We start from the raw sequence: 144,179 nt of genomic DNA, 5'->3' as shown, positions 1-144,179 counted from the left end.
TGCATCAGCTAGGAAGCAGTTGGGTTAGTTGAGAAATGGAGCAGACTTTGGAGAGGTGTATGCAGCAGTGAATTGTTGTCTGCAATGCTTCCTGGGAAGCCTGGAAACAGCAGACAGAGGGGAATCTTGAGGATTATGGAGTAACGTTCAGTGTCATCACAGGCTTTGTCACTTAATTCCTTCTAATCCTATAATTAGTTTTCTTATGTATTTAGAGGTTTCATTTTCCCACTAATTTGCTTAATTCATTGTTTGTCTGTGTCGCTAATTCATTTATTACCATCTTATTTATATCATAGATAACATTTTAGTTGTAACTGGTTTTGGGCTACTGAGGTTTATCCTCAAAGACCTCCTGTTAGTTTGTGTTCAGTATTTTTATTTCTGCCATAGCAGTCATAAGTAGGAAGGATATGGCGAGGAGTTGTAGTGTCAGATGGAAGAATTGTACTGTCAAATTGGAGGTTTTCGTGCTCTGTAAGTTATAAGTTTAATATTTGATAAAGTTATATTGTTTTTTATACTTACCAGATGATGTGCTCCGTTCTAAAAAAAAAAAAATTGATTCTGTGGTATTTACTCATGGTATTTAGAGGCTCTGTATTATGTTTATCAGTGACTGTATCATCTCTATCGAAAAGTTGCAGGTATTTTCTAAAGTCTTTAATTCTGTTGGCTGTGATTTTAAGGGTGCCTAATCACAAAGGTATAATGCAAAAATAATATCTGGAAAGTTTTTCTGTTTTTCTACTTAAAAGAAATAATTGCTCCAGATAATTAAGTACTGCAGTCACAGCTACCACGGCACTGTGAAGGAGAAACAGCAGCTTGTGAAACAAAGCCATCAGTGACCATGGTTTGTCCTTCTGTCATGGGTCGGGGATGTTGCTAAAGCTGGAATCACAGATCCTGTTTTCCCTGCAGTAGTCCCTCAGTTTTGATTACCGATCTGCTGTTGAGCAACATTTGTGACAGCTTTTCCACTTGACACCGTTTCCACTTGTGGTTACTATTTGACGAGAAAAGATCGTTTCTATTTTTTTGCTACTTGAAACTTAAAATTATTTCCAGGCTGCTTTTCTAGCCACAGCACTGATTTTAATATTGTAGTGAATTCAGAGTGCAAACAGAAAAATGTCTGCCAAAAGCTTGTTTATCCATTTTCAGTTTTGTGATCATCGGTCAGTGGTCAGAGAGGCGCTAATTATATGATGTTGGCTGACGACTGATGGAATGACGTTCAAAGGATGCAGAACATCGTAGGAAAGTGTTCATCAGTAAGTTAGGTAAGGAAAGAAGTAAGCAGTGTGAGGCTTTTTCAGGGTTCAGAAGGGTCAACCGTAATCTGAACTGGCTGAGCCAAGGTCAGATGTCTCTGCTTAGTGGTGTCCTAATTAGTAATGCTACTGATGAACTATGAGAGCAATACTGGCAGTCTGATGTTAATCATATGAACCTAACTCACTTAATTGGATTGTGTTTTGCCACTTTGCAAATCCTAATTATACAAAGAGACTATTTAGCAGCAAACATGCTTTAACTCTACAGAAGATTTTTTTTCCCTTCTCGTACTGTTCTTCATTAGAAGAAGAACACTTCTTTACTTTCAAGGCTTCTTTGGAGAGTAGATACAGGGTTTTTATTTTTTATTTTTTTAATCTTAAATCAATATTTACTGGTAAAATCCTGCCTGTTGGGAGTTCCTGCAGTTTCTGAAGAGATGGTATAAACAGAACACTGTCACAAAATAACGGCCTCCTGCTGATTCACAAAAACCAAAGCAGAGCAAAATTATTGACTGCAAAGTGGGGAGAAATTGATTGCTTGACGGTGTTTCCTTACAATGAGGTTGTAAGTTACTCATTCTTTCTGTTAGTCCAAATGAATAATATAGATTTATTTGTTTTGCTACGTGGGCGTTGGTACAGCAGTGAATACTGTGTTACTGTGTAATTGTATTCTGTTTGAGCTATAAAGCAAATTGACTGATCTGGCTATCTAGAGGTAGAGAACCTCAATTCTCCATCCCTACTGTGTTGTTCAGCAAATCAGGCTACCTCCTGTACAAGGTTGTATTAAGGGCTATGTTATCATCATATATCTCTGGGGTGGTACATTTCTGTGGCATTCAAGGACCAGAGAAAGTTTGACTCTGTCTCTTGTAGTTTCTGGGAATGACTCTTTATTGTTTTTAGCTATCTTTTCATCTGCGTATCCCAGTCATCCTGACTAGCATCTCTTATATGGCAGGCAGCACAGGGACAGGCAATAAACTTTCTCTTCCTGATGCTGAGTAAAGCAAATTGGAGGGTTTTCCCACTGTGTGCTGTGTAGAAAAGATGGACTCCTGACAGCCAACATGAAACTTCATGTTCGAACGACTTCAAATGTCCCACCCGGTTATTGCTGCCTACATAATGTCTAAGTTCGAGCAGTCTTCTTTATCTATTTCTTTTTAATTTTTTATTTGCTCCTGCTGAGATAGTTTACTCCGAAATATTTGTCTTTAGGGTGGACTGATCAAAAGTACAAGTGTTGGCCTAAGCTGGCTCCCACTGAAAGCGGTGGTGAAGCTCCCGTAATGGGAGTGGTTGAACTGAAGCTGTGTAGTAAATTATGCTGGTGCAATTTCTCTCACAAGCACAGCCTCTTTCCTTTATGGAATGTGAATACACCATACAGTGCTGCAGTGAGCGGAGTTCCCCTGAAGCACTGCAGGCATGTGTGCCTAGTACTCAAGCAGAACTAATTATTTCAGCTCGTCAGCACTATTTCTCTGGCCCTCGTGATTTTAGGGAACCCCCTGTGTAGCTGTTGGTGTGTCACTTGGTGCACTAACTTACTTGGCACTTCCTTGGAAGTCCTAAAAGCAATGCAGGGTAAACACGCCCCCAGAAACCTCTATTTCATCACTTAGTTACCTGTTTGTTTCTAGGTGGCAACTGTATGCTTATTTCCACAAAAGACAGATTTATTTTTCCTTTCCAGAATTACAAATGAAGATGAACAGCTACCATAGGCAGCAGCACTGATAACCTCCTTCTGTTCTCAGTAGTATCCAGATCTGTTTTCTTCATGCACAAATCCCAGAATTCCTCTTTTAGAGAATCAAAGACGACTTGAGTGGATTGGTGAGTAATTGCAAGTCAGCAGGCAGAGAACCACAAGAGCACTTGTGTTTTCTTCCTGTCCGCTTAATGCGCTTCTTTTTTCCAAAAGAAAAACTATTCTGTGATTTGAAAAATTACTCCTGTTCTTTACAGTTGGGGTTTTTTTTTTGTTTTTTTTTTTTTGGGGGGGGGGGAATATTTCCAGAAACAGGTATTGAAATATTTCTGAGAAAAAACAAAAACAAAAAAACCCAACAACCTAATAAAATAAAACAAAAACAAACAAGTCCAACACTTCGAATTCTACCAGGCTAATTCTCGAGTTTTTTGGAAGAAAAATAATGCTGCTTTTCCACGTGGGATCTTTAAGTCTGTAAAGTAGCCCTACACACACCTGTCAGATATTACTTAGGTCCCTCTTTACTCTGATTTTGGCTCACAAAGCTGCTTCTGATAGAGCTGTTAATGCTCATGGAGACCTGCAGCCTTCAGAGGCAGAGACCTAAACACACACCTTGCTGTGACCTGCAAATAGCTTAGGCTGAGACAAAACTGGAAGTAATCTAGGGGAGGAAAAATAAATAAATGGTGCTTCCCTGGTGCACTCAGAAACCTTTGTGTCCTTCCTGGTCAGGCAGGTTGCAGAGCTGGTCAGTGAGTGCTATTGCTCATCCCTAGTACAAGCACCTTGATTTCTTGTCAAGGGAACCTGAACAAAGTGATGGGGTGGGGTAGAAGAAAAGTGCATGTCTGACACAGTAAACCAGCTACAGAACAGCCACTTAGATGTTGCTTTGCTACCTTATACCCCATTATGTATCTCCTCTCTTCTCAGACAGCTGGGGCACCTGTATCTGTCTAATTGCATTTTCTTCTGCTCGGGCATCTGCCTTGAATTTTTCATCACGTTGCAGATATAATTCAGCCTATGATATTTCAAAAGAACTTCTCACTATAGCATTTCAAATGCTTTACAAAAGAAAGGGCCGTGAGAAGAAATGAAACACGGTCAAGGACTTTGTGCGTTCTTTTTTCTTTTTTATTCCTATTATGGGTAGCTTGTTATTTCCAGGGAAGGTCTTCTCAAAAACAGTGTGTGGATTTCACTCTCTGAGAATGAATTACAGTAGAGCCGAGTGTGATATCTCTTGGCAGATTGCTCCATGCCTTCCTACTTTTCTAAATGATCTGTTGTCAGATGATGAACATGTGATCTCCAGCTGTGGGATCTCAGAGGTGTATGACAGTGTGTCTGAGGCACAGTGGATTAGCTGCTTTTGAAGTATTGGTGAGCAAAAATACCAGAGAATCTATACCCGTATCACCTCTAAAAGAGAGAATTAAAACAAGATAAGTTCTAAATTTCAAACTGTATGTATAACAGTTGTGTTGCACAGTTGCTTAGAAAGCTGCTTTAGATCTTGAGAACTGGTCAGTTGAGGTGAGCTTCCAGTCTAGGTGGATCAGATGAGATGAGACAGTTTCCATCCTCAAGTGTAGCTTTTGTCTTGCTGCAGGTATGAATCTCACTATCCTGGTGGGCTGTGCCCTCAGCTCTTGGTCAGTTATCAGGGCAGTGATCTCCTGAACGTAAATACTGTGTCTCAATGTGTTTAGCAGAAGGTAGCAAAGGAGTTAAATGCAGCATACTATATATATTTCTACGTTACTCTGCAACGCTGTGGGGAAATAAGATATGAATCAAAAATAAAATCAATCACCTTGAGAAAATATCTCCTAACCTAAAAGTAAACTCTACCAAAGAAAACGATAAATACTTCTGTGTTTTCCAGTACTGCAAGATTATTAGATTTTTTAAAAAAATCGGTGTTGAAAACTACTGGCGTGATCTTTTATTAGGTAAACAATCCTTTCTCTCTCTCTCTGAAGCAAACAGGCTCTTGAGAGTCATCAATAATTTATGGCAGAGTAACTGTAATTGTAGGTAGCATGTTTGCCCTGTTAGTGTTTGGAAAAAAAAAAAAACAAGAAAACAAAACAAAAACAAACAGAAAACTGACTAACCTATATGCTGAGGGAAACGGGCACCCTTCATCATAGAAATAACCAGTACCTTAGGAGATGTTGCAAACGGATGGCTACCATGTGCTGTGCACAGGAATAGGTGATTAAAACTGAGAAACAGAAATAAATATGACCCTCACCTTAGCAGGCTTCTGGGCAGAGATGTAACTTAATTCTTGCGAACACTGAGTAAGTTTTTGCGAGGGCAGGGTCTTGGTTTGCAGTGCCTCCAGGGTGCTGTAATTGCTGTGTTTTGCAGGGATGCTCAGGGTCTGCAGTGAGAGCCATGGGCTCTTTGTGTGAGAGGTGGCAGAACATGAGCTGTAGAAGATAGTGTGAGCTGGGGTGTTTTGTTGTCAGGCTTTGATCTCCAGACTAAATTTACTGAAATGTGTTGACTTACAGAGGTTACGAGGTGCGTAGGGTCAGTGCTGTAGAGGTGGAGACAGTGTCTGTGGTAGCAGTAAGAGCAAGTGAAGTGATGGGGTATGTTAGACAGTGACACAAAATTACACAGGAAATATTTAATTGGTGTTATCTAAACAGAGGTACATCTTTCTCCTAACCTTGAATGTGCTCTAGTTGAATTACTTGCAGAAGGACATGGCAGAAATAGAAGAGATTGAGAGGGCAATGGAAATTATTAGAAGCAGAGGGGCTGGCTTGACCTAGTGAAGGAAAGAGATGTTAGGGTTATATAAAATATGAACTGGTATGGAGAAGCTCAGTCCTTTTACTCTTTCTCATCATGAAAAACAAAGGAACATTGAAATGAAAAGGCAACAAGTTGAAAACGGATGAAGAGAAATGTATTTTCATGCAATGTTTATTCAATCTATAGGAATTGCTGAGGCAGGATGATGCTGTTGCCAGCAGATTGGTTAGAAAATAAAAATGACTAGATACACATGAAAAGGATTTCAGTTACATAAGCCAGGAAAGTAGTTACTGTATATAAGCAATTAAACAGCCTTCAAGGGAAAAATAATGATCAACTGCTGGGTGCAGGAAGATTTATCTGAGCCTTGAATTCTTAAAGAGGAAAAGCTTCTCTTTAATTCAATAGAATTTGGGCTAATTAAGGACTGTGATGGGTTTCATCATTCCACCTTTTCCACATGATCACATAATTAGCAAAAAGTATATTTAAATAAATACTGCCTACTGTCCAGTGCCTAAATACAGGATGGAGTGCTAAACCCCATATCGTTGTCCCTTGTACTTCTGGAATATGTTCTCATCCAACCATCAGCTAACATTTGGGCATGGCGCGTAGGAAGCATTCTTCCCGGTAATGCTCAAGGTAGGTTACTCTCTATTGGGCCAGCCTTCAGCAGAGAATCCTTAGGCAAGGCTAAAGTTTTGGGAAGAGTCACACAAAGAAATGAGGCTTCCTGTATGGACACAAAAGCACATGATAAGATATGAGTATTTAATGTGCTTTTTCTCCTGGCGTACACAAGCTTTGCCATGTTAATACTAATGTTCTACTAAGAAAATTCTAGAATGTGAAGTTTCAGCTGTTATGTGCTCTTTGCTTTGTTAATGTCAAAAAATATATTTACACTTGTGTCCATGATGTGGAATTGGATGAATCTATGTTGTGAAAATACAGAACTGCCTGCCTGACGTGTGTTATTAGTTTCTAATATTAAGTATTATTCTGAAGAAAAAGCTGCAATATTCCACAAGTTTTTACATTCTTTGCAGAACAAATCCTTAAGGAAAAAAGATGATCTCTTGTTGTCTCAGATCTCCTTTATATTAGAATCATAGAGTCTTTAAGGTTGGAAAAGACCTCTAAGATCATCTAGTCTAATCATCCACTTTCCACCCATACTGCCTGTTAGACCATGTCCCCAAGTACTACATCTACCCTTTCCATAAACATTTCTGGGGATGGTGACCTCCCCTACCTCCCTGGGGAGCCTGTTCCAGTGCCTCACCACATCTTCCTGAGAGGAAATTCTTCTTAATATCCAACCTGAACCTCTCCTGGCACAACTTGAGGCCATTTCCTCTTGTCCTATCACTTCTTACCTAGGAGAAGAGATTACTTGGCTTAAAATTAGTTGTGAAGGTAATTGCTTCATATTTTTGAAGCTAATCTTGTTTCTGCAAATTCTTTTACTTTTTTTAAGCATTTTTCTTTTAAGGCTGCTTGTTTTGTATGCTATAATGTTCAATAGCAATTTAGCTTTCTTCCTCTAGAAACAAGTTTCAAGACTTAACTTTGCATATGTTGTGGAAAGAATGGATATGAAAGGTGATGTGATTGCCTGTGTGTGAGCCTACTTCAAAGGTAAAACTGTCCTCACTGAGTTCTCTTTGTCTGTAAATCAAGGAGTTGCCCGTTAGGTGGGCAAACTGACAGTGACTGCTCCCAGCTCAGGCAAGTCCCCAAGCCTTTATTATCCTGATATTGTCTTGCGGGTCAGAGGCAGCACAGCAAATTATTGTCATAAATGTCAGTAGTTGATTTAACTCCCATTAACGTTTTCTGTGTTGCAAACCTGAAATTAGAGACTAAGGGCATCTCTTTTATTATTCTCTGTGCATTATATCGGACTTTGGCTCACAGGAAAAGGAAGAAGTGACTTGAAAACCTTTCGCAAAATACACGGTGCCCTGCTGCTTTCCATTCAGAGTGACAGTCACCTGTCGCTCTGCATGAGCAAGGCTGCCCTGCTTAGCATGATGCTGACCCTGCCAATACAGATGCTCCCCTTTGCAGCGGGGAGGCATGGAAGCGGCCGAACCTCTCAGGGCTGTTCTAAATTTCTGAAGGTATTGCTGTTAACTGCAGCCTGTGATAGTCAGCCAAGTGGGAATCTTTCTCCTTTCGTCCCAGGTTGAGAAGAAAATAACTTGCATGAGCAGAATGGACGTCTTGTTGTACAGATGACACAAAAACCTGAATTCATATCAGAGCTGCTTAAATCACAGTGAAATTCTAACTCTGGTCATTGAGGCTGGGCAGTAATTCAGTTCTTGAACGATTTGGAACTGCTTTGTGCAGCACCTGCCTCTGTTTTCAAGAAGTATGATATTAAACTTTTTCCCGCTTCAGAGGAAATCTTCTCTGAAAAGATGATCTCCAAAACTTGTTCAGAATATGGACTAGAACTCTTCTATATGCAGGCAAACTCTATGAAAAGAAACAAAATTATGGAGCTGGAGGAGATGGCAGGAAATATAATTAAAGGGACACGGATATTTGCATGCCTTGCCCTCCCACAGTCTTTCAGCAAAGAGAGTTACAGTTTTATTAGCAAATACAGTCAGATATTAATGTTCTTGCATAAAACCAACCAAGCACACCTCCCCCCCCTCCCCTCAATCCTCATGGAAATCAGATGTTTGGGAAAGAACAAAAAAGGCATTTCCTTCATTTGCAGATGGCTAATTATGACCTGATGTAATGCTAACAAAGTGGTCTGCATGTCCCACTGTGACACTGCTCTTGTGCTGCCTTATCTTTAGCCATATTGTGCAGGCTGCAGTGGTGGAGACTTTCACTCCGATGAATTCAAGGGCAAAGTGAATGTTTTAAAGAGCTTCTTCATCATCTCTTGATTATATCATCAGATGAGAGATGAAGTACCTTGTGATTAGGTTTTTAAGAAGTTAACTTCAGTTATCTCTAATTGTTGACAGATGCAGGTATTTTTGTTAGCAATTAACTGCAATTCACAAGGAAAATTGAAGTTCTCTTAAAGTTATCTCTGATTTGTTTGAAAGTTATTTTAGGACTTTTTTTTAATCGTCATGGGTTTTAGGTTAAAGATCAATGTAGGCTTATGGTCTCATTGGTTATTTCCTATTTTATTTTTTCTGCTAATCTTCAGAATATTTGGCATAGCTGAAATCTTCCAAGGCTTCCTGTGTTTAATGTCACAGATTACTTAGGACTTTAAGGGTGCCATTAAAGTTTACTGAGGATTTTTTTAGAGAGTAATAATAGAAACAAACAATTGAAAGCTAAGGAACGTTCTGCATTAATCTGTCCTATTAGCCTTTAAAATGAGCTTTACTGTGTACCAAGAAATGAATTTTGGTAGACATATCGCTCAGTATGCACTAATAATCTCTGAAAATTTATTGCAAATTTCTTGAGGAAATCACACGAGATTTGCATCACAAGGCTTAACTCAGAGTCACGCTATCTTGATCCTTCTGTCTCGGTTGGGACGGTTTGCTGAACAAAGTGTGTAAGTTCAAAGGTGGAGCGGACAGTGAGGAATACGACTGTGAATGGCCTTAATGCCACAACTTTACTATAACTGGTATTATGTAATTTTCTCGTAGGCTTTGCAAGTGCCACACAATGATGCAAGGTTTCATTAATCTCTTCTCCAAAACCACATGCTCTTTTTTGCCAAACTGCATTTCGTGTTCATGAAATGAGAATGAAGCTCTTGGTGGAGTGTTGGCGTAAATTTATTTTGTAAATGTGAGTGTCCAAAAGAGAGGATCTGTATTTGGCTCCTTCCAATGTCTCTACTGAGTTGCCAGCAGGTTTTCAGTCAGTGTTTTTCCATGTCTTTTTACACCTTCAGTCTATTCAGAAGTTTGAGGTAACCACGCTGCTCCCCTGGTCTAAATGATTCATTGTAGAGTCCTGGAAGAGTTGAAAACACGAACAAAAATCGATCCAAAAAAAATAATTACGGGATTTGAAGGAGACAGGTAGGGGACCTTGTTTCCTGTACGAGTATGTTCCATTGGCAACTCTACTACTATCATTTCCCTGTTATAAGGAAGAGTGACATTAACAGAGGCTCTGGAAGTTTTGGAGAATTTGAGCTCTTGAGTATATTGTCTGTGTAATTTCTGTGTTGCAACTGATCCTAAACCTGGTCAGCTGTTTAAAATTCTTTTTTTTTTTTTTTTTTTTCCATTACCATTTAGGAAATATTTTTATGAGGGGAAAAAAAAAAAAGGCAGTGCATTCAACCACTTTTTTTTTTCCTCACGGTTTTACTGTACAATGTTATGGTGATATTAAATGTTCAGCACGCTTTGAACATTTGATTTCAAAATGAGAAAACCTCGTAGGCTTCTTAGTGAAAGCAACTGATAGTGGAAGTGGACAAGAAATAAATACTACAGAAATATTGTAAAATGTTTAAATGTTGTGGATGACGTATTTTTGTGAGTAATAAATAGAGCTAGACTTCTCTTGGGGTTTCAGTCTTTCATTTCTAATGTTTCAATCCTTTTTGCTTTTGAAATGTACAGGGAAAGTGCTAAGGTAGCCACCTCATTCCACAATCCATTATTTCAAAATAGGTAATTAGGAGAGCAAATAATTTAATATTAGTTGACAGATCATTAGCCTGTAATACAAAAAGTAGATGAACAAGTAAGAAAAGTCAGGAGCCTAAGGAAGCGATAGCTAAATTTGGAATTAAGTGGGAGAAAAAAAAAGATCTTAATGGTGAAGCATGGTAATAGCTGGAGGATAGGCACAAGAAAGCAGAAAATTGCTGGTACACAAGAAACTTAAACTATCTTACTACTGCAGCTGAGTCAGCTAGAATCTGAACACTAATTGGCACTCATAGGCTGCTCTCTATGTTTCTACTGCATGACCTGGACCTGTCTTGGGTGATGGTGTATGCTGAGTATCTTGGTGAATGACAGCCGTGATGAGCAAATTTGGGCTTCCTTTCCCAGAGGATTGGGTCTTCATTAGGAAAATTGTTTTTTGAATGTCTGAAAATAGAGTCAAGTCCTGGTGAGGAAGTGGCCTGAGTATTTAATTTAAGATTAGGTTTATATGTCACCCTGAAACGGGAGGATGTGGTGCAGTGAGGAGGTACTGACTGGTACATGAGATCACGGAATCATAGAATCACAAGGTTGGAAACGACCTACAAGATCGTGCAGTCCAACCATCTCCTCTTCACCATTGCCACCACAAGCACTAAACCGTATCACTCAGCACGTCGTCCAGACGCCTCTTGAACACTGCCAGGGGCGGCGACTCCACCACCTCTCTGGGCAGCCATTCCAGTGCCTGACCACTCTCGGAGAGAAAAAGTTCTTCCTTATGTCTAGCCTAAACCTCCTCTGCCAGAACTTGCGGCCATTGTGGGGGGGGATTTCATGAGACTGAAATGGGAAGCTGGATGGCCCCAAAAGTAGTTTTTGAAAATAAAGGTTTTCTTTTACATAATGACTTAAGGCTGCCTAAAAAAACCTAAAAACTTCTTGGATTTCTAGGTAATCTCATTCATATTTGGGGAAGAAATCTAGTTGCAGATCTTCCATAATGAAGAAAGAAAGCTACAGGAAATGCCTGCTGTGTATGTCTAACTGCTGCCAGACCTGTGTGTAGTAACGCATTTATCACATTCCGAAAGGCATTTCAATAAACAACAACAGCAAGAGCAACAGGAGATGGATGTCCTAAGACAGAGAATAGCACATTCAGCAGGAAAAGAGGATAAGTGTTTTTCATTCAGGAATTTATAATGAGATCACAACAAAGACTGGGCTGGAACTAATAACTAGTTCATTTTTCACTCTAGGCAAATCAGCACGGTGCGTTCTGTTGTTAATTCATATTTTTTATTTTAATTTTATGTCTGATTACTCTCCGGCTGAACACTCACTGAAATTCAGTTTGCTAAATTTTGGTTAGATTTTGGGTAGGTTTTAATAATAAATATCTATTAGAACAGTGACCTTGTTGAGGTATTATTCTTTGTTTCACCATCCTTTTTAAGGAAAAACCTGAAAAACTTCCAAGTAAAACAGAAGCATGTTCTTCCCTTTCTGTGTTCATTTGTAATATTTACTTTTTGTTAAATGAATGGTTTATTAATATATTAATGGTTGTCTTTGCCTTTTCTCTCCATTTATTCATGGCAAATTATTAGGAAGCAGAAGTAGAAGCGGTGTCTAAAAATAAACACCAAACTTGGAGTTTGCTGTATCCTCTCAGAAAGATGGATCCTTAATAACGTAGAATAGTATGCAGTTATTGAATATTACATAGTTAGGTGTTTTTGATTAAAATAAAGATACACCTCGTGAGAATAGAAACACTGTACACTTTCATTGCAATTCAATATTTCCATTCTGCAAAGACAAATGTTTGCATCACAGTTGAGCTGATCATAATTTATAGACTACATAGTCTTCTGAGTTTGAAGTGCAGTTTTAGAGAGGAAGTTTGGGATGCCTTTTGGTTGGTGGTTGAATTTACAGTTCTATGAGATTATTCTGAAGACAAACTTTAGAATAGATCCATTAGAAGTGATGTGAGACACCTGTTCTTCATTTAAAAACATGTATATGGCACTTAAATGACACGTTTGAAATGACTGCATTGAAAAGCAATAAAAATAAAAAAATGCATTTTTAGTGGAGAGACCATTAAGGTGGAGGATGGGAGAAACAAACTTGATGAGTAATGGAGCTTATTCTTTCAAAACTTGAACATATCATAAATACGGCAGTTGAGAAAGAAGTGATCTGTTGAGTCAAATGGTAGCCAGCAAGGCTAGGAGCTCTCAGCAAGGTGGTTCTCTCTCCCTGCTTTCATCTTTTCTTTTGTTTTTTATTTGTTCTGTGTACATTGATGACTGTATCAGAGAAACACAGGATTCTGCTGTCATCTTCTTTTTTGCCTTCAGCCCTGGAGCTGATTCTCCTCTTGACCAAACTAGGTTCCTCTTTAAGTTCTGTCTATGGAATACGTACATATGAGTGCTCACAGGAAACTACTGGTGCTGGCTTTCTTTTTACTCCACTTCAGATGCCTCGGAATCATAGGCAGACACCTTAAACTGTGTTGACAAAGGAAAGAAAGAGTATTTTTAGGTTCTGATTCCTCTGATCCATTTTCAGTTTCTTTTGCATTATGCCACGTCCCACTGACCCAAGTTATATGTCAGTATGTCCCCTTTGCCAAAGGGATGTCACATTTCAGTACGATAACTGCAAATTTTCCTGTGTGTTGTGGAGCAAGTGGAATCATCTAAATTGACAAACAAAAAAAAAAAGTTTCCTTTAGAATTTAATTTGAAATAAAAATTTTCAAACACAGCTAGTTTCTCTTGCTCTGATTCTTGGTGAAGTGCTGCTTGTCTGCACAGGTATTGACTCTTCAATGCATAAGAAACGTATTAGGCTCAAATTGATTTTACAACTTGTTTTGTATGAGCTTTTGTGGTCCAGATTTTCTGCATCACTTTGAGTTTTCTTGTCTGCAAGTACAGGTTCATTAAGGTATTTTTTTGAAGTTAGAGGAGTTAGTGTATATTTATACAAATATAAACTATGGCCGCAGATAAGGAAATTGAGTTGCAATTACAGCTGACTGAAATTTTCTAGCGAGTGGATATGAACAGACATGCACTGTACCTTAAATTTCAATTCAGGACACTCAAAATTCTTGTCTGCTCATTGGTGAGGCGTAGAATTATTATTATTTTTTTTCCTGTGAAAAAGTAATTAAGAAAACTCTGCTAAAGTACGGTCTTGGTGCTGGATCCTCTTGAGCCAGTCTAGAAGAAAAATTTTGATTATTGTTTTTTACGTGTGGACAATTGATATTTCAGGCCATAGAGATTTACCCTTTGTGGCTAGAACTAGCTGAATAGTTTATGCTTGTATTAGAGACATCTTGGTGTTTGTTGTGGGTGTTTCTCACTGGTTTATTTGAGAGTCTTTCATATACAGTTGTTTACAGCTCTCTGCTTTTTCTCTGTTGTATGTGAAAATCAGTTTCTTCAGCTTTAATTGTATCATGGATTCATCTAAAAACATTCCAAAACTCTAACGTGATTTATTGCTTTTGGCATATTTCACTCATGATGATGCTCTTATCATCGCGACTGGTTTCTCTTCACCGTGTCAGAGAAGTGTATGTGGTGTTTTTGAGAACCAACATTTTCTCGGAGACCTCTGGTTTTCTGAAAACCCTGAATCCCGAAAGGGAGATTGTTATTAGAAAAAGAGAAGGATGTGTTTTCGATCTCTTGGCTCAGCTATTCTGCAGGGAAAGGATGGAAAACAGGAGCTTTATTCTCCCTCAGTGCCTGGACAAAGGACAGCACACCGTGAGACAAAGGGATAAATCTTCAGAGAGAGATTTTTAAAAAGACATTTGAGGAAAGGGATTGTTGTGGGAGAGATGAAGGCTCGCTAATGGATTGATAATGCTAGGAACTGGCAAGACTGCGTGTGTTCTGGAACTGAATCCTGCCCATGCAACAGAGGCACAGAAATTACTTTTCTCTTTTATCTCGTGTGTGACAGCTAACAATTTAATCTGCTCTGTTCGTTATGCAGGTTGGCTTCTCTTCCCAGTTAGTGGATTATAGGAACAAAAAGCTCTGTGGTTGTGAAACAATTACTCTGATCCTCCGATTGTTTGTGTGTTATAAAGAAAGATAATCTTTCAGATATTAAGCAAATACTTCTAGGCTCTCAATAACTTGACATTCAGTACTGTGCTAGGTATTCTGATAAGCAACTTGTAGGCTCAGGTTTCGTCTGGAGGTCAACTTAACAAGAGGTGTCATGGGAACAATAGCTTGGAGTCCCTCTTTGATCAATCGCTTATGTGGAGTTACTTCATTTCCCTTTCAAATAACGATCTTCCTTGAGTCTGAGGTGAGATCTGTAGGAATGTTTGCTGATTCAGTGTTGGTGGCTGTGTAAAGGAGCACTGGGGATGACTGCAGTCTCTTCTGATCCTTCCAAGCTCTTACACCAGCTTTGAAAAATTGTGCAGAAGTGGGTGAGTTGGGGGGGGACGGGTGGACTGAATGGGATGGGAGCCTGTTTGTCTCTGATAGAAAGGCTCTTTCTCTTGCAGAGACCCCACGTGTCACCTGAGATGGACGCTTTCTAGGTCAAGAGACTGCCACCCTGGGGCATAGTCTCAATCCAAGGTAAAAGTGGACAAGTTTCAACTCTTTGGCGTGTACAGGGTGAGAAAGCAGGCAGTTTGTTTTTAGTTGCTAGGAACCTCTCTCATTCTGTCATATCCTTTCTTCCTCTGTTTTTTGTCTGTGACATGGATATGTACAAAATGAGCTTTATCTTTTCTCTTTTGTCAAAGGTGAGATAACAAATGCTGCTATAATAAACATTTGTTTTTTTTGAACTCAATGTTTTCATCACTTCAGTCACCCCTCCTCATGTTCATCTTCTTGAAAAGGTTTTGTTTCAGTTTGATTTCTTGTGGACAGGGGAGAGGAAATGAATTTTCAAGGAGAAGGCTTATGGCATGCACGTTACTCTTGGCAATACAGGCGTTTAAAGTACAGGAACTTCTAGAGACACTAGTGCTGGGGGTTGTTTTATTTCAGTCCAGATAGAAGTTGAATCCTTAGGGATCCTTATAGATAAAAAAGGCATCTGAATCTCATTCCTGGCCTGCTGTCCTCCTGCTTGAAGAGCCGTAAGAGTTGCTGTGGTATAAACCAAACCCTTCTTCCATCCATCTGCTCTACTTCCTGATGCTTGTCACAGAACAGCTGCTCAGATTGGTTTGCACAGATGTGTTCATGAAGAAATCCAGGCTTTCCCTGTATCCTGTCACGCTGTTTGGGGTTAGATGCTTCAAAGGTAGGTATATTCATTTATTTGCCCACTGTTTCTCCATCGCTTTTCTTGATTTTTAAGAGCATCAACTATGAGAAATGACAACTTGTCCCATTAGAATTGCCCCATAGATTGACACAGTCTCATTTCCCTGTGTGTCCTCAAATAAATTTTGATTGTCAGCTTTATAATCCAGGTGGTCTGAATAAAATCTGATGGCAGCAAACTGTTGAGATATAACTGCTTTAGGTCTAGCGTGATTTCATCGGTTCATTAAGTAAGGGATGAAGAGAATTTGCCAGTTCAAAATCAGCAGATTGTCGTGTTTTGAGTTTTTTGAGTACTCTGTTGCCTTATTCTCTCCACGTGCTTCTCACTAAGCTTTAAGTTGTACAAAACCTGTGTTCTTTGCCTGCCTGTATCCTGGCTTCTCCATTGCTTTGCGTTTCTAAGCCTGAGGTACTTGGAGCTCACACAGTCTAGCAAAACTCATTGTCTCGGCACCTTTGTATCTTTTCAGCTCTCTAGTATGTCTCTGATACAGAGATATCACGTGGTTAGAAAGAGACGCAGCTTTATGAAAAGCTATTCCCTTTCCTTGATGGATGCTGGATTAATGTTGCTTAGCTCCTTGGCTGGCTCTGCGAACCAGCTCTTTATGTTTTCTCCTCCAATGCTGCACTCTTAGAAAAAGGAGTGCAGCAGGAGTGTCACTGCTTGAGAACACTTAGCCCAGATCGCTTTTGATTTTTGTGTCTTAACATAGAGCAGTTTTAGGGCTGTGCATAAAGCCAATGAAGCATAAAGAGCATTAGAGATTTGGAGAGTCTTAGGATGTAGCTTAATTTTTCTGGAAATGAATCAGTTGGGAGATGACTGTAAATCTGTCTTCTCTGTCTCTGTGGTATAGTCCTTCTGCTTCTGGGTAAAATGTTTGACATTTCAGAAAAGAAAGAACTAGTACATAATGCAGGGCAGCCTCTTCTCCATATCGATTGGGTGATGTTGGAGATACAGCAGCAACATTTCCTGATTCATACATGCCATTGTATTCATATTGACTTGTTAGCATTTATGAAGCAGTAATATCTTTAAATAAGCGTAGTCATTTCTAATTGTCTTATTTTTGTTTTAAAATTGTCTTATAAAGACCTATTCTTCTCTTGAAGTTTTTGTTCTTTTGCCTCAGACATTTTGCAGTGATGAATCTTGGTTTGATCTTTGAGACATCAGCATTTATAGCCAGGACAGAGTGGCAGCAAATATAGTAGTTTTTGACAATATGGGTACATCTTAGCTATTTTTAAAAGGTCCCAATCCAGTCCGGTGAAGTCTTTACTTCAGTAGCCTTCAGTGAGGATCAGCTAAAATCGCAAAACCAGGATCAGAATTAAAGGACGTTAGGAAACGGAATCCTTTGTTGTCTCCCATATGTAGAAGATCCTGTGCAGAGGCTGCTTTCCCTACTACCTCACCAAAGCAGTTCTGAGATAATTTTTACTGTGTTGTACTTGAAGGCTGTGTCTGAAGGCTTCTCTGTGAGTGCACTTAGTTAAGCAGTGAAAGAGAATGCAAGGCTTCTGAATCTTTTTTCCATTTTGCCGTTGGTAAGAGAGGGGTTTATTTAGCAAAAAGATGACTAAACAGGCAGCTTTCCTACACCCTCTCTCTCTCTTGTCTGCACAATTCCGTACTTCCACCCACACACCCTTTTCTCCATATGAATTGTCTGCATGCAACTGAACTGAGAACTATTTCTAAAGCTGTTACCGGAAAGGAAAACAATGTTTCAATCCACTTTTACCTGGTAATTACTTCATCCCAATCAGTGGCTTGCACCTCACGTTTATTATTCATGTAAGGAATTGTAAGTGAGCCACTTGCTCATTATTATGAAAGACAAATTTTATTTTCTGGTCATCGGCTATAGATACAAAGGGCTGTTGATTATAAAACCATTGTCTAAACTCTGTGCCTTTCTTGTAGTTTATAGAAAATGCTGTAATTATTTTCCTACTTACACAAGGCTTGGTCTGCTGTAACTGGACTACTATAGTGTAAGAGAAGAATTAGGGAATACTTAGTTGTAAGAAAATGAAAGAGGTTTCCAGTTCACTAACATCCAGATGCATTGTGCATCCTTGGAACCGTAAAATTATTTGTTTCTCATATAAAGATATTTTCTTTATCAGAATACTACTACTTCTTTGTTTTGGAAATCAGAAATCTTCACCATTCAGACTTTAAGCTTCCAGGTCTATACCACCGTGGATTTGAAATGCAATGCTGCCTGCAGAAAAGTGGAGTACATAAGATTTTTCAAAAGGTGTGATGTATCAGCACCATAGTGCCTGTGCTGCTTATTCGTGGAGCTTTTGGATTTCCATTCCCAAGGTTGGCATTCCACTGTTCGGGGAAAGAAGATCTAGGTTTGAAGGCTACATTTGAGCTCGGTACAAGGTCATTATATACCAGTATTTGCTATGAAAATGCTGCTAAATTGTCTCTGTTCTGTATGTGGTTCTTTCTAGATGTTGAAATGATAGGACGCGGCAGTTTTTTTCTCACTGAAGCTGACTGTGTTACTGATAATAGCTTACTTCAAGAGTCCTTTATGAGTCCTTTTGTCAATATCATTGTCTACTTGTTAGACCTAAGGTTGCATTTAGTGCACGGTCTAGAGAAACTTTTCGGGGTGGGTGTGAATGTGTTGGGTGGCATCAGCTGACAAATCCACCACTGTTTGTGTTGTTGTGGTCGGAAGGGAATCCTCCTGTCTGAGCTGCCTGAATGACACTGTTCTCAAGCTACCCTTCCTTGTGTTGTCTGTTTTGAGTGTGCAAGTCAGGAGTTGTTCAGGAAAGCCACCTAGTGAAATCATCCAAGCATTGGCTTATGATAATAGTGAAGAAAGAGCATTAGGACATCTGTATTTGCTACCTCTGAGGGAAATATTTTGAGAGCAGAAGTTAGTGAACACTTGGAAGGGCGTTCAGCTTAACAGCGTTGCACCTTTTTCAGAACATCGCTTCTCCAACTAGCATCTAGTCATTTCTTTCATGACCTCTTTATCCTCCTGATCATCCCGGTAGGTTTTTCTACCATTACTTGTCCACATAGTGCTTTTCTGTTGCATTATTAATGGTAACCTTTTCCCTCCACGCTGTCTTGTTAGTCAGCCATTGTTTTGACCTCCTGGCCTGAGTTATCCAGGAGGAAAATGTCAGTGGACAAGCTTGTAGCTTGTTTGGTGTCCCTTCAAGAAAGCTGTGGGTTTATTTTATTTTTTTTAATATATTTTTTTTTTATTTCCACCTGTGGTAATTTAGAGCAGCTGCCACCCTTGAAAGTGCAGAGCACAAAGGTGAGGCTATAATTATGGCTAAAGGCAGATCCCTGAAATGTTGAGCTTTGCCCTAGTGCTGTGGTTTGTATCAGAATTTCAAATAAAGTGAGTCTGTGTTGTAGGAGAAGCAAAACAGCAGCAGGAAAAGCCCGTAAGTAGCCAAGTAATACAACCTCCTGCTTGGCCCAACACGTGATTGTAGAAAAGCAAACACAAAAGCTTTCTCTGGAGAAATGTTTGTGAATGGCAGGGTGTGTTTGTTTTGTGCCATCATATCTAAGCTCAACTGAATGATTAAAATTTGCTTTTTTTTTTTTTTTTTCCCCATAGGAAGTGTGTAATGATTGCCTGTTGATCCGTAGTGTTTCTTGCAAGGTAGCTGTCAAACTACAGGGAATTCCAGATCAGAGTAGTAATTGCAGATTTGTCCTAGCTCTTCTAGGCAATGTTATTTTCCTAAGATTTCTCTGATTTTTTCTTAGAGAAATGGAAATAAATACTTTTTTTGGTCTTCTAACAGTCTGTAGACAGCAGAAAGATTATGACTATGAGAGCTTTTTATCTGGACATGTTTTGTCCCATTTACGGTTTCCATTTTCAAATAAACATTTAATTGAAATAACGGAGACTCTGACATACAATCATTTGAAGTGACAGTAAATATTTAGGGTTCAGTGTTGAGCCAGTTGAACCTTTTTTTTTTTCTTTCTTTCTTTTCTGTTTACTCCTGTAACTTTGGACCATGCCCAAAGTGATCTTTTGACTTCTGATGTCTCCTTATCTTGCCAATGAAATCAGATGATCTTAGTGTAGCTGAGATGCTGAGAGTGTTTGAAGAGTAAGAATAAAAGGAGGAACTGAGTTATTTGACAGTAGATCTGATAGAGAGGGAAAAGAATAATGTTGTAGGAAAGAAGATGTAATCTTAAGTATTTACCACTCTGTTGTCAATGTCTCTGGGCTGATTTAATATAGCATTATAAAAAAAAGTAAATTGTGTCAGACACACTTTCATTTTATATGAAAAAATAAATTTAGCTTCAGTCCAGTAAATGTTTAGGAAAGTAACAGATATTGTCTTGTATAAAGAACCCAAGATCAATATCAGTAACTTTTTAAAAGGACCTAAAGTTGTGCCTTTATGGTATGTTATAAATAATACTGTCCTTAATATTGTGTCCTCAGGCAAACAGACCCGCAGCTCTTTAAGGAGTAGAATTTCAGTGTTCAGTGTGCTTGATTTTTGCAACCTGTGTCTAAGTTCCATATACTTATGGAACTTATTGCTTTTTTTTTCCCCTGGGAAAGTTTACTGCCTTTTTTTTTATTTTCATGATGACTGTCTTTTCTAGGATTACTTCGTTAGCCCTGGTTCAGACAGAGCTAAAGAACAAAACGCTCAGAATATTTCTTTTACAGCTCGTCAGGGATACAGTACCTAGGACATCTGCAGAACTGTAATTTTTCAATTGCTTTGCAGGAAAAAAACCCAAAAAACAAAAAACGACAAAGTATAAGCAAGGTATAATGTACCCTTTGTTATTTTGTGTGTAAATGTTAGTTTATGTGGAGTTACGTGGAAACCAGGCCCTTGCTGCCTGCTCCACTGCTGTCAGTTTGCCATAAAGAAGTGATGTGGGTTTAGAGTTCCTGGGTGGGTCAGACATCCCTGCCTCTGGGGCAGCAGCATCTGTCAGGCAGGTGGGGAGGGAGGCCGGCAGTCGCAGCGTGCCTTCTGGGCCCTGTGGCCGTGGGCTGTTCTCAACCAAAACACCCATCTGGACTGAGGGTTCTTACTTGTTCTCAGCGTGATTGTGCTTGGTGTACTGGCTGCAGGCCTCTGGCAAAAAAGGGGTTCTTGCTACAAGGTGAGCCTCAGCTGGGCTGCATTCCCCAGGACCCGGCATAGGCAGCGTGGGGTGAGGGACGATCATAGTTTGAAACACGAACAGTTGCCTTTTCCTCCTGCTTTTTCAATTTCTCTTACATCTTCTGCACCTTTCCATATTCATTTGTACCTGCGCCTTTACAAAGCTCAGTCATTTGCCCTGTTTCTCTTGCTTGCAGTATGCTTTTCTAACACACCTGAAGAGTTATTTTGCTCTTTCAGACATGAAATACGGTGTTCATTTGGCTGCAGGTAGCAGCCACCCAAACACAGAACTAGCCTGGTCAGCAATTGAATTGGTGTATTCCAGTTGCTTTTGATCTAAGGACCACCTATCAAGAGAAAAAAATCCATGCACTGTCGTGGGCTTTGTAGTCAAAATGGTTAGTTTTAAGAATTTGGATATAATTTACACTTTCTTATGCTTTGTTTGCTGAATTGTTTTCCTCTGTAGGAGTGTGTATGTGGTTTTATTAAACAAGGTAACAATCATTTATGGTTTATTTCTGAGTGTCTTGCAAACTATAGATGAAGGGACTGCTCAATCACAGCCAAAAACTTTATGAGTCAAGGAGAAGTTAATGTAACTTGTCAGTTACGTCTGCATTTTCTTGCCAAGCTCCCAAATCTAAGGAAGTTGGAAGGAATTGCTTTACTTAATGAAATTCTTCTGGTGGCATAGTCCATAGCAGCCTCTAGGACTTTAGCTAAGCCGCACCTGGACTATGTGCAGGGGTTAGCTATGATGTGTTCAGGTGTCCTTGGTGTAGAAGCTAGATTTCAGGAATAAAGAAAAGATTGTGCTTGCTTGGGATACATGCAGATGTCGAATTGAGGAGCAGGTATGCACTCCTGCCTCGTGGAGGAGAACTCTCTAAAGCTACTAATACAGATATAGCTCAGACAGCTTTTGTTTATGCTTATGATGACAAAAATAGGGTTTCTATATAGCACTGCCTTTCCTTCTGGCATGAAATCCATGACAAAGAAAAGACAGGCATTTGTTCTTGTCTTTCATGCTGAAGAAACTGATGGCATTGGATGTGGTGCTGAAAAAAAAGGAACCACAGTGTAGGATGCTCTGGTAATGATTATTCAGGTGAGATGAATGCTGGGGAGAGAATAAGAAAGGAGAGAATACATAACTCAGTCGGACAGTGGGACTAAATCATTTCATGAGAGGTTTCATCAGAAACAGAATTTTTTCTTCTTGTCTGGCTTCACCTCTTTTTTTTCTATCTGTGCTCCCTTACTTCAGATGTATTAACAAGGAGCACAGTAGTAGTACTGCTGGTGCTCAGTCCCTACTGAGGTGGAGCTCATCTCAGTTGCCTTTTACTCCGGGAAAACAAAAATACCAGAGTCCATAATAAGGGAAAAACATCAATAGTTGAGATGAAACGCAACCTCTTGCTCAAAATTTTGATTTGCTGAAAGCCCTGTGCTTTTTCTAAAGCCAGTCCCCCATCCTATTATTTTACAGTTAAAGGAGTATTATTCTTCTAAAATGCTGGATTAGGTGCATACCTTAAATTAAGAAAATTATAAGGCTGTTACATCTATATGCTCATTTTTAGTCTGCTATAAGGAGCTGAGATTGACCTGACAAAGAAAAGACGCGTCTGTAAGAGATGTGCATATCTAACATGAATCTGTAGATTGATGAGGTGTGCACTAAGCACACTTGGCATGGTAGGAAAAACATTTTCAGAACTCCAAAATGAAGTTGCTAGTTCTCTGAGATAAAGCATTCTTTTTCTGTGCTTCCATCCACTCGCTTTCTGTTCTTCCTTATGCACATCTCCTAAATGAATGAGGGATATTTTTTTCCCAGTTAATTAAAACTGTGAACTGGATAATTTCATCATCTCAGCTTTACTGGATCACTCTGTGTCTAGAGCGAGTAAGAAAGAAAGATTTGATCAAGAAAGTATGTAGAGTTTCAGAACGCTTCAGTTTCATGTGGGAGTTGGTGTGGGTTTGTGCCAAATTTTATTTTAGATTATTATTTTTTTCTTAGTAGAAAAAGGCGAGCTGTGCATAAGGGTCATCAGATACTTAATCTGTTAGGATCTCTCTGAAGCGGGTGCCTGTGTTGCTCAGGTGTGGTGCTAGGTGTGTTCTTACTCATTTCATTGCTCTCCTGGGCAGACTGGCACCAGAGCCCAGCAGGCTCCCAGAGCTGTACTGCACAGTCCTTGCTGCACAGCGCGTCCCAGCGTGTCTAATTGCACTGTAATGAGGGATTCGAATCCACAGCCATTACCTGTCTCAGAAAGAGGGAAGGGAGAAGGTGTTGCCAGGCACAAGTCCTGAGGTGCCCAGCCTTTCAGACTCTCTTCTTCTTAGCTGGTCCTCCCCAGCTCCTTTTTCTGTATGCTTGACTTTGCATGTTTTCAGCTTTACTCTAAGAACTGCTATTGAGAAGGTGTAAGTGAAGTCGTCAACCAAATGTTTTCGTTGTTACCCTTGATCATCTGTTATTTTGAATGCATACCTCAGAGAAATGTTAAAACAGCAGATTAATTTCCACAGTTCCCATCTTTCTTTTTTCTAACAAACCAGTACACTAACTGGAACCCAGACAGGATGCTCTGAATTATTTAGCATCACTGGCACAGGTGGCACCTTGTTCTCTCCTTTCTTCTCAGACTGTTTATCCACGCAGATGTTGGGGATGCAGAATGGGATGTAGCTCAGACCTCACCGGCAGCTTCCCTCTGGTGCAAAACTTGGCCATTTTTTTCCATCTCTTTTATCTGGTTATTAATCCACGTTGTTAATTTCTCCCTTCTCCCTGGGTACTTTTGTTTTGAAGTAGACTGGAGGTTTGGGGGTAATTGAGGACAGAATGTAAAGCTTTGGAGTCTTTGTATGGGAGGTTCATTAAGGAGGGGGAATTCTGGATTGTGCTCATCTTTTCTTCTTCAGGAAAGAAGTTATGAGGAGGGTAGAGCTCTCAGAAATCACAAAGGAACAAGAAGATACCCAGTGCAGGCAGAAAAGCAAGCCTCCTTTAGACAGTTTGGTCTTTGTTGTGGTGTCTTAGGAATAGCTTGGATATTTCTGCTAAGCACTCTGCATCATTAAATACTGTAAGCTCTTTGCATTATTAATTGTTCTCATATTCTGTGAAGCAGGAAAACAGCCAAAGGTGCATAATCTTAATTCCCACTCTCCTTATATAATTTAACTAGTGTTCAGTGACCTTTAACTGGAAAGTGATTTTTCAAAAGCTCTTTCCAAATCTATTTTTCACTTGACATCCTTACTGTCAGCTATGCCTGAGATTTTGCCAAGCTTAAGGGAAGGTCAGGACATTATAGGAAACAGATCATCTTGCTTCTAGCCACACTCCAATAAAAAAATAAAATAGATCAATAAAGAGTGTTGAAGCCATATAATCCAAATTTTGGAAATTCCTGTTGGCAGAGGAACTTACGGGTATTAACAGAAAATATGTTTTCTATAAGGATGAGTGACTGCAATAGCTGCTGTCAGTCAGTGCCTGGGAGCTTTCTCTGCATGCAGATATCTCATCCAGCTCAAGAATGTATCATTCAGGTGGCAGCCTCCTTTTGGCCAGACTAGCAAAAGGAGAAACGTGTCAGTACTCTGATCACCCTTCCAGCCAAGCTAAACCTTTTTTGGTGACCTCAAAATGACCACATTCAGTAGTATGTCCTAAGTGTTCGAAACAGCAGAAAGGAGAATCTGTTGCTTTTTTAAAACTTAGCTGCTTTTTTTTTTTTTTTTTTTACTTTTTTTTTTTTTTTTTTTCTGGGGCACATTATAGCTATAAAAAGTTCCAATAGAGACCTGATATATTTTCTAGCTATTCATCCGACTTCTGTTGATGTAAATATTCACGGCTAAATTCAAGAAGTTAAGACAGCAGCAGCCAAAAGATATCAATAGTTAATATCTTTTTTAAAAAGTTGCACTTGATTTGAATCGATCTGATTGTAAACTTTGGCCTGTGTGTTGCACAGTTTGAACTGCAAATGGAAATTGCAGATCGTCCACATTTAAAAGAACCAGTGAAAGGTATAGATATATTGGCACGTGTGACTGATTGATTGATTTTTAGGCAAACTGTTCAATCACGCATTGTTAATGTTGGGAACAAAACGCCGAGCTGGAAATGATGAAATGTGTTCACTTCAAAAATTTCAGGTTTTAAATGAGCTTAATTTTTAATAGAAGTTATTCTTTCATTTCTTTTCCTTGTGATGCTCATACCAGCCCAGGCAAAACAGAATTATTCTGTCCTGAGAAGGCCAGGACTTGAGCAGTCAGCAAAACAAGTGACTAAAGGTCTGATTAATTCTGAAGGAGCGGAGATAAAGCTGCTGCAATACAGTGTCTTTATTTGAACAGTTTATAATGATCCTAGCCTGAAGTGTTTTGCTAAGCACTGACTTGTTGTGTTAACTGGTGCTGTAGGGCATGTATTAGTTTTCTATAGTTCTGCTAATTATAAGTGTAACAGATCTATAAAACTGTAAAGTTGATTCTTCTGCCAGGTCAGGATTGTTTTCCAGGGCAGATGTAGTACTGTGTTAGGTATTTAACATATGAAGCTTTCAAGCTCCAGAGCGTGTGAGTCTGCAACCACGGTCACCCTCTGAGCTTCGCTATGGAAGCAGAAGAAACTCAGAAAGCTGAATGGGAAGTTAACCAGCTCCCTGTGAGCACATGGGATGTGGGCATGAAGACTAATGCTTGCTTTCCTTTTCCTCACTTCATCGCATTGTTCTATTTTTTATCTCTGATTATTCTCCAAAATTCAATCCTTATAAATACAACTAGTTAATCCTAATGGACTTGTGAAGGGTATGCAGACGTGAGGTGTCAGTGACCAGGATTCTGTAACATCAGTGTATGATTCTGTCCTTCCTAGGGAGGCAACAGGTGCATGCAATCCTTTTTGGTTGTTGCTGTTGTTATGCTGGGGATAAAATACATGGCTTTTATTGTCTGACTTCTAATGCCCAAGGCTACATTTATAGGACTGACAGTTGTTATAAATGTAGTGCTGCCTGTGGAATGATAGAGCTTGTTCTGGAAGCTGCTGACAGGGAGCTCTAGCTCAACAGTTTCTGAGGTTAATTTTTTGAATGAAGTCTCAGCATAACTGCTAGAGACATTAAATAACTTCAAAGGAGATTTTAACTTGCAAAAAATTTCTTAGAGTTTGGAAACCTAGATTGTATGTGATGTCACAAGCAGACATCCCTGAAAATGGACACACACTTATGCAAGGAAACCAATCAGAGGATGGACCTTCTGTTCACCATTTATTAATAAAACTGTAACTTCATAATGCTGGTACCTTTGTTTTCAAATGAAAACACAATCTGTTCTAATAGCCATCCTTAAATAAGTCCTGCCTGACATCTGTTGTTCCTACCCCCGGTATCACATGAATGGGATGGAAATGAAGCTGCTAAGTGTTGGATCAGCAAAACCTTTTCTGGTGAAGGTAGCAGTTACAAAATCTTTCCTTTTAAGGCAGGTCAAGCATAAGAACTGTTGCTTTCTCAGTAGTTTACATGATCTTTTCTCATTTGAAAGACTTTGTTTAACTGTGTAACATTAAAAGGTAATTTGCTGTTCAACAGTACTTGTTTATAGGGCTTCAATTACAGGAAAGCTCTTGGATTGCTGGTTTTTGGGTTTTTTGCTTTTTTTTGTTTTTAGTTTACTTTCTGAAGACATAAAATATGAACTCATGCAAACTAAACTGTATTTTCACAAAGTAATGCCTATGATTTCAGGCCTGTTTTGGAAGGGAGGTATTGATGGTTGTTAGCTGTCAAGTATTAGGCCTTTAAAGAAATGAAACTGTAATTTACCCTTAAGTATTCAGTGGTACTGAAATGCAGACTTTGCCCTAATTTTTAAAAAGTCAGACCCTGCAGTGCAAGGGACGTTATGCTGTTGTTGCGTTATTTTGTAGTATTATTAATAATATATTTTCCTAAGCTTGTAAAATATAAACAAACCTTGAATCATCTCAGACTGCAAATAATCATTTTAATCATTTAGGACAAAGGGGAATGGTTTTAAGCTCAAGGAGGGAAGGCTTAGGCTGGGTGTCGGGGGGAAGAGAGAGCAGTGACGTGCTGGAACAGGCTGCCCAGAGTAGCTGTGGATGCTCCATCTCTGGAGGTGTTCAAGACCAGGTTGGATGGAGCTCTGGACAACCTGGTCTAGTACCAGATCTGGAGGTTGGTGGGCCCTGCCTGTGACAGGGGGTTAGAACTTTGAACTTGATGATCCTTAGGGTCTGTTCCAATCCAGGCTATTCTGTGTGGACTTCACTGAATCATAGAGTCATAGAATGGCCTCGGTTGAAAAGGACCACAATAATTATTGATTTTCAAGCCCCCTGCCGTGTGCAGGGCCACCGACCACTAAACCAACCTGCCCAGAGCCACATCCAGCCTGGCCTTGAATGCCTCCAGGGATGGGGCATCCACAACCTCCTCGGGCAACCTGTTCCAGTGCATCACCACCCTCTGTGTGAAAAACTTCCTCCTAATGTCTAACCCAAACCTCCCCCGTCTCAGTTTAAAACCATTCCCCCTTGTCCTATTGCTATTCACCCTCATAAACAACAATTCCCCCTCCTGTTCATATGCTCCTTTCAAATATTGGAAGGCCACAATGAGGTCTCACTGGAGCCTTCTCCAAGCTAAACAAGCCCAGTTCCCTGAACTCAATAGTATCTGATGGTTTATATTCAGCAAATAGGTATAAAATACTGTCTCATGATGTAAAGAAGTGTTCCTGCACCTCATGCTCTCCACCTGGGGAAACAACTTGGCTCCATTTACAATCAGTGGAATGAAGATGAATGTCTGAGGCAAGACTGATCTCATTCTGCGTGTAGTGATGTGAAACAGGTCATAAGATCCCGACTTCAACGTACTTATTTAACAGAGCCTATGGCAAAATCTATGGCTGATCTGAAGCCTAACTTGTCTGACCTATGAAAGCTTAGTCATCTAAACCTAGCAGTTGGCGGTTATATCAATAAATTCAGAAATGTCTTAAACCAAAGAGCAGTAGCAGCATCAGGGTGAAAAAACTGTGGATATGAGTACTCACCTAGTTGAAGTCTAGGCTTGCTTGGAAGTCTTCTCCTTTCTCAGTTTACCTTCTTGTAAAATGTAATAATAATGCTTTTTGATTGCAAATGTTTTGGTGCTGTCCATGAGGTAAACTGGGGCCACAGCCACAATTGAACAAGCTGTAGACCACCTAGGTATGGCAAGTGTTTGCGCTGGCTTTACTGGAAAATTTAATGACAATAACTTGGTACAAAACCTGACACTGAAATCCTGATTTTCATGTGTTACTGTCTATACCTACAGAATAACGGGATGTAAATCCTACAGGATTTGTAGGGGCACGTGGAATTGATCACAAACAGCAGCACTAAGGAATAGGCGTAGAGGTCCTCTGCTTTGGGATGTGTGCATGCACTAACACTGGCATTCATATGATGTTATTTACATTATAGTGCAGCTCTTATGTATAGATCTTTTGGTTCTGGACAACGCTGAAAGCTCAGAACTGTCTGTTATATGTAAGACACCAGGACTGTCTTGGATACACACCTCAGGCGTATCAGTAATAAACGAACGAGTGTTGCCTGATAACAGCAGCTGTCTAAGTCCCTATATCCAATTTAAGAGATGCCTGCAATAGAAATTCGCAGTTTGGCCATTGGAATTTAAATTACACAGGGTGAAAGCACGTTAAAACAGTGAACTAATATAGCTGGTTGGGTCTGTGAGAAGGAAAAATTAATAGGAGACCATGGGATCAAGGTTGGCTAGCTGTGATTGAAAATTAGAAGTGTTGAGCACTGTGTGATTTCTTCAGTGTAAATGGAATGAAAGCAATTTTGAAAGCTTAACAAGTCGGTCTCCCTATTGCTTTTTGTAATTCAAAGCAAGTGTCTGTGCTGGTAATTTCTGCCAGTCTCCTGAAACCCCAGTAGCTGGAGAGTATAATTTTGTTAGTTTTCTAAATTCTAATCTTTGTTTCTTCTCACAAGGTCTGGATGTGGGGGTTAGTGTTTCTTTCAGGGAGGAAATGCAATTTGAGTATTACAAGGAGTGGCATCCCTGCAACTTGCAGAGGAGCTCTGGTGGTGTACCCTGGAGTGCATTTTGGTGGAGCTGGGGATGGATGTGGGAGCTGCAGTTTGATTCTTGAAATACTGCCTTCTTCTAAACGCTCTGCAATTTGTCCTGCCCCAGCCTTGTCTGTTTGATGCATAAATTTGAATATTAAATGTACTTATCTCAAGTGTGGTCTACCTTCCACTTGAAGGGTGCACGTCTTCTGAGTGCATGGTAGGGGGAAATCTGACCATTTTCTAAAGCAAAGTACTGAGTGTCCCAGTGCCAGTAGGTTGGGTAGACAAAGTGGCACTCAGGACTAGATGTATGTCATGTATTTATGAGCTGATAGTTCTCAGACCGCAAAAGACAGATAAAAGGGTAGTGATTCAGGTACTTAATTGTAGGCACCTAAAGCATTTTACGTTGCTGATATGGCCTTCGTAGGACTGGCAGATGTGAAACTGGAAGAATGGGGTACTCATGACCTACCTGTAACATCAGCTGAGGCAGAGGGACACCCGGAAGCATTGCATGTGGCTGAGGCATCAATATCCGGGCACTTGGATCAGTGTCAAAGTGGTGAGAGGTTATCAGTGACTTCCTGGCTTTTCTGCTTTGCTAAATTCATCAGTGTGAAACATTCTGCTCTTCTCTCGTATGTACGGATGGTATTCTTATGTCCACTAGAACTTGTTTTTAATACTCAGCAAGGACCAATCTAGGGGGATGATAACATTTTGGACATCACAGCTGTTAAGAGGAAGATAGCTGGATTGGCAAACATCAATTATTACGTAATTCGTATTCAGATCTCATAATTTCTGTATTAAATAGAGGGGCAGTAGTTTAGTTGCATCACCAACACAATCATTAGTGACTTCATGTAGTTAGTGCAAACCATTCTGCTATATTTTCAGAAAACATATCTATGTACATTCATGCCTGTTTTCAAGTTAATTATTTTATTTTCAAATAAAAACAGCAAACATACTGCTTCCCTAGATACAACATTATTTTTCCCATTGGGACATGATGAACATGCAGAAGGGAGTGGGAGATGTGAGCTGGTAATGCATCGCTAAATTTCCATCAGTGCCTAAAAAGATGAGGATTTGGTCTTACAGGACTCGGTAAAGCCTGAATTCTAATGAATTTAGATGAAATTTTTCAGTGAAAGTGAGGGAAGAAGTGATATCTGTGACATTAGTAATTCCTCGTTTCAGACAAGTTCTAACAGTTGGGACTTCTGTAATGCACATTGTGGTAGGAAAACTGGATGCGTTATAATCTCGTGAAAATATGGTTAGAAATTTGTTTCCAGGCTTAGTGAGGAAAAGCAAAATTCCTTAGGAGAACAACTGCTTGGAGTAATACCTCAACAATTCTGCTTGTTGATTAGGTATTCATTTATTGGCAATTGTTGTTGTACTTCTCTTTTATATATTTTTTTTCTCTTTAGAACCTTCTTTGTACTTAGCAGATTTTCCTTTTAATTAGTTCTCTTCTTTGGTCCTAACATGTAGAAGAATTAAGCAAAGCTCTCCAGGCTGCTGGTAAGATCAAAATCTGTAAAATGAAGTGGAAGATGGAAATGAAACTTTGTTTGAACATTAAACAAAGAAAAATAATTATGATGAAGATCATAATAATAAGATGACTCCTAAATTACTACAGAGCAGCCTGGCCACAAAACTATAAAAAGAAAAAAAATATCCATCCTAGCATTTTGCATTTTAATTAAAATGTGTCATATTTAACTGCTGTCGTAAATGTTACCCCCAGGACAATGAATCCCGATGTTGTACTTAACTCTGATTTTGCATCCGAGCTATGTCCACACAGGTTACCATGGATTTACTTCTAGAGAATAACTCTAGAAGAAAGGACTCCTGCCTCCTTTGTAGACTAAAACAAATATACAGTAAAGAAAACAGAGGTTTAAAGAAAACAGCTGCAGAATAACAACTGAGTCTGGATTTAGATGCAACAATCGAACCTTTTCACTTTATGGACCTTTCATGCTCAGACACAAACAATCTGTGGAGCCCACTGGAACTGGGATGTTCTAGGAGCTCATGACCTCTCCTGTCTGAAGCCTGAAAAAAGGCTATCTGTAAAATAAGATATGCAATATTGTGAAAAGTGTACAGTAAAAATTGATGGTAATCATCTTGTTGGGAATTTGCTTTTCTTATTGGAAAGTTTTGAATTTCGAAAGAGAAAAGTTCTCCCCAGGACTGTCTGAAGTTAAAATAATCTCTTCAAGTGTTTACAATGCCTTCAGAAAGAAAATATCATATTTGTGTGCTAACTTCAACTTGCTGAGACCTCCACAGCGTATGGTAAGACTGAGCTTCACAAAGTTACCTTTGCCCACCGCTGAAATGCAGTAGTCTCTGAAGAGTGCTCGACTGCGTTGAGTGGTTTTGTAGATGAAATGGAGAACCAGAAAGGTGGGTGGCTGGGGCTTGCAAGAGGCTGCTCATTGTGTTGCAATTACCTGAGCAGAAATGTAATTGGTGTGCTGGCGCTGGCACAACTGATTTTGTAAAGCTGCTACGAGGTCTGTATTGATCGTAACTGTCTTTGAAAAACCAGCTAGTTTATGTAGTGCCTGTGGCATGCCTTTTGGAATCATGTTAGGAAGCGGCTTTGGGATGGGGAAATGCTGCTAAAATGTGGTGGACTAAGGTCATTCATTTACATGGTGGACAGCTTCAGTTTTCTCTCTCAGTAAGGTACCATCCTTTCTTTTATCTTTACGTTAAGAAAACCTGCCTCTGTAACAGCAAAGAGATACTATTGGAAACTCTGCAGAGGTTGGGGAAATGCTTGGAAGGTCAGCTCACTACTCACCACATCCCTCAGGTGTGCAGGCAATATTTCTTCAAAAATTGCTCCCGTGCTGTAATCAGCATGCTTGTGACCTTGCAAAATGAAAGAAGGCCTACCTACTTGTTCATCTTCAGTAGGCTTTCCTTTCTGCTGCAAGAAGAGGAGTCTTGCTGAGCCCAAATTACCATCTCTGGGCATTGTGAAAACTCTAGGGGATTCATTTGTTAAGTCAACCCTCCAGTGAATATACATAGAAGTCGTGGGGGTTTTTTTTCTGCAGGTATGAGACTAGCACATTCATTTAGACCAGTGAGAGACCTTTGTTTTAGGAACAGCCTATTTCTCTTGTTCTCCACAGGGATTTTGTTGTGTTTATGCAGTATATTTTACTGGCGTAAAGCTACGCTTAGTTTTGTCTTCTACTATAAGCCTGCTACTGAAACTTAGACTTGTACGAACTCCTCTGTTTTTGTGCATTTGGGAATATTTGGATTGTTTCCATCTTTTCCTATTGAATTTGAGTGGCACCATTTTGCCCTTGTGTCACTGCTGAAAAAGAAACGTTACGACAGAGGTGCAACTGCAAACTTGAATAATGACTTAATACCCACCCTCCTGTTATGTTATTGGAATAATAATATAACTTTAACAAGATCCAACAGATGGAACGCCTTCCCCACAAGGATCGACTGAGAGAGCTGGAGCTGTTCAGCCTCAAGAAGAGAAGGCTCCAGGAAAACCTGATAATGACCTTTCAGTATCTAAAAGGGGCTGTAAGGAAGAAGGGGACACTCTTTAGCGGGGTTCACTGTAAAAGTACAAATGAAAATGGTTTCAAACTAAAAGAGAAGAGATGTAGACTGGATTTAAGGAAGAAGATTTTTACCGTAAGGATGGTGAGGCGCTGTAATGGGTTGGTGAGAGGTGTGATGGAAGTCCCTTCCGTGGAGACATTCAAGGTCAGACTGGACGGGGCTCTGAGCAGCCTGATCAGCTGTAGGTGTCCCTGTTCATTGCAGGGCAGTTGATCTAGATGACTGTTACGGGTCCCTTCCAGTACAAGTGATTCTGTGATTGTATGGCAATTTTAGAAGCTTATCAGTGGAGTTAGAGACTAGCTCTATTTTGGCCAGCGTACAGTTTTCAGTGATACCTCACACTTTGCTGAAGGTTACTAATATGCAATATAAATGGTGAAATATATTGTAAAAGAAATCACGTGCTATAGTCATTTGGTTCTGATGAAGCTGCTTCTGCTGTCACCTATCTAACACTGGTCTTAGCACTACATTAAAGCAGAATGCAGGTGGCTTTGTGGTCCTCTGTTGTCCTACAGGTAGAAGCACTGCTGCCAGCATTGCTCGATATCAGTGTAAACACACACACAAAAAAATCACTGCTGAAAAATTCAGAGAGCATTAAAAGTTTAATTGTCAAAAGCTATTCATCAGAAATGGGATGAGAACTACATGTTATTGTCATGTCCTTGCTGCAATGGTTGTGCTTCAGCAGTTTCCTATTCAGCAAAAGTCCTAGCAGTGGCATTGCCTGCCATAGCACCAAAGTCACTGCGCAGCTTAGCATTTTGCTCTGCTCTTTGTATGTGCTTAAAGATTCCCTTTCAATGGGTGTTTCCGTGTATTTCTTTAATGTAGTTGTCACAAGTTTACAGCTGCTGCATGTTCCAACTCCAATTGCAGCCCATGCTGATCCTGTTTGTATTCTGTTCTGGTGTTATTTTATTCCTCTTTTTTATACCCCTAGATTTAGGGAGACAATTGTAAGTAATCAAAGATCAAGAGCTGGGATTGTGGCCCTGATAATTTAACGTGCCCAAGATTTCTTCATGTTATACTCTGAATAAGTGAAGATGTTTCAATGAAAAAGAAAATATTAATCTTAAGGAATGTGAAGTGCACTTAAAACTGAAGGAAAAAAACATGAACAGCGTTGTGAGTGATTCAGTAACATCTTCATTTTGATTTTAAATGTACTCGAGTCCATGATGGGCAAACTGCTAACAGCAAAGTCAGAGCAGGTAGAAATACTTCCTCTGAAATCTTTTTGACCTGACATGCAATGATATGCAATTTCCAGAAAGAAGACCTAAGTATGAGGCAGCTGTCAGGGGAGTGAGAAATGCAGGCACATATCATGGTATGTTTACAAAATGTCCACCTCCCACATTCCCTTATATAGAGTTTTCAGCAGAGGAATGATGCAGAGGCTATTCATTAAACCGTAGACTTGGTGGCAAAGGCTGTCTGCTGGCCTGTTTTATGTGTTGTTGTTGGAGTAGAGTTTAAACATAAGATGAGCCAAGTTTTAAGTGGAGGATCTGTTCCGCAAGGTTGTTCTGTAGAAACGTGAGCAATAAGATGCTAGAATTGTCTCATCTTCTGTTAGATATTCAGACTCACATGTGCTGTCTTAGGGGGAAAATGAAGTAGAAGTCCTCTTCTAAAATAAAATCCTGCAAGTGACACAATCAGGAAGCTGTGTTGTGCGGTCAAAGCAGTGAACAGGTTTGTTAACTGAGGGCTCCTTGCTGCCCACGTAGCACTGTTGTCTTGGATCCCGTACAGCTCCTGTGAAGTCAGGGATGCTTGGTGCTGACTTCAGGTGTAATGGTGCTACATTCCAAGAGCCATGGGTTGGTGAAGGCAGAACTTTAGGAAGAACTAGAACCACAGAAAGTGCAAAGCTAAGAGCTGGGAAATGTGTGGTTGTGAATCACACCATTACATGTTGAAGAGAGTGGAGCTCCACATCTTTGTAAAGCTATGAAATGTAGTAAAATGTGTCTTCTCGGGAAATGCTCAAGAAGGGTATTCTAAAATGTGTTATTGAACACTATTCTTCTGACCTCTTTGGTGCGATGAGGGCTCACTGTGGCACTGCCTCAGTAACCACGCAGTTTCTCTGTAATTTTGTACAGAGATGTTGCAGCTGTACTAATTCATGAGAGGTTTCTGTTCACAGATGACCTTTATGTAGAGCCAGTTTTTGCTGGAATGGTATTGCTCTGTACTTCAGTATTACCATGACTTTATTATTTTTCCCTCATAATTCTTACTACTTCTGAGCATCAGCCCGTTTTCTGTTCTGCTCCGTTTCCTGCTTTGCTGATAAACAAAGCAAAAGACATTAGTGTTTCTAAAATTCCACTATTTTGTAACTCAGAGGTCTTCTGCCTGAAGAAGTGCTGCCTTTCAGTATTTAATCTGTAGTACAACTTTCGATTTATCTACTTATTTATTACTGAATTTACGTTCATGCATTGAATGTGAAACTTTCCTAACAAACTTTAAAAACCTGAATCTGTTCCTCTTTTACAGATCTCTTGGAGTTGTCTAGAGGAGGAGAAGAAATCTCGTGCTCAGATTTCCAATGAAAATTCTTCTGTGAGCATTTTCATGTTATCTTTTGACAGAATGGTTGCTATCCCACTAATCTTAAGGAGTGTGAAATATATATATATTATATATATATATATATATGCAATATGTTATATACAATACCAAGAATCAATCATCTTGGTAAAATTTTGTGCACACATTGGGTTCCTTCTCTAAAATCAAAATTCAGAGAAGACTAATGACAAGAAATTTATCTCAGCATCTGTCCTTTGTGGTGAGAAATTCCGCAATTGTCTGATGCGTTACAGTGCTTCTCATCATCACCTCTCGTATTTCTGAATAACTCTACGCACTGTTGTGAAACCCATTACAAAGCTGGGCTGTTTTTGAAAGCTGACTGCTTCAATGGGTGGGGGCAGTAATAACTTATTTCTTATGTGTTTCTTTTTATGTTTCCAGGGTCTGCTAGTCCCAAGTATGAGCAAATTGCACACAGCCATACTTACATGGGCAATAATGTATATTTTTGCTCTCCAGGGGCAGCTTCTTGCATTTTTCTGCCTTAACCAAGATTCTGAAAAATTTTGTCCATTGCTGTATCATCATAGCACATAGTATTACTCTTGTGTTGATAGAGAGAAGCTTGTTGTAGCTTGGATCTAGCACAATATTATCTTGACATGCACTAGAGTACACACAGTTACTTAGCTGATAGTTAACGTCCATAGAAAAAGCTTTTCCTAGATAGATGGAGCTTAAAAATAACCAGTGACCTCTGACTCTCCATCTGGCTGCACTTGGTTTAAAGCTGGGCTGTGTAATGCTAGATAAGCAGAGGAACTACACCACCTTTTGTTGTGAGAGCCTTTTATGGCCCAGAAGGGTTATATGGATGTGTCTGAAAAGCAGAGAAGCTCAGGAACAGGTCAGAGAGACAAGCAAGGGGCAAGGGAGTGGAAAATTATGCTTTTTTTTCTTTTTTTTTTTTAAGCTCCTTTTGGAACAGGAGTGTACTCACAATCCTCTTTGTCATTTTTCCTAATGCTGTTTCCTCATTTGTCAGTGTTTTTTTCTGCTCCCAAATGTGCCTGTGTAGGGATATTTGGTGTACTACTGGCTTTATTTTAATGCTGGGGGTTGTAACTTGGATGGGTGGTCCTGTTTGTTGTTTTTATGATGCTGCCAGTATTTGACCCTGGAGCATTGCAGAGGGGCATAGTAGCAAATACACTCTGCTGTAAATTTGCCTCACCTAGATGGCTTCTTTTACCCTGCTGGAGTGCTATGGGGTAGTCTGTCTAGTAAAAACCCGTCTGCTGCCTCCTCAGCTGAAGGAGCCCATAATTTATCCCTCTTGCTGATGCACATACACAAGCATCTTAAATGGGTTGGTAAGTAATCATTATCTTGAAGTGGCAGGCGGTAATTGCTGTATTAAAATTCTATGTAGCTTATTTGCTGTGCAGAACTACAGCAGAACTGTATGTACTTCGCCAAGCAAGTTGATTAGAGATGCCTTAGGCATTATCTTTTCCAATTTTTTAAAAGATTAATCATGCATAGTTTTCATATTAACTTAGAACAGGGCAAGGGGTGAATATGAGACAGTTCTTGCAGCACGCTCTGCATGTTCTGTATCTTTTTATGAGCCCAGGCTAACCTCCGTCTGTCTCTGATGACCCATCCTGAAAGAAGAAAAGAGAAATATTGTAATGAATCCACCTTCTCCAGGCAGGGTTTCTGTTCCCCCTGGAAAAGATACAAATGAAAAGAAATGTTGGAGATGCTGAACGTTCCTGTTGACCTTGCCAGCACTGGAATAGCTATGGAAACGTACGCTAGCATATGTCACGGTGTTAACATAGTCAAGGTGGAGGAGCTGCCTAGCAGAGGTGCAGAGTGTTTGCATTGTACCAAAAATGACAAATGACATAAGCTAAGCTTGCAAAACTACTCAGCTGTTAGTGAATCTGTTTCTATGCCAGAGATTTTGCTATCTTTGTTTGGGCTGACAGTGATTTATTCTGCCTTCCAATGCCAGCTGATGTAGTTGTGATGGAAAACCTTGTTGTACAGTGTCCTGCAATAAGTACAGGAATTACAACAGTCTAAAGAGTAAGTTTTGCACATCTAACAATATTTGGAGAAGAAGCAGAGACCAGCAAGTGTTTTGGTGGTCATTTGTCTCCCTGCAACTGAACGCAACAGTTCTGCCTAAGTGAAAATATTCTTGTTCAGCTTCATACGCTACGAGGAAGGCTGGTTCTGGTCTAACAATAAAACTAGAAGAAGCATGTTGTACCGTGTGAGTTTATTTCCATTGTGATGGATCCAGCTGAGTTTCGAGAGTGGATTGAGTCTGTTGATGTGTTTATACTGCAGACTGGAGAGGTGCCTGCCTAAAATGAACTGGCGTGGATGGTGGAACCAGAGCAGCCACAGAAGCATGAATATCCCAGATGAGAAGATGCCCTTGCCTGTCCCTGTTCAAGCAGTCTGAGGCATTTCTGTTGTGTAGGTGGGTGTCCACGTGTAAATTAAAGACCCAAAGCATGCATTGAAGGGCTTACAGCCTAAATCCCACTGAAATATGGCTATCAATCAGATTAAAGCTAAGCTTAGGAGGCACTGGATAAGCAGTGAGACCTGTGATGTTAGCTACAAGAAAGGGGAAGTGTGAATGTAAGCTAATGGTGAAAACGGGATTCTCCGGACCTGTTGTCTGCAGTCATTTGGAGGCTATGAATTGTTCTCTTGGTGGAAAAGCGGTGTGAAAAATTCCCTCTTGTTCATTACTCACAAGGGGGGAAATTTTGCAAAAATTACCAAGGCCTACTTTAGAAAACTTGACGTATTCTAACCTAAGTAAAAAGCTCAATCTGAAAGTTATAATTCACTAATCTGTAATGATTTCCACAGCAAACAATGATATCAAAAGCATAAGATTATGATGAAAAGTATGGAAGGACAGACTTCATATTGATAATGGGTATGCTGCATCCAAGAAGCAAAGGAGGGTAGACTGTTTTCTCTTTAAAGCAATAGAAATTACTTGATAGCTTTGTAAAAATAAAATGATCAGTACTGTCAGTGTCTCTGTGGTTAGATGCTGAGGTTGGTCAGGGATTGTCTGGATGAGATTCTGGAATAAGTGTAGTTAAATCACATAAGCTTGGCTATGCATTTCTTTCTGCACTGCTGTGCAAAAAGTAAATGTGCACAGTTGCTTCCTTTTTTCTTCTGTGCTGCTTGTGTGGTGTGATACATGAATTTACTGTGTTTCTGATTACTACTGCCAGTTGGTAGAGTTAATTTTGCACTGAAGGTGGTTTATAGTATAATGTTCGCATTTTCTTGATGGTTCATGACAGAGGTTGTGCAGCTAACACACGTTTCTTTCAACAACTGGATGCAAGAATGTACTTATGGAACTTCCTCTGTGTCCCCTCAGGAGAACATGAGGAGGACGTGAATCTTTCTTCATCTTAATTTGGCTTCTCTATGTTTCACATTTTTCATTACCTATATGCTGGGTCTAACAATGGAGTTAGCAATTTCAGTGTACAAATGCTGTTTATTTTAGAATGAAGATTGGCCAGATTTTCTCCCTTACATTATTGTGATCCATTAAATGTGTTTGAATCTGTGTTGTTTTCTTTTTTAAAGAAATTGCTATTTGCCATTCAATATGTATTTTAAAAGATGATCAAGCCTTCTGCTGAAGTTGTCTTACTTATATCTAGAAACCTCTACCCAAATAAGTAAGAGCTAAAGACCTCTCAGAGGACTGAATAGAATTCAGACAGTTAATGCCTTAAATACTATTAACAGGTATCTCTTGAAGGGTATTTTGTCCTTGTTGAAGTCTGGTATGTAGATTAATCTGGTTTAAGATAATTGAATGAAGACTATATGAATTATAAGAAAGCAAATACGGTGGAAAATTATCATGCTCATTTGTTTTGTCATCTAAACTACCCCCATTTTGGGCCATCTCTTTCACTCACAAAAGGACACAAGGGAAGGTGCTGCACTGGAGGATCAGTCCAGTGGTGCAGTCAATCTCTCACCATACTGATGTTCCACTTGTTCCCCACTGCAGCTTGTATGGGCTCAGCCAACTTTGTACTTCAAGAGAGTTTTACAAAAAAAAGGTGAATAGAGATCATAGGATGTTTTTCTAGGGGAATTAATTTAAAATATTTAAGCATTACAAAGGTTTCTGACCTAAATGAACAATGTAAGAGAACCGGGGGTCTGCTTTACCGTTTGGATTCTTTTCCACCTGGAGAACACTAGGCATAACAGTTAAAACTCACTATAACCTGTCTCTCAGAGGTCTCATTCAGAAATTTATCTTCCTCATCTTGGCATTTAAATCTGACCACTGCTTCCCAAGGAATTTAAAAGAGAAATGTTGAAATGTTTTAGTGCGTGTACATGCCAAATTGCTCTTCTGAATTCTATTCAACAACCTTAATGGAAAATATAATCCTGAGTTAGAAATCAGGAAGATCAGGGTTCACTGTTTTTTTTTTTTTTTTTAAATCTATTTCTTTAAAGTTGTTGAAAGGTACAACCTTGAAAAATTCACTCTAAAGTGAATCTGGAAGAATTTAAAAAGGAGAATGGTTGTGGGATTTTTTGGGGGAGAGGCATGAAGGTAGAGGGGTTGGTTGGTTGGTTGTTTCTTGACCATATGGTCTAAAACAAAAGAAAAATTTCGGATAACAATAAAGAATATACCTTTTTTCTCCGGAGTGGAAGGATAGCTGAAAAGTGGTTGTGCAAATTCATGGTGGGGGCCATTAATAAAGTGTCAACTCAGATGCATCAAGATGCAGCTCTTCTGCATCAAGAACCCTTGGGCCTGCGGCTGTTGCAGCTCTCTTTCTTGGGAGACTCAATGAAGGGGTGGCCTTAATCTGATGTACAGTAGTTAATGAGGTAACCAGAAAGGACCTGTTGGTCAAAAGAAATGTTTCTAGAGGAAAAAGATGAATGCAGTTGGCTCAGTATTATCCACAGTACTCTGGACCCACTTTTTTCCACTGTGCTGTGTTTGGAAGATGTTTACAGGGCTAGACCACGCCATGATGTCACTCATGTTTCTAAGGTGGAGGTGGAGGTGAAAGCAGCCCAGCTATTAGGACGAGGTGGCACAACATCCCTTCTCCTTCTGAGGTGGTGACACCCTGTGATGATTGCTCTACCCTGTGAAGACTGCAGTTTGGTTTGATTCATCCAAAACATTTCAATTCTATTTCTGTCTGAAATGGCTTTGGATGCAAAGCAAAAGGTGTTTTTCTGACTGAACAGGTTTTGTTGATATACGCACTGGGGGCTGGAGGGAATGCAGAGATAAGCATACAGCAGCTGAATTGTGTAAATGAGCAGTTGTGACCCTGAGTTGTTCCAGTAGTTCTGTGATTTAATACTCTCTGCTTTGAGTGCGATTTACTGCGCAGTCTGCATCCGCAGAGTCTATAGTGCAGAATTTGGTTGTGCTAGATGCATCTATTAAATGGCTTCCAGCTTCCTTTATGCATTATTCCAAGAGGGGAAAATATATAGAATAGGAGGCAAGAAATGTTTTATTGCAAGATATAAAGAAAGGAGGATTAAAAAACTAGAAAGAAAGAAATTGGCAATTGCTAGTTGGCTGTTCATGTTAATCCTCTTTAACACCCACGTGACTTCAGCTGGAAAGCCTCTCACATTTTTCAATCTGTTGTGGAGCACCGAGCTTAGTGACAGTTATAAGAACCTTTAAAAATCTTTAAGCACTTTGTATCCCCTCTCAGTGTCACTCTGTGCCTTGGCAGGCCGGCGCTGCTCAGAGACCTAGAGCTGAATGATAAGTGCAAACCTCGTTTCTGTGTATTTCCAATAGTCTGTTGTGCCACGGCTACTGGTTTGAAGTGATGTGTCAGACACCGATACGTGGATTTCAACAAAAATTTTTGGAAGAGGGTTTAAGCAGCATTTTTATTTTCAAAGTGCAATTTGATAATTTTTAGTTCGTGCCATAAAAACACGCCCTGGAATCCCCTGATTTCAGAGGTATTTCAGAGGAGCTGCCTGAGAGCATAATTATGAATGCTTTCCTTCTTGAATGGTAATAAACAGGTAATAAATAAAAAAGGCAGAGTACAATAGATCATTTTTGTCTGTTGTATTGTCAAGGCCATGGCTCATGTGTCATTTGCAGTACTTATCCACGTTGATTTTGATATTGCAAGAAGCTCAGTTTTGCTGCCACGTATGCTGAGACCTACAGTCACAGGGTTGTTTTTGTTGGTTTTTCCTCTACTGGCAGGTCTCACATGGATTATTGTGAGATATAGACTGACTGAGAACAATTTTACAAATAATTCTGGCATACGTGGCTTGACAGCATGGAGAAACTATCATAATTTTTTCAGGCCTTAAAATGTAATGTATAGTCGTGGCCATTTGGAAGAAATATCGAACGACAAGAAAATGGTCAGGCTTATGGTGTTTGTTTGTTTGTTTGTTTGTTTGTTTTTTCAGCATTAATTTTTTCTGTGTCATCTAAGCATGAGAACTGAATAGCAGAGCTGTCTGAAGTGCTACTGGTATGCTGCAGTGGAGCTGATTTTTCTGCTTGGTAGTTTCATGCTGTCTTTATTTTGCTGAAATTTCAAACATAGTGATACTGATGAACTTTACTAATGATCCCTTTCGTATTGTAAGAAATGAGATATGGCACAGCCTGGAAGCACCAAACAAGTCATTTAGCTATTCACAGAAGTCACCCTTTATGAGAGCTTGGATTTTGCCGTGTAAATGCTTCAGTTAGTTTGGATGATCCTAATACACACAGTAAACTTATAGAAATTAAATGAAGGGTGAATCAGAGACAATATATCTTAAAAGGTCTCTCTTGTATAATGACTGTGTATATGTCACAAATGCATATGTGGATCTGTTTTGTCATACCAGGTATTATCCTTAAATCAAATTTTGATTCATTTACTCTTGCAGAGTCTCTCTCCTGTTTGGTTTCCAGGTCCTATCTAGTATTAATGAGCACAGTGCAATTTCAATGCAGTGCTTTATAGACGTAAATGTTGCCGTTATGGTTTCATGCACAGCTTCTTTGTTAACTCAAAAGGTCATTGTAAAACTCATGTGTGCACGTAAATTAAAAACAAATGGATTGTATGCTTTTAAAATGACGTGGTGAGGGTAATTAAAAATGAGACTTCATGGACAGAGGGAAAGGCCTTAGGGAACATGACCCCTACAAATCTGGGCACCTGCCCCACACATCCCACCCTGCCGGCCCTAAAGTTCTGATGGCAGGTAGCACAGCTCAGTGGGAATGCTGAATAGGATTTGAAATGATTTTTTTAAATGGAGTAACAGTGGAGCAGTGTATGACTGCACTTATGTAAACCTTCCACCGGGTGATATTTGAAAGATAAAACCTAGAAAGGGACAATGTGTGAATAGAAGCAGCCAGGCAGGCTGGGGGAGTGGCCATCAGTTTATGCACACAACTGCATTTTCAACATAATTAGCTGTCTAATTGAGCATTATAATTTAACTGACACATTTAAACATGTAATTTATTTGAATGCATGCTGCTTATAATCTGTTTATAATATTTTCCTCTTCAGGATGGAGTCGGACTCTACAGGATTAAAAATACCTTTCCAATGAACAGAAAAATAACCAAAATGAATACATCAAAGAGCCCAAAATGTGAGTAAATTTCTACAATTTTGGATTTGAAGAGGAGTTAGGTAGCAGAAATGGCATGCAAAAGTTAAGCAAAACCTGGCTATCTACTCAGCATAATTGTAAGTGGAAGCTGCATTTTGTTATTTTAAATACCAGGGAGGTTGTACAGAACATCATATCCTCAGGTCTTCATGCAAAGCTGACTAGTTTGCCTGGCAGCTAGGTAGGAAGGACATTTTGGTGACTGAGAGGTTTAAACTGCACATCTGTCTTGTCTGGAGCAAAGAAGCATCCCTTTCTCTAGGTGATAGATATTGCCAATAGGCACAATTCAATTTGCTCAAAGAGGCAATTGAAAATGTTTGCCCTGGGTACTTCCCTCACAATCAGACCAATTTATATTTATTTTCAGGGGCAGATTCTGGACCTGAAGCTGATAGGTTCTGCCACAAGTAATCACACAGACACAAGTTTTTCTTCTGCACTGGTGATGCTGTGGTTGTGCTGATGCCTGCCTGCCTGCCTGCCATTTTGGTGTTATTTCTTACAGTCCTTACAGCAGTGCTTTGGGTATGACTGGCTCTCTTCCTATCTGAACAGGAACAAAACTATATATTCCCTAGGCTCTAGTAAAATTCGGAGACCAGCCTGTGAACTGTTTAGAGAGGAAGGAGCCCAAAGTCCTTTCATTGACCCTTGCATGCTCCCTGATGAGCTGAAATATGCAGTTTCCTATGCACCTGGGTGTTTATTTACAAGGAGAAAAACAAACTAATACATATTTATTTTTGTTCCCACGGTATTATTTTTACTTTCAGGCTATGTTTGCTGAACAAAATAGTTGCAGGTTTCCTTTTAACCTAATAAACTACCGTACTGTTACCCCTCATTATATATTTTGTGGCACTGAGTTTTGAATCTGCTGCTTCAATTACAGAAACTGCCAACAGACGTGAAAATCCGGAAGACAGAGGCTGAAGCGTTCCTGCCTTTTAGCTTTGGAATTACTTTTGCATACTCTGACAGTTTTCCCTTATAAACGAGGTTGGTGATAGCTACAGCTGCAGAATGCAAGTAAACTGATGCAAACTTTGCCAGAATTAAGAAGAGAATGTTTTTTTTTTCAAATCAGAAGTTGGCAGAATTCCTGTTTTTCTGTCTTCACCTTCCTCCCTGCTCTCCCAGGTCTGTTACTAATTACCAGAAGTGGGGAAGAGGAAGTATATGCAAGGTCACACAAGAGGAAATACAAATGCGCAGGTGTTTTGCCCTGAGGAGTTGCAGCTTGTTTTCTGAGAATACGTAGTAGGATTTTATGCCGTTTGAGTTTATTGTATTCAGAACAGGATAAGAGCTGATGTAAAAAGTTCTACCCTTGGTGTACGTAAAGCTAGGAATTTTAGCTTTGGCCTTTAGCCTAAGAGATTGAAAAGTGCATTTGTATTATTGGTTTAACTGACCAGAAAATGCACCGAGTGGATGACACGTTGGACTGTGTGGAATAGGAAGATTAATTCATTTTCAAGTTGAAAAAGATGGATTCACTTATGAGGAGATTAATAGAAGTTAATAGAGATGTTTTCTATATACGTGTGTAGGTCAGGCTGGGGTAGGATAATCTCAACAGGTGAAATTAAAACAGAGCATGTAAAAAACTCTCCCACCCCTTGGAGAGACTCGCCATTCACTGTGGCTGCACTGTGTTGGCGCATTGGTTCCCAAATACCTGGTTTCGCGTGTGTCATGCAGAAGAACGGAGACTCGGAACTCATCCAGAAAAACTGGACTGGAAGAGATTAAAGGAGAGTTAGGAAGACAAATGGTTTCTCAGAGCATCATTTCTCATTTCCAGGTCTCTGACAGAGCAATTGTCAAGAGAATGGACTCCTATTTTGTCACCCTGTGTGTTCAGAATAACTTTTGTCTTGGGAAGTAATATTAGAAATATAAAGCCAAATGCATTCTGTTAAGTGAAATTATTTACTACTTTGACCTTTCAGTCCTTTGTGCTGTGGTTCACGAAGGTGTCCTCAATTCTTTACAGCTTACCCAGGCTGTCTGTACGAGGAGGACAGTCCATCAAAGCTACTCTTTTCCTGCATCAGGATCTGCTGGCAGTTGTTTGGTGTTTTGACTGTTAGTGCCTCTTCTGCTTTTTATGTGTTTTTTTGTTTTTTTGTTTTTTTTTTTTCTTTTTTTGTGGTGATAAAGGAGCAGTGAAGCCTTTTCCATTTGAAAAAGGACCTGCTGAGCTTAGGGCACACCCCTCATTTGCCATTACCAGGAGAATGGCTCACAGCCCAGGCAAAAAAGTGCTCTGAGAATTTATGTTTTTTAAGAGTCGATATTGATAGTGAAGCGTATTAAAAAAAAAAAAACAAATTTTCTTTTATTAGTGAGTAAGGATGGTGCCTATAGAAGAATCGCAGGGAAGATGAAACGGTGAAGGGCGTGGATAATTTATAATGGAGCTACAAGGATCTACACGCTATGTGTGTCGAGGTCTGAGCCGAGGGCTTTAGTCCTGACTCACTGACTGTTCAGCCTGCCAACTCAGTTGCCTCCCATAATGAGACCACTGGATGGAGAGGAAGAAGTTTGGCACCTGTGGTTTGAGCTGGCATGGTTGAGTCTACACTGGTGCAGATGTGGCAGCCTCCAGATGGGTTAAGAGATGGCTGGTACCCTGGTAATGGCTATTTCCTCACTGAGGTTTCTGTTTGACTGCACGTTAGTGTGGACACACAAGTATCATATTTGGAAACAGCTACATTATACACTTCACTAATGAGAGAGAAGCAGGAATATGTTTATTGGTACAATATAGATATAATGTAGTGATTTAACAGTGACTTCACAAGATTTGAGATGGCTGTATGCACTTGATTATAGATGTTAAGATTAAATACACACATACAGGAGACCTTCCCACTGAGTCACGATGTTCAAAGTGGAACCCCTTGCTTTCTAAAACCCTTGAACCACGGAGGGAAGGAGCCTAAGTGCAGCTGGATTCACTTGTAGTCCCAGGCTTTGTCAGTAGTTTATACCTAAGGAATTGTATGTGCACAATCAGTCTAAAATGATTTTGGCAAAGCTAGCAAAGCTTACAGTGAATCTAAGATATGATCTTAATGAAGCTAGCTAAACTTAAGAGAAACTATCAGTCACATTCACAAGATCTGCACTGGCAAGGCTTGTTGTCATCAAGGCGTAAGGGATCTCTGCGTGACCTCAAGAGGCATCCCTACTTGATGTGAGACTCTGTCTTGCAGCCCCACTTAAGGAGCTCTTGGGCTGCTCACTATTTGTGGAGTAAAATAAATGGATTCACAGGCATGCTTTGCTTTTAGGTGCCTTAGCTGTTGAACCAGGTATCTGCTATCAGTTCTTTCATCCTCCCACTTTGAGACAGATTTGTGGTTGTTAATCTGTTTTAGTGAGAGTGCTATCAGTACTGTTGCTCATTGTCTTCTTGTGCAAGGCTGGGCTGGAGGAGGAAGTTGGGAGAAAAAAGTCAGAGAGAGAACGCCTTCACAATGAGGCTGGCTTAGAGCTGGTTGGTCAAGTCCTCCTCAAATGAGCAATGCTGAAATAGCCTGAGGGGCAAGCAGGACAATAAAATGGCCCTGAGATAAGCTGTTTGTTTGCTTGATACAGGTTTAATAAGCTATCTGCAGTCTTGATGGATGCTGAGATCAAAGAATGAATGAGACTTTGTTCACAGAGATTTATTCTTTGCCCTGGGAAGGGGCATTGAAAAGTATGGAAAAATAAGAGAAATTTCTGAATAGCTCCTACTTCAGCTCAGAATTTATAGAGTGTACTTAAAGTGAGAGAAAAGGTGAGAAATGGAAAAAGGAAAATCAAAGTAAAGGAACAACAAATGGCAAAATACCCCAGGCATACCAAACTTGTTACTGTGGTGCATGAGGATGTGTCTTGAAATCTGTGTAGTTTTCAGAAAGCCAAATTGGGATGCTGTACTTTCCCTAGTTTCTCTGAAGGAATTTAATAAACTGAAGTTAGCTATTAGTAAATAATATCTTCAAATGATTATCTTGATCTCTCTGCTTAGACTGTCTTCCTGTCAAATACTTATTTATTCCAATTTTTTTAAATTAAGCGGAAAGAAGTCTGCATTATGTAACCAAGACAAAAAATTGATACAGGAGAAGGCCAGGCTTCCCCCAGCTTCTGTAATACTTAAGTATTCATGTGATTTGCAGTATAGCATTGTTCAGTACCTTCTTCTAGTCTTACCTGGATGGACAGTACCTCTGAAGAGTATATTGTGAATGTGGAAAAGAGGAACTCCACCTTCAAAGAAGCAGAAGCTGACCTCAGCACTAAGATGCTTTACCCTATTGAAATGTAGGAATAATATATGGAGAAGCACTAGTACAAACTGCTGAACTGCCTTGGCAGCCCTCCAAACGACTGCTCTTTCTGATGGAGTTTTTAATACTTCAAGAAGACATAGTGTGCACATTTAGATGCCAATAAAACAATTCCCTGTAGGATCCGTAGGCCACATTTCATTGCTAAATTATGATGCCAGTGTGAATGATTGACCACCAATCGCCAGTGAAACATTTCTGCACACCCACGTTGAGTAGTGCTTTTGCTTTTCTCTCTTTAATTCCTCCTTTTGGTAAACTCTGACACTGCTTCAGCCCTTGGCTGTGAAGATTTTGTCCATCTCTAAATGCGCATGTTGTGCCATTCCTGCTGATGTTAAAGAAGTGCTAACTACCTGACAATTTATTGACTGGAGCCTGACCTTGTTGTGTTCATGAGCTGCAAGATGCTGTGGCCAGGACTTGGTTGGTCTCCAGACAAAAAGCTATATTAAATGAACCAGAGGAGAAATCCACAGATGCAATTCTGTTGCTGCATCTGGCAATCGAGAGAGGAATGAGAAGGGAACTAAAAATCCCATTACAATTATTCTTGGGTGCTTGGGTAAGAGTTTTCTGTTTCAGAAGAATCAAATAACTTTGAATCTATGCTCAGTGTAGTCTAAGTTGTATGCAACAGGAGGGGAATGAGCTCATTAAACTTGACAAGAGAGAAGGGTGACCTTCTTTTGGGGTGAGTTTAAGGAATTGGAGTACAGATTAGGAAAAGTGATCTGAAAGATTTCCCTGTGGAGTGGTCAGTATAATGAAATTTTGCTCAAGTTTTTGAAAACTCCCCTTTCCAATATTTTGTATAGATTATTTTAGTGGCGGGATTCAGTGGCTGAATTTCGTTGTCACACCTGTGATTTGGGATAGGTATCGTTAGCTCATTAAAAGGATTTCATAGAAAATTTGACTCATCATGGCAGAATGAGATTCACGTGAAGTACAGGACTTGGCCAAATAGAGGAGGAAGGTAAGTGCCCCAGCATCCTGTTTCTTGTGTGTGTAATACAGGATAAATTGTATGAACAATGCAGTAAAAGCAAATAGGGATTAGTTAAGCGGCCAGCTCTCAGTATGATAATCTAAGCAACTGTTACCTGATTTCTTCACATGATAAGCTTTTTACCTAGTGTGAAGAATTCTCATCAAGAAAATGGAGAGATGAAGTAGGAAAGAAAACCCTTTCTGTGATAATTACCTGTCTTCATTTTTTAGAAAGCCTAATTTTTCAGAAGCAGCAATTAATTTTGTTGACACACTCAGGCTAAGTTAAGAAACCTCAAGTAAAATCTCAGCTTCCTGAAGTCAACAATAAACTTGTGTTTGTGCCAGGAATCTCTGCATTTTTGACAGAAATTTACCACAAAGCCTTGATTCTTGAAAGCCATGGGATATCTCAGCGTGTGCGTCCAAAAGATGAAGAAGGATAACATAGAGACTCTGAAAATTGTTGTCTCATTCTGCTGACAAGAAATGCAAACATGAAAAAATTAAGAATAATATTTATGTACAGCATTGATTTGGCTATAATAGCGTAGGCTACAAATACGAAAAGTGAGATGGTTTAAAGCGCTATCCTTTATCCATATATGTAGGGCTTCAGTAAAAATTGTCTTTTTTTCATTTGAAGTTCTCTTGCTTGGTACCAGGCATTAATGATTTTTGTCCATTTGGAAAAAAAAAAAATCATTAAAACATCCAACTGTTCAGTTGGAATTATCATGGTTGCAGCTGGAAATAAAGCTCCAGTAGTGAAACATACAGGATGGATTTCTGAAAAGCTTTGTTTTTTCTTTTCTGCCTGAAAACTGATAGGCACGTATCAGCTAATATTTTTTAAATTATATAAATTTAAATTTATTAATTTATTAATTATTATTAAATATTATTTAATAAATATTATATATATAATTATTTAATAAATTTAAAAATATTAAATTTATTAATTATTATAAATTAAATTAATTTAAATTTATATTTTTTAAAGGTCCCTCCCAACTCGAAGTTGATGCGAAAGTTGATTCGAAGATTCTGTGATTCAATTAGCTGAAGTTGGGAGGGACCTTTAAAGGTCGTGTAGCCCAACTCCCCTGCAACGAACAGGGACACCTACAGCTGTATTAGGTTGCTCAGAGCCTGGTCCAGCCCAACCTTGGATGTCTCCAGGGATGGAACATCCACCACCTCTCTGGCCGACCTGTTACAGTGCCTCATCACCCCTATGGTAAAAAACAAAACAAAACAAAACAAAAACAAAAAACCTCTTTCTTACATTCACATAAAATCTCCCCTCTTTTAGTTTGAAACCATTTTCCCTTGTTCTATTACAGCAGACTCCTCTAAAGAGTCTGTCCCCTTCTTTCTTATAGCCCCGCTTCAGATACTGAAAGGCTGCTATCAGGTCTCCCCCGAGCCTCCTCTTCTCCAGGCTGAACAGCCTTGGAATTGGAGATTGAATCTTTGAAAGTATTTGCTTTCTAATCTGCTATCGTTGTCTGTAGGCTTCTTGGAAGCAGATTTCTATTTGCTGACTGCATAGGCATTTTGTTGGCAGTCTTTTACTGAAAATTCATGGAATAACATTTGAATTGCTTTTGTATTTCTTCTAGGTTTTCGTTTGATTTTTAAAACCTATGAACTGGGTAACTGTTTCATTCCTTCTCCTTTTCTTTTTTTTTTTTTTTTTTCTTTCCTTCTTCTAAGCTATCTTTGTATCCAGCACAAAGTGGAATGCAAAATAATTGAATAATTTGTGAGACTGACTGCGAAATAACATCCTCCAGCTTTCTCTGTAATTCCCTTTTTTAACTAAAACTCTAGCTTGAAGTAGAGAACGTACCATCCTCTTACAGATCCAGGTTTTCTTTATAATATTAAAACCCATCTTGATCTACTGGGATTTCTGTATATGATGATGCTTTCCTCACTTAATTCCCTGTAACAGCTGAGCATTTAAATTGCTTACAGGTATTTTTTTCCCAGAGTTAGTTAAAATATTTAACATTACAAAAGGAACCAAAAATCCCCAGTCACAAGTTTTTACTGCTAGATATTCTACATGAAACAAAGACTTGTAGGTATTTTGTCCTCCTTTGACGCCTGAAACCAGACTACCACTTTACTGCAGAGCTGCTTTCTGAAGCACATAAGCAGTTTGGATTATGCAGAGAAGACTCAGCCCAGTTTTCTAAACAACTTTTTCATGCCGTGCCACCCACACGGAGAAGTTTGGGGTTTTCATTGCCTCGCCATACTTCCTTTTATTCTGTCTCCAGTGGCTGTGGCAGTGTATGGCCTGGAGGCTTGACTTGTGACTCTTGAGATGCTTGATGCAATGAGCTGATATGCAAATTCTTGGAAGGATTATCAAAACATTCTTGCTACACCTCGAAATCAAGGAGTTTATGTGGGCTTGAGAAGTTGAAACTCAAGTCCAGACTTGAATTTTAAGGTGTGTGTGTTGTGTCTGGTAGCTTTTCTCAGGGGAAATATTCACACTGTAGCTTCTTCAGAGTCAAAGTTTAGTGGTGTCCAGAATCTGGCACAAGACCTGCTAGTACCAACTGTATATCAAGGCTTTTCAGCCTGTGAAGCACTGTCCCAGGGCTGATGGTGCAGTTCAGAAGGAAGCCATCTCACTGTAATGATCTCTGTTATGTTTGAAAATGTTTGCTCACGAGAAAATGTCTGGGGAGTGAGGGGGAAAAAAAGCAAAGAGAAACAATAAAAAGCTGTGCACAATGCCAGCTGCCATCAGGGAATGAAGGTTTATTTTCAGAGCATCGTCTTTAGAAACACTGCTTCCAATAATTTCATCAGTCTAAAGAAAATTGTACCTTTTATCTTTTTGTTCCGTTTCCAGCGCAGGTTTTTATGGAAGAAGAGGGCTGTGCTGAGCATCAGGCAGGTTAAGCCCCGTGCCTTTGGAAGAGCTCTCTGAAAAAGACTGAGTGCTGTGCTGTGCTGTGGTTGTCCAGGGATGGTACCACAGCCCATGGTGGGCTGCAGGTGATGAAAATGGGTTTGGAACACACGGTGTACTGTCGAGCAGCAGTGGGCATTCTCGGCAGAGGATTCTCATGACATTTCCAGAAAACCACAAACCATCCCCGAGCACCAAATAAGTGTTCTCTGTTCTGATAGTTTGAAGTAAACTTTGAATGTGGGAACTTGTTTGGCATTAATGGGTAGCGTAGAGAACTGCTGTACACTGCAGTTCTCACTGGGAAGGCTGCAAACAGCATAATCATGAGCAGGCTGCCAATAGTTCAGAAAAAGGGTTTTCTGCTTCTATCCCTCCTTGATTATTCACACTTTAGACAGTTTGGTGAGAGTTCTACATAGTCTCAAGCGTTCCGTGCCCACCATCCTCCCCGATAGAAGCAGCAAGCAGCCTTTTTCCTGTGTGGGGGAGTGTTACTAGCCATGTCCAAAGGGCAAATGTGGATTCAGAACATTTTTGCATTCTTTTGGCTAAGGATCAAATGAAATTAGAAAGCCATTTGACTGCCCGGTGCTGCTACTGATGCAGATGGCTGGGTGGCGGGGAGCTGCCTGGGGATCAGCTGGGAGCCCACTGAGCTTTGATGTGATCCTGCAGCCATCTTCCTACTGAAACAGAGGGTAAGCATTAGGTAAGAATGACTGCATTACACTATTAGATGTTTCAAGATGTCATGTGTCTATTCTGTAAACAGCCTTCGGAAATGAGAATAAAGATCATCAGCCCACCCCAGTTCTGTGGTTAATGCTTTTTCCTGGTTCGATCTGGTTACTTACTTCAGGCATTAATAATCTTGTTGAGAGACTGTCTAACGAATGTATACCAAGGGAAAACAGTTCCGTGTAGTATGACACCTCCTCGTGGCTTCGTGTGTGACCAGAACTGGGGGAGTCAGCTCAGTTCGCACCCAGCAGTGCTGCGTGAGGAGCAGGCATGTCCCGAGGTCAGGTGCAAGCAGTGCTGGGGCCGGCAGGGCAGGATGTGTTCAGAAAACAGGCATTGCCAGTCTGCAGTCAAAAGCTCAAATGCTTTCTGTTTCTACCTGCGTGCATTTAAACCAGATAAGCTTTTAGCATGCCTTGTTTCACCTCGGTGCAAATTGTTACAGGTGAGTGATAACTGAAAATGTGAGGCTTTAAAATCACTCTAATTTATCAGCTGCAGTGTTTTAGTACTTCAGCATCTCCTGTTTCCCAAATAAATGTGAAAGCACAGTTGTGCTCAGAGCTCAGCGCCTGTTTCTCACATGATAAAATGCTGCTTTACTGCTATCTTTCCCCACCCCAAGCCCAGGTCCCAATTAAACAGCAACCCCGGGAATCACTTCTTTGTGCACTGATCTGATCTGAAGCCAGGAGCAGCTGCAGAAGTTAAGCTGGGCAGGATTTTTCCCTTTGGCACATATTGCATGCCCCTTAATTAGCTGACAAGTGCTTGAAGGCTAGTGATTTTCACTCTGCTTGAGGAGAGGGTTCTTCTTTTTAAGATTTTAATTTCTCAGGTTGGAATTTGAGGAATCGGGTGGTGGAACAGAAGTTTGCAGGGTCCAGCAATAATCTTTCTGCTCTGAGAGCCTTTGTGAGAGGGAACACTTGGATTGCGGAGTGGCTGGAGACCCCGTGCTCCCTGCAGCTCTCCTCCTGCCAGAGCATGGCATCTGCAGACAGGGATGGTGTTTCTGAAGGGGAAATGTCACTGTCGAGTTGCTACCAACATCCCAGAAACGCCGCCTATATGAAAATCACTGTACTGGGGAAATAACCTAGATTTTCACCAGTCTGATTTGGGTGTGTTGCCTGGCAACACGGGCTAACAGGGGTTTGTATGTGTTCTTTAGGTAGGTGTAGACAGTTCTCATAAGCTCACAGGTAGGCAGAGGCTGACCCACTGCAGCAAGACGAGGAGTTCAGCCCTGCGTGCTGAACTTTCACTAAGAGAACTGAGAGAAAAAGCAGCTGGATCAGACCCAGAGCTGACGTATCCTGTTTGATTTCTTTTCCCCTCGCGCTCCGACACGCTTTGTGTTTCGGCAGGCTTTTGTTTCTGCATACAAGTTGCTCTAAAAAATTGGGGAGCGTGTCTGGGGGTGCCGGCGGCGATGTTCTGAGCTCGATGGGCTGGGTTTCCTGTGAAGGCTTTGTTCCTCCTACCACGCTCAGGTCGGTTGTGCAACATGCCCCTACGCTTTGAGAAGAAAAAAAAAAAAGTGCTGAGTAATGCCAGAGGTTTCTCAAATGGCTGATGCAAACCTGGAGAATTTGCATCATCATTCAGCTGGAGTAACTTGGTACGACAAGAGCTTAAATACAGGTCCACGCGGAAGCTGAGCTGGTTCCCAACGATAGGGCAGTGCCCGTGGGCAGGGTGAGGGTGCAGGTGCTGCGAGCACTGGCAGGCAGCGGGGCAGAGCAGAGCTCTACCTGCACGTAGAAGCAACCCCGCCGATAAGAGGCGGCGGAGGAAGAGGCTGAGAGAGGGAAAAGCTTGTGAACTTTCTGGCTGCGCTCGCTGTCAGCACTCTGGTGACACGGTAGCATGGTGAGGAAAGCTGCTGTCGTGACGGTGTCTAATGGGAGCTACTTGCAGGGGCAGCCGAACGGCAGGTTGCCCTCCATGGACAGCAGGCAGCCTCAGGAGAAGGTGGTACTGAAGAAGAAAGTCACGCTGCTGAGGGGGATCTCCATCATCATTGGCACTATCATTGGAGCTGGCATCTTCATCTCACCCAAGGGGATCCTGAAGAACACGGGCAGCGTGGGCATGTCCTTGATGGTCTGGACAGCATGCGGCATCCTCTCGCTTTTCGGTAAGTCTGCTCAATGCTTCCAATTGGTCTGGAGGGGATTATTCCTATTTTTTGTCTGATTTTCCATTGGATATCAAGGCTCAGCATGGAGCCCGAGGACCAATGGGGCCGTGGAAGGCTTTTGCTCTGCAACAAGCTGCATGCAAGGCACAGCAGTCCGCAATCCCTGTCACCCGGCACTGTGTCAGCACAGGTTGTGAGTGCAGGTTGTTTCTCATGGGTCCTTAAAGAAAAAAGCAAGTGCCCGCTTTCTCCCGTTAGCTGTGCTGTATATAATATGCTGTTTTTCTGGCTGTAAGAAGTAGCTCACAGCTTGCTTGTGAGGCCCCTGGCAGCTGGCGTGCGGGGCAAACTGTTGAGGCAGCTTTGCTTGGTTCCCTGGAGGCTCAGTCAAGGTCTCAGGGAATAACTCCCACCGGGTGTAATCTGTGTTGGTATGAGAGGGAGCAGAGCAGTAACACCAACAGCCCCTCTCCCCTGTCTCATGTTACTGCTTTTCACTTTATTCCCAGCTTGCAGTGTGCCTTGAAAAGTTCGGCTTGCGAGGATGAATGCAGCAGAAACAAATGCGTAAAATGAGTTTTATGGCTGGCCTGCCCATTGTGGCAGTTTTTACTAATTTTGCTGTGTTTCTTTTTAACAATATTACATTCTGAGGAATGCTGGGTGGTTTGTTCTGTACACAAAGCCCCATTCAGAGCGGAAAACCCCACCCTGGCTCCTGGGGGACAGAGGGTCCATTGACCTCCTTAATGAGTTAATCTCAAAGAAGCGGAGGAATAACATGAGCATTGGCTTTATTTAAAACAGAAACGACTTGTTTTCTGGCACGAGGTAGGGAGGACAAATAGGGGCTAACACGTGTCTGTCTAATAGGTGGAATGTGCAAATGCTACCCTGTGTAACTTGGCTCTGAGCTTAAAAGCAGCATTGAGCGTTTGGAGGCTAAGTCCACCCAAGCCAAACAGATGTTTCAAGAAAGTTAGGACCTGTTCTGGTCAGATGTTAATTGTATTGGCACAATGTGCAACATGTTTTGTTGTCCAAACTTTTTAGTCCTGCCTGTAACAAAAATTCCCCTGTAAAGAAACACCTCAAATACAATTCATAACCCTGGCATAGGAACCTGGTCTCTAGGTGTAGTCCAAACAGAATTTGCTTAAGCATCTCTTATTTAGCTTTCACTTCAACAGTAGGAATTTTCTGACTGTGAAGTAAAGTCTGTGGAAAAAAATCAGGTGGCTTTTCCTTGGTGTTTTCCAGATCTCAACATTCAGAGATCTGTCTCATTTGGTCCAGTAAAAGGTATTACCTCTTCCGTCTAAATGGACCTGCTACAGTTGTTATTTCATAATATTTTTGTCATTAATGTTTCTCATTTCCTACAAGACTTAAGACCTCATACAAAGGTCACCTGGGCTCTTGCTGAGGCTGTCTGTGCAATATGTATCAAACCATGGTTTGATTTCATTCCAAATCACTCCAGAGCAGGTTGGCAAGAGAAAGCCCATGAATATATTTTTTTTAATGTGGCTCTAAGAATTTCTTTAAGTACCTTTCCGGGAAAGCTAAAGATGATTGGATAAAAGCTGTCATGTTTTTGCAAATCCCCAAACAAAGCAAAAGGAGGATGTAATGTGTTGTAAAGTCTTACGGCTTCTTTGGGCTTGGTGTCGGGCGGTTTTGAAAACTGTAGTTTTCACCTTAACATGAAGCAGCATAAAAGCAGGTAGGGAAAAGGCTTTGCATATGTTGCTGATCTGTGTAATGCTTTGTGTAATGCAGTGCTTACAAACTGGTTTTCTTGTGGCTCCTCCAAAAAGGGCTGCCTGCATTGAGCAGACCCAGTGCCCTCTTTGCCTATGGAATGAAGAATCCACAGGCTGTAAGGCTGAATGAGGACCAGCGATCACGCATGGTCACAGTATGCTGTTACAGCTCTGTAATGTCAGCATCATGCTGACAGCAGCCTTGAGCATCTCCTCGGGGAGCTGTTCTTTACTGGGAAATCCAATGCTGATAGAGCTAAGCCACTCCCTGAGTTTGGTGTGCAAGACTTCAGTGGTACCAGTGAGGAAAATCCTCCATCTGTGATTCCTGCTTCCAAACATGAGCCAGTTGCTTGCTCTTCCTGTGGCTGAGGAGGGAGGGGAATGCCATTTTCAGGCTTTCCTCCAAGGATGAGGCAGGTTGGATGGCGCCGGGCAATATTAGCTCACAACTATGTGTCAGAGGGCTTTGCACTGTTGGCATGATGCAGCACTTTGTGCCACACCAGTGTGGATGAGTAAGAAGCACCTTGCTTGTAAACACTTCGTGCCATGGCTTACACAAGTCCCCCGGAATGACATGGAACTTCTAAGCCTCTTGAAAAAAGAATATGGAGGATTAGAATGTATCAGAAGTTGTTGCGTAACCATAGCAGCTCGGTTGTTCACCTTAGAGATGCTTGGAAAGTTGTTTCTGGATGTCTCTTGTGATGCTTCAGTTTCACTCTCACAGGTGCCCTCTGCTATGCTGAGCTGGGAACATGCATTAAGAAATCTGGTGGTCACTACACGTATATCCTGGAGGCCTTTGGCCCGCTGCCTGCTTTTGTGAGAGTCTGGGTGGAACTGCTCGTTATTCGGTAAGTTTGTTGCTTCTCTTGTGGCACAGCGCTTCTCAGTCATGATGAAAACTCTCCACTATGTGAAGCACAAAAGAAATCAAAGATATCTTGATCTATTAGCTAAGTTTTTTAGTGTGGCTGCTCCAGACAATTTAACAATGCTATTTTGCTTCTCACCGTTGAAACATTCAAAAAGACATATGTGTATGTATGGAAGAAAAAGAGATTCTACAAAAGCTGTCTGTCACACAAATTCAGTGACTTATTTTGATTTTGCTAAGCTTACTACATCCGTTGATGTTAATACCCATGTCTACATGAAGTATAGTGGAAGAGGAATGTCACCTTTACATTTTCTAAGCCGAGGTGTTGGTTTTTGGAGCAGTCTCTGTTGTCTGTGGATACAGAAATAACTCCTGGCACGGCTGTCATCCAGAAGATTTGAGATCTGGGTGCACTGTGTCTTCTCTAGATGTCAATTCTGGTCCCCATCTGTTGTTGTCATGCTGTGTTGGAGAAGAAAGTTGGCCAAATAGTGCAACATTGAGTCCTTATGTATCTGAAATGCCCAAAGTACTGATGTGGTGGTATGCTTGTGGTTGATACAGCCCTTGACATTGTATAGGGAAATTACAACAAGAAGATGCACAATGACTAGATTGTTGCAAATAAATTTGCATAATGTAAACTGATCTTTTTGTTGAACTAAAATGTGGCCTGTTTGGGAAAAAAAAATACATATATCATTTTACAGTATTACTGGAGCTGTAGGGCAGTTCATTTGTGTGACATAAATTCAGGAATGCTGCGTTCCTGCCCTAGGCCAATCAGCACTTCTTTGCCTTCTCTTCTGATACGAGCAAATGAGTCACCGATGCACAAGCCTCATCACAAATCGCAGCTATGTTTACATAATATTGATGAGTTCTAGCACAGACTGTTGAGTTTAAAATCGCTAACAGTGCTGACTCATTATGAAGCCGTAAATCCTTATCTCATTTCCAGAGGAAATGATTGTGTGTGTCAGATGGGCCCTTGCATCCTACTCACTCATACGTAACCTCTGAATAAACTCCATCGAACGTGACAAAAGAGTGGATCCCTTAATCTTATTAAATGCTTTCTGAAAAGAAAACCAGCAGGAGGAAGCGGAGTTACAGTTTTCATCGAGGGAGGCAGTGGTGTGAACGTAGCTATACCCTTACACAATCATGAAAGGAGAGTCATGTGAGAAATCCCCTTGTTAACCTGCACCCTAGTAGGCGAGGGGATGCTTTTCCTAGGATGAGTACCCACAAGAAACCAGACCTTGTCAGTTCCTCTCCTCGATTATTGTTTTCATTTCTTTTGTACACACGACGGCGTCCCAGGAGTGCCATCAAAATACTCTTAGTCATTGCACTCTGCCCCACACCCAGTAAATAATCACGTTGCATGGGAAAGAACATCAGTGGGTCCTTTAATCATCCAAACCAAGAGGCAGCGAGGGAGATGGACTTGTTGTAACTTGTGTTCAGAGCGGCACTGCCAAAACTCTGGGCACAGTTTTAGGGCTGACTCTGGCATGGCAAACTAGTTGGCTACAGCTCACAAAGGGGCTGAGCCTTGGTGCATAGCGGTGTTATTGTCAGGGGGCCGAGCTGCACGCTGCACATACACTTCTCACTTCAGCCTTTTTTTCCTCTTAATGGTTGCGGGATTTTCATGCCCACAACCAAAATAAACATTTTCCGTTCTCATATATACTTACAGCCACTATTTTATGGTCTAAGACACACGTAGCTGTGTCCACATACTGAGTAAACCATGCTAGCATCGCCTGTAGAAGCGCCCCATGCTCCTCATCCAATACAGGTGGGAGCACCTTTTCTCTCAGCAGTCAGGTGCACTATGTACTAAGAAAAAAAAACAAACAAACAAGAAGAAAAAAACGACAGGTTCTCAAACAAGTGAGGGTGAGTGAATGAGTTGTCTGCAGCACTTGGATCTGGTGATTACCCACAGGTTGGGTAAGAGCATGCTGCTGAAGAGGTGACTCATGTGCCTGCAGCGTGTGCTGCCAGCCCTCTGCCTGCCCCTGCCCACTGGCTTTCTTCTTCAGGTTTTTTCTTTTCTCTTTGCCCTTAAATGAAAGCTGCTAATTTGCTTTGTGTGCATTTGTGAGCACACAGCTGTTAGGAGCCTGCTGATCCTTATGATTGCAGTCAAAAGGAAAATGCCCCATTCCCTCAGCCTTGACCTCAACTGGCTAAATGCACTGCCAGCAGTATCTCTTCAGTTTAAGAAGCCGGGAAACTTAGCTATTTGTTAAAGATATAACCTTAACAAACTTTGTTTTTAAAAGTGAATGGTGTGGAGCTAGATTTTCCTTAAAACAAGAGGGAAAAATCCAGGTTCTGGAGGAAGGACCTGAGGCTGAGGAGGCAAGCCTGGGAAAACTTCAGAGATCTGCTCTTCTGCCTGATCCAGGCCACTTCAAACTGGGCAGATACAGAACATGAGGGCTGGAGGCCGGTGAGCTGCCTATGTCAGTTAGATAGGTAAAGGCAGCAAATGGATGGATAGACAAGTGCCCAGGCTATTGTCTGCCTTCACTTGATGTGGAAAGGTTCTTAGGAAGATGCTTCAGGTCTTTGCTCCCAGCGGTTTTGTCCAAAGCAGTGTGTGATACTTTGGTTGGTTTGTGGCTCTTTTTGGTTTAAAGGTAAAACTCTCTGGTGGGAAATCCAATTTAGGATTTCGGTGAACAATAACAACTTCTCTGCAGTATTTTCACACAGTTCTTAGCAACTGTGTTTTAGTTAAAATTCAACTGGGAGAGGTATATTCTGCACTGAAGGCATTGTTTTATTAAATGCTGTAGATTTTTCATAACAAATTTGCAGGGACTCTTGTTTCACTCAAAAATCCCTCGAGGCCCCTTGTCTCCTTGCTGTGTGTAGCAGTGTGATGGAGATCAGATCCTGTGATCTGTCCAGTAGAAGGTAACATGTGAAGGCTTGTGGCAAATACTTAGCTGGTCTCAAGGAGAAAGGCTGTAGGGATATCATTTCAGATTGGGAAATGCAACAGGCTTGCCTGCCTTTCATTAATGTTCCTCTGTTGTACGAAAGGGGCTTTCCGTGCTTTGAGGATTTTCCCTGCCACAGTGCTGGAAAGTTGTTTGTCAATAAAATTAACATGCATTTTAAGCAGTGTTTGCATTTTAGGAGATGCCATTTTCATTCATCTTTTATATTGTCTCAGACTTCAGTAACAGACTCGGTTTAATTTTGTGATTCCTATTTCAGTGAAGCAGAGTTCTCATCCTCATTGAAATTAATATGTTTGTCTATGAGGGGTGAGATGTATCTCACCACCACAGTTCAGTCTTCAACAACTATTAAACTTTTAATTTGCCTATGCAAATTAAATCTGGCCATGTTCACTGCGAGCATGGGAATGGATATTTGCACTGATGCATCTCCTTTCTTTGTATGGCTGCTTCACACTGGTTATCTGTTATGCTCAGAAATCATGGCCCGTGGTGCCGTAGTTGCCAACAGGCACCAAAGCTGGGTACACCTTGTGGTTCTGTGATAATAATGCTACAGTGTGATCCCAGATGAGTATTGTTTACATGCTATTGCTGATCAATTTTGTGATTTCTTTTTCCTATTCTTACTTTTTGCTCTAGCCCTGCTGCCACAGCAGTGATATCTTTGGCATTTGGACGCTACATTTTGGAACCTTTCTTTATGCAGTGCGAAATCCCAGAACTTGCGATTAAACTTATTACAGCTGTTGGCATCAGTAAGTATCTGATTTCAGTTGTCAGAAAGAGTAAAAATGATGTAAATTTTAAAAAAAAAAAAAAAAAAAAGTTAATCAGACACTGAAAAGGTAGATGTTGGCTGTCAATGGTTGCAGAGTGAGTGTGCATCCAGTGCCAAGGGCATTGGTGTGATTTTTTTGCCTGTGTGTGTTTCTGTAATAGTAAAAAAAACAAAACAAAACAAAAACAGAAAAGAAGAGCAGATTTTATTAATGGCAGAAAAAGATCTATTGCTAAGCCTGATTATGTTGCCACTTGAATTAATGGCAGAACTCTTATTACTTTTGTGGAAGCAATTTCAGTCCCTGGGAGATGACGAGCCAGTGCCAGAGATACAGAAGAATGATTACTTGATTTTAAGGGCATTGCTCTACCTTGGCAAGCACTTGCCAAGTATGATGCCATGAAGAGATGTAACGCTCCTGACTGGAGCACGGACAACATGAGATCATCATTCTTAGTCCCCCACTGTCCTGTGCAGTGATAAAACTTACTGAGGCACTCACAGTTTGGGAAGCAGGAGCCCAAATGACTTGGGGAGCAGGGTGAGCGGTTGGCTCGAAATGCTCATTTATTATGAGTAGCTTCTTCTCTTTCCAACTTCACCATTAGTGTAAAGGGGTTGTTTGGGGACACCGAGAAGTAAAACATGTTGATGGCAGGAGGGAGGCTAGCCCTGGGCTCCTTGGTGTGCCTGGACAGCGTGTGAAGCTGTGTGAAATGGAAGGCACGGTCCTGGTGCGAATGAGTTAGAGTCATGCAGCAGGAGAGATTTGTTTCCAGTTTTGTGCAGTGATCGTGGATGATGCTCCTCTCTCTCTCTCTCTCTCTCACACACACACACACACACACACTCAGCTGTGCTGGGAGGAGCGTGCAGGGCAGATCGGAGTAATTAGTAACAGATTGTTCCTTTCAGTTCGGCCAGTGCACATATCAGAAATAAAAGGGCTGGAAAAAAAGGAATTAAGACATGCAAAATGATCAAAGGCATGCAGGGGACCACTTTAATTTTGCACAATAATAGGTTCAGATGACTTTTTCTTTCTTTGGGGAAGAGAGTTCAATTGACATGGAAATTTTCGGTCTCCAGGTTACTGGGGCTTTTTGTAGGAGCTCTCTTGATAAGAGCTCTCTTCTGCCAGGAGTGTTAAAAAATCAGTGTGTGACCGCATTTCTTTCTGACTTAATTATGCACAAACTATAGGTTTCATAGGAATAATTGAATTAAGGCTTGAATTTCGAGGTCAATGACTTTTTATGGCTACATCTGTCTAAAATATTTCAGTGAAAGATAAGGATGAAACAGATGTTCAGTAACTTCAAGGTCACTGAGACAGAAGGAATGTTAAGTGAGGAGTCCATTAAAAGTGTTTTGTTAAGTGCATTGCGATTCAAGCACAATAAGCGAACAATTTGAAATAGATTTTTATTGCTTTTAATTTAATTGAAAATCTGTGTGATAAACCGAGGCTACACAAAGTAATTAAGCAAAGAAGTAACATTGCGGGGCGGTGGGGGGGGGTTGGAAATACGCTGGAATAATTACACCCTGAAGGGAGATGGGAGTTCACAGCAGCCTGTTCCTATGGTGACCGAGGGTTTGTGCAGAGCAGGTAGGATGTGCTGCTGTCTCACTGAAGCGAGAGATTCTGGTAGAAAGTTTGCGATTGTGATTGGGACGGTGCTGAGAAAAGCGGGGGCCTGTCAGACTGAGGCTGCGTTGTAATTCTTCGCACTGTGCTGTTTAGTGGATTTTCCTTTGTGGCAGTTTTTTGATCCGATGCTGCACTCTGGGCTAAGCTATCTGAGAACATACAGCTGTTATTCTTGCGCTGTGAGAATTAGCTGGTGTGGTGACTGTGATGAATGTTCTGTGTTGTGCTGGTAGGCAGAGTGATAGGTGAGATTAAGATGTTGAGCTGCACAGACACATTGGATCCCTGAAGATCTTATAATCCAATTTAACGGTGGCAAAGGTAGTGTTTACTTCCACCGGAGATTTTGTTGAGTTAATGAAAATATGAGCTTACGAGCTTTTTGTCATCCTGTCCACCCTTGGTCCCTTCTACCGTCTACATCTGCAGAGTGCTCACTATATACCTACTGCATGGGGAGGAAGGTAGTAAGAAGCATCACTAACCTGTGTCCTTGAAAGAAACTTTACTCTGTAGTGTTATCCTGTATTTTCTGATCATACTACAAAGGGAAGGAAGAGATTTGGAAAAATCTCCAGGCAGTCCCCTGCCCCAAAAACAATCAGTGCATCTCTAAACAGCTCCCAACAGATGTTTGTCTGCAGCGGTCTTCACAGTTCCAGGGGTGAGTTCCTACACCTTACCTAGTGCTGTAGCCCAGTTTTTCCTGTCCTTTTTGCAAGAAAGTTTTTCTTATTCTTTTTATTTTTTCCTTTTTAATCTAAACATTCTGTTCTCCAATTTAAGCCTATTATTCCTTGTGTTACATAGAGTGAATATGGAGGGCACTTCTTCCTTTCCTCTTTATGGTCAGCAGGACAGGTTTGTGAAGGGAGATAAGGGGGGAGCAGTGAAATACGGCATACCAACATTGTGCATGGCCAAGACTGATATTCATGAGAGTTCCTTTTGAACTGCAATGCAAAGGTTGCCTGAGATGGATGCAGGCAGGATTAAGATGGCAGTGGCAGACGCTGCTGACTCTCAACAAGCTGCAGAAAAGCACTGCTTGCAGAATGGCCATAGCTCACTCCTCTCCCACTGTTCCACTTCCTTGTCTCTGTGATGCAAAAGGAAAAAGGGTGCTGCAGAGAAGATGGAGATCATATGAAAACTAAAATGGAACCATGGGAGATGGTGACTTGTAAAAATATTTCTGTCTTTATTCGTTATTTAGAGGAGCAAAGATGTGCTGTGCATAAAGTTCACCCTAAAATCACACCTGTCCTGAGCTGTAGATGCAAATTTTCTGTTCCAGGCTATGGTGCTTTTGTCATGGGTACTTTTTTTCTTTCTTACTTTTTTAAACAAAAAGTCTTCTTCGTGTTTATTGCTTTTCCCAACGAAGAAGACATTTACAAAGCATGGAGACAGGCAGTGCAAAAGAAAAATAGAAATCTACATTCAAATTTTGCTTTATTTGTATCTTTTAACTCTTTTCGTAAAGTTAAGCTTACTTGTAATAGTGAGCAAGAGGTTATGCTGTGTGAACATATTGAACTGTGTTGTTGATGTATAGCCTGAATGGCACGCAGCCTTAATTGAGCCAGTTCTAATCTTTTCATTTGGTCTAAATATCAGAAGTCAAATAAACAGGATTCAACGGTAAAGAACTGTGAAACTGAAAGCAGGTTACCAACTCTTACATCCGTAAAGTTTTTCAACTCAGTCAAGCACATTTAGGGTAAAATATGTAATTTTTCCTCTCTTTGTGTTTGGAGGTCTGTCAAAAAGACCAAATTACTCAAGTCGTGTCTGCTAGACAGAAGCCGTATCGTGCTTGGAAATCAAGGTCAGCTCTACAGATCTGTCAGGGCTTGCTGGCAGATACTCTGGGAATTTTTGTTGGCATCAATTGTGGATGTACATGGGAGCCAATAGCTGCTTTTTCTACCTTCATGGCAGATGCTGTGGACACTGCTCTCTCCTGCTGACAGTTTTCAGACAAGTGGTTTAAATTAAGACATCACTGGGCTGTAGGAATAGCAAAAGCTGCTCCGATGGGTGCTTTTGTGCCACCTGTGACTTCATTTTAACTGGTGCATTAAAAGCCACAACCTAAGGATACTTTTTGCTTTGAGTAAATGCCTTAACCCTAACAGCCTGACAAGTCAAGGGAAGGCAGCTCCCTTGGCTTCCCGCTGAGGCAATGGTATTCCTGAAAAGTAGGCTGGGATGCTTGCTGCTGCTTCTCCCATCAGGTGTTGTTATCCATTTATAGCTGTGGCTGTGTGAAGGGTAAGGATTGTGCAAAGCAACATGGTTAGTGTTACCAATTGTTCACAAACCCTGTTTGTTCTCTCTCCATAGTCCCGTAGATTAGGATTCATCTCACTTTTAGTTAGGCATTAGTTATATCCGGTTGCCTCAGCTCCCTTTAAAATTAGTGAAGGAAGGGGGGGGGAGGGGTATATCCTTCCTGAAGGCAACTGTTCTCTTTACTAGGCGTCTGAAAGATGGGTGATTAATCATCCTGTGGAGGTAAATGTCTTTTCGGAGGATGCTGGCAGACCAGCCACCTGACTTTTAGCTAACCAGTTGTGAGGTGAGTCCTGCTTTTACTGTCCTGTTGTCTGGGGACTTGCTATGTCCTTCTGATCTTTGTTGTGATCCTGTATCAAAGACTCTGCAATCTTGAAATATCCCTGCAATATCCTATTTGTAGAAGTGTGTTGTTGATAATGACTGCAGACCCAAGATAAAATTTCCATCTTCATTTGTGCAGTTGCCCAACTCTGCAAGGGAATTGCTCTTCTGGAGGACCATCCAAACTAATGGCGCTGTGCACTGGATTGGCTGCAAGCATAGCCTTCTTTTACCTTTCCAGTCAAATGAAGATCCTTGCTGTGTGCATTTTCCTTTCTCCATTTCATTAAGAAGCCTCAGCTGAAGCACTCTGCTGGTTTGACTTTGCGGGCAGGGATGGGATAAGTTTAGCAGCCTGCTTACGTGGAGGTTGTCTTCACAGAAACATTGCTCTAGGTGCTTTTCTTTCAAGCCACTGCGGCTCTTAGGCAGATTTGTGGTTTGTGATTTGTGTGCGGCTGACGAGCAAGCAGAGTGATGAGTGGATCAAAATTGATGTTGATTCTAGTTTGCCATCTGATGACATTCTCATATCTGGAGGGTGAAAGCGATGCATTAATGACATTCAAGGAGGGTGAAGATGCTCACATAACCTGTTCTGCCACAGGTCGGGTAGCAGACTGATTGCTGCAGGGGTCTTGAACTCTAAGTATGCTAGATGTCAAGTCACAGATCTCTTCCTGAGATTGGAACTCTTAGGTGACATTTTCTCGTAGCCTGGTCCCTTCCTGGGCTTGTCCTGTGGAGTAGTAAAAGGCACTGTAATGAACTTTGCAAGAAATCTGAAAAGAGTCAGTGCTTGTTTATGGCATGGGATTTCTTAGTAGCTTAATCGCTGTTGGTTAAATAAATATGTTAATATACTAAGCTTGAATGATTAGACCTGTTAGCCTTTTCTACCCTATTTTCCTGGTGATCGAGCCCTAAGAAAGAGAGGGAGCCTCGGTGAGCACTGCTATTCGGCAGTGAATTAAGGGGAGCTTTCAATGTTTCAGTTAGTGAAATTGCATCAACGTACTGTTGGGAAAGTAGAGTAATGAGGTGGGCCCCATGGATTTTCTATTTCCTTCTAAATATACGCACACAAGGATTTAATGAACCAAAAAAGTGTTTGGGTCTCAAATGAGACTGTAAGTCCAGGTGATACTTGTGTGACTACTGCTGTGACTCAGAAAATGCTAAAATATGGTAAAATACAGAATGGAAAAATATTGTAACCTTAAGGTTTTATTTGTTTGTTTGTTTGTTTATTTTTGGTGCAAATTTAAAACTAGGTGATAGTGTGAGTTTGTGTTGACTTTGGTCAACAACATTGGTTGATTTTGGTAAATTGTTCACTTGAGTGTGGGGCCTGCACTTTCCCAAATACAAATTTCAGAAAATGTTTACATTTTTTTTCTGGATTGCTTGTAGTCTTCTCACAGAATCACAAAATGGCCCAGATTGGAAGGGACCTCAAGCAAGGATCATGAATCTCCAACCCCCTTGTCACGGGCAGGGCCACCAACCTCCCCATTTAATACCAGACCAGGCTGCCCAGGACCCCATCCGACCTGGCCTTGAGCACCTCCAGGGACGGGGCATCCACAGCCTCTCTGGGCAGCCTGTTCCAGCACCTCACCACTCTCTCTGTGAAGAACTTCCCCCTGACATCCAACCTAGATCTTCCCTGTCAACTTAAAACTATTTCCTCTTGTATTGAAGTTATCTACCCTTTCCAAGAGTTGACTCCCTTCCCTTTTGTAGGCTCCCTTTAGGTACTGAAAGGCTGCAATGAGGTCGCCCTGCAGCCTTCTTTTTCCAGGCTGAACGAGCCCAGCTCCCTCAGCCTGTGTTCATAAAGGAGGTGCTCCAGCCCTCTGATCATCTTTGTGTCCCTCCTCTGTATCCTCTCCAACAGCTCTCTGTCTTTCTTGTAATCTTTTTGATTTCAAGGGAGAATTGCTTATAAATACACTTTGGCCTTGCCACTGGCCAGAATCAATACAGAAGGCGTGGGACAGCCCAGCTGTTTCTGCAGCCAGAGCCCTGTGCTGTGGCAGGTTTGTGATGCCAGCTCCCACAAACCTGCAGGGTCTGGTGGGAGACAGTGCCTCGCAATTCTATGCATCCTGTGGTGCGCTGTGTGGCTGATGAGGCAGATAGAGCAGCACTCTTGGGAGGGCTGGAGAGAAGGAAAAGCTGTGATGAAGGACTAATTCATTAGTTCCACACGATGGAAGGAGCGAGATGATCAATGAGCAGGCTTGTCGTGCCACACTCACCTTTCCCTGTGGCAGAAGGGAAAAAGGAATTTTTATCTAGTGAAATGACTCACAATTTCCATTCAGTTAGTAAATATTTTTTTTAGGCGAGCTACTTTATTGATTCTGTTTTGCCAGGGTAATTGTTTACGAAAACTGGAATGAGTGGCACTCGAGCCGTAGGACCTCCCATCATTGAGTTCCAGCAGGGGCCCAGTGGGATGTGTGTTGGGCAGGCAGGGCAGGGAAGCTCCTCACCCCTGGGCTCCTTGGCTTGGCGAAGTGTCAACCTGAGTTTTGGTTTCCTCACCAGTTGCAGTGTGGGCAGGAATGCCGCTTGCACTCTGTCCCTCCTGTGTCACCACGGAATGGCTGCGCAGGAGGGGAAATAGCGAGAGAAAGGAGGAGGTGTAAACAAGGCAGTGAGTGACAAATTCATGCGGGGCCTAAATGGGGGTGAGAAAGTTTAATGTCATTATTAATTGTTACTGTTTTCTGAAAATGCAAATCTCTAATCAAACTGGCACTGGTACAGAAATCTGGAGTGACAGGGCTTGTGCAATTATTATTTTTTTCATCTGAGGCAGCTTCTGTCAGCCCATCACCTACCAACAGCTAACAGTCCTGGGTAAACAAAGCTTTAATTTGGTGCGAAATGAGCTAAGTGGAGAACGGAGAAATGGAAGGGTCCTAGAAGGGCTCAGCTTAAGCGTTTAGTAGTATGGGAACTGTAAGGGAAACATGAGAGGGGTGGGAGGGCAGCAGATAGGGAAGACTATCAGGGCATTATTTCTTTCAGCGCTGCAAAGTCTGCTGTTTGTGCAGCCTCAGAGAGTTTTGTGGTGATTTCAGCAGAATGAGTATTTCTTTCTGACTTTTCTTTTCCTTCTTGCAGCGCTAGTGATGGTCCTGAATAGCACAAGTGTCAGCTGGAGTGCCCGCATTCAGATTTTCCTTACCTTTTGCAAGCTTGTAGCAATTCTGATAATTATAGTCCCCGGAGTTATCCAGCTAATTAAAGGTATGAAATGAAAAGTAAATGCTTTTAAAGTGCTTTTATCTTTACCCTCCCCAGTCTCCCCCCACCTGCCTCCACCAAATAATGCTTATAGCAGCAAAATCTCTTAATTAGTCTCTGCTTGTTCAACTGGAGCTCTGTACTGTCATGTAATTGATTAGAGGTGGAACTACACTGGGATGAACTGGTATTTCCTTCTGCATGCCAATGAGACTATTCAGATAGAGTTGGTTTCCAAGCCAGTGACAGGATTGCCCTTCTCTGTAAATTGCATTCTGTGTGCACTTTGGGAACTGTGCTGGTGCCTGCTTCTCCTCAGCACAGGGGTGTGGTGGTCACAGGGGCTCAGATTTGGGGTTGTATGAAAGAAACGTTATTGCGGAGGCTGTTCCAATTGTGGGTGCTAATCTTGAACCAGTAAGTAGGAATGGCTGTGATGATTCATTATCAGAGAGAAATGAATGATGTAGAGATATTGTCTTGGAAGACAAGATAGCTAGCTGCTGTTCTCACAGAGTCCCTGCCTGCAGCTCTCCAGCATGCTCAGCTGCATGCTTGCTTTACTTCTTACAATGGAAAAACAAAAGCGTGCAGCTATATCATAGACCAGAATCACAGAATTGATAAGATTGGAAAAGACCTTTAAGAGCATCTAGTCCAACCATCAACCCAACACATCCATTCCCACTAACCATGTCCCTCAGTACCACATCTCCACGTTTTTTGAACACCTGCAGGGACAGTGACTCCACCGCTGTGGAGCAGCCCATTCCAGTGCCCGATCGCTCTTTCTGAGAAGTTTTTCCTAATGTCCTACTTAAAGACCGATGGTCTGGGCCTATCCAAGAGTAAGAAAGGAAAACAAGGCAGATCATTGCTACCTGAGCAAGGAGTGTGAAAATATCCTGCATGGACACGGTATGCAGCCTTTTCCTGCTGACATTTGGATAAGGCCATGCGGCATTGAAGCTCTGCTGGTCCCATAGAGCCACCTGAGTGGAGACTCTTACAGTGGAGCCCTGATGGCAGGGAGTGAGATGGGGACAAGCCACAACTCTCTCTGATTACAATAAAGCTAGATAATAATTACACAAAGCACCAGGAGCCATTCACCACAGTGAGTCAGAAAGGAGGACACATTCAATGAATTGGTGGCAGACTTCGTCTAGCAAAAATGATGGCAGTCGTTGGCCCAGCTCCTGAGGCCACTCTGGTGCCCCACAAGACTCTTTCCCACCTGAGGCAGCTGCTCAGCTCTGGCCATGAGCTCAGTGCATGGCAGGGACAGGCGGCTCGCTGCCCTTAGCTATAGTCTCTGAAATAAAGGTGATCCTGTGCAGCGTTCTGCTAGTTCACTTTTTCTGTTTGCATGTTTTTCACTTGCTTTCTGGCCATCGCCATGCCTTCCCTTACGTCCTTTCATGCGCAAATGTTTTCTCTGTGTTTCTATCTGCCCCTTTGCCTTTCGAACAGGCCAGACCCAGGTTTGGACGGGCTTTATCCCTCAGAGAGCGTTTCCAATTCCTTTTTCTAAAGGAAAACTTCCACACACCAGTGGAAGTTCTGCCTGAGGGCTCAGTAAAGAGGAGAGGAGAGGGTTTGACCATTGCTCGTTTAAATCTCAGTGAATTCTCCTTAAAGCTCATAATGTGATCTTAGAATTCCCACTTGTTTGTTACAATTTTTGGAGGACTATTTCCAGGCAGGCTTTGTTCCTGCATGGGTCCTCCTCCCCATTGCATTGTTCAGCTGCAGATACCCATCCACAAGGAAAGATGAATGTCTGGTGTTCCTTAGAGGCGGTGCATTTACACCAGCAGGAAGACTACTGGCTTTGTCAGCACCTTCCTCCGTTGACGAAGGATTGGAAAGATCTTTACTGAATGTTCAGTCTCATGGTATATATAATGTTTTTGGACAGAGACTTTGGTTTTCACACACTCATTTGGTACTGATCTTTGGCGCTCAGCTATTCCTGCACCTTTTCTGCTATCTGCCTTGCACTTTTCTCAAAATGTCTAAACATTTGCATTTAGAGAAGCATGATTCTTGCTACAGCATAAGCTACAGTGCTGCCTATAATGCAGAAGAGAAACTTACTAAATACTGAGAACTTCAGTCACAGGAAGACTTAAGATACTGGGTTTGTTTACTTTACAAATGTTTCTTATAAGTGAAGTGCTATTAATGCTCCATTTGAAGAAAATGCTAACGAACAAGGGAAATGTTTATAGCAAAAACCCCAGAGCTCATTTTGCTCTTCAGTGTTGATATGTCACTGCTGGAGACAACAGTGTGGTGAGTGTCATCAAACTCAGAAGGCTTTACATAAACTAACAGGTCAGATTCTGCTGTGACATGGCTAAGGACACCACAAGAACTTTTTACAGTTGCTGGCAGAAATTTGGCTGTGAGGTTTGGGTCAGAAATTACGGTCAAGGGCAGAACTTGAAGTCAGTGAACTACTGGGTGATTAAATGTTCCATGGTGTGATATATTTATTTGTTTTAAAGTAGGAGGTGTCCAAAGAGCTTGTTTTTCAATGTTATTTTTTATTTTTTGATGTTGCAGGAGAAACACAGCACTTTAAAAATGCCTTTTCAGGGAATGATGCCAGTATTATGGGATTACCACTTGCTTTCTATTCAGGAATGTACGCCTATTCGGGCTGGTAAGTTGTTGAAACCTATAAGCGTTTGTCCTCAAAGCAAGCACTAATATGAACTAACAGAGGCATTTATTTATACAGCAGATTGAGTCGCACATTCTGCCTCTTTTGCCAAACAGCATCGTGTAGTAAGGATAGCTCTTGCTGCTGTCCCATATGCTCGGTAGCTTCTCTCTGGCAGCTCTGAGAAGGAAAGATTATTCTTCTTCGATATGCAATATGTAAGCACTCAGTGAACGCTAAAAAAAAAAAATCAGACGTATTTCTGTTCTCAAGGCTAGAAATAAAAGCAACAAGAAATGAACATTTTAAAATTCTAAGTATTTTAATAGAATTCTGAAAGGAATAATCATGCATTAGATTTTGTTGAAGAAGACAATGATTACACAAAAAAGATCTCTCTCAACTGATGTAAAGTTGTAGATCTCCATCCCACTTGTGTGGACCTCAGCCTTTGCTTTGTAAAAGCAGCACTTTAGAATCAGAAGCAAACTCTGATAAGGCCAGTGAAGACCACAAAACAAGATGAGAACACTGATTCCTGTGGCTTCTGCTCTGGCAGTACTGGACCTCACTTAACAAGAAGTGCAACTGGCTTCCACAAAAGTTAAGTGCTATTCACTGCGAGCAAAGTAATGAGAATCTGCCTTCAAGTATCTGGCTCAGAACTTTCTTTTAAGTTCTCCCCACCAAAGTACGTAGTGGCTGGTTTGAAAGAAGCTTCTACACTTCAAATCTACCTTATGATTTGTTTGTGCTTAGCGAGGGCTCCACTCTGCACAGTGCTGATGTGCTTTGCAGCAGTGGCATGAAAAAAAAAGACTACAATATACAACAAAAAGACTGCAGAGCGTGGGCTTATTTTTGAGATAGCTTTGTCTGGAGGTCTTCCTTTTCCCTTCCATAGCCTCACAGGCAGTGAAGTTCTTTCCCTTGTACAAAAGCTGGGGAACGAATGATAAGGAATGTATTTATTTCATTCAGAGGGACAATGGGACCAGCATCTGAGTTCTCTGTTGGCCTGTAACTCCCCCGTTGCAGGAGCAGTATAAACATGCACACTAAAGCACTGAACAGCACTTTTATATTAAATGGTGGGTGGGTGGTGGGGGGGTAACTTGAGCGAGTCCACAGCCTTTATCTGTGATAGATATGTAAGAAAAGAGCCTGGCATTTTGAAGGCTCAAGGAAATTGAACTCATTATAGGGACAGTCTCTTCCCTCTTCCTTCTCTGATACAGCCACCTCTGTCTCATACATCCTTACACATGATGGTTTCTCACTTTTAAAATATTGCCCTTGGTGTACACATTTCTATGGTGGCAACTTTAAAAGGTCTTTAATATTATTCATTGCCGAAGCAGAGTTGGTTTACTGTGAAATCTTACATCAAGAAGATTGCTATTCTGCTGTTGTTTCTTTCCTATTTCTTTCCTTTTTCCACATGACGTTCCAAACCTCCTGAAATGAAAATCATCTCTGTTTTTCCCTTACACATTCTGACTTTTATTTCATGGTCCTGATTTGCCACTTATAGAAGAAATTAGCAGGAAAAGATCTCGTTTGGCTAGTGCTTCTCCTAAGCTGCCTATTTGTCTTTGTCACCAGCTCAAATTGATTGCCTCAGAGCACAGAAGAGCAGACCATTAAGTGGAGTGTCAATACCCTTGCACTATCAGTTTCATGGGGCTAAATCAATCCAATAAGCTGGATGTGAAGGAGTGCTGCAAGTGCTGGTGATGTGTCCCAGGACGGAGGCAGAAATTTATGCATAGCCTGTGACACTATTATCTTTTAATGATACAGCTTTAAAGTACAAAACAAAGGTGGTATTGCTTATGTATGTGAGCTCATCCTGCCAAGAGCAAGTATGGACTACTGGGTATAAAATGCTGAGAGAAAAAGGACAAATAGAGAAAAGAATGCAAGGAAACATGCCTTTGCATTAATAAAATGACTAATGCAGCACCACCAAATTACTTCAACCTGGTAGCAGCACTCAGACAAAAAATGTCCTGGGGATCCTGTTAGCCAGAAGCCATCTCTCTTTGGAACTATCCTGACTCCTTGTTTTGTGCTGCACACAGTAGCAAGTCTAGAAGCAAATGCTGAAGAGGATGGATGAGATGGCAAAACTGGTTGTGTGGAATTTCATGCTGGGTCACGACACGGCAAAAGACTTGAGGGTGCATATCTTCAGGTCTGTCTGTGTAGCATTAAGGGGAGCATAGTTGGCCTGTGCCAGGGGAAAAGATGTGATTTTATCCCTCAGTGACATGACATAGCCCTTGTCTTTTTTTTTTCTTTTTTTTCTGCTTTGCTGTTGTTTCTGAGAATTCCCTTCCTGAGCGTGAGGAGCCTGCCGGAATTAACAGCACTGCTTAACTAAATGCATCTTCTTGAATCTCTGTGAAATAAATAGAGAATTAAAATCTACCGAGGCCTCATGATATATTTATGACTCTTTCCTAGGTTTTACCTCAATTTTGTTACTGAAGAAGTGGAAAACCCTGAAAAGTATGTACCTATTTTTTTTTTTTCTTTCTTAAACTTTTGAAGGGTATTTGTAAAATACAAAATGCTGTAAAAATAGCAATCCTCAGAAATTCTGCATGCTGGTCAAATTGCTTACTTTCCAGCAGATCTGATATCCGTTTGAATTGCAACTACTTGAAGATTTGCTATTTTTGGCCTGTCGTGACCTTATTATGTGTTCTGCTTTCATGTGCACGGAGAGCAGAAAACTAAGCAGCTCTCCAGGGCTCCGATCTCCCCCTCAGGATACAAGTAACTATCAGTGGCTTCTTTCAGTGAAAGTTGCTGCTATCCTGTCAGGGAGATTTTGCCCGAGAAACTTCTCTGCTGCAATATTTGGCAGTTTTGCTATGTTTAAATATTAATCCAATACTTAGTTCTTCTTGCTTTAGATGTCCCCATGTTGCAGGAGCTTGAATGCGTGCAGAACAGCATCCCATCCAATTAAGCCTAACATGGAGTATTGGTGGGAGTCTATTTCAAACCAGAGATGAGATCTTTCACAGCACCTGTCTGCAAAATGTGAAAAGAAAAGCTCTCCTGTTATGGACAGCTTGACTTGGTGAGGCTGCTTTGACAGATACACCTTGGTGGAAGTGGCCAATAGGAGAACAATATTAACCTCTGCAATTAAAGAAAACATCTTGCCAAATCAAATTGGGTTGAGGGAAAAAAATTATTATTTACTTGTTTAAAAATGATCAGATAGATGTCATTTCCTTAGTTGTTTGTTTGTTTTTTTTTTTTTTAAATGAGACACGTGACTGGGTACCAAATAACTGTTTAAAAGCATCTCCAGCACTGTATGATCATATGAAGTTGTACATCTGAGATGTGTAAAGAAAAAAAAAACAACACACAGCCATCAGTGGGGAGCATGCTGAAGGGCTTTAGGTGGCTTCTTCAAGACTCAGCTCAGCCTGGTGCCTTTCGGTATTTTTCTGAGAGACCTAAAAATAATTATACATATAAAAAAGATGTTAAACATGAGGGTGGCAGAAAGGCTGACAGATTTCTGTTGTCTCAATGTATTTGAGGGGTCCTGGGTGTTAACAGGCTCTTCAGTGTGATAAGGATGTGTATACCAAGGCATTTATGACTGGGAGCTGAAGCCAGACAAATGCAGGTAGAAATAACATTAATATTTAACAAGGTTGACTAATCATTAGAGCAAATACCTATGTAAACATCAGATGCCTCATCGTTAGTCTTCCATTCAGACAGAACACCTTTTTGGAAGCTTTGCTTTAGTGAAACCCAAGTCATTTGGCTCCATGTCAAGCAGCTGGCTAATACTTCCCATCCTGCGACACACAGGGAATCAGGTTAGAGGATCTCATAGCAGATCTGGGTTTAGCTGCCAGGAATCTGTGTACTTTATAAGGTTAAGGGAGGCAGACCTGTGGATTTTTGTGCTTTAAAAAAGTCGCTTTTATGGCAGACTGATTTAAAAAGAAACGTGAAACTAAATGAAATGAGTTAAACAATTCTGCTTCGTGTCTGCTTCAAGAAATTCTGGGAGGTGGGTTGGAAGTCAGTCTTGGTGGTGGGTTCAAAAGCATTTGCTGGATGCAATATAAGTTATGAATTTTCACGTGGTTACCATCAGTACTGTACAACATTTTAAAACATGCACATGCTTACCACTTTTTGGGACTTCTCATACAGGTGTGTGTCTCTGCCATCCTGCCAGCTGTACAACAACTGACTGAAGTGATTGTGATTTTTCTTAGAGGTAGTTTGGTTTGTGTTGCGGTTCTGTTTTGTGTGGTTTGAGTTAGAGGAGTGCATATTTTTGATCATGTTGCCCTCTGCTGCTTAGGACAGAAAGGCATTGCTGTCCCACTCCCATAGTCAAAGCAGGGCTGGCCTTGTCTACATTATTTGATTTCTTCCCAGGCAGCTCTGGAAAATCAGTTCCCTTTTGCTGTCACAAAGCTGTTAGGGCTTGTCTGCATTACTTTGCTTGTTGGGTTGCACTTGGAGACAAAGATAAAGGCAAGAGCACAGTACTTGTAGCAGGGTGCCTGAGATCACAACCTCTGGGCAGCAGGACAAATGAACAACAGAGAAGGCTGGGATTGTACACCCTGTTTAGTAATTGGCAGGTGGGGACAGGGCGAGTGGCTCTTTGCCTGCTGTGCTAGGAAAGCCCTCTGCACCCTTTGGAAATGGGGATGCAGGACTCCCTTTACCCAAAAAGGCAAAATGAGACAGAGGGGATATTTTTCATCCATTTGCCACCTGTGAATGGCAAAAAAACCCCAAGCAAGCCAAAACCAGTTGCATACAGGCATCGTGCGAGCCACTGATCACATTCAGTGTCACAGGCATTTTTATAATTTATTTTGAGCTAAGATACTGTCTTTCCTCTCACTCTTGTAACGTTCCTTATGTTAAAGATCACACACAGTGCTGTAGTGATACTCCAGGTGTTTTTGAAATGGAAGAAGAAGTGCAGCCTTGAGCCGCTTGGGGCTTGTAACAGCTCCAGGTGTGCAATTTGTAATATTTGTCAGTGTTAGGGATGCAAATTGCTTACAGCGACGGAGGCAAATGCGAGGATTCCTTCTGCACTGTGCATGCCAAGGTAAATGTTTGTCAGAGAATCAGTCACAGTTGCCTGTTTCCAGGTGTGCGGCAGCTTTAGAGTAACAGACAGCAGGAGCTTGGGCAATCAGCCTGAGCCGTCCCCTCCTGCTGCAAACATGCAGGGAAATGTGCTGAGAGGGTTCTGGGGGCAGCAGCGCCCTTACGTGAGTGGGAATGCAGAAATGCTCCTTTCTCCTGGGTAAGTCGTGGGCTGCCTCTGCATTCTTGTGTTGTGGAGAGAGAAAGAAGGACCAGAGCCTTCGATTTTTGTCATAAAATGCGCAGGAAGATGCAAACAATCTGCTGGGTCATTTTTTAGATAGCGCAGTTTTCCAGATAGGGATTTATTTGTTTGATGTGATTCCTGGTGCACCAGAAGCTTGCTGGAGTGTAACGAATGCCTCTGGAAGGGCAATGGGGTAGGAGAGATGCAGGGATAGATGGTTCTCTTAGCCTTACTCAGTGGAAAGCTGTCCTTGTGCTCTGGCAGAGAGGCTGTTTATATGGGCAGAAAGGGCTCCTGAGGGCCTGGGAGTCTATGTGGGTGCAGCACTCTGCCTAGGCACAGTAAATTGCTGAGTTAGGTGTATAAATAGGATGAAATACTATGGGCCTGAGGCACTGAGATACCTAGGTGATATGAAATCCTGGACAGGGAGAGTGGAAATGAGCCAAGTGGAAAGGAAGCGCCCTTTAAGTTACAGGAGGGAAAATGGGAAAGGAAAAGAAACAGCTTGAAAGTGAACGCTGTTGATGTCTTTCCAGACTTTTGAAACAGCCATGATTCTCACTTTGGAAATGGTACAGTCTCTTCTTTTGTGCACTCAAAAGGACATTAATATAGCGTGAGCTATCTTAAGATGTAAAAGCAGCTGTTTCTGTCTCCTGCTAAACCCCCTTTTGATGTCTCATTTTTAAGCCTGAACTTATTTCTTTTATTCCTTTCCATTAAAGAGCTTCCCCCGATCAGTGCCAGAGGGCCCTGAAGCAGCACCAAGTCGGTGTTTGTTCCACTGGGAGCTGTGGTTGCAGTGCTCAGCTTCTTTAATGTGCGGTATTTTTAAAAGGAGCCTGAAATAACTTTATTAACATGAGTAAGTGGAACAACACTGAAGTGTAATAACGCATTCCTTTTTTACTTTTACTTTTTAAAATCATGCTTTGCATATGTGTGCTGGCTCAATCGTGATTGCTGTTTGAAATGGAATCTCTGACTAATCCCCGAGGCAGAGCTTCCCTACAATAACCTCATGCAGCACCATCACGCGCGGCTTTGATCTTTTCGATTCTCGTACATTATAAGGATCAGCCCTACTCAGACTGAGGTCATATTGTATTGTCTAAATAATAAGCGAGCGAAGGAACAGCCAGGTCTCTGAAAGAGTATTTGTCACCTGAAAATTGACAGGAGCTGTGTTGCCTGGAGCAGTAAATTTAGAGGACTGGAAATCAAGCGTGTTGAACTTTCAGACTCATTCCTTATACACAGTCTTTGAGCTCATCTGTATTCTTGAGCCTCTGTTCTGTACTTCCAAGAAACAGTCCGAGTTATTTCAGTCAAGACCCCAGAAACAGCAGGTGCCCAGCCAGCACTTCCTTCCTCCCTTTGCAGGTGGATCAGGCTCTGAGGCTGGTGCTCGACTCTGTCAGGAAATTTGACAAGCTGCAGAGGAGGAAATGGTACAGCAGTGTTTTACATTACAGCGCTGCCTTCAGAGCCTTGTCAAAGCTGGGGCCAGTTCGTGTCAGGTTCTGGCCAAAGAGAACCCTGCTTTAAAAAATTCATGAGCCACGTCCTCAGTGTGAGCAGATGATGAGCCTGAAGGCTTCATGTTATAAAGATTAGGCTCTTGGCGGAAGGGCAAAAATATTATTTCAGTTTAAGAGAAAGGAAACTAAGACTTGAACTCATTAACAACTTGAAGGAAGTCTGTGATCAAGTGGGCAACTGCAGGTATTGATTCACAATCCTACTGGAACCCAAATACCTATTTTTTCTTTGGCAGTGTGATTTTTTGTTAGTGCTGTTCGACTTAGGAAATATTTTTGCTTTAGCGGTCTTCAATTTCAGTTGCATAAAATGATGAACAAGAGACTTTTTGAAGGATGTGGAGCCTGAAAATATTTTATAGCAGATAGTTAGATTCCTTAGCAGTTACAGTTAAGTACATCTGCTATCTGGCCTCATCTCTTTTTTTCTTTTTCTTTTTTTCTTTTTTCTTTTCTTTTTTTTTCCTCCCTGTTGGACTGTTTCATTTGCAAAAATTCTATTTCTGTTTGTAAAATAACTTTGGTCCAGCCCAAGCAATCTATCATTGTTTAAAAAGTTACACAGTGCAAAGAACATATTATTGAGATGTATAGTGTTTATAAGCCTGGTCTCAGATTGATAAATCATGTCTTGTGCTGCTGAAAAGCCAAGAAATGAATTGCTTTGCTATGACCTTGGGGTCTGAGATTAGTCAGTTTGTCTATTAGATTTTTCCAGTGTTCTTCTCACTTCATTTATTCCTTCTTTTCTAAGGAAGCAAGAAACAGTAGATGTATAGCAAGTCACCAAGCCTTGATGTCGTTAGGCATTTTTTAAAATTAGGGTTTCAAAATGTTTGCTGTAATCGGTTTTTATATTGGATTTAAATAATGCGAATGTCGTGTCTAATTAATCTAAAGTGTACCACCCATTTGTATTAATTAAAGTTGAAAGTCACACTCGGCATCTAGGAGAACGGAGCGAGGCTTTTTCAAGGTGTCTGAGCACCATAAGGATGCAAATGGGTGGGAGGAGAATGGTGGCTGAGACACAGAAACTCCCCCAGTTCCCTTGTTTGTAGCTGACTGATTTTGGCACTTCACATTAGGATAAACCTCCCCTTCCAAAATCAATATCAGGAACTTGAACTGTGCTGCTGCTCACCACCAGTCTAGACCACCAGTAGTTAGCCCTTGCGTGTGATGTGCTCAGTAATCACGATGGAAAATAGTTTTAATGTTCGTTGAGAGGATGCAAGCCACTGCCACCTCTGTGCTTCTCCATTCACTTTTGTTATTTTATAGTTTAATGCCAAGCTCTATTCTGAAGCAGAATATTGATGATTATAACCTAAGGAACCACAAAATGGAAGAAGTAAGAGACAGACCTCCCTCCAGCTATCCTGTCTAATTTGTAACCCGCCTCAGCGCTGCTTTTTATTTGGGAAAGAAAGACAATGCAATTAAAAGCACCGGGGACTCAGGAGACCTGGTCAGGCACAGACTTGCTCAGAAAATGAAGGCTGGGTTACTCCATTTTTCCTTCTCCTATTTCCCTTTCTCTCCTCCCTTCTGTTTTTATCTGCCTCATGGTGTGAGAGGTACCGTGTCCAGGCTGCAGTTTGAGAGTCTGTACTTGTTCCAAAGGAGAACCTGGAAACTTTCTTTGGGTTTAAAACTGTCTCTCCTGCCTGACCCGAAGGCTTTAGCAAGTGGATTAAGTCCTGTGTGTGGCTTCTTTAGGGCACAGTCCTGTAGGGCTCATGTGGTATCAGTGGAACAAGGGAGTGTGTAGATACATACACAAACCTGACAGCAATTAGCATCCGAGGATTTTCCCCACAGGGCTACAATCTCTTTTTTTCTTTCTTTTTTTTTTTTTTTCCAAATGAGCTTTGGACAAGCTTTCTCACAAACCAGCTGAGTATAAGCACAAATCCTTTTAAGTCTGAAGCTGGATTCAGATATTCCACCTTTATGTAAGCCGAGCAGCTCTCTACCTGCAGACTGAAACCTCTCTTGTGTTATTCAGTTCCATTTGCTCATAAAAGATGCATTTGCAAGTTGTTTTGCTCATGTCAGGCCACAGTGCCAAATATTCAGTGCAGAAATTATAGGATTTACATCTGGAGATAATCGGGAGAGACAAATGCTAATCTTTCAGCTATTTTGCAAAGCCCATTTGCTCATGTGAATTCGTCAGATTACCTTAAAGTGAAACTCAGGTCAATGCATTACTTGTGTATTGAGTTATTTTTCTCTTTGAATATTTACTCTCCATCGTAGAATGAGAATGTTCTATTTGAAACTCTCCAGCTACTTCTAAGCCGTTGTTAAAGAAATCCTACTCTTCCTAATTTTCTTTGCACCTAACAGCACAGCAAAATGCCTAAATTCCATTAGTTCTCTGCTAAGCATCTCAGAAGACAAGTTGTCCAAACACCAGTGCATCTAACCTCCCTTTGCAGAGTTTAACTGTGCCCTGTGTCAGGGGTAAAATGATCGATTCGCAGCCTTCAGACCTATAAGGACCTTTAATGGGGGAAGTGAATCTCCTGAACGCAGAAAACAATTTACCAGACCAAATATCCTACTTCCACAGAATCAAGAATGGGTTTTGCTATTTGTGAAGTATATAAAAAAGAATTTAATTAAGTCTGCGATTCAGTAGCATTTGTGTGTTTTTGTGAGGGAGAAAGAGATCATTATTAGATCATAGGGGAGCTCGTTCACCGGCATGAAATTGGTCTTGATAAAATGAACTTGCTTTTACTTTTGCTCTTTCTCTAAGCTGATTAACTGCTTACTCCTTGCGTGCTTCACATCGTCAACTCATTCATTGTAGTTTCTTACTATAAGGCTGATAATTAATTTCTGAAGCTAAGCATTTCAGTCTTGGATGCATGTTTTTCAGATGGGTTCAGATTTCTGAAATCTCAGTTTGGAAATAAATTTTTGCACTTTTTTACTCTGATTTTTTGATGCTCCTTTTGCTGCAAGCTGGAGATTCTCCTAGAGTGGGACCCAAATATTCTGAATCCTATTTATCATCTTTTTTTTTTTTTTCTTTTTTTTTTTTTTTCAGTAAGCATCTACTTTGGAAGAAGTTAATTGGCAGATAAGTTGATGTTTTTTTTCCTGATTTCTAAAGCATCTGTACTGCGATGTGCTGTCTCTCAGTGAAGCTCAGGTCTGGGGCTGGGTGTGCAGTGTCTGTGGCTCAGCCTGGCAGCCTGTGCAGTGCTGCAGTGCTCAGCCTCTGGCTCCTGCCAAGCTTCCCAGCGTGTAATACCCAAAGGCCCCAGGTACAGCATCAGGCTAAGAAATGCTTGACAAAATATTATGTGGGAGGCAATGCAGTCGTTAGCTGTGACATGATATGCTTCATAAATACAATTCGTCGTTAGGAAGGAGTAATTATTACTTAATTTGTAGTTGATTCCAGCTAATTTTTGCTGATGGTTTGGGATAGCTTGGATTCGAAGCTAATTGCAGAGTGTGGGGGACTGAACAAGCCGCTTGGCCAGCTGTGATGTCAGCCTAGGAATAGTAGTTTTGCTGTCTGGAAAATTTTCTTGCAATTGCTTCCTAATTCCTAGTGGGAATGGCAGTAAATCAATAAGGAATAATGCACCTGTATAAAAGCAGCCAGACTTCCTTCGGGACATACTGCTGTGCGGTCCTGCACGTCAGTGAGTGGAGATTTTAGAGTCACAAGCAAAAGGATCTGGAAGAAATTGTCCTTGCTGGAGCAGCAGATGCTGTGGTAGGTTGAGCTGAGTTCTGCCTTCAGCTTTTACTTCTCTCTCTTCTCCAGCCACCCCAAGAGACCTGCTGTAGATGGCCTTGCCTTCACAAGCTGTTACTTCTCTGAGGGTGGATGCAATTAAGCAATCTATGAGACGTACAGATGTTTGAAGGGCTGCAGAGTGTTTGTGAGCCATGCTTGGGAGCCTTCTGTGATGGGTTTTGGTGGGAGTTACTGAATGCCCAGAGTGTTTTCAACCACCTGGAGTGAAGGAGGGAAACTGTGACTGTAATTGTTGGTAGCTTGAATTAAAACAGGGAAAAGGTCAGGAGGGAATTGAGATTGGAGACCCAAATTAAAATCCAAGTGATTTTTTTTTTTTTTTTAAACTTCAATTGTACTGAACTAGATTTTTAGATTGGGTAACGTAAGTTACCCTATAGTCTTGCAACACAGGTGTTTGTTTCTTTGACACGGCAATTTTCAAGTGCTTCAGCAGAGTAGATACTGTAAGTAGCTCATAACAACTGAGGAATGAGAATTCAGCCCTTTAATTTTTGTTTTCCCTGTTCGAGGCTGTTGACTGCAAATTTCTCCTAGCACACTTGGGTGTCCTTTGCCCTAGGGATGCAGTGTTGCCTTCCAGATAGCAGTCAGCAGAGAGGAAACAGGGAGCACACCTGGAAAACAGGTTGTGCCATGCAACATGAGCCTGCAGTGGTTGACACCACACACACGAAGACTCTGGAATAGGGATCAGAGGGATAAAAGGTTTCAGCAGCAGGGATAACACACGCTGCCCATTTCACTGGGCACCTCTGCAGGCAGCTACAGGCAGTTGCTGCATGCATGCACTGCTTTCCAGAGAGTGCACATTTTCTCTGTACATTTTGTTAGGGACTGACCTCATGGGTGCTATCACCATCTATAATGCCTAGGAAAGTGTGTGTAACGTGCATTCAACAAACGCTGCTATTTCTTTTTCCTTTTCTCTTGTGTGTTTCTGTTTCTTTCCCCAGCCCATCTTTATGGTGCTTTTATGAGTGCTGAGTCCTCTGGGGAAATTCCATGCCATGAAGAGGAAAAATGATCTTCGCCTGCAGTTTTCAGGCCCTGGCACCTGTGTAATTCATGGCTGCTTTCTGAACACCACTTTAGCATTTGAACTGATTCAAGTGACTTCCAGTCTTTCTGTCCTCTGCTTCCACTTCATTAGAGCTACCTGTGACAGGTCAGGAAGTGTAAATGAGAAAAGAGACTGATGTAATCTGTGGTGTCTGTAAAGACTTCAAAGATATACCTTGATCATTAATTAAGGCAATAAGGATGTCTCATAAAATTGCAGTTGGGAAGACTAATAATTCACTATTGAATGAAGAAAGGCAAGGTCACTTGTATAATTACCTCTTCTAACATTTATATTCCTGGTACGAAATGCTCCTACTCACACAAAAGTCGAGGTGACAGCTGTGGAAATATTCAGGACTGGGAGACGTAACTTTGACAGCTTAAGCTTTGAGGTCATAATAAAGGAAAGCATAGTTGTCTTTTCTGTTCATTTGTTCTGCTTTATTTTCCTAGCGTGAGCATTTCAAACAGTCAGAGCTAACTTAGAGCGCACGGATGCCTAAGGAAGGGTGATGGGCAAAATGGAAGAAGAACAAAGATGAATGCTATGGATGTAGGGTTCAGTATTGCTGTGCTGTCTTTTAGCTGTGGATATTGGTATTGAAATTAATAGTGCAATTTCTATTCACTTTCTTCTAATTGTCTCATGTAGTATCCGATTCTAATCCCTTTTATGTTTTAAGAATGTAATAAAGATATTGTAAATGGTTTCAGCAATGAAATCGGAAAGGTAGTCAGCTGCTTGAGAAATGCGAAGTATTCAGCTAACATCACTGGAGGATGGAAGGAAAAAAAGAGGGTAGAAGGTATTTGGGGAGGTCAAGGCCATACTGACACAGCTGGTGATGACTGTGCTTCTCTGGGACGCGAGAGGGGTGATATGACAATCTTTCTGCATCACGTACATTAAGGAAATGCTTGCTTTGCTGGATTTGCTCATGTTTACATAGATTCTGTGGTTTAAGACAAAAGCCCAACTTGAAATGACTGAAATCTCTCAGAATTTTGTAAACAGTAAAAATTTTCTGAAGATGATTTGTAGTCCTGCAAATGCATCAGCATGGAGTAATCTCTTCTGGGGGGGAGATAATGTGACATCCTGACTTTAACAAGTGACTTCCCCTGTCAGTTTGATGCTGAGGATGTAAGGTGCTGTGACCGGGCCGAGGTAAAGCTATTGCCCCTGGGGCAAATATGTGGTGGATGCTGAAGAGGCGAGCCCTCAGCCTGGCCTCTCATCCCCTGCTGAAATCTTTTGAGGAAGCAGAACTCAAGGAGCTCAGCTGGTGCTGTTGGGCCTCTCCTTGCCTTCTGGGGGCTCTTGGGTGGCACAGAGCCCCAAGAGCTTTGCTCTTTTCCCAAGAGTTTTACAAAGTTTTGGTGTCTCCGAGCATAACAACATGGTGTGTGTCTGTGTTTGCTCCAGCGCTGGGAGGCAGCTGCCCAGCCTGTTGCTGTGGCCGTGCTGTGTTTGCGTTGCCCCGTGTCACATTGCTGCAGTTTGCCTTCTCCAAGCCCTGGCAGCCCTCTTGGTGTGCTGATGTGATAACCTGCTGAGTGCAAGGTGTGTTTGCTTTGCTTTTTGCCTTCTCTGTTTGTTTATGTGAATCATTGTTACTGTGAATCAGCCCTGCTAGAGAAGTAAAACAAATGTTTATTCACAATCTCCCTGGGTAGTTGGCAATATTCTAATCTGCTTTAACAGCAGGCTCGTGTAATGTAACAACTAAACAGTGTAGCCTTCTGAGTTTCCACTAGCTTGCGTTTTCCTTCATTTTCCCTACTTTGGCACCCAAGATACACGCAAACCTATTGGAACATCTCCTCTTTCGCTGAGGGACGTGCAGCCCCAGACATGTGCACAGCTGTGCATGTATAGGAGGATGATGGCACATGGGAACTCAGAGCTGCTGCAGAATATTCACTGCAGGAATAAAAACCACTTGCAAGACTGATGCTGTCTTAAAGCTCTTAAGCTGTAAAACCTATTCTGTTTTACTGGAGAGATCACAACTCAGGTTTAAGCTAGTGAAGGCTGTGGACTTTTGTTGGCCCTTTTTGTTTTTTTGAGGTTTTTAAGCAGGTTTGTCTTGGTGGCCTGGCTGAGTTCACCAGAGGAAGGATGGGAGGGCAGTGCATTTATGGTAGATAGGAAAGTGAGTAAACTCACCCCATCAGCTAACGAGACCAAACCAAACAGTGTCTCAGTAGGAATCAGATAAACTTAAGTCTATAGACTTACAGCGTCAGCTACAGCATTAGTGATGTGATTTGTTAACGTCAAACATTCCAGCCCAAACCAACAAGTGCTTTGGCTATCTAAGAGTTACTTGTTTGGGAACCAGTTTTTCATTCAGCTGTGATGATCTGCATGTTCGTTTACTAGTGCAATGCAGGAAAACCTCGATTGTGCCAGCTGATAACTGCTATCAGGTTGCACTTCAGGCTGGCAGCCGGATAAGGTAACAAAGCATACGGGCACTTGGCATGTTTCGGAGCCTGCTCTTTGATACAGAGTGCGATTTTGCAACACTCCAACTCTCTTTTTGCTGCTGAGTACTACTCTGTAGATCACATAGATAGGAGGAAACTTGTGACCCAGACTAACGACTGTTTTTCCTGTTATTTGCAAAAGCAAGCCAACACCTGCTACCTAAGTATAATTACGTACAGCAGAGAGTGCTGGGTTAATTCAGCTTAATGGTCTGTGCCTGATTCAGCTTTTCCTGGTTGCAGAATTGGAAGAGATTCTTTGCGCCCCCCTTGTTCCTCTTTCCCTTTAGTGCAGAGCCTCAGAAATGATAACATGCGGGGCCCTAAGCCGATGTTCAGCGTTATGTCAGAATCAGTAGCAGCCTCTCGTATGCCATTAATGGCAACCTTTTACAAGAGCACCATCTTAAACACCTATAGGCTGATTCCAGCAACTGAATGAAAGTGTATTTTTTCGTTTGTATAAAACACAAGTTGCAGAACAGAACACAAATAAAGAAAATAACGACTAAAACACCAAAGGTATTATGTTCTTTGTTGTCCCCAGGTATACGAGAAGTGACTTACAGAACTGCACAGTCTGTAATTACCATGTAGCATGTCATCAAGAGTATTTATCCTTTAGAACAGCCTAGTCAAAGCATCAGTAGCAATGGTATCATCGTACATGAGAAACGATGTGCATTTCACTTACATCAGCTAGCAGAGCAACTTACCCAACGTTTATGCTGTCGTCTTTGGATGAGAAATTTAATGGGGCTGTCTTATTTTTTCAACTTTAATGAGCAGTGGAGTTGCTGACTTGTATTTAAGTTATATTGCAGTTGTATCGAAACAAGACCATTTGGCTTTGTGCGTCTTTCCTGTAGATGAACTTCTCCCACTCTGTGATGGCAGAATTTCCATCAGAGAAGGCTGTAGGCTCCTCTTACCCAGTGAGTGTTGAGATTCATGTTCCTCTGCGTACCTCTTCCCTACATAGTTGCTGTTTTGTCTACGCTTATGGGTTTGCTGATATTTTGGGTCGCTTCCTGTGTAGCCTGTATTTTGATATTTGCCTTTGTGTGCACTGGAAATTTAAATATGCAATGACAGTGATGTTTTATTTAAGTGAAGGAAATGGTTAACTAACATCCCATAATGGTTTTCAATCATTTAAATTACAGCGTAGCCTGTATCCATGAACTGTAAACTAAGTGGATTTATATAAGACTGTAATGGCTTCAGAGGATCTGTGAAGTGAATAATCTGCATTTTACAAATTGCACTGCTGTGGTCTATTATGTCAATCCTCATTCACTTGTAGCGCTTGTTTTGGAGCAAGTTAAGAGCAAGAGCTCTTATTTGCATCTTCACCTTGTCATTATGTTTTCTTCAGTGCAAAAAATGCAGCGTATATAATAACAGTATTTAATTTTTGAAGTATGATGGAATGAAGTGTCCCTTAGAAGGATAGTGTTGATATCATCATTTGAAAAGATCTAACAGCAGTGAAGAAACTCCCACCGTAAGTCATGAGAATGGGTAGAGAATAGCAGCACTCCAGAATGACAAGAGGTTTAACTTGTATTGGGATTATTTTAGTAAAAAAGAATCAGGCTCATCCTATCACGAAGGACAAGCACTTCTATTTTTTCACATTCACTTATTACAAAACAACAGCAGCAACAGCAAAAACAGCTGCTAAATAAGAGCAGATAAATGTAAATGTTTATCTACAAAGATCATGAAATTGCAATTCCTTAAGTGAAACTTCATTGCAGAATGAGCTTCTTGTGGATCTAAGGTGTTTTTTCTAGGCTTGTTTTTAGGTGTGAATGCTAGAGAGGCTGGTGCTGGCCAGTGTTCTCTGGAGTACCAGGGCACAGGGCTTCCTGGTGGCACCATTACACAGCTTTTTAATGAGTTGATATTGAGTGAGACTAAGAGACAACATAGAAAGGTCTGAAGAAAACATCATTGCCACTTGGTTTTAAAATCTTAGCTTGAAAGAGTAGCATCTTATTGACAGAAGGTACATTGGGCAGTGTGCAATTGCAAAGATCCATTTAAAAAATAAATCCTAAGCCTCACTGACCGTACTGTCCGAGATCATTGAAAAAGAATAATTCTGGCTAGTTCATGTCACAATCTGATTCGAAATACCTTGAAGGAGCTGGTTTTTCAGAACGGTTTTAATACCTTAATGTACTTTATACTTTAAGTACCTTCAGTACCTTACACCTTAAATATAAGCCTTTAAGGCTTAGACTTGAGAGTCTCAGTTTGGACATAGAAAATGAAAATTCAGCTTCACCATTGATTTTGAAGATTTTGTATGCATATGCTTTTCTTCTCCTATGCATGTGATTGTAGTTCAATTATTATGAATTTTTAGTGAGAAGCAATAAAGCTAAAAAAAAATAGAAAAGTAGATATTCCCATTTGAAGTCTGATCAGTTGCCTCCGGTAACTGTACTCAGCAAAGGCACATTACAGCTCACACTTGGATGGATTTCTCATCTGTGTCAGAACTCTGTCATTTTGTGGAGTTGTTTCATTGTGCTGTCCCACGTCTGGGGCCTGTCTGCTCGGCTGTCCTTAGCTGGAGCCTCGTTTCCTTACTTACTGCATAGCAAAACACCTGTCTGCTGGACAGCCCCTTCTTAGCAATGCGGTATTGTTAAGAGCTCTCCTTTTAATTTCATCTAAACCCTTCTATAGCTTTAAAATTCTAATACTGCAAGGCACCTGCAGTTGCCATTTTTCTCATTTCAAATTCCTTCAGCAGAGGAGTCTGCCTTGGTAAATGATATTTCAGTTTCCATGGTGCTCCTTATTACAAGTAGCTGCTCTTTTCATCACCGAACGGTGCAATTTCCATTCATGCCGAAATATCAATGGTAACATACGGCAGCAAATTATTCCTTCATGATCTTTGGCATTGTGGAAACTCTCCTGCTCAAAATTAAATGTCAGGGAATTCAACAAGTATGAAAAATCTGATTCTTTTCAGAGACACACATGGAGACATAAGCTCCTTCCTCCACCCCTCTGTGCTCCTCAGCGTTTGTCTTCTGTTGCTCCCATAAGGCGTCATTAATATGCTAATGGCAATGCTTCATTAGAAGTTCAGATGCCGGATGAGGGGCAGCGTTCCCTCCTGTACCCACACCAGGAGCTGGGCGACGTGCTTGGTATGCAGGCTGCTTGTCACGAGCTCTGAACCCCCGTGGTTCTTTTTCAGAACGATAGCAAACGAGCCAGCCCTTTCCCTTGCATTACTCACGGTGTAGCTTTGCCATTTACTGTTCCATAAATCAGAAACGTATGATCTCAGTATAGACAATAGAAATGCATACAGAGCAAGGCTGTGCTCTGCTTTCACCCCAGCCCCGTTACCTGCAATTGCTTGGGCACCAGCGGGAGTATGGGAAGGGTGCTGTGACAGGTGTTTTTAGTGGGAATCCAGTTGCAAGCACCATAAATCTCTTTCCTGGCATTGACGTTATTGTTACTTGGTAGCTACTCCCTGCTGGTTTAACTTTCTGAGCTACGGGGCCTGGTCAGCTCATTTCCCATCTGAAAGCCTTGTTTGCAATGCTAAATCCCACTCCAGCTACTGCCAGCTCTGCCTGCTGCTCTCGGTGTTTTATGGGAAATGGTTCTGTAGGACCGTAGCTCTGCAGGCTGGGAAATGTGCAGCGAACTTCAGGAGACGCCTCCTTTCCTGTTAGAAGTGATTCTGCCTGCAGAAAGTCGACCCCATTCATAAATCAGGTGCTCAGTGATTTAATAGTTTCAGACTTCCGGGACAACCTCCTGTAATAGATAAAACTACTTTTAATAGGCAATTATCTCTTGACACCCTTCTTATTACATTTATTTTAAGTCTGGCAGTGAGATATGTTTCCGTGCTGAAGAGTTAAAAGGAAGTTAGAGCTGAGATCCTGTGCTAGATAATGCAGGTTGGAGGGAGAGCCTGGAAGTGTTGCTCTGCTCCACTCCCCTTCATTTCCATATGTGATGGAATTGATAGTCCCAGCCAGTGTTTTATTTTTAGCATCTCATGTCAGGTTGGTGGTTATAGCTCCCTTGCCTTCAAGCAAGCACTGTGATTTACTATTGCTTCTCATCATAACCTCCGTGACTGACAGGGCTGTAAGCACTGCCGGCAAATAGGCCTCAGAAGAGAATACAAAGCTGGAGCGTGTGAAAGAGCTGAGGTGCTCCCTTCATCTCCTGGCTGAATGTGAGCTAAGCAATACAAATAAAATCTGAGGTTTTGGGCCTCAAGTGGAGAAGGTTCCAAGCTTCCTAGAGTACATGAAAGTTTCCGACCAGTGAGATAAACAGAGCATGTCAAAATACTGACACTTGGTAGGGAGCATGGAAGTCATTTATCAAAGTCATGATTGAGAGCCCGGTAGTGACGATACATTTGTGTTTCAATTCTCTGAGTCTAGATTTTTCTTCAAAAGACACTCTTCTGTGGAAGAGCGGCAGACGCTGCTTTAATTATGGGTCCAACCTAAGGCACACTTTTCTTGCCATACCCTAGGTTATTGACGCTGTCTCCAAAGGTGAGCACCCACCACCCATGAAAGGTTTGGGGATCATCACTCATTCTGGGCTGTGAAATGCTGAGCACAGATTCCTCAGAGATCCTGCTCAGCTGCTGCCTAGTTTTTCAGGCACCTGACTTTGCTCCAGTGCTGAGCTCCGAGGGACAAGCCTGGCCCATGCAGGGATGAGCAGGACTGACTGTTACAAGGAGAAAGAAAAGCTAGCTCAAATCCTTTTGATCCTGTAGGTCCCCCAGATGTGATTTATGGTCAAGTTACGATGCAAAATAAAAGCCTGGTCTGTTTATTTATACATCTCTCGGAAATGGTCGTAAACTTTGTTCAGTAAGATTGCAAAGGGAGCAATCTAGAGACACTAGATACTGACACTCGATGGATATACGGAGATGGTTTATCAAAGAGCTGAGTGAGAAGTCACAGGAGGATGATTTGTATCTTAGGTTTTAAGTCTATTTTATTTATTTTTTAGATATATATTTTTTAAAATTCAGGCCCTGTTTTCCCTGTCATGTTAGCAGCTCTGTTTTCCTCTTTTTGTGCTTATTTCTTGGTTAAGAATTCTTAATGCTCAGTGTTAAGGAAATGTGTATAGCAAAGCAGAGCCAGTGTACCTAATACTTAGTGTTGTAATCTCAAAAGTCCTTTGTGGATTTTGCTGTCATCCTTAATACCTACAGTGGTTTTCCTTGGAACAAATGGGAGCTATCCACTCCATTGGAAATGACTCAGGATCCTGCTTGAATGTCCAGCGTCTCCTTAGCTTGCAGTCCAAGTTTCAGATGCATCGATTCTGCTCCTCAAAGGAAGTTATTTTGTAAAAGACATTGGCTTAGCAAGTTAGGACTTGGGCCTGAATGTAAACAATTTCTGCACTCTGGTGAGATTTGGCTCACCATAGCCTGAGTGGGTACGTGATATGAGTTCAAATCTCTGTTAAAGGAGTACAAATCACACTGCTAGTGTAACAATTAGCCTTAGGCTCTCCAGGGCTGCCACCAGGTTGGCTGGAATAAGATGTTAAGGAGAACAGTGCTCTTCTGTGCAGTCGGTTCCTTTCTAGGTCTTAAGTTTTAGTCAAGAGAGTATTTATGCTAATTCACATTTTAGGAAACCCTGCTGGAAGGGCTACTGAAAACATCTGAGAAGTTAATAAAATCTCCTGCCCTTCCCTGCACACTTACATCACAGTTCGACCCCTCAAAGTCAGTTGGCCATAGAAGACCCCTTTTATGAACTGTAACCAATTATAATCCAAACCTGTGAAGTCAAACACCAGGAAGAAAGCAAGTAATTAGACACAGCAGTAACCCTTTTCTTCTCTTGCAAGGTGATGGAAAGTGAGATGGGCTTTAAATGCAGACTTGATTCTTCACTCTATTATCCTGATGTCATGCTGCTGCATCTCTGCAGATGTCAGAGGTACAGAACCAGGGCATCAGAATGGAGACAGAAGCCCTTCGACTGGCACCTCAGCAACAGAAGAGAGTGCTGCTAATAGCCAGTCTCTGCTTTTTCATTTCTCCTCTGGAAAATTGCAATCAAAAGGAGATAAAGAGAAGTCACATAATTAAATAGTGGCTGCACTGCAAGCCCACTGACAGCAGTTCCAGTCTGGAACTTAAGGCTGGGGAGCAGTGAAGGGAGAGATGCAGGGATCTGCTGAGGAGAATGCTTGGTGCAATAAACAAAATAATAAAAGTTAGTTTCTGAAACCAGTCATTGCTGAGAACCATGTTAGCCTTTACAGATGCATGCACTCAAGAAGTGCTGTGATGATCCCATACTTTCTGCCTCTATATTCCTACCTTTGATTCTGTGCTGGGAGGTGGTCTCTATTTATGTTCTGCATCTTCCTTTTACTCCATTTCTTGTAACTGATGGGTGTAAGGTGGTAATTTTCCCCCACACCGATGTGTTGAGAAGCATTTGATCCCTTCAGTGTGACAGGATGTCTTGTAGGCGCTGCTTTTAACATGAAAAGGCAAGTAAGCGTGTGTCAGATCCTACTGCTGCATTGCCCAGGATTCAGGGTTGCCATTGTTCACAGTCACCTGGGAGTGCTTGGAGATGTAGGTCAGTGCTGGTACACAGTATTTACTAAGTTTGTATGCTTTCTTCTCTTGCAGTGAAGCCCTGGGTTCTCTTTGCTGCCTTCTGTACCATATGCGGTTGTTTTTTTTCCAGTATCGAGATGTACTTGTGACTTATTCCTCCAAGCTTTGGCCCTGTGGACTGTGCGATGGATGATTAGATTTTAGGAGTGCCAAAATCTGGAAGCAGTTCATTTGGAAAATTGCTTAACAGATTGCAAATGGTGAATAAATTATTGCACAAGGGAACTTTTGAGAAGGATCTTGAAATTCCTGTGGTTGTAAATTTCTGCAGAATATATACGATCGTGCTTGCGAAAACCAAATCCTCTCATGGAAACCATGAGAAAGAATTGAGAGTTCTCCACTCTCCTTCTTTTAAACTGAAATACAACAAAAATTCACAATTATCACAAGGCAGTAAAGATGTGATTGATCAAATCTAACTTGACCAGCAATTTTTGCATTTGTCTAGACCCTCTTACTTATGTTTCTTGACCGGGTCCCATCAATGCCGTTTTTTTTTCTAGGGCAGCCGCCTCAAACCAAGCATTTGTAAAACTCAGATTTAAAGTACATGCAGGGGAATGATTTTGTCATGGCCTCTAAACAGCACAGGATGTGGTGACAGTGTATTTGGTACTTGTGACCTCAGCTGAATCTGTGGGGCATATTTTGGTGGTGTGCTTGTCGTTTCATAGAAAGATCAGTCTGCAGTGGTCACAGCTCTTAGCACTTACTGTTTGTTGTTATAAAATTTGTCATTAAGCTGAGCTATGAGCTGTAAACTTCTGGGAATGTTCCTCAGCTGATTTATTGACATTGTTCTTCTTATCCCCAGGTTCTCACTTTCGATTTCTTTTTTTTTTTTCCCCCCACCTTTTATTTTCTTTCTTCTTCTTTTTTTTTCCTTCTTACTCAATCTTCTCTGTGCATTTCTCTCGAAAATACGTGTGTGTGAGGTGGTGTGGTGTCAGAGCAGATTATCAGAAGATCTATGGTTCTGCAGCACCTGGGGTCAAACCCAAACTGCAGAGGATATCCTGATTGACTGAACCTGTGCCCCGGCTCCGGGACCCTTTCAGACTTGAGAAGGAGAGAATTTATTTCCAGGCCATAGAGCAGAGCTCAGCAGAACACAGCAATGCATTTCAGCCCCTCACAGTCACAGGTGGGACTGGCTGTATTGCTAATGCTAGATTTCTTTGTGGCCGTGGACACCCCTGTGACTTGTGTTCTAGAGAGCAAAAGGTAGATGTGACCTGGGCTTAAGCTATCGTGATCCTTCATTTACTTTGTAGATAAGGTAGGAAGGGAAGATTTGCTTTGAACAGTAGCTAGGGGTGGTGAATCTGAAAATGCGTAGAGATTCAATTCAGTTTTAATTACCATTTAGAAACTTCCTTCACTGTCTCAATCTCGTCTGATTTGAAAAATACTTGTAGCGATATTGTCAATATTTTCCCAGCTCGGGTCTCCCCAGAATTCCTTCCTTTTGATGCTGATTTTCTTTGAAGTATCAGAGAAGCAGCCTACCTGAACGCCATCTTGATGGTAACGCACAGGCCAGTTCCAAGGCATCCACACTCAGAGTTCTACTCAGAAAAGCAGCTACCTTGAGAATGATTTCTCTTGATTTTGAAATGCACTGAGATTTTACTCTGAGATGAAATGCAAAAGGAAAACGCTGCCCTGCAGTAACCAGTGACAACTTCAGTGCAAGTTCAAGTCCTGGGTCAGCTTTATACAAAACAAATATGTCAGTCTTCCATGTCTGAGCATAATGCTGTGGTTTTTAAGCCATAGGCCGTCTTGAGGTCTGTCTGGGTTGGACAAGAATTTGTCTTGGCTCTAAGACTTTTTTTCCAAAGAAATGTCATACTGAAATGGTTAGGTTTCCTGTCAAAAGTTTTAGCTTCAATGAATGAAAAACGTCATTCAAAAGTGAGAAATACTTTCTTCCTTGAATTTTCTGACTCGCTCTGCTCCAAAACTGTGTCTAGCATGTGGCAGTTATGAATTGACAGTGTATCAGAAACGTGACTTACTGGCTTGCTAACACCTTGTGTTGCGTTTGGTTCATAGGACTGAGAACTGAAAAGGTGAAATCTACGTTGTTAGAGGTAATTTAATGGAGAATAGACTTGGGTCTTGTTTTTCCTGATTTGGAGAGAGTGCCTAGGAAAGCAGATAAAATACTAGGAAACCAATAAAGTGATCTTCTGATGGCGTTACAGTTTTTACCTCAGTTTGGTGCCTCTAGTTGATAGCAGTGAATTTGATGATACCCTGCTACAGATTGGGAACTGCCTCTTGAATTGGAAGGATAGGAAAGGCACGATCAAAACTCTCATTTAGCAGCAATGCAGAGGGTTCGCACCTCTCTCTGTGTCTTCAGATGAATCAAGAACTATGTATAAATCTGAAGTGTCACTGAGAAGCAAGCCATACTATGTGCCTCACCCCTGAAGTCCTGCATGTGGCCTTTAACTTTCTTGAAATCTGTCATGGGGGCCAGCTGTGTGCAAATGTGCTGCATCCTTCCCAGAGGCACTCATGCTGAGGGACAAATGGAACCACAACCTGAGCGTGCTTTGCTCAGAAACTTGCAAGCTGCAACACTCTTTGTGCTCCTCCAGGTGTGAGTTGGGATCTCTGAGCTTCTTAATGAGCTGACTTCAGGCTTGTTTTGTTATTTTGCTGTACTTTTTCTTTTTTTTTTTTTTTTTTTTTTAATTTGTGGATTTTTTGTTGCTGTGGTTACTATCAGCATGGGGTAATGCTCCTCAGCATTGCAGGCTGTGGAATGGGAACGTTTACATTTGGCAGCAAGTGGCTTTTTTGCACTTAAGTTTTGAGGTGCCATTTTATTTTAGAGGCTGGGATTTAAGTCAGAAGAACATATGGCAACTAGATTTTGAGAATGGATAGAATGGACAAAGTTTCTCAAGTTTGACACAGTGTGCTTCAGTAATTCAAACAGTATTTGTGAAAACAGTGCAAGTTTGCTGGTTTTGGTTAGAAGCGCTTTCTAAAGCTGGAGTGAGTGCTGACTTATTCAACAGCACCATGGTTGAAGCATTTGTCTGTGGAGCAAAAGATAGCACTAAAATGTCTTTTTTGAGAGGGCTTCAAGCCATGTATTCCTACCTTGAATCAGGTACTCAACAGATTTAATTTATACTAACATTGAGTTAGAAACATAACCAAGCTGACTGCAGAGTATCTGGCAAAAAGTTTGCACAGTTGTGTTATGAACACACGGTTCTGCAGTACTTCTTGAGTTGGTAACTCAGTGTTTTTTTCCGGCAATAAAGCACTTCTATTCTGGTCTGCCTGCTTGCTATAGCCCTTGTATTCTGGTCTTTGCCATGGCCTACTCCATCATTAATAAACGTATGTTATAAACTGATTCCTTCCAGCTTCTTTACCTGAGAGCATGGGCCTGAGGTGGCACTGATATCAGGTCTGCCCAGATTTGATACTGCAGTACAGCGTGATCTTGTGTATCTGGGTCAGCTACAGGGCTTTGCACAATGATTGCTGAGGTGGGCATGATGTGCAACTGCGATGCTACCCTGCTTTATTTATATATTCAGTTTAGAGCTTCTTTTCCAGCTTTATTCAGGCATACTAATGGCAAAGGTTTCTCTGAGAAGTAAGGACTAGGAGTGAAGAGGATCATTAAATTTTGACCCTGCTGTGTTTCTTCAGGGAAAAATATGTGAAAATAATGCATCTTAGTATTGGCTTTCAAACTGCCTTCTCCTTTAGTAAATACACCAATCCTTTTGCGCTGTACCTATGGTCTCTTCTGGTACACCACAATTCCCACTTCTCTCTCTTCCTGCTTCTAGATGGTCAGGTGGCCTTCACAGCAAAGTGTGCTAGTTGTAGCAGCCCTGACATCTCTTCCACCTCTTGGAATAGGTAGCCAAAGTGACTGGCTGTGAGGCAGCAGCTCTCAGCTCAGCTCTGGGGAAGTGTGTGTACTCGGTCTTTCAAACTGCACCCCATGGCCTTGGAAGCAAAAGACCTGGCGTTGGTTCCTGATCTGAATCTCTTATTGGTTTCGTGTAGGTATCATCTCAGCCTAGAGATGGCATTAAATGGAAAGAAACTTGAGTACGCTTGAAACATATAGTCTGTCCTCCTAAGCTGATCATTTGCTTACAGTGAGCTTTGGATCCATGTACCTTGCTCAGGCTTCTATTTTTCTTCTTTAAAACAGAAATATTTCTGCTTGTCTATTTTGCTGAATGGGAGGATGTACTCTGTACTGGCTTGAATTTATTATTTGTGTTACTGGTTGATTGTTTTGTTTTTGTTTTTTTTTGCTAAAATGTCAGAGGTTTTGTGCTGATCAATACCAATTTGTGCCATTCCTATTTGTGTACCTCACTCTACTCTCACGTATCCCTGAAAAAATGATGGGGAGAACAGAGGTGTGTGAGGGGTGCAGGGGAAGAACTGCATGGAGAGGTGAGGGCAGATCTGCTAAATGTCTTGGCATGCAGGGGAAGGTATCAAACCACCCCCAAGTGCGTTGCCAGGTTTGGAAAGTAATGCCCACCTTGAGCACCTGTTGGAAATGGCACTGCAATTGCCGTCTTGACAGGCAAAGTGCTGCGTCACCCTGTCCATGTCATCCATGCTATAGCTGGCTCCAGCATTAAGACTTGCTGCTTTACTATTGGGCTCAGTCTGACATGAAAATGTGCCATGAGTCTTGTATGGGAGATATGGAACTCCCCATGACTTTTTGGGATCCCCAAAGGATTCCTCCCTCAGAAAGGTGTCCCACCTCTTTGTTATGAAACTATTTACTTTGTTTAGAGGTTTTGTTTGGATGTGTGATTTTCACTGGTAGTTTCTAATTATGGTACTGCAGGATCACCAAAAATGCACTCAAAATCATTAGTGGCTGCTTCTTATGTTTTTTTCTGTTTCATGTTCAGGACACAGTAACCAGATTGCAAAATAATGAGCTACCTTATGTATTTCAGAAACATACCCCTCGCAATATGCATTTCAATGACAATCGTCACAGTTGGCTATGTGTTAACAAACGTGGCTTATTTCACTACAATCAGTGCTGGGGAATTGCTGCTTTCAAAAGCTGTAGCAGTGGTAAGTTACAGAAGAAAGATACAAAGCTATATCTCTGCTGCAGTTGTGTTTGTCCATATATTCTTATTTCCAAGGGGAAAAAGGTTGGGTGGGACACATAGCAATCATGCTTTGTATGGTTCCTCTGTTACACAGGAGAGTAGCAACCAGGCAAACTTTGATTTTTGTCTGTTGAGTGGGATTGCATTTAATGTCACAGCATACGTAATAATAACGTTAGACCATGTCTTTTTACTTGATGTAACAAGGTCAATAGGACTTGAATTGTCCAGTACGTACTTAACTCTAAAATATTTTACTAAATCATGGGTTGAACCCCTTGGAAGCAGAAAATACAGATGCTTGAAAAGAAAGTGGGGGGTCCAGCCTATTTTGTGTAGCAGGAAGCAGTAACGCAGTCTCTGCACATCGTGTATCGTGGCTACTTAGTAAGGGGGGTGCTGTGAATACTGGAACTTATTTGGAAAGGAGCTGCAAGGTACCTGGCTTGGAAATACTGCTGTGATTGGTCTTGTTGAATTGTGGTGATGACACTGATTTTTATATATGATATTGGACTCGCGATGAGGAAATAAAAATTTCCATTTACTTTGCAGTAGTGACACAGCCTGTGACTTTTTCAATTGATGTGTCATTTAAAAAATGGCCAATTCAGTAGTTCCTGGGAGATTTAGGGGAAAAAAAAAAAAAACAAAAAAAACAAAAAAAACCCAACGTTTTGCAGATCTCCAGAAAATTGTGCAGGTCTCCTGTTGTTCCCCAGATACTTTCAGGCTCTTTCAGTGACCTTGAACAACAAAGTGTGACCGGGTGGAATGCAGTGTTGAGTAGAATCAGCTAAAGAAAATAAAGGCTGTGGAAAGAAATACCAGCTATGCAGATCAGAATCTGAACTGTTCAGAGTGAGTCTTTTTGGAGGCAAAGTCAAGGCCTGATTCCACCTCGACAGCTCTGCCTCAGCTGGAGCCCTGCCAGGGACAGTCAGAAGTAAGAGTGGAAGACCTCATCTGCAGCAGTCTTGTGTTGGAGAGGGAGGAATCACAAATGCACGGCACGTGTTTCAGTGAGGGAAGCAAAGAGGGTTTTAAATGAAATTTTAATGCTTATTAATAATTTGTTAATAAAGTAAAATTGCTTTCATGTTTTCTGAGGGAAAAGTCATGGTGTGTTTTTCTCTCCTCCAACAGACGTTTGCTGAACGATTGATGGGAAGCTTTTCTTTAGCTGTACCAGTGTTTGTTGCTCTCTCCTGCTTTGGATCTATGAATGGTGGCATTTTTGCAGTCTCCAGGTAAGTATATGTTAATATTACTGGAAGTGAAAGGCATATATTGAAAATAAGAAAGCAAGTAGAATGAAGAAAAGGCTTTATTCCTCTCGTAGCAAATTGAAAATGACTGAAAAGTTTATAAAGTGTTGTTTTTCTGCCTTCACTTTTCTCCTGTTGAGTTTAGTATCATTGCTAAAACCCTTTGAACAGTTAGGAAACGGATCCCTTTGAGTGTAGCATTTCATTAATGGCTGTTTTGTTTCATGTGAAGGAGGTAAATTGGAGGGAAAACACTAACTACTTCTAAACACCGATCATAGTATAAGATAATGGGGGGGACACAAACAGAGATTACTTTGATTTTTGCTTATGGGCCTCTCCTGCTACTCTTTTCATTCTGAGCACCTCAAACGAGCCTAAGAAGTGCTGCTGTGTTGTGTGATTTTCATGAGCTGCTTTGCCTTGTCACAGTAATGAGCACATTTAAAGTCTGTCCACATTTATTTCCCACCAGGATGTTCTTCGTTGCCTCCCGTGAGGGTCACCTTCCGGAAATTCTCTCCATGATTCATGTCCGCAAGCACACTCCTCTGCCAGCTGTCATTGTTTTGGTAAATCATACAAACAAATGTTCCTGCACAAGAATTCATATTATGGGCTTGCTCTGGAGGATTCAAACAGAATTTGGGCACTGCTTGAGTCTCATTTATTGATGTATATGCGGGCTTTGGGCAGGGCGGACGACAGTAAAGAGAAGAATGAGATCTGGGAGTTGTTCTTGTCCTATCATCTCCTCCTTGCTATCTTGTTGGTAGCGCCTGACTGCCTATCCCTGGAACCAAATTCATGTCTTACTGCCCTTTTTTTTTCTAAGGATGTGCTAGAGATGGGCTTGCTCACTTTCAGAGAGACAAATTCTTGTTAAACAAACAAAAAAAGCTCTTCATTTAACTGAAAGCGCAGCTAAGCAGTGGTGTCTGGGGGCACCCTAAAAGCTCATTATACCACCTTACAGTGAACAATGCAAACAGTTATGCACTACGATAATGGAAAGCGAACCCTCAGCAGTGTGGTGCAGCGGTGATTAAAAAATGAGAGTATGTGTGCCTGGGCAATAGTCTGTGAATCGTCTGAAGAGAAGCCCCAGTATTATAGTGGAAATCCTATTGCTGTGTTCTAGCATAGAGGCAGAGGAAAATGTTGGCCATATGTTTGCATTGCAGGCTAATTTGTGTAGTGAAATGTTAGGACAAAATGTCAAAATACAAACTTCACACCAATTTGCTTAGTGCCAAGTAGATTTCCACTTAACTTGCAGACTTTTTCATAGCTGTGGGTGTTCAGCCACTCTTTTGGGACCCATGACTGTAATGTGTTTGGACAGACCTCTGCATCTGGGCGAGTTCTAACTACAGCAGGAGATGTGTGTACGTATAAGTCTACACAAGCAAGATCAGTTGCTAGTAGTGGAATTTAAATCAGTTTTTTTGCTAGACATGCCTCTGAGCTCACTTTTGAAGTGCTAGCTGAAGTATTGAATCTTATATATGCCCATGCATCTGTAGGCATCTAAGTCTGTAAAACTAGACAGAATAATTATGGTGAAAAGTTTTAAGGGAATTCATTTTAATTAAATGTTCACTTTGCGTGTATTTCTTTGGGCTGAAATATTCATAATCATCAGGTGGATTGCATTTACTTTTTCTGTGGAATGAAATGCCCTAAATAAACTAAAATATTCATATATATAGATAGACTTATTTTTTTACCCTGAAAAATGTTTACTTCTGTTGCGTCTGGTCCCATTACTAGCGCATTGATCCCCTTTATAAAAAGTCAGTTTCATATGAAGATGGTTTTCATTCAAGGATTATGTTTTTCTTACCTCAGTGCAAGCAGAGGAGTTGCAGGATATATTCTGCATCAGTAGTCTGCATTTTAGCATTTTCTTCTTTTGTTTCTCCTTTCAAGCTCTACATGCTATACAAAAGAGAATGGATCTTGAGGAGAAACTGAGAAAATGAGCATGATCAGTGTTTAAGGCCTGAAAAAGAAAACAAAAAACAAACATTTAGGAATTAAGAAAATTGCGTATTTCCTGTCTCCTGATGGATGTGTCTGTAACAATTCCAAGAAACCATTCCGTATAGTTTTGTTTCTCGTAGCTCTCTTTCACTGGCTGTGTCCCTTTGTTGCAGTATCACTCCCATAACTGAGATCTCTTCTCGGGACTGAGTCTGTATAGAAGACTTCTGACCCAGTATAATTCAGTGGAAAAGTTTCCTTTGACCTTAACAGAGAAGTTTGCTTAATATCCATGAGTAAAGAGCCAAGTGCTTTGTAAGTCATTAGAGTTTGGAAGCCAGATACCCATATTTGAAGTATTGATCCTTCTGATTCAAATCCACGCTGTCCTCACTGCTTAAAAAAAAAAAAAAAAAAAAAAAATAGAGACTGTGACTCTAGATCTCTAATGCAAATGTTCTTTATGCAAAGATTTAGCCCAGTTAAATCTTTAGGGAGCTGCATTTCACCTGTTGCCTTGTTATAAACCTAGAGGGACTGTCGACACTAGGACATTCTCTTTTTCTGAAGAGTTGCACAATAGTGATGCTTGTGAGTGTCTTCATCCCCAAATGCAAGGGCTGTGTCATTGCAGGTATAGAGTCTCTCATGTGGAAAGTGTGGACTACCCTTTATAGTTGGTCCAAGCTACAGATATTCTGCTTTTGTCCAGAGATAATGCTGAAGCAGATCCCTGTAGCCTACACTAATCATCCAACCCCAGGTACAGCACTCTGGTTTGTGCATAAGCTTTCAGCCATCTCACAAACATTACTCAAAAGACCTATTTAATGAAGAAATGTATTTATTTTACTGTTTTTTTCCCTTTTTGCTTGGTTCAGCAGCCTCTTGAGTGACAGCTAATGGCTTATCTCTGCTTAGAAATGTTTGCATTTCCAATGTGCAGTAAGTCTACACCCCTCAAGCCTACAGGGCATGCTGCTAATACAAGCTGGTGTCAGCCTGGTGCACCCAGCCAGCATCCCATGGTGTGCAGCCAACCTCTAACATGCTTCCTTTGTCATGAGCGAGCAGAGGAGTGGTGGGCAGGTCCTGTGAGAACAAAGCACAGGGTGCACGTGTGTTGTGGTGCCTGTGTATTTTTCTGGGTCACTGGGGACAGGTGTGTATGGCTCACATGCGGTCAGCCAGGATAGGCAGTGTTGATTAAACATGATCCCAGGGGACTGGTAGACACTTATCAAACATCTGGTTGCATGAGCTGGCAGGCTCGAAGGCTGTGGCCCTCATGTATCTCTGGACAAGACTGTTGCTTCTCTCCATGGCGATGGATTTGGCTGTAAAATAACAGAAATCAGACCATTAAAAGCCTCTTACGCTCTTAATTTCTTTTGCAGCACCCTCTCACAATGATAATGTTATTCAGTGGGGATCTCTACAGCCTCCTGAATTTCCTCAGTTTTGCCAGGTGGCTTTTTATTGGACTGGTAGTTGCTGGCTTGATTTATCTCAGATATAAACGTCCTGATATGCCTCGTCCTTTCAAGGTAACCTTCCTTCTATGCTGTTCTACATGAATTTTTCTCCCTTGTATCTATTGTCTAGTCAGATAGCAGAGCAGCATTTGCTGATGTGAAAAGTTCGGCTACTTTGAGAGAAAACGGGAGTTAATAGAAAATAGTCTTTTACATTGAAGAGTCTCCTCGTGTTTTCCTTCAAGTTCTCCAGTGTTATCCTGGCTGAGCTCCCTTCTGAAAGACAATTTTTATTAATTCCCTGGTGGCTGTAGGGGAGAGATTGAGCTTGCTGTGCAAAAGGCAAGGTGTTTGCTCAGTTTTGCCTGTCGTGTTGAGGCGGTGTGAGGCAAGCTAAGGTATTGATGCTCTGCCAAGTTGTGTGAAAATACCTCCAGTCTGGTGTAGTTTCATAAGCTTCAAACTCCAAATACTGGGGCTAGTCATCTAGTCCTCAATTAATTCTGTATTTTCTTAAAGGTTTGAATAATTATTCCACCGAAATTCATGCCAGGTATGAGCATTAAATTTCAATTTATATTTCATCGTCTATTCAAAATAAATTATACCGAATATGATGTGCAAATAAGTTAGTAGTGATATTATTATGATATTTGGAACTCGCGAGTGGTTTGCAGGCACTGTTACTGTGAAACCAGAAGAAAATAGCAATAGTTTGGCCCACTGAACTATAGTTACTTTGAACTTAGTTCTGTTGCTGATCTTGCTTTGTGTAACATCTTACAGAGTCAGTTTTCCCATTATGTGTATGGAAAGGTAACATGATGAAAAATGTGGAGGATTCTAGCCCTATTTATGTATTCCTAAGAAATCTATTTTATGAAGAACTCAGAATGTGCAGTTGCTTTCTCGCAGGCATAACAGCAAATAAGAAGTTCAACAGCACAGCCTATTTTGCTTGAATTAAAAAAAATGCTTTGGCAGTGCAGAAAAGAGAAACAGTAATGTTTCAAGGCATGAAAGGAAGAAAATAGTTTCCAAGGAATTCTCCAATTCTCCATTACACCAAACATTTCACAAGCTATGGCGAAGGGAGGTGGTAACAGTGACTGTGGTGGCATTCTTTAAAATTGTGAGAATTAATTTGATATTGCTATTATATTTTTTTTATCCTTTCAACAGTGACACTGATAATGCTATCAGTCATATTGTCAGAAAACTGCTTTTCCAGAAGCTATCAGTTGCATAATGGTATCAAATATCTTTATCAGTTGTCAAGTGGGTGTTTAATTTGCTCTCTTCGTGCCAGATGTTGATTTTTACCTAAGGAAGAAAATCAATATCTTCTTAATAGTTTTAAAAGGTGGCTTAAGCTCCGTGTTGTGTTTTAAAATGTTTTCTAATAGGTAATTATCAAAGAGGAAATCTTTACTGCAGTTAGTGCTGCTTACTTATCTACTGGAGGATTAGAGAAAGGAATTTTGTAATGTAACATATTTACAGCCCTTACATTTTAAAGGGCGTAAAACACTCTAGTGTTTTAGTGAGTAATTAAAAGACTTGTGTGGTGCTTACTGCGCAGCACTTGGCTTAGCTTGGTTCCTGCAGTCACTGGCATTTTGTGCACCTCTTCTAAAGACCTGCATTTCTCCAGGACTATCCTGTACTGCTGAGTTTTATCTGGTTTACATTTCATGGAACATTAAATACCATTATCATTCAACAGCAAGGTCAGTGCCAAGTAATGATTCTTTGTGTGGTTGTGTTCCAGGTGCCTCTATTTATTCCAGCATTGTTTTCCTTCACCTGCCTCTTCATGGTTGCACTGTCACTTTACTCCGATCCAGTCAATACAGGGATTGGATTCGCAATAACCCTGACTGGAGTTCCTGCCTACTACCTCTTTATTGTCTGGGACAAGAAACCAAAGTGGTTCAGAAAGCTCTTAGGTAAGTCCCCAGGGGGCCCCCCTCCTTGATCCGACTCCAGAAATTTCTCAGGGCTCCGGGTGTTGTGAAATCCTTGCTATCGATTCCCTCGGCTGCTCTGCTCCGGGCGTGACAATGCAAGTTTCTTTGTGGAGTATGCTGTAGCATTGCTTACAGTCAATGTCAACTAGCTAAAAGAGATGCTTACAGCGAGCTTATTCTTCAGCCAAAGAGAGTGACTTCAAATGCCTGCCTGCCTCTCTTCCTGCTTCCTTTTGCCCTCCTTGTCCTTACAACCATGTGATTCCTTTTAAATCCAGTCTCCCTCTCTTCTACACTGTTAGAGACAGTATTTCACTCGTGGCAGAATTGGTTTGGAAACTTAAATGTCACAGTTGTGATGACAGGATGTGCTTGGTACTCACTGTTGGCACTGCATGTCTGTGTACCACAGAGGAATGTGTGAAAATGGGAAAGGCTTGGTTAGGTTTGGTGGGGGTGTGTATTGTCCTTGAGGATGGCTTCCAACCAAAGGAGGGGAAAATAAACCAAACCTGACACACCTCTGTGGAAGCGTTTTCTGTGCTTTGTGACAAACAACTTCCTGAGTGACATGTAAAATACACAGAGAATCATTTTTATGCCATTTCTGAATGTTTATAAAGGCATTTGTGAAAGTTCGGATATGCTTGAGAAGGGTTATTTGGAGCATTTCTACTAGAAAGAGATCATTGTCATCTATTACTTTCTTTTTTTTCTCACTGAACATGAGAGGAAGTTAGCAAAATGCAGGTAATATTCAAAAAAGGAATTAAGAACAGAGGCAAAGTACTCGAGATGGGAGAAGTGACACTAAAAGAAAATCTCTTCCGCAAAACAAAAAGCTCAACCCCTGAAAAATTTCAGCTACAAATAGTTTTAGTGTATATACTAAAGCTGTGTATACTGTCCTATAATATAGGTGGTGAACTCAAAATCTGTGTTGTCTTTTGTGCTGCACTAGTAAAGGACGCTTTAAAATGAAAAGCTCACAAAAAGAGCATCTCAGTACTTATATGTATTACACTGTAAGCTATTATATGTATTTTTACATTATTTATAGATGATAAAAATTAAGTCTCTGTATTTATATCTCATCTTTTGTAAAATCTATGAATTTTTCAATTCATTCTGGGAAATCCATAGACAACAGAGCAGAAAATATTTACATTAAAAAGGTTCGAGTTTAAGGCTATCGGTTTCTGGTCTACTTAATTTTATATCAGGGAAGTTGTAAATTACATGAAATACCCTGGGATTGAGTAGAAAATTCCAGTGCAGATGAAAATAATTGCATGCAAAAAGACATTCCATTAAATAGTTGTTTCTCTGTTTGTAATTTCTCAGACAAATAGATATTTAGGGACTTGGAGATTTTCCCTTATCATACCCTGGAGATTTTTTGTATTTTCTGTGAAGACTCAGAGGTTTTGGAATACAGTCACTTGAATCTCTGGCCACAGGATGCCAGTATTGAACCGCATTACTTGCATGAGAGAAAAAATGTTCTCTTTAAGGTAGTCTGGGTGTATGTGGAGCTCATTCTGCCAGCTGTGACAATGAAGGTAAATCTTCTAGCTTTTCAGATAACACAAAATTCTCCTCCTAGAAAGCAGGCTGAGTGCCTGTGTAATGTATGTGGACACAGCGTGCTGGCTCAGGGGGGAGAGCAGTGGGTGCCAGACAGTGGGTGAAACAGCTTGTTTGCTCTGCAATTATTATTCCCAAAATAACAACAGTAATGATGGAAAAGTGATGTTGACAGTTTTTAGGTGGAGAGGTGATTTACTTGTTAAACATAAAGATTTTTTTTTACCTCTCAGAGTAAGCAATAAACATTCAGCACGGGGTCATTATTAAACTGGCATGACTTTGTAAAAGCTAAGAGTGCTCCTCTGTATAGCCTGAGAGTGTTTTTCAAAGCCACTGGGTGAGGATGAATTCACTTAAGGTACCTCTGCAAGATACAGGAAGGAGTAGTCGTGGCACAGCTGAGAGATTGTTATTCTTGCTTCAAACCATATGCATTAGAAGAGCTTAGGCATGAAAGAGTAATTCTGGGCCCCGTGTAAGTGGACACTGTGAAAAAATTGATTGCGATTCACCAAAGGCAGATCTTTGCCAGATGAGCTGGCTAGCTGTCTTTGAGAAGATAACTGATTTTTCCAGGCAGAAGGGAAATGCAATAGATCTAGTGGACTTAGACTTGAACGGAGCACTGCGAGCAGTACTGCTGCGGGTCAGAGCTGGTTGGTCTGAGCACGGTGTCCTGCTGGCAAGGCTGAGCCCAGTGTGCAGGTAGCGTGGGTCCCTCTCTGCCCATTTGCAGTCACTGTGTTGTGAATGTCACTTGTTCATCTCTCCAGACACGCCTTGGAATGTGCTGCAAGATCCCACAGGTACAAACCAGCCTCACGTAAGATTGGTCTGTATATTAAGTATAGATTTTGTAATGATCAGAGGAGAGGGATATTGAACAGCCAGGAGTAGTGAGTTCAAATGCCCAGCCTGAAGATGAGTCGCGTTACCCAAGAAATGCCCACCAAGACTGAATGTCTTTGTTCTTTGGATGAGCGCATTTTGACTGTCCTTAATGGCATTTACATTGCCCATTCTTTTTACCAAATTACTGTATTGAACAAAAGATTACTTCACAGTTGGAGAGGTTAATAGGGTCTGGGTGGTATTTTGCAGTGAGAATAACATTTTGTTCTTTTCCAAAGGAATTTTGCTATAGCACCAAATGGCTGGGACAAATCATTTTCAGCTAGTACAGGCTTCATTTGACCTCTGCTTGCCTGCTTTTTGTACAGCTAATGTAAAAATGAAAAAAAAGTCAAGTCAAGCAAATCCTTTGAAGCAGATGAATGTGTAAAAAGATGTGGCACCAGCACCAGGCATCTTCCAGAGGGACTTCTCAGTTGATAACCCAACAGTAGATTCATGCTTTATTTCTCTAGAATGGATTGAATTGGGAAGTCATACCCTGAGCCCACACTAGAAGAGAGATTTTCTGTTTATATAACAAAATGTCTCCTTGAGGGTTATTTAGAAACACCAGAGGATGATGCTTCCTCACTCAGGACACAGCATAATATATTGTTTGCTCTTCTCTTTTTTGAGCACGATGATTTTGTGATCCTCAGAAAATTTCCTCAGTGTATGTTCCTGTAGATTTTACGTCCAGTCTTATAAATATGCAGAAAATTACTGTTTGTTTACTCTTCCAAGCTCTATGTGGTACTCATAGAGCTACCAGCTCAGGGCTTTTTTTGGTAGAGGTTGTTGGGCCTTATTCACAGTGACTTCTACACTTGAAATGGGAAATTAGGGTTGAAAGTAGAAACAAGAGGCGTCTTTACTGATGATACTTTGTCTCGTTACAAATGGAAAGGTGGTTGTAAATCCAGGTCCTGCTTAAAGCTGACAATATAAATACTGACTGATGACAGAATGAAAAGTTCCTACTCTGTCTTACCTTGTGTATATTGCAAACAAAAGCAGCCAAACAAGCAACTCAACCCCCTCTCTCCCATGCTTGTGTGATTGCTCCTCCATTTGCTGCTCCAGCATGGAGGTGGAAGAAGGGTGGCTGCCTCCCACTACAGGGAGGGTAGGGCCTGGCTGCAGGTGGCTGGGCATGGTTAGTCTAACAGGATATTGATGTCCCAGACAGCTCTTGAGGTGCCTTGGCTCTCTCTCTGCTGCTGTGCTCTTTCTCCAAGAACAGTTACACCTCAGCTCAGCTTGACAGCAAGTCTCTTTCTTCTTGCTCCTTTGCTCATCTTCAAGCCTGGAAGGAGTGGGCCAGCCAGGGCAAACCCCTGTTGGCTTCCCACTGCTGGCCGTCCTCCTGCCCTTCACCTCAGATCCGCACAGCCTAAGATCTGAAGTCCCTGCTGCTGGAAGGGAGGGAGATGGAAGAAAATGCCAGTCCCTGCTGAAGCTCAGCCTCTCTGACTCCATCAGTGTGCAGTCTGAGGGCAAGCTGGCTATGCGCTGTGCTGCTGACCTCCAGAGGGAAGAGCAGAAGATGGCAGAGGCTGTTAGACAGCAAAGCAGGGAAGCAGTTCTGATTCGTGTCTTCTGAGAGCTGCACTGCTTTACCCTTCTCACTCTGCACTGGTGTAGATGCTGACACACAGTACTAGATAGGGAAACAGAAACTTTCTTTCACAATAAATCCTTCTAGCTGAAAATGTGTTGCTGAAAATGGAAAAAAAAAAAATAATAAAAGAAGTGGTAAAAGAATGTTCTCTTACTCTTCAGTTTATAAATGAACTGTGCCACTTATGAATCATCTCTCTAAGTGGAAATCTCTAAATACACAGGATGGAAATATGTCCACAGTGACAAAGAATGTAAAGTTTCTTTATACATGTGACATCCTTAGATCTATGAAGCATTATAATCATTTTCTTTCTTCCGTAGTTTCTTTGTTTTGTTTCCTTTTTTGGTTAGGCAGAGCTTGGCACAGCCGAATTAACTTGTTTGAACCCCTCCAGAGTTTTATTTTAACATTATGACTGTGTTAAAACTAAGCAATTGTGGAGAGAGAGCCGTGTTTTACAGTAGTCCTTAAAAGCATGCATACCTTCATTGAACAGGTTTATACCTATGTACCTTTCTGTTGTTATTTTATGTGAAAATCATTGGATGAGAGGCAAAGAACACAGAGTTAAAAAGAAAAAAAAAAAAAAAAAAAGCCAGGCATTTAAATGCTATGTGCATCAGGTGTATGTAACTCGTGAACACTATCTGCAAGCAGGTTGTGTAGCAGATGAGATAGTTTTCCTGTCTGCTTCTTCCTTCTCCATCCACCCCAAAAATCTCCCACACGTATGCTTTTATTTTTGCAGACACTGGAACTGAAGCATTGCAAATCCTCTTGGAAGTTGTCCCATCAGAGGAGGACCAGAAATCATGATCTGCATCTACCCAAAAACGCAGCCTTTGGCTTGATGTTTCATTTCAACCTGAGGAAGAGCGTGCGGAGATGTCTTCCTCCTCCTAGTGCTCTGCAAATTGGAGGAACAAATCACAGCTGAGATGGATACTGAGTGCGTCAGTTGCCAGAACTGTATTTTATGATTTTATGTTGCAATTTATTTTTTTTTTTTAATGTGTTTGGTTTATACGTAGGGAGCAAGAATTTATGCCATAAGGACTCTTTAACTATTTTTTGTTAGTGTTGTGTTTTAATGAAACATAGATTCTTCAAACAAGGATTTTTGTTGCATTGTCACTGAAAATAAGTTTAAGCATTGTGTAAGTAATAGTCAGGTGTACTGTGATGAACGTATCCTACTTGCTGTCCTGAAGAACCTACTCTGACTAGGGAAAGGGGCAGATAAAGCTGCTGAGTATCACTTAATAACGTTCTTCCTCTCCCTCTGTTCGGCAACCCTCGTTTACTTATGTCTTGCTTGGAGCACCAGTGCATTGATGCAGAAATACAGTGGTTTCTACTGCGTTTGTGGTGGTGAGATCAAGGTATAACATAACACATAAAAGCATCTTCTGAGAATTAGTATTTCTACCAGCGGGACAGGTAGATTTTAGCCTAAGGGCAGTAATTTTATACATGTTCAAGTTTCTACCAGTCAAGAAATTATGACTATTTTTTGCCAACATTTCTTTTCTGTGTGTATGGGAAATACAGCAACAGAGTAATAACCTTCAGATCGGTATTTGAATCCGATCTCCGTTGTTATATGAATATTTTCTATCTGGAAGCATACAAATGTCCATTTATCAGTCAGGCAAACAGGATTTTAGAGTTTTAGATAATTACTTGTGGTCAGCAAATGAATAATGGTCACTGGTTTTATAATCCGCGGGAATTTTGTATAGACACGGCAATAAATGCAGTACTGTTTTATGAGTAAGGTGTAAGGCAAGCTACAACAGATTGGCTGATTTGAGTTGGGAACACACCTAATCTGTGGGTTTTTTATTCAAGCACACTCCAATTAATCGGGCTTTGAAACACCCAGGGAACAGGTGCTCTGCCATCTTCTTCCTGGTTTTATCTCAGCTGAAACAGAGAAAAGCTATCAAAACTGATAAAATCAAACCAAATTGAAGTTTCACCTTCAGAATGATGTTTGATCTGAAAGCTGGCTCAAATATGAGCTGAAATTTTGCCCTTTAAAAAAAAAAAAGGAGATAAGGAATTTTTTTAATGCTTAAAAATTCAGTTTTATACAATTAATCAGAGACTACTCAACCTTAAGACTGAGGTTTGTTAGCGCTCTGTTAAGAATATAATGCTTAAATACTGAATGCACTACTTTCTGAGCTGTTTGCTATTAGCAAATTGTACGTTTCATGAAAGCTTTTATGGAACTAAGCAACATTAGACTTCCTAAATAGGGAGGAAAGCACAACTAATGGCCAGACCACTACAGTAAAGGGAGACTGTATTTTGTACATGTGTTGTATATATCCAGAATATTTACCATTTTAAAGGTGTACAGTAAAATATCTTAAAATTCCTAAATGTTTTTCTTTCTTGTATTTCTGTAGCGGAATTTCATAGAAGTAGGGAAATGGGAGTAACTGATGATCTAGAAGAGTGGTAATTTAAGAGAGAGAGCATTCTCCAAGCTTTTTTAACTTTAAATATTTGCTGTTTACGGTAACTTAAAGTGTTATTTGAAACTTCTTTTAGGCAAACATTTTGAGCTAGATTTTTGTGCTGACAGCGCGTGCGTTTAGCTGGTATTTACACACGGGGCAGAAGTGTGCTTTTGAGGCTGTCTCCTGCCCCATCCCAGTCCCCCACGTTTTGGCCTGCGTCAGCATGGAGCACCTTAGGCTTACACCATTTCCATTCATTTCTCATGGAACTAAAGGCTTTTTGCCCTCCGGGAGCAGGCCTATCACACTCCTTGTTTGTGGAATCCCACCAGAGCAAAGCCTCCTCCACACTGATACTGTGGGCAGCGGGTCTTCCACATCAGCTGTTCGACTCCGTGCATTCGCTCCTATTGTGCCGCATTACTTGAAAATTTAGACGTAGCCAGTGTTAATTTGTAGAAATAAATGGCTCTGCAGGGGTAACTGAACGTTACTTTATTTCTGTTGTTTTTGCCGTCATGGACTTCAAAGTTTAGCAATGTTTCTGAAGTCTGACCCAATGACTGTATTTTGCTGTATTTTCTGTTCATGTAAGGGCTTCATTTGTCCTGAGAGAGCTCCTTTGACTCATTGTTTGTGAAGATGTATATTTTGGGAGAAAAAAATGTTACTTGCAAAATAAAAAAACAAAGTTTTTTGAAAATGCCTATTGAGTCTGATTTCTCTTTTAGTTTCCTTAGCATTCACAATCGCCACACCCACACAGTGTTCTAATCAGATTTCCACTGTGTTATAAAAGTCAGTGTTAAGGACTTGTATTATACGTGGAAATGATGCATATCATCCAAAAAGGAGAGAAATTTGGTAACTATATATATATTTTAAAGATGGGGAGTTATTTTTTAAGACTTTTGAAAGTATTCTCTTCAGTCTCATAAAGGAAGTTCTTCTAGGATAATAGATATATTGTATATACGTTTTTCATATTAGAGATCATGCCAGTGAGAGTGCTCTGTGAAGAATTTCAAGATCCTGAAATGTTTTGCTGCTTTTTCTTGCCCTTACAACTATTAGTCCGCTGGGCTCTGTCAGACAGCTTCTTTCTTTGTTTTTTAGGTGGGTGCTGCTCTTTTTTTTTTTTTTTCCTTTGAACTTACTGTTTTTCCGGGGTGTCGGCAGAAATCTCACCAAAGGCAGCAGAAATGAACACTTGATGCACATAGAGAATACATCTGAGATTTAGTACATCTCTGAGAGAAGCGGGTCAGCATTTGAAGCCTCAGAAATCCTGACCTAACTTTGCCTCCCCCTGATCCAGCCTGCTGTGTGGCCTGAGGCATCATCACACCAGCAGTGCCTGCTCTGGCCCCTGCAGCCTGCCCACAGCACTGGGTGGGTGCAATGTGCCCTCCTTCCCCGCCTGCTATAAGCACTGTGTCCCACACTGGAACCTGCCTTGTCTTTCAAGAGGCTATTGGGCAGGTACCAAAACATTTTTATAAACTTCTCCCACATCTAATATCTCCTAGAGGTGTTTGCGAAGCAACTTTCGTGTCTTTTATTGAGATTTTGGTGCATTTTTCGCTTTATACAGATACTGTTGCTTATTTTTATTCTCATTTGTGCATGTTAAATGTTGCCTTTTAATGCTAACGCACCCTAACAAAAGGATTTAATCTGATTTAATTTAAATATGCATCTGATCATAATAAATTAAGGGCCATGCTGGCTTTGGGAGAGACAAACTTGAGAAAACTGAGCTGCCACAGGTCGTGATATGTCCTGTGCTAAGACCTAAGATGCATCCCATGGGCCCCTCACTACAAGAAAGACGTGAAAGCCTTGGAGCTTGTTCAGTGAAGGGCAACAAAGCTGCCGAAGGGCCTGGAGCACAAGTGTTATGGGAAGTAGCTGAGGGAGCTGGGATTGTTCAGTCTGCAGGAGAGGAGGCTCAGGGGTGACCCTATTGCTCTCTACAAGTGCCTGAAAGGAGGCTGTGGCCAGGTGGGGCTTGGCCTATTCTCCCAGGTAACAGCAATAGGATGAGAGGTAATGGCCCCACATGGCACCACGGGAGATTCAGGTTGGGTATTAGGAAGAATTTCTTCTCCAAAACAGCAGTCAGGTGCTGGAATGGGCAGCTGAGGGACGTGGTGGAGTCGCCACCCCTGGAGGTGTTCAAGAAACATGGAGGTGTGGCACTTAGCAACATGGGTTAGTGGGCAACATTGGTGGTAGGTGGATGGCTGGACCAGGAGGTGATCTCGCAGTTCTTTTCCAATCTCAGTGATAATGTTTCTAAAAGAAGTATTTAGAGTAGATGAGATGATTTTCGGAGTCAATTGCAGTTCTGTTCTTAAAGAAGGAGATGGGATGGCTAGGTGTAGGCAAGCTGAGCAAGAGTGAGATGACCCTGAAGTTACTGCAACCAGTATGAACAGTTACTAAAAGCACATAGAACATAAGCCAACTGATAGAGTATCCCAATTTCCTACTGAGAATTACTTTCTTTTTCAATTCAAATTGCAATAGGTGTTTCATTTGACTAGAACACGCTGCATTTTCCAGACTTTCTAATTAGAATCAAAGTCAAACCAAGCAACTTTTCCAGGAGGAAGTTCACCTGTCTTTGACTACGTAGCCAGTTCATATCCCAGCTTTCTGTGGAAATGCTTTTGGAAGCAGCTCTAATATTTCAGCTGAATGTATATTCTTCTTCATTTCTGAGGAAAATCAACTTTCAATTGAGAATACTTCAAATATTCTAAAGACAAAGATTAAGTTACCCTGTCCGCAGGGTAGGTTGCTAATTGTGTTGATACAAGATGCAAAAGGACTTTCTACAACATTTAGTAACTCCAGAAGTTTTGCTTCAAGCATCAGACAAATTCTAGAATTCAGACAGAATTTTGTCAGTTGTGGTCTTAGAAAACCAGTTGATCTTTCTGCTCGCTGCTGTGAGTAGGGGAGGGTGCAGATTCCCCCGTGCTCACGCAGGATCTGTTCTCTGTGCAGCCTCGCAGCTCTTGCTATTGTGTTTTTCTCCTTCTGACACCCTGACCTATGTTTCATTCAGTTTTCTGAGGTGGCAAATCTGGAGTAATTCAGGATGGTCTCCTTGCATGAAATGCCTTCGGCTGACTTGCTGGGACTTGGCAAACTGATGCTGGATTTCTTCATGGTGTTCAGAAGCCTGTATTTTTTTTTTGCCTTACATGTCAGTCCATGTGTAATTTGATTTTTGCTATTGTCTTTTGAAAGGAACTGCTGGAGAGCATGACTACAATTGACACACCAATTCAGTTTACACTGGCTTTCTTTTTTTCTGTTCAAAGGAACTTTTGAAATACTCTTTTCCTTGAAGTGCAAAGACCCAAATGGATTAAACACCTTTATCAACAAAGGCTTGACTGTATCAAGAGAGCGTTTGGATTCTCTTTAAATTCCTTGCAACAGGAATACCTACAGCATTGTGATCTAAACCACAGCTTTGATATTTTCTAAATATTATGTTGCTGATGATCCAACACAATTATTAAAGGACTGTGGCTAGGATGGGTTTTATGCTTGCGTAGCTTATTCTTTCCTACAGCACAAGCTACAGTACATTCCCACTGCTCAGCTTTCCTGCAGGCCTTTTCCTGCTCACAGGAATCACCCAGACCTCCATCTGAGAGGGAACCTCCTCCCCTCCTCCGGGGTGCACCTCTCCACACAGCAGGATGCTCTGGAAGCTAACACATGTTGGCTGCAGATGAATGCTTGGCAGAGCCCAGGACTTGCTCTGACAGGGGGGAGCTGGAGTCCTCAGCCTGAGGAAGAAGCTGACTTTTACAATCACCGCTCCCACTCAAAACATTTTAACGTTGTTACCTAGGAATTTTGGCATTTTTTTCCCGCCCTGTTTGTTATAAGAGGTTAAAATATTACGGGATATCATTCTGATTTTACCCCCTGCTATTGGCTCTGCCTCAAGAAAGCTATCTGACACTGTTTTAGCTGCCAATATCTCCTTGCCACTCAGTCATTACAGTGTAATTGGATCTAAAGTAGATGTATAATTTGCTGCTAGCAATGTTGCCTTATCTTAATTATGATATCTAGCTGATTTCTAAGGATACTCATCAATGAGTATGCATAGCACAGCAGGTAGACCTGTACATTTGGATGATTTCACAAGAACCTGAGCTTCCACAGCACCAGTATATCACACCACGTAAATTTATCAGGGCTGGACCTCTGGATTAAGGCAGATGGCTACTTTTAAAATGCCCAGGAAACTGCACAAAGACTGATGTACTCTGGGCTGTGTAAGCGTGTGTGCTCTGGGAGGAAATGAGGAGTAAATATGAACTCAGGCAGATGATTCCTCTGTGCATTTTCCCTCTGCTCTCTCCTGCATTTAGAATGGCTGAAGGTTACAAATAACTTTTCACTGAGACTATTTCCTTTCAGTGCCTCCTCTGCAGGCCAGCTTTTCGAGACATCTGTATTTAATTTTAAGCTGGGTGCTATTCTTGCCCATGCACTTTCAATTTTTTTTCTAAGCCTCATATTTTTCCTCATCTGAAAACTGTCATGTCATAGACAACCAGTTCTCCGGGCTATAACAGTAATTTTAAAACCTGAAACGATTGTAAGCTGTGGCCACACGAGTCTCACCCAGCAGCTCCGTTCTGCCAGGCTCCTACAGCTTTGCTTGCAGATTGCTAATGGAGGGCCTTGCAGCTGAGCACATTGCACCCAGCTCCTGTGGTGCAGCCATATCGATGGACTCCACATATTCCAGTGCCCCATTGGATGCCCTGCCATGGCTGCCTGCCCTGAGTGATCTGGGCACCTGACAAACACTGCTGCAGGTTGTGAAAACTCTGTGAGAGTACTGGTAGGTTTGTAGAAATGGAGTGATGGTGTGCAGAATGGTGAATTCCGTGGTTAGCCATCCATGCGTATTACTTGCATACCTTCAATTACCAAGTGCTTTACTAACAATTTCCTTTTACCATTTTTAGGGGGGTGTTTCAGGTTTTCTGTGTTCTGATTACGAAAAACCTGCAGCAGGCAAAAAAGCTTCCAAGGGAGCTCTTGCTGTATTTTTGCTTGACATACTGCACTATGCAATTCAATATTCATAAATTACTTTTGGCTGCTGTTAGTATTTCACAGCTCTGTTTGCTAATTCACGGGCCAGATACATTTAAAATGAATCATTAAATGCCAGGAGATTTGGTGCTCGTTGCACATATAACAGTTCACTACTGAACAAAGCTCCAGCAGTTTGTACCGATGCTAAACTCTGGCTACCTTTGATTTTATAATGAAAATCAGCGTCAGAAAGAGGCAGGATAAATCAGATCCTGTGCTGTCAACCTGGCAGAGATGATTGATCGCACCTTTCTGACAGCACAGCATTTGATTGCAAGTCCCATGCAGCTCTGCTTTAGATCATACAAAGACATCTGGATGATGAAAAGCGTGCTAGCTGGGGAGATAGCATACAGTGCTGCACCAGTGTCATATTTATCCAGCGGTATGTGTACTCTAAAATGCTCCAGGCTGTAGCTCATGCTAATAATTATCTCTTGTGTTGAATCCACCTTGACCCATTTTTATTCTTCTACCCATATTTTAAACAGAAATTGTTTTCAAATTCCTTCCCAAAATGGAAATGTAAAGCCTTTATCTAAAACAGACACATGTGGGAAATAAAATGCCTATCTCTGCGCTCACTCAGAGTTGCTACATTTAGAAATGAAATCATTATAAGGTTAGATGGTCACTCAAACACTCCCCTTCTTCCTGCCTCAGAAAAAATGGCCTTTGTCAAATGGAGCATCTGAAAGAAACCAATCCTGCACATCCAGGTGTGATTTGTTGCTCTGTGGCTCTCGGCAATGGATGTCTGCTCCGAAGTCTGCACTTGAAATAGGCTCGGAAATGGAGCGACCTCCCTGAACGGAGAGGGTGCAGGAAAGCAGACTGGGGCTACTCTCCCTTCCTGCTTCCCCTCCCCCAGGAGCCGCATGGCTTGTTCAGATGCTGCCCGTGGTGAAATTGTGTCATTTACCTCACAAATGTGCCAGCGTACGAAGGACAGGCTGGTGCAATATGATGCTTTTTCTCACAATGGTTTTCAAGATGTCGTTTGAGATGTATTTATGTTCAACACGTATGCCTTTCATTTGGCTTCTTCTTACAGCGCACATGTGGTTTTATATACATACATATGTATGTATTGTTTAGGGCAAGCTGTGCAGTGATGCACTCCTGCGTTGCGTGTTTAAGAAAATCAATAAAATATTATTTAATGCATGTCAACTTCATTTTTAATACTATTTCTAAAGTAAATTGCAGAAAGCATATAACCATCCACCATGGAATAATAAATTGATACAGAATGTGTGGGGAAAAGGCAATAAGCCAGAATCATTAGAGAGCTCAGCGTGCTGCTCCAGCAACACAAAGCAGCCATAAACCTGAGGTTGGAATTGCACGCAGCAAATGGTGTACACCAGTAAATCTGGCCCTGGTAATTTTATTGCAAATGACATACAAGCCAGAAAAACGTTTAGATAATTGAAATTAACACTTTTAACAGTGATCCATAAAATAGTGAATAATAATTAGGAGCTCCTTTCAAGCTCTCCGCAATGAGCTCACAGTCTCTCTGAATCAGCTTTTCCCTATTACAAATGAGTGAAGATAAGATGGATCCTCTTTTCCTTATGCATAGTTAATGGAAACATCTTTGTGGGTAGGGTGTCCTATTGGCACCTTTTTGCCAAACACTGCAGTCGTGCCTGAAGTGACAGCTTGTTGTTTTGAACTTGGATCAAAGCTAGATGGAAATGAGAAAGGAAAAATTAAAAAAAAAGAGCTGCTGGAAAAGCATAACACAGACATTATGGTTATTATTTATTATTATTATTTATTGATGCAAATCTGCACCTGTCTTTGCCCACAGGAAAGTGCCTGTGCATGTCAGTTTGTGCAAAAGCAGCTCTTGGATACGTATAAGTGCTGCTGCAAACTTTGAGAATGTGAGAGGTTTGGGGTAGTTCTTTTCCAGTGCTCAAAGGCTGAAAAAATTCTGTTTTGTACTTCATCTGTACCATATTTTTCAACGTTGCTCTTAAGATATGACCATTTCCTTTCTTTCTTAGTAAACTGATGAATGAAAGGATTGGATCTGCTGGGTCATAAATCACCTTTTTGATGTTGGATCAGTTGTATGAATCACAGTATGATCAGGCGATCGGTCAACCTCTGCATTTACACTGCCTCCCAACAGGCACACACCCGAGACATGCCTTTAAAACAGGTCTGGGAATAGGTCTGTAAGGTCTAGGAATGCTTCCTTGCATCAGTCTGGGCACGTGGGTGAAATCTTTCTTTCTGGTTGGGAACAAAAAACCCAGCGGACCCCCACTATAAGCTGACATTGTTCAAGAATTCCTTGCAGTGGCTCTGACACAGGTTTTGCTGGGTGGACTCTATGTGGAAATCTGGCCACCGCTTTCCAAGCTATCAATCTGAGTTCTTTCATGAATACCAAATTCATTTTAAAAAAAAACCAGATTCAATAAAACAATTTCTGTAAGGGAAGCGGCAGCGTTGGGAGAGCGACTGAAATACGGTTTTGCATTAAATTCCTCTTTTTGCTGGATAATATGGATGCTTCAGAGGCACTACTGCAAACATTTTAAAAATAACATCCAATCCTCCAGACTTATATAAAACCTTTTCCCTCTAATAAAAATGGATGGGTGTGTGTATATGAGCGTGTGTGAGAGGGGGAATACAGAATTACAGGTGGTCTCAGCATCTAAAGGCAATTCTTTCGATGCCAGCGGTGAACTGTGAGAGAGAGGGCTGTGCTGCCACGGTCTGGGGACAACGCTCTGGAATTAAGAGAGTCACAGCCTCTTGGGAAGAAATTTGGCTGTGATAGTTTCTCCTGGCTGGGTGGAGGAGATGGTTGTTTAGAGCAAGCTGTGGGCTGCTGGCCTCTGCTCTGGTTGCACCCATGGGTGCTGCTGAATCAGGGAAAATAAAGACTTGGGAGAAAAAAGGTGGCTTTTAGGGACCCATCCAGAAATCGGTGTTTGTGACAAATGCAAGCTGTCCGGACACTTGCCAGCTGTGAGGCCTTTTGTACTGAGCAACAACAGACTGACCCCATAACTGAATGTATCAGTGCTGCCAGTGTCACGTGCATTTTTGTGCTCCTCTGTCCGTAGGGGATAATTATTTCAACTCCCTGGAGAGCCAAGCGCATCTCAAAAAAGAAATAAGAGCCTCATTACTGGAGGGCAGTTGCAAAGGCTGGCTTATTTAAAGAGGCTAGTGAAAAGAAGAAAGTTAGCAGTAGGGAGACAGACTGCATTGAGGATCAGGGCAATACAGCCACAGTCACTGCCTGCAAGAAGAAATGGGAAAAGTTTTGTCCACATGACTTTCAAGACATGGTGCCTTGAAGCGGCAGCTACAGGCTTGAAGTCCTCTTAAAGAAAGCTACCAAAGAGCCAGCCTCGCCTCGCCTTGCCAGAGAAAGGCTGATGAGTGAAACCTGAGGACAGGGGAAGGATGTCTGAGAAAAGCTGCACTGCGTAGCATGGAGCTGAAAAGAGGTCAGAGCTGTTGTGTTCACTTGTGCAACTGCAAAATGAACATTCATATAATCCTTTTGAGCTCTTCGGTTTTCCTTCCATATTTCCCCCTGTTTATTTTCAGCCCGCAAATTATAAATTTGGACATTTTTCATCAGTAGGCCTGATTTGGCTTCATGTGCCTGTTCATTTAAAGATGTTCTCCCTCTCTTTTTGAGCCTATCTTGGAAGAAAATAGCCACTTGTGTGTGTGTGTGTGCTAGTACTGGTGGGTGTTGGGTTTCTCTTGCATTTTGGGTTTGGAATGGGAGAAGGGAGTGACAGTGGGAGAAGAGAGAAGCTGTGGAGAGCTCATGGGTGGATACGAGCCAGGTGGATACGAGCCTTCAGCAGGTGCTCACACGTAGCCCCCTGAGTCCAGAGGATAAAGGCGACGTGCAGCCCAAGGCCGTAAGAATGTAGTCTGATCAGATTCAAGGATCCCTAATGCAAATAATTCCCTGGGAAAGTTTGTCACTCATATATGGGCACACTTTTTCTAATGATTCCGTTGAAAACTGCATCTCATTTTTTTTTGGTGAATATCGTACCTATGAAAAACTGTGGCTCCCTGAGACTCAGCTGATGTGTGTTCTCAAGTAACATTATTTTGAGTTCTCTTGTCTACCATCGAAGCAGTACGTCAGTAAAACAACTGTGGTTGATTAGGACAGGAACAAAATGTGGTTTCTGTTTTGCTAGGATACCCATTACAAACACTGCAGTTCAAATGAGGATGAAAAGAACGTGCACAAAGTGCTTCTGCTACAATTAAGTCTTTGAAGTAATAAGAAAAACATATTAAAAAACAGCGACAGATTTTGGATGTGTCTGATTTGGAGTGTCTAATTTCAAATATTTTGAGCTTCATTTTCAGTCTTAAAAGAAACTTTCAGAGGCTTTATTTATGCAGTATTTTTATTTTTCTGAAAAGTGTAATGTGTTTCTTGCGCTTAGCACTCCCTGTGTTACAAATGCACTTTGAAATTTTTGCCTGCAGAGCCTGCAATTAAACTTCCCATTAATAACAGGTTTTGTTCTTGAGAGAAGAAAAAAGAAAAGAGAGATAGACTTTGTTTTTATTATCTGTGCAATGGATGCAGTTTATATTCCTGTATTCTTGGCAGTGCTAGGAGCAGACCAGGGGCTATCATTCCACAGACAGTTATCTGAAATCTAGGCACAGTTATGGATTTTACATTAACAGCCTATTTTGCAGAAATCCTTTACTCCTCATTAACAAAATACAGGCCTGATGGGTACCATGATACTGCTGCTCTTTTATTTATGTTTCTGTTATTTCAAAAATTGATTGTAACTCCACTTTAGTTTGTTTTCCCATATATTACAATATGTCATATTTTAATGTGTTTCTTTCAGAAAATTTATTTTCAGAAGTTCTGGTCGAGGAACCCTCTTTCTTTTTTTTTTTTTTTTCTCCCAGTCCTGTCTGTTTTTCATTATGTTTGTTTGTAATTGGTAATGCTAGCAGTACTGCATTTAGTCTTCAGCTGTCTTTGTGTCAGGCATCGTCAGTATTAATGTACTCCTTTTGGAAGACATTGTCCTTCCCCACTGCATCCTTACAGGGACTTACAGGCACCCCTTACTGTTGCCAAGCTGCACATACTCAAAACCTGGGTTTATTTCCTTGTCTACATACTTCAGTGTGCCTTTTCTTTTCACGTCCTATCGCACGGAAAGGTTCATTTTGTCAATTCCTTTTATTTTCGCTCTATTTTAGACAGAGAAACGCAAAGTTGTGCAAGGTCTGCCTCATTTGTACATACGTTCATTTACTCCTGGATAACAAAATAGGGAGCGCTTACTCCTTCACCTCAATTTTTTCTCCTTTAAATTGATCAATGTGCAGCAAGGTTATATTTCAATTGCAAGAACAACCTTCCAGAAAAATAAATAAACGAACAAATAAATAAATAAAGGGATGAGATTAAGCGCTAGCATCACCACTGTGGAGCTGATGTCTTCAAAGCTGTATTGATTCCACCTGCATCTAACTATCTATAAGGCAAGCATTTAGTCAGTGAGAGTCCTGAAGATCTTTATAGGCCTGGGAGAGAAACTGCCCTTTCCTGGAAGTAGAGTAAACGCCTCTGGTGCCTGCTTTCTGCTCCCCCAGAGCATTTCTTTCTTTGTCTCTGTAGTCTTGCTGCTTTTCATGCTGGCATCTTCTGATGCATCTCAGTTTGCAGCTGTTGGAGTATGACAGGTTTTCTCATTGCTCCCTCTGGAGGAGCCTGCTGTTTCTTGTTGACCACAGAGGGTAGTCTGTAGAGGTAAGGTAAGCTGTGCATGTGCCTGCAAGACAGCTGCTGTTAGTGACTCAGAACCACTCTTCAAAAGGTGTCTTGATGCCTGTCTCTGGGATAGAGTCTGCTTGTTATGGATTTTATACTTAAGGAGCAGGAGAAAAGGAAGCTTTTCCCCTTTCTCGCAGATAACCTCAGAACCAAAATGTTGACTGTTTAGTCATCTGACAAACTGATGGGAGATGCAGTTCAGGTCTCCCTTCTTAGGCTCTGCATTGTCGCTAGAGATACCCTCTGTTCCCTCTCCTAAGCCTGCTCCCCTCCACCTGCAGCCCTCATGTGGGTGTTGCAGCAGGAAAGGCCACAAGGTCACCAAGAGGAATGCCTTGAAGAGGATTTTGCTCCATATGCTTTCTCTCAGGTACCATTCAGAGCAACGTAGTTCAGCAAATAACCCAGTGGTCTGCTTTTTGAAACAAATGAGCACTTGAAAGAGAAAACTAGTGTTCTGCACAGGAGAAAAGCAGCCTCAAAAACACGCAATCAGTGAGGATAAGAGGAAAACCTACTGCTTGTATAGAAGAAGAATGCTTCACAGCCCTAATCCATTACTAAAGGTTCCCATTCATCCTTGGCAATGAGATCAATTTGTGCTGAAAATTTAGTTCTGTATGTGTGAATTGGAAGCGATCTTATTAGTGTTTTACTGCATCAGGCCTGATAAACTCCCCAATCCATTTCAGTTAAGTTTCTATTGATCCACTTAAGAGATCAATTTAGCTTTGATTATTTTTTGAGGTGGGAGGTGGAATGGGGGATTTCATTTGTCTGAGATTGAAGTTATGGAAGAAAAAAAAAGGTAATTTAGCAACGGTAGTGCGTATGCACATGCGTGCACACACTCTCTCATGTCCACCCCCATGAAAAGGTTTATGCAGCAGAGCTGCCTGCATGATGCTTTGAATTTGCACACTTGACTACAGTTCCTGATACTGCAGTTGAATTAGAGACTCCAGTGGCTGAACTGAATAGTCAATGGGTAACAGAGCCTTTTTGAAGTTCAGCTTGAAGTCAGCTTGCAGGATAGGTAGGATAGGATTCTTGTCTCTGGAAAGAAGCTGGGAGTGGCTGAAGAAGACTGACAGGTGATATATGAACCCTAGGTGAAAGCTAGCTGCAAATGCAGTCATTTCTATCAGGAACGAGGGTCCTTTCTTCTTGCACTGTAAATTTTTATTGGGTATGTTAGGGTATGCCCGTCAGTGGAGGAAAACAGGGAGAGCAAGACAGTGAGAAAAGCTCTTTTCTGCAAGATATCCATTGGTGGTTTTTGAGCCGCCTTATACTAATGACAGAGGGATGGCCCCTGGAGGTGTGGAATAGAGAACAGATTGGGGCCCACTGGATGGATCACAGGGTAAATGTTCTTTGCTTCTCGTCAGTGTGTGCCTCACTACCACCAACCAGGAGGAAGAAAAAAAATCTTGTCACGTGCATATGTAGATACCCAAAACTACGCTGATGGCAAATCTGAGAAAAATTTGAGTAGTGCAATGGCAACTAGGCAGTGCTGCAATTCCTGTCTCAAGTGCATGATGTCGATGTCATTGAGCAATCAGAAAAAGAGGGGCGAGACAGGCTGTAAGAAGGATCTCTCTGAGTCATCGTTATCAGTAGAGAAGTCATGGACTAGCTAAACTGAAATATATAAACGTAAACTCAACCTAAATTTTCCAAAGCGGTTTTTCTATGGTACCGCACTGTGTCTTTCCTTTTACTGTTGACTTTCCGTAATCAGATGAAATTATTAACACAAGGCTAATAAATTCATACTATCAAACTGACAGTGTCCCATTCGTCTAAAAGTAACTCAGGACAATGAACTGGAGAGAGAGAGAGAGGAGGAAAAAAAACAAGCAACCAACACCACCCCAACACCTGAAGTGAGAGATGCAAGGGCTGTTTGGAAAGCAATGCCTCCTATGTTATTATGTTGGCTTATGACATCAGAGGTGAATGTTGATGATATGGTGATAGAGGTTGAACCTTCCTGCCAATATTTTGTTTAAATTTTGTTGCCATGTGACAGATGGTAGCAGAGGAGCAGTCTGACAAAATGGCATCTGACATAGAATTAGGGTATGAAGCAAAGGTGTGTCCCTGAATTCCTCCATGTGGAAAAAAATTACTCTCATTGGCGCTTGCTGAATGCTCTGAGAGACCAAAAAGTGGATGTGAGCACAGTGAGGTGGTCGCTGGTGCATTTTAGCATTGGCAACAGTGACGTGAAAGACAAGTCACGCTCTGGAAGGCCATGCACAGCTGTCACACCATGAAACCAAGAGCATCTCAATATGCTCACAGAAGTGGCAAATGTGAGTCAACACGTGTGACTTTTCAAAAGTTTCTAGGAGACTCATGAGGTCAAGACATTCCCTGTGCTCAGCTTTCAACATTTCTGTGGATGGAAATATCCTGACTGCAATAAGGTTGGGCTACTACTATCATCCGGAGGTTCATCCCAGAATATTTATTCAGATTTGCTGTTAAACGTGGAATAGGCAAATGGAATCCCCAGCTGGGTAGTTGGCTCCTCGATAGCAAAGCGTTAAAGCCACACTTAAAAAGTGTGCACTGAAGTTCTTTTTTGAGTGTGAAGTATAGAATATTGTACAGAGCAAGAGCCTAGCAGAAAGCATGGTGTCTTCTGTACAGGAAGCCACAATTTATCTCTCTTGTGTGTAATGTTTCTTCTGGGGGCAGAACTTGTGTTTAGCATAAGTGACAAACCATGTTAATAACAACACACAAAAAAAATGTTTCTGTCATGTCTTGCACTGCTGCCACATTTAAATCTTGCAAAACTGGCTTTTTGTTTATCCAGAAAAAGATGCAGTGGGGGATGTAAGTACAGATGAGGAAAGGGAAGAAAGAATCATATAAGAAACACTATGCAAAGGTAAGTCACACAGCTGTTATGAAAGAAGAGCTCTCTTGCTGGTATGTTAAATCAAAAAGTGGGGAAAAAAAATCAATGGAATCAATCCTAGAAGCCATCTGGTCCCTTCATGGGGGAAATTAGAATATAAATGCAACTATCTCCCTGAACCTTTCATCTCTGGGATAGGTGGAATTTCAAGCCACGATATCCTCCATTACTCATCTTATTAGTCATCTTGATATTATTATTGGTATTGCTAGGCTAGATGCTTGCATCCCAGATTTTAACCTACTCACGGTGAACAGGGAGTGGAATTAATCAGCTCTCTAAGGGCTGGCTGTCCCTCTGTGAAATGTCATCAAAAATCTGAGTATATATTATGAGATGGGGAAGGATGTTGTCCTGGAAGGTTTCTTTCAAGGTCAGTGCATGTTATAAAAAGGGCTCAGAATGGGACACTGTCATAGTTTTATATGAAATACTTTACCATTTCAAACGGCAGAGGGATTCAGTTCTGGATTGGAATTAGCCAGTTCTCTTTTCTTTCCTTATACTTCTTTCTGTTGCTTCATATGTTGCTTCCTTTCTCTGTAGGAATTTTAGATTTGCAGTCTAGAATAACAGGAAAAAATTGGGCTGGCAGAGATTATTAGAGTCGGATTATCTAAGCAGGGCAAATTCTGTGCTGGGCTCAGTTGCTCAGGGGCATGCCCAGTGGAGTTCTGAGTGCCTTTAGGAATGGCAACTGAACAGACTTCTGGAGAGCATGCTCTAGTGTTAGAACATCCTTGAGATGAAATATTTTTTTTGTTACAGCTCTTAGCCATTTCTGATTTCACTCTTGTTCCTGCAGGAAGCATCTGGTCTTGTCCTTAAAACCGCTCACTGGACAGTTGAAGATTTAAGCCTTTTCCATGCCGTGCAGTGCCTTAGCCTGTTCTATCAGATAAGTGCTCCAGATCCTCAGCTGGCTTTGTAGCCCTTCAAGGGATTCGTTCAAGTATGTCCATATCCTGCTGGTAGTGGGAAGCCTAAAACTGAGCACAGTACCCAGCACACAGAAGTGCTGCAAAGACTTCATTGACTTGCTGTCTTCAGTTTTGTATATACAGCCCAGTCTGCGGTTAGTGGTCATCACCACAACTGCATGAATGTTCCTCGTGGTTGTAAGGCAAGTAAATATTTTACACATAAATGGAATTGGTATTTCACGAGAGGAACAAACTTGGTGCTGAACAAATGAATGTTTACCATTACAACATCCTAATTTCAGTTGGACGTGATTGTCTGAAGCTTTTAATTTTGGCTGATACACTGGGGTAGTCATAAATATTAACTGTGGACTTCTAACTTGCTACAGACTTCTATAGTTAAGACAATTTCTGGAGGTGGGGCCCAGAATATGTTTAAAACGTGAAATAGAGGGGCATTTACAACCCTTGAGCAGTGCATTTGGGCTTAGTCCTTCATTATATTTACAGACAGAACAAAGATAACTTCTTTCCATTAACATGGATCCACGATTCAACATTACCATCCACCATTTCAGATATTTTAGGTGAAACTCAGCATGTATTTTCTGCAATATGTGTTTCAACTCTTCTTTTCTTGAAAGATACCAGAATGTCTCCTCTAAGGTGCTACTGCACTTTCTTCTGCAGTGTATATGTTCACAAGAGAAGGTAACTTTAGCTTCACGTCACACTTTCTGGTATTTTTCTGTCATGGCAAACAATGCTACAAATGACATTTTTAGGAAGAGAAAGCAACGTGAAGGAAGGTCAGGATGCATTTAGCATTTTCTCAAATAAATTAGAAATGCAGGAATGATCTGATCGCTATCAAAGGCAACTGTTCTATTGATATCTAGGTTAGAAGGGCTTACAAAATATCTATTCCACTTGTCCTCAGCCTCACAGGTCACTAATCACTCTAATAGAGACAATAATCAATGTGAGATTTGAAGTAAGCGAATCAAAGACAAAAACAATCAATCACAGCAAGAGGCACAAGAGAGAGCGGAAACAAAAATAGAGAAAGACTGAAGTTAGGCCATAAGTATGTGTACTGTCATATGCACCAATGTCCCACATCTGCAAACCCAGCACAGTGTTTTGTCAGGTTAAGCTCAGTCCATCTGAACCTGAGAATCACGATATACTCCAAACAATAGGAGCTAAAACTCTCTTCTTTTTGTCCTTTCCAATTCAGTACCATCACATCTGACATGAGATCTGGCTTGTGTGTTCATACAGAGAGTGCATCTTTACATAGAGATTACATAATGCCAGGGAAAAACAAGCCTCTCCCTTTGTGGGACATCATACCATGTCTGGTAGACAAATATGCCTTGCAAGTAACAGGATTAAAATAGCAGCAATAGCAATCCAGGCATCTATCAAATGCAGGATACCACTCAAATGAAATCTTGATTTTAGAGTTTGGCATGTAGAGATCATCTTTTTGTTTTGTTTTGTTTTGTTTTTCAAAAAAGGGAAAAAAAATAAGGTAGATGCTGCTGCTGATGAAATATTTAAGGCTATTGGATGTTAAAATGGTAAGATAACTTAGCTTCATTCTTAAATATGGCTATCAACACCCTGCCACTCCCAGCTCAAAGGTACATCTTCATATCTCCTGAGTTCTTGAATTGTTTATATGTGGTTTTTTTCTGGCAAGAACACAATTAAGTGTATATGAAGAAATGGTGAGTTGTTTTTATGAGCAATTGTTGCCCAGGAGCATTAATTTACCCCCAAGCTCTACTGTAATGACCAAATCCAACTCTGAAATTAGAGAAATGCAGTTCTTAAACTTTCGGTGCTCCCAAGGAAGAAAACGTATGGATTTCATCACTTGTTGAAATTTATGGCATTGAAATGAAGAGCTCGCTAAAGGCTAACTCAGCCAAATGTATTCAGAGCATGGGCAGAAGAGTGCCTAAGTTATTTTTGAGGGGGAGAGCATGTCACCTAAATTAATACGGAAAAATTGCCTCATAAGTCATCTCCACAGTTGGGCTGCACTACACTGGTGAGAAGACCAGAGTTCAGTGCTGTACTCATTTTGCAGATGTAGCACTGATTCATCTGTTTTGGATCTTCATGTCGTTTCACACAGGCGAGATGTAATGAGACTCAGATTAAGAAGAGGAGCAGGCTAGCTAGACCATTAAACTCACCATTAAATCTAGCAAACCCTTCAAGAAGCCTAAGTCATGTTCTAATATGCTATGTGCTATTGCTGATGACTCCAGTGGGGAAAAAAAAAGTGAAATGGACTCCATGTTACTAAAAGGAGTATTAGAAACAGAAAAGTGGGCAACTCTGCATAGCTATTAGTATGTGCCTAATCACTGTTTTTCCTGAACCTGCAGAGCAACCAAACCAAATATATTTTAAAGCATATGCTTACCATGAGTGTCAAGTTTTGTAGACCTGCATTTCAAACTTATGATGACTGGAGAAGTCACCATCAGGGAAGGCAGCTAGTGGGAAACAGATTTCTTTTTACATTCTGGAGATATCCAGGAGTCCTGGAGGCTTGGATATTTTTATTAGTATTTTAGGGAAAAGAAGAACTACGTGTGAAGAACTTCAATAGATGAAAAAACTAGGGAAAAAGATTCCTTGAGAAACGCATGGAGGCCTCACCTGCTGCATCCTGCAGTCTGGATTTATTCCTGGGCTCTGAACTGTGGGGTAATGTTGGCTTCTCAAAGGCAGACATGCTTCTAAGACAAGCCCTGGGCTCCTAAAAGTTGTTCCACCTGGTTGAAAATCAGGCATATTTCTTAATGTCCCTCTCCCTGAAATCAACGTTGAACAGTTTGTATTTGAGGAATGTGGTGCCTTTCAATGACAGCCTGTTTGGCTTGAAATTTTCTGGGTCTTTGTGTTTGGGAATTCTCTTGGACAAATGCTGGCATTTACCAAGGCACTTCTCTTGCATGGCTTTTTTTCCAGAAAGGCACTGCCTTGCTTCATTCTGCTGCTAATGATGGCATAGCAGAAACACATACCAATGTGCTCATTAGAGAGCTGGAGAAACAGACTGAACAAAATAGCCTAATAACGATAGGGAAAATGTAAACTTGACAGGGTTTAGAGGGAAGCTAAACGTAGTCAGGCACAAGGAACTATGAGAAGCGTAATGTAATCATACGTTCATGCTTTTATTGAGCACGGAACTTATTAGAGAAGGAAGAGTGAAGGATACTTCACTTATGTAGTATTGCTTGTAAGGAGATAGCTGATTCCTCAAGTAGATTGCTTGATGAAGGACTGATAGTTTTTTCTTCAATTCTGTTTTTGTTTTTATTTTTATTTTCTTTTCAAATAGAAACTCTTTCTGTTACAAATTATAACTTTTCTAAGCTTTCACTAAAAAGTGAAAGATGTTTCACTTTTTCTGATAGTTATCCAAGGATTTTAGTGCATTGTGATAACACTCTGAAAACTAACAGAATGCCCTTTAGTTCCCAACATATCTATTTTGAAATTCCTTGCTTGCACTGTTTGTATACTAACTGCGACACTGCCAGAAGAGTATCGAGATGTTGATGACACACTCCCACAAAAGGAAATCATATAACCCAGGATATTGAGCGCAGCTCTGAAAATGACAGAAGTGCACCAGAGAAAGCAACAAGCTGTGGCACTCTTTTAGAAACGGCTGGCTTTTGAGACAACTTTACTCAAAGGACTGAGCTGCCATGAGACCAGGAAAAGCAGAGCTACGATTCAAAGAAAAGAAAACATCTCTACAGCATCTCCAAAAAATGGAACTAATCCCAGTGCAGCGTGTGCTACTTTGTTGGCTAGGCTTACAACAAAAGCTTGAAGATGATACTTAAATACTGTAAGGAGTGCAGGGAAAGGCAAAATGTGTGTGTGGATGGGGAGAGGAGGGGTAAAATTAATTTATGTATGAAATAGGTTTAGAAAATGCAATACCTCAAGGCCTTGAAAGGTGATAGAAGGGGGTCTAATTGCATTGCATAGTCCGTAAGGAGGTCTACATAGCAGAATGTGCTCACATTTGAAGGAAATGGATAAATAATCCATAGACCTCTTCTGAAAGGAAGGAATGAAAAGTTCAGAGTACCCATTAAATCCCTAGCATTTTCCTCAGAAGGCCTTTGATGACGTAAAAGCAGGCTAACAAATGAACTCATTTTGCCAAGAAATAGATTTATGTATACACACACAGATGTATATAATGGACTGGATGTGTTTGACGAGTAGAGATGAAATACGTTTATTAATCTATCATAAATAATGCACAAATATGTGGTTTCCCTCCCACTTTGTATTTAGATTTCTTTCACTGATGGAGTCAGTCTTTCTGAACAAAGGCTGAGTCAAGCGTAAAGGCCGTGGGGCTGGAGGATGTTTTGTTACCTGCTTTTTTGTTGTTGTTTACCAAAAAGGAAAATTAAAAATCAAAAGTTCATAAACAAATGCATGGCTAACATGCTGCATGGAGGAACAGAACAGAGCCAAGACGGCCCCTGGCAGTGGGCTCACATCATTGCAAACTACAGATTGTCTACGAAGTTGTAGACAAATTGCTATTGTAATCATGAATAGCTGCAACAATGACAGATATGCTTCCGGAAGAGATGACAACAGTTGCTGCAGGCAAAACACAGTTAGGATTTTTTTTCTCTGTAAAACTCCCCTGACTCTGCACCCGCTTGTATACATGCGTGTGTATCCCCTATAAAGCAGCTGTGCCCAGATGAGCCGTGGTATGGCGCGTTTGAAGCACACCGCCTCCTGTAGCCAGAGAGGAGGTGACTGCATATGACTTAACATTTCCCTACATTTGCTTTGTCTTCAAATGCCTTTTGAGTCCAAACAAGGTGAATGTGCATACTGCAGCAGTGACAACCCTCACGAGGATGAAAGAGGTTGTACAGAGATGCTTCTACTAGAAGATTTGTTCCAGAATTACAAGGTGATTTATTTAGACCTATGGAAAATGCGAGCACGTTGAAGTATCTTGAATCTACAGAATTTTCTGTGCTAACAGGCAATCTATTTTTTTCTCTTTAAGAGGCTCAATCGGGAGCAGTTGGAATGACCTTGTCAGAACAAGTCGTTCTTAGACATCTTGAGAAATGCACAGAACAGGCTGCTAACTAGCGCACTTTATTAGGTAGTGTACCTCAGTTTGGAAAGCTCAGAATTAGTTACTGGATCATGGAGAATTGCTCTCCTATGCTTCCTGATTTTGTATGTAACAGGGGCAGGCGTTATAGTGCCAGCAAATTAATTTTCCAGCACAGTCCCTTAAATGTTGCTTTAAAGTATGTATCAAAAGGAACCACATACCCTCTGCTGCTGATGTCCCCTTGCACTGAATTGCTTGTTTCTCACAGCTGTCACTGCCAAACGTGTCCACGCAGAACAAAGAGCAGACACGTGCCTGGCCGGCAGGCCATTGGCAGCACTTAAATTGTGTCACAAGTGCTGAGCATCAGGTGAATTGCAGCCAGGTCAGGTTTGTGTGGCAAAACACAAGCCAGTTTTTTAGGAGACATGTAATACTTTTTCTGATTTAATCTCAGTCATTGTGCTGATCAGCAGTGACTGGCAATGCAATGATTATTACTCTGAGTAACAAAAAGGAGGGACAAGTTTTTCCTCTGACAATGCAATTACATGGGTATATGGGAACTGCTGAGTCAGGGCCTGAACCTCTGACTGATCACCTGAGGCGAGCACTGAGTCAGCCAGAGGAGCACAGCTAAAGGCAATTCACCTGGGCTGCCCAAAGGGGTGGAGCCTGGCTGCACCCCTCCTAGACCTATTTAAGAGCTGACTGCTGGGGGGGGAAGGTTTTTTTCTGGAGATCTGCTCTGTGGGTGTTTTGTGAGAGAGCCCAGGATAGGGGTAAGCCTTCTGTTTATTCTCTTCTGTTATCGCCGCAGTCTGCTTTGCTGAACTCTCTGGTTTATTTTGTGATTATAACATCCTAATATTCTTTGATTCTACATATGTGCTTTATCTCTGACTAGGTTTTCCTGGATGTGATAACTATCACTGTTCAGATCTGAAATCTTCAGGTACTACCGTTTTGGAAAAGTTTGAATTCTCAGCGGTGCCTGAGCAATCATAGGGGAAGAGCACAACAAAACCAATGCTTTTTGGGGAGTGCATTCCTAACGCCAACTTCATGCTCTCCTGTTTGCTCTCTTCACAGTAGAGATCTACGCTTTTGGGCAGAAAATTGGCAAGGGAAAGGACAGCAAGATACCTGGAACTGAACTGATAATAATGTCTACTCTTTGTGGTAAGACTCAAGCCACTGTGTGAGGACTTTATGTATCCAGTGCCTCTGGCTGCACTCAGAGAGCCCAAAGTGGATGGCAACTCAGTCCTGGTGAGCAAACTAAGAAGGGGCTTTGTGTGGCGTGTTGGAAGGCTTAGGTTGCTCCCTTGTGAACAAGTTATTGGTATGAGGATGCTCCTGGGACCTATGAGGGGTATAAAGAGGAACAAAGAGTATCTCTGCCAGGATGTAACCTCGTATCTACTGTAGCCCTCATTCCATAGGCAGCCATGTCCTCCTGTCTGTCTTCTGCCTTTAATTCCCTGTTGGGTCCCTGAGACAGAACACACTTCCTTTCTCCAACATTTTTATAAGGTAGCATAGCTGAAAGTTTGTGTGTAGGAACTGCTGAGCCAAGGCCTGAACCACTGGTTGTTCACCTGGGGAAAGGACTGGGTCAGCCCTGGGAGCACAGGTGAAGGTAATTCAGCTGTGTGGCCAGAAGAGTGGAGCCTGGCTGCACCCCTCCTAGACACCATTTAAGGGCTGGAGAAGGATCTCTGGTTGGAGATTCTTTTGTCATGGAGTTTTTCCCCGTGAGCCTAGATCCTCAGAAACAGATGAGCATTCCTTTCTCGTTTGTACTTCGCTATTCTATTCCTGTATTGCCTTGCCACTGTGCTAATCTTTCTGACTGTAACAGCTGGAAATCCAAATAACACAGTACTAGGAAATTGTTTAATTCAATGTGTTTCAAAGACAGTCATTTTGCTGTAAAGTTTTGTCAGTCAGTCACATGATGCATAAAAATGCACAGAATATTTAATTTTAATTCAGTAGAAGTCATTTTGGCTTGAGGTAGGCTGCATGCTCTCTAATGAAAAAATAATTTAGAGGCATTAATTGTAAGAAAGAGAGAAGCTTTTTGCTTCAAAGAGCCCATCAGCAAGCTGTCTTTCCTGTTTTATCAGTAAGCAAAGCTGAGAGCAAATAACAGATGGGTACATCCCCTAGCGCCAGCAATGAATGTTCACGAAATATAGCACAATCTCCCTCCAGTGTGCTATGTTTTTTAACAGTAGTACTAGGTGTGGGGCAGGATGAATAACTAGCTCAGATCAAAGATCTTTTTTCTCCCACTGAGAACATGGCAGCAATTGGCATTTGGGCAAAGACTGCATTATTTTGGTGTTGTTGTGGAACAAGTGACAAACAGCTTCAGCAGACAGGTGGAACGGATTTTATGGAGTGAGAGGAGCATGAAGAAAGTTTATAGGTCTGGGTTCAAAATCCCAAAAGACAAAATTTCAGTTTTCTTACAGCTATGTGAGCAGTCAAACAAGCCTACTCAAGGCACAGGAAACTCAGAGTAGATTATCAAGCAGGTTTTGCACTGTGATAGCAAACCTCATAGCCCAGGTATGAAACAGAAAGGGAGGCAGTTGGCATCACTTGGTGAGCCAGTGGGTGGTTTGAGTATCAGAAGGAGCACAGCTGTTAGACAACAAACCCCCAGGCAAACACCGGCTGGTTCTCTATGGGTCATGTGTTGACACAGCATTTCTGATACCCACACTGACCTGCACACCTTGCGGGACTAAGGCTGGGATGTGTAAAAACCTTGAGATGGGAGCTGTTTATCCTGGTAAGCGGAGAGGAACAGAAGAGTTTAGAGGCCTTGTATAAAAATGAGGGAGGGAAAGGCCGGAGCATATTTAGGGTTTGCAGCTGTGAAAGCTGGCTAGGAGATACAGGCTGAGGCTGGTTACCACCTTCCCACTCCAAACTAGCAAGCAAACAACAAAATATAATGAATACTGGAGAGGCCACCAGCATAGCTCTGAAGGCTTGAGGGGATTTCAGTTTCCCTCAGCCTTTCTGAACAATGTGAAAAAGAGATTATTTCTCCTGGAGTGTAGGACTGAAGTTGCCTGTTGATTTAATTTTGAATCCATTTTTTGCAAGTCAAGCCATTTCAACAGGGGAAATTCAGTATACCTCTAGGTGAGACGGAAGTGCCTGCCTGTGAGCTCTGCAGGGGATTGGCCGTGGCACAAACATTAAGTAGGTCTGTGGGGGTTCAGCTGGGACTAGATCAGTGCAGTACCAACAGGCAGACTGAAGCTGAGTATTTTCAGCATCTAAATCTACAGTCGAGGCACTGATAGTGCTGGAGAGCTGTCTCTGCATATCTCTTTCTTACTTTCCAGTTACAATGGTTACAACTGTTATGCATGCATTTGCTGTCTGTAAGTTTATGCTCAACTACTCAGCTATTATTCTAGCTGTACTTGATAGAAAATGCCAGAGGGCCAGATGGTTAAATAGTGTAAATTAACCAATTTCACTGATGTAAACTGATTTTCATAAGCAGAGGTTCTGGGCCCCTTGACTTTATATGTCTGTATTCATACACCTGGCTTTGTTCAATAAAAAAGCAGTGCTGTGTATTTGCAAAGCAGCAGAAACGTGCAAATCGCAGTTGTTTCTCAATTGCGATAGTTAAGATTTTGACTGTGAAACAGCTCTGAAACCATGGGACTTACTCTGGCCTGCTATGTGAGTCAGCTTACAGCTTACTGGTGTAAGCTAGGCTGTGCTTGTTTTACACTATCAGAGCTTCCCAAAGATGTCACATGACTGGGCACAGCTATGTTAGGTTCAATGTGAGCTGAGTTTCATTTGATTTGCAGCATGGACTAGGAAATCTGAAAATGAGGAGCTTGAGTAGAGGTGATGTGAACAGCGTTTAAACTCGAGTTTGGGTAGAAATGCAATAGGGTCAGATCCCCCTGTAGCTGGGGACAGTAAAATTCAGAGGTATTACAGCCAGTCAGATTAGAGTTGAAGGAAATTTTTACATTATACTCTGAAATAAAAGCACAAGTTTTTTACCACTCTTGAAATGGAAGAATGAAGAACATTCTACGAAGCTCCTGCACACAAAAATGTAATCAGGATGATGTATTTCTATGAGTGAGACTGTGGCATGTTTTGAAGCACAGTGCTATAAGACAGAGATGTGAAAGAAAACAAAATGCCAAAAACCAATGTAAGTATCAGTATCAAAACATGTAAATATAAGTTGCATTCACAATTCTGGCCTGAAAATACTACTACAGGAGATGAACATGAAATGTTTGAGTGACAATAATCAAAATGTGTACAAAAAAATTAAAAGATAGGGTGAATCTGATCAGCAGATAAATATTAAAAATACTTGGCCTATTTTTATGATGCGTTTTACACTTCCATTGTTCAATGCATACCAGAACAGCTGTAATACTGCTGTAAATATGTAGAACTGGATTCCTTGGAGTATTTCATCCAGCCAGGGGGAAATCCTTCCCAATTCATTTTAACAGCTTTTTGGTTTACTCCAGATTTTTTTGTCTGTTCAAATGATTCTTCACTTCTCAAGAGGGCATGCCATGAAGAAACCTGAATTAAATAAACATATCTAATGAGGAAAGAATAAAATCCGAGGTTACTGTACTACATAAATGAATACTACACTGCTGTTCGTAAGAGTTATTTGTATCCATTACACATAAAGAACCATCTGAGAAAAAACGGTGATAAAACACAGGAGGCATTATGGGGTTCTGATGGTAAAAAAGAGAAAAGCACGAGCAGTTTACGATATCTTTGGACTCCCAAGGCACACATACACCTGCATCATATTTTCTTGTTTCAACACTTGCGTTATACTGCACCACTGTGAGAAGCAACATAATTTTCCTGCGTTTATGGGGTATAGTGGCTAGTTTAGAGACAGGCTTCTGAGGATGAAGGTCCCCATCAGTGCAATTTTCTGCTCGTTTTGCCCGTAAAATGTCTTCTCCCTGAGTGCTGCATCCTGGTGTTGTGCGGCACTGGGGAGCCTGAAGATATTTCTTGTGGAATAGCTGCACTCTAAAGTTTAGGAGAACTTCAGGGGGGAAAAAGGAACTCTGTATTGTGTTTGAATTCAGTTTGGATGCCGATAATAAGAGTTCGCGTTGTTTGCATTTGCAGCGGCAGTGTTTCGGAATGTTAGGGACAGCTGCAGCACTAAGAATTACTGGGTTCTCAGTTCGTAGACTGAGGGCAGTTTCCCACAAACCCGGAGCGCGGGCCCTCCTTTGCTATCAGCAGATGGCAGAGCGCTGACTTCCCGCAGCCCTGTCTTGCTTTTTCCTGAGGGAGAGAGCACTTCCTTTCAATTTTTACCATTCGGCTTCCTACGGGTGCCCAAACACCAGGGCGCGGCTAAGCCACGGCCCGTTCCTTGTGCGGTTTCGGCGCAACGGGAGGCTCGTTACACGCATTTTTTGGGGGCTGACCCGCGCCGCTCCCCCTCAGCCACTCAGCGGTCCGTTCCCGCTCCGCCCCACGCGGTGGCAGCAGCGGCACGAGGCGGGCGCGGCAGGGGGGAGAGCTGCAAAATGGCGCCGCGCCCCTCTGGGAGAGTGGGGTGGGTGCTCCGCTTTGCTCTGCCAGTCTGACTGGGGAAAGCGGGGGGAGCAACTGCTAGGAGGTGAAACTGAAGGCTATCGAGAGAAATGTGAGTTCAGAGCAGTTCCCCCTGTTCCGGCAGTTTACGGATACCTTGTGTAAGCAATATTTAAGGTAGATGGTGATGTCTCCTAGAGAAGGCTCACTAGTGTCCAAGAGTGAGTTTTCTTTTAGCAGTTACAGCCTGTGACACGTGTTCCCTCTCATTCTAGTGCTGGTTTTTAAATGCATTGCTCGGTTAGATATGTCATTGGGCAGGAAAACCTGGCCCCTGTTCCGTATTTGCTTTATAAGCGCAACTATTCCAAGTTAGCGTTCTTTCACCATGCACAGTTTAAAAGTTGAGGCATCCTGACCTCAGGTATAACACAACAGTACCAAAAGGAGTGGGGCTGAAGCTTCCTTGTGTGTTGAGCAGCAGCTGCTCAGTGCTCGGAGGGGCAGGCAGGGCTTTTGTTCGTGGCCAGATGAGAAGAGACAGTAATGCAACAAAGATTCGTGAGGGAGAAAGGAAGGCTGCTTGCGTGCTCAGTTTATGTGTTGAGCCGAGACTGGTGAATGAGATATGGGTCACTGTGTGTTTTCCAGTTGTGCCACACTCAAGTATTTCAAATTGCAGGATCTTCTTGTTTCCGAATATACTGTTAAGATATCTGGGAAACGACATAAGGACTAACAGCGAGTGTGTGTTAAAAACCCAGATACATTGTTCAAAAGGCAAATTAAGGCATCATCTCAGCCGTGCTCACAATATGCAATTGCGTTGCTGTCTTCAATTACATGATCACTTGGACCACATCTTCAGTGCGTATAAATTAATATAGCTTTATTAAAGTCCATGTCAGCTTACGCTGACAGAGAATTTGACACCTTTTCTTGAATAGAGCAATTTTCTGCAGAAGTACATTCAATGAGACAGATGCTGTTTGCTTGAATTGGAAGGAATGCCATGTATAAAGTATTTTAATGGCTATTTATCCACAGGTGTAGGAATTTACTGAGAGCAGTGCACCAGGAAATGTGTTGTTGTTATATTTCATCATTAAAGACTGATCATTTACTTTGAGACTATATTATCATCCATATGCACAAGGGGCAGATCCCTGGAACCCAATTTTGGCTGGCAACTGCTTAACGGTGCAGCTTCCCCATTCCCTTAATGTGTAATTTTACTGGGATGCCCTGGAGCCCTTTTTGAATATTATAGCAGCATTTCTTTCATTTATCTCTAACATGCCAGGATGCAAATACAATACTACTAATGCCTCAGCCTATTTTGTTTTGCATCAGCAGTTAAGGCGAAAGAAGCTAAATCCAATATTTCCAGCCCTCCCCATACAATTACCTTGATTATAAACACATAATGGTTTTTGGATCTCTGTGCCTGTTTGCTGCAGGTTCCCTGTGAGGGTTAAAGGCTGCTATTAAATACTGACCAGTTTTCAATAGCCCAGTAGGCAACAACATGAGACAAAGCTGCCGACTCCGTCCCGACTTCCCTCTGAGAGCACGGTCACACCTGGAGGTTGTGGTTTGGAGTTCCAGCAGCAGACGCTGCAGAGCAGACCCAGGTGAACCCTACATTTGCTTCCATATGCACACTCCTCCTCCATGTCTTGTTTTTGAATCAAAACTTTTGTTGTTGCTGTTTTTTAAACTTCCTGGAGCTTAATTAAGAAATACGACAACTAAGTGAGAGTTGGCATGAACTCTCTTTCTCATCTAGCACATGGGCGTAGTAGGGCAATTGTAGTTATTTACATTTGGCATCCAGCTGACTGAACTAACTGCGCAGTATCTATTTTTTTCCCTCTCTCTTGGAGTAGAGAGGCTATTAAATTAAACAGGTTAATGTGGCTGCAGCATTTCACCCCCTGCTATCCCCGCAGCCATAGTAAATCTGCCACCTGTTTATTTCCATAAAAATTCAATTACAGCACCACCAGTTTATTCTTCTTATGTGAGCTGTTAACTTCAGGCAGTATCAGACTCCAAGAAATGCGTGACCTGTTCCTTTCCAAAGCTGTTCTGTCTGAAGCTCCTCCTTAGCTAGAAGCTTTTTTTTCTTTTGCTAAAGCTGTGTCTCAGCCCCGTGCTATTTGAAAATGAGAGAACACATTTCAGCCATGGCATCTTGCCCTGATGGTGCAAAGGGAGTAGCTGCACGCACACACACACAGCTCATCCCAAGCAGTGGGTGTGCACTGCAGGGCACAGTGGAGAAGTGGTTGTAAGACCAAGGCAACAGCAGTCAAAGGAAGTTAGAAAATCAGGCTAACAACTGCTATGGAAAATGAACAAACTTTTAAAATTATGCTTTCATACTCTTCTTTTTTCCAACTTTCTCCTCTGAGAAGTGCAAAATCAAATGACAATAAGAATAGTGCCTCCCTTTGGAATTTTGGCTGTGATAGGGAAAAAGCCCACAGTCCTTGCAGGCTTACGCTTACGGCTCTTGTGCTTGAATCAGATGCAGTCAGGAAACGATGAGTTTGAACATAGGGCATTACCCAGGGCAATGTATTTGCTTTACACAGGAAGGCTTTTCTGCTGGGGCAACCCTTGTGAGCAGGGTGAGCACGTGTTTGGGATTTGGGCTGACTCTGCTTCGCTTGGAGATGTTCATGTGGCTGTGCCAGGAACCAAGGGGTGCAGCAGGATGGGGAGGGGAGGGGAAGACGTGAAGCAAAAGCTGTCTAGTAGACTTGTTTCTTGTTATCACTTCATCCTCCCAGGTGTCCCCAAAGGAATGATAACGCGTCTCCATTTTATGCAAAGTTTAGAGAGTGCTGGATGAAATATGAGTACGGCTGTTTTTTTTGTTTTGTTTTGTTTTTAGATTTTGTTATCACAAATCCCACCGTTCCTGCAGCTGATGGTTTCAGAAGCTATCACAGCCCTTCTATCCCATATTTCTGGTGGGAAAAATAACTAAGAAATGTTATTATTCCAGCAGTCTAAACTCTGGCAAATGCCTGATTTTTTTCCATTTCATCACTGCTGCTTCCTCTCCCTACTCCTTCTTTTTCTGTGGTCGAGAACTGTTGCTTCTGCCAAAAGCAACAGTTTTAATGGGGAGCTTGAAGGTCAAAACTCAGAAAGAAACAGCGTGTGACTCAGAAACTGAGTATTTATGCTGTCATCCCTGGTTCTGCTATTGCTTGTTAGCACAGACTTTGTGGAAACTAAGGACGCTTTGATACATGCTGCTTGCTGGGGGAGCATCACACATTAAGGGGGTGAGAACCAGAATGCCCTGACCGCAGAGAAGGGAAAAGCATTTGCTTAGGTTTCAAGGCCAGAGGATAGCATAGCTTCATTTTAAAAGTTGCAGTTGAACTTAACAAGAGACTCGGGGGCTGGATGTCTCCTGCCTCACATTGTGCTGTGCCCCGGGGCACTGCAAGCAGTCTCCAAGTCTGTGATTTCCCTGTCATCTCCTCAGTGACAGCATTTGGCAGTGGTACAGGATACTCTGCACTGAACAAGGCAATGAAGACTCGGGCTTGTGGAGCTCCTATGAGAGACTGGACATATTAAACGTATGACCATGGGAAAAAAAACAAATGTTTTTCTCAATATCCTGCTGCCAGAAGAATATGGGTTTATAAAAATGTTGACTGCTGTTGTTTCCTGGTGCATTATTATTCTTGATTTTTGCAATTGCAGACCCACTCACCTTGCAGATGTTCTCAGACTTGCTCGCGCAGCATGAAATGAGCCAATAGGACTCACGCTCGCGTGCTGCCTTCTTGTTCTGCCTTCATATTGCCTTGATGGGTGCACCTGTCTGTAAGTGGGGATGTGCTTGATCCTACTTTACATGAAAATGTTAGTTATAAATCAATGGTGTTACATTTGTAAGGGAAATCTGAAGCACAGAGAAATACCAAATCATGCAGTTTTGTTGGCTTGGATGTTCGATAGCAATTAAGACAAAAACTGTATGTACTTTTATGTACTTTCCTGAGGTTTGCATACTTATTACTTACAAAGCATGACACTTACAAAGCATACAAACCAGAGTTTGCATGCCAGCTCAAGGGTTTGCATAGGAACATTTGAGTCAGTATATGCTAGTACGGGAAGGAGATCTTGATCAAAACAGAAGAGTCTACTCTTTCTGCAAAATATGGGATAGTAATTATATATATATATTTTTTTTGCTGTACTTGTTGAACGATAAGGGCTCATTTAAAAAGAAAAATCCCAAATCCTCGTGGGTGATCTGACATAGGCTTCTGTAAACTACTGGAAAATTAAAGCTATGTTACTTGTGCTTTACCACAAGCTACATTAGAAAGAATTTCAAGAAAATAATTTGAAAAACATAAGGATAAAACACGACAACTAATCAATAAAGAAATGAATGACCATTTAACTGGGCTAATACATAGACCAAGGAGCCAGCTTCCCATTTTCTTCTGGAGAAACTCTTTTTCACTGTGAGGAGTGATACAACTTTGCCTTGGCTTTTGGTTTTGTTTTGGTTTGTTTTGGTTTTTTTGAATCATTATCCTTTCATGCGGCCCATTCAGTTAAGGAAGGAATTAATGCATTTAGTAGAAATCCAGACTTTCTTATTATTTTTATCTTAATTCCAAAGGACACTGGATTCAGATGATCTGAATTTTACAAATTGCCTCTCAGTTGTCCAGAAAAGGGGAATGCTAATTTTTCATGTATAACTTCCTGGGGTAATAGTACTAGATGTTTCAAAATGGAAATATATGTTGCTGTTTATTGACACTAACATTGCTTTGGCTGTCTGTAGGAAGCCTTCCTTCTCATATATTTAGTATTTGCTGTCTGTAGCTTCATAAAAATTTACCTTTAATTTACCTTTTTTTTGAACATATTAGCTTTGAATTAATCCAAACTGAGTGCTTTTTTTTTTTTTTTTTTTTTTTGTCTTTTTCTTTTTTTCTTCTTCTTCTTTTTTTTCTTCTTCTTATCAGATAGCCTGGATTTATCTATGCATAATTTATTGTTTTGTGGATAAGCAAGATATGGTGTTCAAGAAAGAAAATAGAATTATGCAAGCTGTGTTGTCATCATTCTAAGTACTGGCCTGGTGAATAGGTAACTTCCATCCAGAAAGGAGTGACTAGGACAGCTAGAAGAAAAAACATTGTAGCATCCTCAGCAGGTTTTACACGGGAGGGAAAAAAAAATCCAAAATGAGGTTGTTTCTTATCTCCAAGCAGATTATTTGGAAAAGAGGACCGTTTTCTCTCCCTTGACCATTTTTACTAAACAAAGATCGATTTTCCCAAATTAGACAAAGAGAATACAATCAACTGTCTTATCAAACTGGCTTATCAACTGTCCAGGAATAAAGGAAGACTTGAAACTGTTGCATTGACAAGTCAAGAGCTTAGTAACTTACAATGGTTCACTGATGGTCCTTAACTGTCCGGGCTGCCACAAAGGTGACCCAGTAAACATACTGAAAGAAGGACGTCTAATTATCTGGGAGCCACCGAACGTCCCAGATAAAGTCAGGAAAACCTCCTGTTGAGGTGTAGCTGATAGGACAAAGAAACTCGATAGGCACAGAACAAAGAAACCGTGGTGATGAAGTGATGACCTCCAAGGAAAATGAAGGTCAGCAACAGGAGTCAGCAACAGGGGCAGAAGACCTGTGCCCATTCATCTAAGTGCACCCCAAAGAGTAGTAAAAAGTAACTTACTGGCTACCGAAAACGAGCTTCTCTGCAGGAGAGCACACAGACAGACCTGACATTTGCTGGGGATGCCCAGCTGGACTTCTTAATGTGAAATGTCTGTGATATGAGATTTCTACCATTGATGAGCCCTGCTCCTTGGGGTGCTTTGGAACGTGCCATTACCAGTAACACTTTACATAAAACATATATGTATAGACATGCATATATGTAAATGTTCATAAATATGTACTTGCTGCACGGGTTGGAGCCCTGTGGTAACTTGTAACATGTACTTGTTTTATTCTTATAACATATAGTTGCTTTCACAGTGGTAATTTTGTGATACATGGAAGTGTATATTTGTTCTGCTACTAGTAACCTGTAATAAAGAACTCAAGCCAGGGCTCTGTCTAATTGTGCATTATGGGTTATTGGATATCATCTCCACATCAGCTGAAGTTGTGTTAATCCTCACTGACTGTGGCCCTGACATATCCTTATATACAGAACCCCAAACTCAGATATATTGAAGTTGGAGCCTGAAGGACTTAGTACAAGCATTTTAAAGTACAAAGTACATGCATGAGTGGAGGAGCCATACTTTATCCTTAACTTCTTTTTTTTTTCCTCAGTTTTAATTGCACCTGCTAGCATAGGCTAAAAGAATAGTTGAAATGTTTCCATTAGAAATATGTTTTCATTAGTTACGTTTACTGATTTGATCCTTTTGAAGTCAATGAATTTTAAAGCAATGAAAGAAAGAATAAAGAGAAGGTGGGATTTCCAAAGAGGTGTTGTCCTCTCTACTTCAAGAGTTATTTTTGTTCACATAAGCTTAAAATTATCTTTTAAAACAAGTTATTTTAACAGTCAGAGAAGAAAAAAGAAAGAGAGCATGCACAGCATCAAACAATCCACACTTTCTTTCTGTGAGGAACAGATGCCACTGTTTTTCTTCTTAAAGAGCGAATGTTGTGAGTGTACAGGTGAAAGGTTGCTCAGAAGATTGTCCAAACAGAGTATCTCATCCAAACAACTGTGGGATGACTGTCAGCTCTAAAAAATAACCACTGACAGCCACAACCTGGGGTGTTTGCAAGCAACATCAAAGCGTCAATGGCCTGGCAGAGCTTGTCTGTCACGCCACAGAGAGCTAATATGTTCTGAAACTTGTGAGCTTTAAGAGGTAATGACAAAATAGGCAGTCTAAGAGATCAGTTCTCCTGTGTGTCTGTTGGGACAATCTTTGGGCTTAGCACTAAGCTTTTGTAAGTTTTTTACCGGAACTTTATGGAGTTGGGAGGACAACCAATGACAGAGAAGACTGGAATTAGCAGTTTTCTGCTTTAAGACTTTGACTTTTGCTATTTGAAAAGCCAGCATGAAACAGATCTCAGAAACTTAGAAAGTCTTTTGCAATCTCTTTGCCTTTTATTCTCATGTTTCTTTAAATGTTTTCTATCTGCTGTGAGACTCCTAGCATAATTAAACTAAATGAATGACACCTGTGTGCTCTATAGCAGCAGTGATGAACTCTGCTGGTCAGCTGTGGGCTAATTATCCTCTAAGTCTGCTGACCCAGTGCACCTGTACAATTTAAATAATCCAAAGCATAGATAGTCTCTGCTTCGGAATTGTTTAGGTGAAATGATAGTAAGGTGGGCTGGTGATCTGTAGCTATGTATGTTAATGAAGGAGCTTATAAAGCTTCAGAATGTGCTTATTCACTCAGGTATTATGTCTGTTCCAGAAAGAAGTAATATGGAGGAAGCATGACTTCTAATTTACAGACTACGTGGCAAGGTGATGGGTGAGAGTTGAGTACTATTATGGGACAGAATTGTCACTACATGCAGAAGGGAGAGTGGGAAATGATTATGTTGTGCATTGTGTTTGTTGTAATGCTTGCTCTGGTGAGGGTTAACACTAGGGAAGGAGTTCTCAAGTTTTTGATTGCGCACTAGAGAAGGTATCAAACTGAAACTGGGGAGCTGCTGTCTCAGAAAGCAAATAGTACTGAAAAATCCTGATCTGCTGTGCCTTACCAGTGTTGTCAATTGTGAGGTCTTAAGGTCAGAATGAATGCCAAATCTCAGCAGGATTTTTAAGGGAACATTTTTAGTGATTTTAATTACTTTAGCATACTCTATAGTTCAATTTTATGTACTTCAGTATGTTTGTATGAGGTTGGGATATGATTATGACTTTTGCTTGATCTGGTCAACTTATTTCGTGCTGTCCAAAATTAATGCTGATTATTGGTTACAGGCTTTGAGAATGAAGCATTGTTGCCTGATGTGAAGGAAATACGATTTGGCTGTTAATGCAAAAGTAACTGGAATGTTGACTTCAAGGAGTTGCTTGGCTTCTCCAGATCAGGCGTGGGGCACTGTGCTTCTTGTGCTTCGCAGACGCAGTCTGTATTAACGTGTTATGGTGGTTGTCCCCTGTGGACTATCCTGCAAACCACTGGAGGTGTTTCTCCCTCACAAGTTCATCTCAATGAGCAGCATGTTGTATATACTCACGTTTTAAGAACGTGCTGAGGTTTCTGAAGTTGAAGTGATAGTTGGTCCAATGGTGATCTAGATAGGAAGCTCTACAGTGTGTGTTAGCATGTTGAATTTTAAACGTCTTACTCTATTTCCAAACAGATTTCTTTCACCATTCCTGTTAGTATCAATGGCAAATC

The 144,179-nt window shown here is 41.3% G+C and overlaps 1 protein-coding gene across 1 annotated transcript; it reads left to right on the top strand.

The window, feature by feature from the left end:
- Positions 1-53,927: 53,927 nt before the first annotated feature.
- On the top strand, positions 53,928-108,529 carry SLC7A11 (solute carrier family 7 member 11; the record flags this gene model as incomplete). The annotated part of the gene is made up of 12 exons (XM_079534292.1): positions 53,928-54,198; positions 56,701-56,827; positions 60,486-60,601; positions 68,045-68,170; positions 70,739-70,838; positions 73,308-73,352; positions 96,742-96,865; positions 98,053-98,156; positions 98,650-98,746; positions 101,558-101,707; positions 103,407-103,584; positions 108,462-108,529. The coding sequence occupies 12 exons, from the start codon at positions 53,928-53,930 to the stop codon at positions 108,527-108,529; spliced, it is 1,506 nt and encodes a 501-aa protein (XP_079390418.1).
- Positions 108,530-144,179: the final 35,650 nt, after the last annotated feature.

Source organism: Tetrao urogallus (assembly GCF_951394365.1).
Source record: "Tetrao urogallus genome assembly, chromosome: 4".
Lineage (NCBI taxonomy): Eukaryota > Metazoa > Chordata > Aves > Galliformes > Phasianidae > Tetrao > Tetrao urogallus.
This window is presented reverse-complemented; position numbering and strand designations above follow the sequence as displayed.